At 43.3% G+C, this 144179-nt stretch overlaps 1 protein-coding gene across 1 annotated transcript; it reads right to left on the bottom strand.

The window, feature by feature from the left end:
- Positions 1-1497: 1497 nt before the first annotated feature.
- On the bottom strand, positions 1498-99154 carry adgrl2a (adhesion G protein-coupled receptor L2a). The gene is made up of 23 exons (XM_053430822.1): positions 98937-99154; positions 78391-78578; positions 58591-58804; positions 47033-47142; positions 38781-39581; positions 27208-27504; positions 26488-26591; positions 25624-25809; positions 24958-24996; positions 22829-23012; positions 22011-22133; positions 21160-21362; positions 20330-20503; positions 18879-19088; positions 17958-18178; positions 17275-17341; positions 13280-13371; positions 10031-10199; positions 9680-9808; positions 8558-8654; positions 6742-6870; positions 6036-6053; positions 1498-4143 (listed from the first exon to the last, which is right to left on the bottom strand). Exons 2-23 carry the CDS (start codon positions 78464-78466, stop codon positions 3293-3295), a joined length of 4494 nt encoding a protein of 1497 aa, XP_053286797.1. The 5' UTR covers positions 78467-78578; positions 98937-99154; the 3' UTR covers positions 1498-3292.
- Positions 99155-144179: the final 45025 nt, after the last annotated feature.

Genomic DNA, 144179 nt, shown 5'->3' on the forward strand with positions numbered 1-144179 from the left:
AGGACCACACGCAGAGCCAGAGGGTGCCCAGTCCACATTCCCTGTCGTGGACCAACAGCCGATGCCAGGATCATATTTCCCTGCACTTAATAATGAAAATAAAGTTAGAGAGCAGTTAGAGAGAGGGGTGACGAAGAGGAGGGGGGGGGGGGGGGGGGGGGGGGGCAGTTATTTGTTTGTCTGAGACTGACTTTTAACTTTTCTATTGCAGGTGATGAGATAAAGCTGGCGAGAGGTGGAGAGTGATTTATCACCAGAGAACAAAGACAAACCTGCATGGTGATAATTCTCAGTGTTTTTGAGTCAGTGAATAGTTTGATATGTTTTTTTGTGGTTTGGCTTATGTTGTGTATGTCTGGTTTTATCTTTTTGTTTGATTGTTAGCAGTATTACACAAAAGCTACTGGACGGATTTTTACTAAACTTTGAGGAAGGGTGTGATGTGGCTCTGGTAAAGACCCTTTAAAGTTTGGTGCACATTCGTATTAGGAACAGATAGAGGGATTGTTTTTCCACGTTATTTATCGTTGTGAGATATGGTGTTTTTTAAGGATTTTTATTGATTTCTCAGAGATTAATTCATGGACCTAGATGAAAAAAATCCAACATATTTATAGTACTGATATTTATGAATGTGATGCAAATCCATTAATCCAGATCTGGTGAATTTATAAATGGTTTCACTAGGGAACTGTTGGGCCTGAGCGAAGATAGGCACCCTACCCTACAGTTTTAGATTTGATGTATAATGTTTAGCAGAATATTTCTTATTTAATATATATATATAATTTAAAAAAGTTACTTTACCTGTTCTCAGACAGATACATGTGGCTGCATGTTGTACAATACAAGATGGAAATCTGTTTCTGCTCCTCATTATCATGCACATCATTAAGTCTGCCATTTCAACAGTCAACAATCACCTCAACACTTGGTGAGATCTCAAAAAAAAGAAGAAAAAATTGCGTTGTGACGATCCGAAGCCTCATATAATTGCACAGAATGTCACATAATTGTTAAAAGAAAAAAAAGAGTCAAAACAACACGCAGCCCACACAGTATTATGTGCACCGGCTCTGTCGTAAAGTGCTTTTTTGGGGGGGGGGTTGTTGTTGCTAACTTCTGAGTCATTTCCTTTAACACCAAATGCTAAACAGTGCAATTTCTAGCCCCCCTGCAGAGATCTGTCACTCCGGTGTGATATTAAAATGCTTCAGAAATTAGCATTAGCCTACCTGAGGCACACAGCCACACAGGAAGCGACTGTGGGCTTCGGCTGCAGCAGGCAGTAATTAGAGCAAATACGTGTCATAGGAAGACATATTATACATAATATATTTCTACAACCGCAGCCAAGTGTAACATTGACCCCTTGTTAGGTCCATGGACGCGCTTCCACTCCTACGTGGCATTAAAGACCAGGTTTCTAACGCGCCAGGCTTCTTAATGGTGCCAGGACTATAGTTCTCATTCAATAATATACTAAGTGGACGATGCTGTGAACCAGTGACATTTTGAACCTTTATTAGTGTTACAACCACACAGAGGAACATTTACAATGCAATTTTCCTACCTGAGTTTCTCATCTTTGAATCACATGGAAAGATTTGGCTTCTCTAACACATACGGTGAAATGAGCTCTACACTGCAGCGGTTGAAGAAAAGCAGAACAAAAAAAAATAAAAAGCAAAAAAATCCCAGAGGGGAAAAATAAATCACCAATTTACCTTCAAGGTGCTCGGGACTTTACTTATAACCTGAGTCAAAAGTGTCTTTTTTTGTCCATAGCAAAAATAATTAAGCTTGTTTCATTTTTTTTTCATTTCTTTTTCTCAAATAGTACCAAAAACAGAAAAGCATCAAGGAGCAACTGGCATTTGACAAAAAATCTCACATTTATTTTATTTGTTAAACAAGTGTTGAACTTTACATCAGTCTTAAGTGATGAGCCCCTTGGTAACATGTTTACATAAAAAACATGAGCTACAGTACAGCATGTATACCAGTGCTGGAAAATATTCACACATTTCCCACTTATCTTTTGGAAAGATTTTTAATAAATAAAAATGTCCATAACCAGGCGGAAGAACTACATTTATGATAGGAGCTCGCTGCCGCTCCGCCCATCACTCTGCTGTGACCGTTCAGAAAGCTCTATTTCATTCAAAATTACACACAAAAACTGTGCAATGCATAAATCACTTTCACTGGGGGGGGGGGGGGGGTCTGCATCCCCCCATTCTACTAAAGTAATGCTGAATAAACATATTACGATGGGTGGTATCAATGGAACTCATTAAGCAAAAAACACTGTTCACAAGTGGAAAAACTGTGGTGATGCATCTTTGAAATCTGCCGACTCCTCCGCTCTTTTCAAAAGCTTTTAATGTTCAACCGTAACTACCATGAATGAAGTGTGGGAACCATAAACACACTGTATAACATATGTGCAACTTCTACACAATAGTCTCTCAAAACGTAAAATTTTGCAATTAAAAGGTTTCTTCATATTTACGTTTTTTTTCCCATGAATTTTTATTTTACACTAGCAATACAACAAAATATATATTTCAGCCATTTTCCTTGACAACAGTTCAATGTACAGTTGAGAAAATATAAGGCCAGGGGCTTGATTGCTAGTGGTTATACAATCCAAACTTCATGGTGAACGACTCCGGGACCTTGGATTCCTTTTCTAACAGTCCGATAAGGAACGCTCCACAAATATTGTCCGGGTCCTGGTCCAGGGGTGTTGTTTTGTTCACGATAAAAAACAAACAAACAAAATCAACAGGTTCTAACGAGGATGTTTGGGAGTGTATGTACAACCTTGAGACCGGGTCAATTGATCTGATGTAGATGGAAATCATTCCGTCCTTTCTTTTTTTTTGTTCTTTTCTTTTTTTTTCGTACCTTAAATTTTTCTCAATTATTCAACAGCAGCAGCACATTTAAATACATAGTTGGCTTGTCTCTTTAAAACTGAATTCTGACTCTGTATTTTATGTACAGTCTCATTAAAACTCTGCACTGCCGTCGCTGTGCGCCGAGTCCGTTGGTCTGAGGACGAGGGGGAGAGTGGCACGTTGATGGGGGAAAGGAGATGGCGATGCACATGGGGGGAGGGGAGGTTTGTAAATGGCTGACGTGAGTGACGGGGACTCTAGGCTTCTCCTCAAACATAAAACAAACTCTGCCCTTCCCCTCACTTCTCTTTCCTCCCCTAGTGTGTCCTCCAGGAGGAAGGGGCTGCAAAAGTGCAGGAAGAGGCTCGGGGATGATCTGAATACATTTAAAGGCTTGTCACTAACTGCATCTGTCCTTCCCGCACGTCGCCTTCAGGGATGCAGCCCTCTTTAGTAATGGGAATAATGTAACCATCGCTGCTCCCCCGGCCTATCTGGTAATAGGCCTGGAGCTGGTGTCCGGCCCTTAAGTTAGGCATGCTCTTGTAGTAAATGTCCTCGTTCTCGCTCCTCTTCGACGGCGACAGGTCCTCCACCACGTCGGGGCTGCTCTCCGGGTACGGCGAGTCCCTAAGATTAGGCATACTAGTGTACAAGGAGTCTCTGTTTGGGGACTGCAGACTATCATCAGGGTCGGTGGGTTTCAGCTCGCTGACGAAGGTGTCAACTCCCCCGTCCGTCCTCACCTTCTTCTGGGGTGCGTACAGAAGAGAGTGAGTCCGCTGGGGGATGAGGGGCGCCTCCAGCTCCTGCTGATGGTGCAGCTTGAGGCCCACGGTGTCACGCGTGTGCACCAAAGACGGAGCGTCGGCTACGATGGCGTCGTCTTCGCTGCTGCTGCCCCCCCCTATCACCGTCACCTTGGGCGGAGCCCGCTCCACGTGGTGATGGTGGTGGTGGTGGTACTGCGGAGGCTGCTGGTGGTGGGGCGGGTGGTGTAAACTTGGGTGCTGCTGCTGTTGGTGGCTTTTGTTACAGGCACGCAGGTTGTTGTGTACTAGCTCGGAGATGATCATTTTCTCGAAGGCAGCATCGTCCAGACTGAGGCCGCAGTCCACTACCTGCACACTGTTGCCAAAGTCCCCGTTGCGCAGCGAGTAGCTATTATTAAAGTTACCATTTAGCGGTAGAGTATCCATTGCACTTGTATCCCTCACCGCACTGTTCAGCGAGTGCCCTGCAAAGAGAGGGAGACGTGAGGGGAGTTCACATTAGTCACGACTAATAAGCATGGAGGAAACAAACACGGGTTTAATGCTGTTCAGGATGCAGTTTCACAAAGAGAACTCCAGTCAAATCAAGCCATGCCGTAAATCCGTTAGTAGGCACAATCCTCAACATACAGGCATGCATTGTTGGCAATGAGAAACCATTTTACTTTCTCATATATACATTTTGACTTTCCCTTTTTTTTTTTTTTTTACATTGCTTCAAAATAAGCAGAGCACTGTGCATTTTAGTCTGCCACCAATGTGACTAAGCAATGAAAAAGATCCCAAACAACATTAAGGAGAAACACACTGGAACAGTCATCGACGTCACAACACACCGGGCAAAGGTAGATGTCCACAAGGATGAAGCCACGGACGGGCAAGCTACAACACTTACAGGTTGTCTAGCAACTAATAGGTTGTGCCGAAGGAAAGAAAGGAAAAGGACGGAGATGGGTAAAAGATAACATGGACAGAAAAAAAGGGAAAGTAGTAATGTATCAACATGGGACAGCCATCGCCGCTCCCACTACAAGGGGAGCCCACAAGCAGCACTCCACCATCACCACACACAGCAGGTGAAAGGACTCACTTTAGACAACTCACATCATGTCTGTCTGCTCAGGCTATCTGGTCTAAGAGCAGCTGATGTACAAAAGAAAGTAAAATGATTTATTGTAACATGGAGAAAAAAATCACTCAAAAGGAACAACAAAACAAAAAAGTAAAAAAAAACGTCTTAACTGCAACTTAGCGAGAGCAAGGGTTCAGCAAATGAAATCAGCAAGCATCCAACAGCTTTCCCTTTCAGGAATTTAATGCCAACGGCTACTTGTTTTTTTTCCATAGCTGTTGTTTTCTTCCTCTTTTTTTTTATTTTAGACATTATTTTTTTTATCCATTAGTTGGCAGCTTGTGCACCCAAAGCTGGCAAAAGGTCAGAGGATGCCCGTAGCCCTGGACTTGGCATCCGTCACAGCCACAGTTCCCAGTGAGACCCCCCCCTGGTCACGAGCAGAACCGCTCAGGAATAACACAGCCGCCGCCGAGGTCAGACGCGGTCATGTTAGGAATTTCTCAAAGCATGGAGGTCATGGAAAACAGCGGCGGAAAAAGATAAATATTAGTTATGCAATGATTGAGTGGGGAGATAAAGGAGAGAATGTGCTCTGCTCTGTGTTCTTAACAGATCCAGACATTCAAATTAAGACGAATGGGTTATTCTAATGAAATTGCTTCAGGTTGTTAAAAAGTCCAGATTTTGCCGCTTTAGAAAGATAAAAATGACAAGAACGGTATGTTTTGAAAAGACGAAAAATGGGCAAATAAAGAGCTGCTGCCATGACATCCATGTGTTGGTGCCCGCTAGGAGGCAATTTAGTGTCCAGACAGGTGTTGTCTGCAAAGGTGTGAGGGGAATCATACTGGACGCTGAGACTGCTGAGTGCCACAGGAGGAAAGCAAAGAAAGAAGAAAAGGAATTTCAAACGAAAGAAAGAAAAAGTAAAGAAACCAGTCTGATAAATGCTCCTTTCTTCCAGAAAAAACATTTTTGATCCGTTAAATCACAAATTAGGCAGAAGAGACAGAGAAGCAGAGGAATGGGTATTTGCGATAGAGCTGTCAGATCTGGAGGATTACGAGAAACGCCCGGAGTCGTCTTCTTCTTTTTTTGTCAAATTTCTGTTCAGATTAGTCGAATTCAGGCAGATCATTTTGTGAACCACTTGCTCACTGAGTGTGTGTTAATGGCCTAAAGTAAACCAGTGATTGTGCCAGGGTGTTGGCTGATTTTTTTAATAAGCATGCTGAAAAAAAAATTACATTTGATAGGCAAAGTTAAGTTTTACTCCCATACTTGTCTCTCTGTAGTTCACTGGAGGGGCGCACAGTGGAGAAGCACAAAACACAGAGAAATCCCATTTCAGTAACGAAACAGAGGAGCAAAGATAATCACAGCACAGTCGTTACAGTGTGATATATGCTTACATGCCAAATGTGTTTGTGTGTATCAGCTATCAACAAACATATCTACACATACACAACTTAATGCAAAAGTTGCATCGTATCTGTATTGACCTACATGGACTTTTCGTGCAGTTTAACAAGTGTTGAAGGGAAAACTCCCAACAAAACACAAAATGTCATCAATCACCTGATATCTCTGGACCATAAATCTTCATAATCGTGCAGTTTACACTGTAGCTTCAAGTCTACACCACTGTTTACACTATCTGAATCTAGAATGTGCAGTATCTCTTTACCATCTTAATCATTGTGTCCCGTTCAGAGTTTGAGAAACATGAGAACACGGAGAGGCCCGATCGAAAAAACAAACCACAGAAAATCTCCGTCCCACCAGAAAACCGGTGCATGCTCCCACACACACCCACACACACATTAAGTACTCTATCAAGTATTTGGGAGACAATGATTGAGAAGGAAAGGCGATACTGCAGAACACCCTGCTTTTAATCTGGCCTCCACATGAGAAACAAGGAGGGAGAGACAGAAAAGAACGAATCAGAGCCTGAACGCATGATGAAAGTATTAAGTAAGCACACCTGGCGAGTTAAACACTGGAGCCGTGGGGTTGTTACACACGATTGTCTCAGCCAGCAAGGTGTTATAAGGGTTGTTAGTGCCTTGTGGTCGCAGAAGAGGGTTTGTTAGTAGATAATTCCCGGTCATTCCTGGAAGAAGGGGCGAGACAGAAGAAGCAGATCAGTTGCAGAGCGTAGCCAACAGAGACTGAGAGTGTCATGAAGAAGAGAAGTGACGGGGGGGGGGATGAGGGATTTTTTTGTTAGGCTGGTTTTTGTCTGTTGTGGCGTCATCCCGGGTATCTGGCACCAAAAAAAAAAAAAAATATGAAACTAAGCGCTTTATCTTAAAGTCGAGAACGTGGAGGAAAAGTTTTGAGAAGCGACAGAACGGCTACGTCTGCAGGCTGCCAGAAATAATTGCAGGTCTTCATCACATGGACGCTGATGGAGTTTAAAAAGCAGCTGCTTTAACTTTCAAGCTCATTTGCGTTGCAGATTGTTCAGGAGCGATTACATTTATAAAGACGTGTTAAAGACATTGGGCTAATTATTGCATCCTGTCATCTCTGCTTTTTTACGAGTCAGATTGACTTCTTATTTTGTGTAAATATCAATTCACAAAAATATTCCCTATTTGATCGTGATCTGAGGTTCTTCCTGTGTTAACTGGATCCAAATATAAAACCTTCCCAATGTCAAAAAGATAACTTTCCTAGTTTGAATATCAAACTCTTAATTTGTAGACATTTGTAATGTCTTTTTACAAATACTCAATCTGCCTTTGAGTTTTCCCCGGTTTGCCGTGTGTTCTCCTGTCATTCATCACCTGAGTTAAATGCCATCTGTCATGTTGGGATTTCTCCGGGGACGAATTTAATGACAGGGAAGTGCTTCCAGGAGATAGAGCCCTGCGTTAGTGCTCGGCCTCTCCAGGGTAACTAGGCTATTACACCCCAGAGTGATCAATATCCAACCTTTACATTAAGATCCCCCGGATATGGAACTGTGGGGGAAAAAAGAAGTCGTGCTTCTACATGGTCAGAGCGAGGCAGAATATGCTTCAGAGCTTTCGGATGTAACGTTTTCACCTTGTGGAAAGTGGGGGAAAAGCGAGAAAAAAAAAGAAGGCGGTGGTGAAGCGCAGCAGCGACAGGAGTCAGAGGAGGAGAAGAGCAAAGTTAAACCCCCTCAGTGGAAACCCCTCGCATGCTTGGAAAGCCATCTCAGAGGCAGCAGAGAGTCCAACCACGCACTAAGCGCTCCAGGTCAGCCAGAGTTGAACATCATCTTCTCATCATAATATTTGTGCTCAAGCTAAATAATAAATGACAGTTTTTTTCTCCCTCCCTCCTTCCCTCACAAAGTAACGGAGGCCACCGTATGCCAGGCAACAAATAGCCCCTCTCTCTCTCTGTCTCTCTCTCTCTCTCTCTCTCTCTCTCTGCGTGTTAGGTTCGTCCTGAAATAAAACTTGATTTCCCCCTTTTGCTGTTTCGAGTTTTTGTCTCCGTCTCCCCTGAGCTTGGCCGTGAACTAAGGACAGGCAGCACTTAGATAAAAACGCTCCCCGCGCCTTGCCCCGATGTGAGAGTGACGTTACCAGCCGGGACGACAGCGCGCACAGAGTATGTGAGGATAGATTTGTGTAATCCCTCACGGGCAGGACAGAAGAGAGAGGCCGCACTGCTCGGTCTCTTCAAGCAGGAGGCATCTATTCTGATTACCAGAGAAGGATCCTGTCCGGCCGGTGTGAGCTCACTGGAGGTATTTTTAGCGTGGATGATGAAATGTGTGCGTAGGTGTGCATGTGCAGAGAAATGAGGTGTGAACTGACCTTGGTTAAGGGTGGAGGTGCTGTTGATGTCACCTGAGATAAACGAGGACTCGGTTTGCTTTCTTACGGTGTCATTCCACATTCTCCTGATACGACTCTGCCGGGTCAACAAGGGACAGTCATTAGGACTCTGAACAAGCCCGCTCACCTTTCGGGGATCAGCTTTCATTCATCTCCTGCACGAACATACACCCCCCCCCCCCCATCCCCCTTTCACACGCCTGCTAATGTGCTGTGCAGCGAGGGCAGCGCTGAGGCCAGCTTCCTCTGTGTAGCTGCTTTCAGACATGAAGGGAACTGAATTAGAGAACGCACATTGTCTGAGTCAGAGGCTGCAGACGCTGGTGCTTCCAGCCCCTTGGTTAAAAAACTAAGAATAATGTCCAAGTGAGTCCGTGTGAGAATTATACGGAAGATTCACCACGAGCAAGTGGGCGGATTGATGAGGTTTCTAATGGTGTTGTTGGGAAAAATGTCTGACTGGAGTATCTCCTGCTCCGTTGTTCATATGTGGAAGACAAACTCCATGTTTTTCCGAAACTGACGAAACTAAGTCCTGAAGCTCCGGAGTTCATGTCTGGAAACATCTTGTGTTTTTCTTATTTTAAATCAACTCTGAAACGACTGGAGCTGCAGTATCTTGTTTTAAGGCTCGAGATTAAAGTGTGAGGTTTCCCTATGGGCATAACACATCTGGATGTATTATCTTTTAATAAGCTCTATTAGCCTTTTCATAACAAAGAGCGTAATGCAAACATGTTGTTCTTTTATAACGTCATCTCCCCCCCCACCCCTCAGTAAATATATGCCTGCATTGCTCTTTAAACAGTGCTGTGCCGGTTTGCCCATGCATGTGACGTTAGTGAGAGGAAAGATAAAAGCGAGTGCTAAAGGGCCGGAGCAGGAGAGAGCTCCTCATGCAGGACGGCAGATGCTGCTTGTAAAACTGTGGCAGCGTGTTCTGTGTCTCCTGATCCGACTCTGAGGCTAGGAAGCAGGACGTGCATCTATTGGGTGACACCTACATACTTGTGTGCATTCTCATGAGCTATTGTGTAAAAACTTTAGCATATAAAACAACACGTGTGATGAGTGTGTGGGAACAGGAAGCTGCCGGTCTACCTGGGTGCCAGAGGAGTAGCGGGCGCTGGTCCGTGTGGTGGAAGTCTTGGCGGAGCCGTGTGAGCTCTCGGTCGGCAGCCCGCCGCAGCAGTACGTGTGGCGGAAGCACTTGCTGTACTCTTTGCGGACCTGCGTGAGCAAACGGCGCAGTGTTTACATACAATGTTGACTTTACATATGACTCAGCCCGAGATCCTGAGGCAAGCGGTGTTTGTTCTTTATATCAGCCCGCTGCGGCGGTCGGTGAATTCCGCACGCCGGCGTGAAGGGTTCGGCTCGACCGCTTAAGATTCAAGAAATAAGAAAAGAAATGATGTGTCTCTGAGCACGTGGGACGAACGAGAGACTTACTTTCTTCTGCAGGACGCAGTGGAAGATAAAGATGAACATTCCTTGGAAAGCGTTGAATATGGTGAAGAGGTACGCCATGACGATCGAGGCCTCGTTGATGAAGAAGAGGCCGAAGGACCACGTCAGGCCCAGCAGGAACAGGAGGGCGAACGCACCCATGACCCAGGATCTAAAACACAGACACGAAGGAGGGGGCAACATTAGCATGAGAGGCGTTCAGTCACAGTATAACAACTGGGAATTTGAAATCGCCAACAGGATGGGAAACTGCTTCCCCACCGTCCCCACCGTCCCCACCCCTCCATTCACACACACACCCACTCTCAACCCGAATGCAGCTCCTGTCTTCAAACAGACGAGAAGGAAGCGAAACTGTGATCTGCTATTTGTTCTAACTTTTTATGCATCAGAAATAACAGTCCGGCATAAACAGAGAGCACAGGGTGTTTAAAGCGTTACCGACTATCTTTGCTAATTAGGATCTAGTGAGTGTGTTATTAGAAGTGGAGAACCAGGCGGACGTGGAGAGAGTTCAAGGAAAAACTGAGACACCCAGCTTTGTGTGTGAAGGTCCTTCGGAGCCTTCAGACACCAGCAGTGGGCACGGTTCAATGCTCAAACACACAACAACAACAACAACAACAACAACAACATCGACAACAAACACTGGATTTCATGATGATGGACGGGGGTGACAGCGAACACTCGCATGGACAGTTGATGTGTAGCTTCCAAGTTGCAGGTTTGGAGAAGATGAACCGGCCAAAGTGAGAAAACGAAAGAAAGGAGAAGAAATAAAACGAGAGGAGAGAGAATAGACTACAAGCTGAGGAGGAGACTTCTGGGCAACGTGCGCTTACTTGATAAACCGTTTATTATCTTCATAGCTAGAGAGCATGATGAGCAGGAAAAGAGAACACACAGTTAGATCAGAGCGCAGAACAGCGTGGGTTAGTCGGCATATCTTCAACTTTGATCCAGGGGAGATCAGGGGAGGCAATTACAGTCTGACAAGAACGGAAACGTGTGTATTTTTTTTGCTGCTGGAGATTCAATTACAAACATCCTGTGTGAAGCATTCGGTCAGAGCACATTGTCTTGTGGTTGAATTTGCATTTGCGCTACTGTATGCGTGGGTGATGTTCTGTGGGCAGCATCATCTGAAGGTGTACAGTAAAAGCTTACCCAGGCAAATCTGTATTATAGTAGCCGTCACAAACGCGATAATTACTGGTGCGGAACAGAGAGAGAGAGAGAGAGACAGGAGGAGGAGAGCGGTGGAAGAGAAAAGGAGAGGGTGTGGGTTAAGTTTGCCTTCACGTGCAACATGCAATGACACCGGTGGACAGCAGAGTGTTAAAACCAAAAACTTTGGCACAAAAGCAGAAAGAACAAAAACAGCACAAGGAAAACCGCCATTAATACATTAATTAACAGGTTGTTTTTGTGCAGAATAAACAATCATTAATCTAATCTGATCGCAATGAGTACGGCAGACTATGAGGGTCATTTAAGGGTGGGGAGGGGAGTTCCATGATAAAGTCATATTAATATAAGAATAAAGTTTAAATAAAAGCTGTGATTTGACCAACATACATAAGTCATGGTTCTACGAGAGTAAAGTCATAATATAGTTAAACTTAGTCGTTAAAATATGAGAATCATTTTTTAAATTTAAGAGAGTTAAGTCGTAATATTACAATAATGAAGTCATAATTTTAGTATCATAAACCCCCTCTACGTGTTAGAGGGGGAATAAAAGAGGATCAGCATGTCCTCCGTGTTAAAATCAGGAATGTGGAGCTTTCAAGTTTTTCAAATTAGTTTCATAAATAACATAAGACTTCATCCTTGGGTTCATCAGCACCAGATTATCACAAGTTCCAGGACTTTGAAAAGATTGTACAAGAAACTGTGTCTATTCAGTAGAAAGAAGCTCAGAGACTTGGAGTAAGATGCCTCTTCTGTGCAGAATGAAACGTTTGGTTGTGCTCGACCATAGAAATATCATAAGAAATATGATATTCAAGGGAGTTCAGCAGTTTCTAAAGAAACAATGAGATTGGTTGAAGATGTTGGAGCGAGCACAGATTCCCCTTGTTGCTTATTTTCCAATTTTTTACTTCTTTATTCTTTAATTTTATGACATTCTCCCTCATTAAAGCTGAGTTTACTTTTCTTCAATATGGCCCTAACACATTCCTTCTTATGATAAGGGAGTGGAGTCTAACTCAAACAATGGCTGTTTTCACGGATTGCAGTTTTTACCACAGTCCTGTAATGTTGCACACATTCATTGAGGAAACAACATAACTGTGGATAAAAATAGCCGGTTGTGGAAGCTGATCTATAATAACTGAGATGTTCTCTGACTCTGGGAACATCTTTGCTTCTGTGAGCAACAAAACCAAATAAACCCCCAAATGGAAGTAGCCCTGAAATGCAGCCCGCAGGAAACAGCAATAAATACTGTGATCACAACAGTGCAAAAAAACAAAACAAAACAATTAGTGCTTCGGAAAAAAAACTCGAAGCACAACACGTCGTAAAAAAAAAAAGAAAAGTGGAGGGCGACTCGGAGAGCGTGCTTGGGGGGGGGGGGGGGGGTCGTGCGGTGGCGGCTGTGTTGGGAAGGAATTTGTCTTTTTTCTCTTTCTGGGTTCAGAAGCTGGAATCTATGAGCGAAAAAAATAAAGGGTTTGATATGTTCCAGCGGGCGAGTGAGCGAGCACACATGGTAGCTGTTCCACTGGACCCCACCCACAGCAGAGCCACCAGTTCAGAGCTGGGTTGAAGCTTCAGAGTGATGCTTGTCATGCCAGTGCAGCTCTGCGGCCGGTGGCTTGGAGCGAAACAAAGGACAGAACGACGACTCGCAGTCTGTGGAGGCCGTCGTGACGTGCAGGGCCAACGCCAAGAGTCTGAGTCAAAGCCTGTCTCACATTTAACATCTTTATAGAGGCAAAATAAAATATCCCTCTGTTGAATCCATTTGATGCGGACCACTTCTAACTGACCCCCTCCCAAAAAATTAAACGATGCGTTTTCTTATATTTTTAATCATTCGCTCGCTACGTCCAGCACTGAGACTTGGCTTTGAGCCTCTAATGCTTTTCCCTTTATAAAATATTGTGAAGTAAAAAAAAATCATTACCTCAAAAGTAAAAGAGCCGTATTCTTCCCGGGGGCGGTGGCAGCAAAAGCACCAGTGTCACATTGTGTGTAGTGTGTGTTCAGCGCTTTACTTACTTGATATTCTCCAGTCGGCTCGAGTCCGGTTTCAGGGTGGTGGTGTGCTTCACCATTTTGTACATTGTGATGACCAGGAAGATGAGATTGAGCTGTCAAAACAGAGTAACGGCCGTGTTAATTCATGGAGATGTACGATTCAGAGATATCACAGAGGCAGGGGGGGGGGGGGGATGGGGGGGAGGGGAGAGGAAAAAGAAACTGTTAATTCGTCTGTAAAATATATTAAAAGAGGAGAGCCTTCAAATCCCTGCATGTCCACAGACTAATCCAATAAACATCTATCGTTCCGGCCGGGCTCAGACGGGCTGACTGGCGCCAAATTTAGTGTCATTCTATATCAATAAGAGCATGGAAATGCATTAAAATCCATCACTGTAAAAAAAAAAAAAAAAAAAAAAAAAAAGGAAAAAGAGGAAGAAAGAAAAAACAGCCACGCAGCAGCCGGCTGGCAAAGAAGTCACAGGGGAACGAGGGAGGCAGGAGAAACAGGAGACCCCTCTGGTAGCGAAAAACCTACATCTCATTTTACACAGTGAAGTATTACGAGGTGAAACCAGGTAACCAGGTAGAGTTTCTCCTCTCTCTGCACGGGGAGATGAGAGAGAGAGACAGAGGGGGAGAGGCTGGGGGGAGATGGCGTCCGCCTGCTTGTTTTCGATGTATTCAATCTTAAGGAGCCGGTGGCACGTATCGGGTTGAGGCGAGGATGCGATGCGCCGCGTTTAGGCGCTACCTTAAAAAAAAAAATCAATACTGTGATTCAGAACACGGAGGCTGGATGGGCCGGCAAATAATTTACTTCAAAAAAAACATTTCTTCTGGGGCAAACCAGTCCCCGACACAGCGTGTACATGCACTCACAGCAGCCGAACCAGACTGTGTTTGTACTGCAAGCCAGCCATGTATAAATGATGTCAGGGAATATCTGAGGGAGAGAGAAAATGAAATGTGTCTCCAATTGTGCATATCAAAGCCTCAGACAGATGCAAAAAAAAAAAACAAAAAAAAAACACAGCAGACAAATACAGTATGCGTGAGCTCCTTGTATCTGTGGCATGTGAATAGAAAAATAAATGATGAAGACAAGGAAAGCTCTCTCTCTCTCTCTCTCTGCCTGTTGTCTTTCACACAGACCAACAGTGGAGATGGAGATGCGCCGCTGCTGGAAGGGCATGAAACAAGCCAATGACCTTTACGAGCCCGACTCAGACCACGGCCGTTCCCTCTTGAGCAGAAGTGATCCGTGTTCCCGGTGCACGGCCGCTATCAAAAGAACCTGCCTGCGATCGATACATCACATCACCCCCCCCCCCCACCCCCCCCCTCACATGCAATCAGCTCACGCGGCCGCTCACAATAACCCAGGCGGTGAAAGAGAGGGGACGACGAGAAGGAGAGAAAAATGGATGGTGAAACCTTCTCTCATCTCCCAGACAGGCACTGAAACTGTGTTTGGGTTTCGCGGCCATCAGCCATTATTTCTATCAGTCGCCTGCGTGAGTCAGACTGTGGAGGGGGGGGGGGGGGGGGGCAGCTGAGGAGGGGACAGGAGGGCGAGGACATCAGCCTGGAGTGGTGACATGGATCCAATGAGACAGAGGAGAGGGACACAGTACTTTAAAGTAACCTAGCAGCACGGCACATGTTCCCACCCCCAACCGACATGCTTTCGCAGCCCTTCCCGGGGGAGCCCCCCCCCCCCCACTACCTTTTTTTCTTACTGGAGCGGCGCTTCGCCTCGCCGCTGCGCTCTGTCTCTCTGTCTCTGAATCATCACTGCAAGCCATGCAGAAGCACCTCGCCACGCTGGGACGCAGGAGAAAGCTTTTTTCTGAAGTGGACCGTGTGTGTACACACTGAACTCCAAATGAACTGCCTGCAGATAAAATATTAAAGGTGCAGATGGAGCTGTCCGGGTGATAGGAACTGCTCGCGACATGTCATGATCCAAGAGGCCTCGTGTTGAAGCTATCTCAAGCATACTAATGGCTCCCCCCCCACCACTCATTACTTCCATGTTCCCCCTTCCATGGAGCTAATACCCCCTGTGCCCAGAGACGGGGCGGCCTCAGCCTCGGAACACGGATCTGAATGCCTTCCACCGGCTTTGTTTTCAGTCGCTATTTACGACCCGTTTGAGCAACGAGCGGAAAGAAAGAAAGAGAAAGGGAAGAAATAAAGGGATGAGGAGAAAAAAGCATGACCACCCGAGGTCAACAGCAATGTTACTTGGCACAAACATGGCCGGAGTGGCGACGCTCTGTTTCCTCTCCTCTCTTTTTTCCTCCTCTGCTCTTGTGGCTTTTCCCCTTCCCTCCCTCTCTCCCTTCATTGACAAGGACAAAGCCAATTTGTAGAGGAACCAGGGTCACGGATCGCGTGGACAAACCTTGTTCCTGCACGCTCCCCCGAGACGCTGCCTTCCACAGTACTTTGTCTTTTTGAGTCAATTGTTGCACAGGACCAGAGGAGCGCCGTGCGCCGCCCGAGCACACATTAGCACTGCTGCAATACATTAGCTCCTCGCGGGGTCACGGTTCTATCTCTCCGGCCATCGCCGCCGGGATCCCGATCATCCCTTCCGCCGCAGACACATTTTTCATGCGAGTCATCGTGGAGGCGGCGGGCGATTGGAAAACAACGAGGGCCGAGTCGAGGGGGGGGAGACGGATTCCTGTGCGGCTGACAGAGCTTCTGCTGACACAGGGAGCTGCTTGTTTGTTTTGATACCATATTTGCTTTCCCTCAATTATTAGCTCTCACATGCAAAGCGATGGTGGAGGAAAAGAATCAATGAAAAAGGAGGGAAAAAAAGGAAACAACCATTTCACCATTTCCTCTTTTTATCCAACACAGACATTTGTCAGCTCCCTCCTCTATTTTTAAACGCTACATCGAGAGGCAACATGTCTCTTTTAGGAAGCTGTGAAATGCAGTCCAGCGTGCGGAGTCATCTTTTATTCATTTTGTTAGCGCACAGACAAAGAGCTGAAGCTATAGCTTTACTCTGAGAGGCTGCCAATGGCTGAGCGGAGACTTGCTGGAGTTTGACATGGGTGCCCCCTTCCCTCCACTGTGTTTTCAGTGTCAGTTTGATGTTCAACAGAGGTCACTGCATCTGTAGATACAGTGGCAACCATTACGCTGGATAATGAACCCAGCGCCTGAACAAATATCACCCTCCCTGCGCAGCGGCAAGACGACCGCGTGGAGCTTCCTCTTCCCCGGGTGCCGCGCGAGGGCAAAGTCAGACGTGGAGTGGAACCACTGTATCTGAGGAAATACCACCTGCTATTTCATTCCCTTTTTTTGCGCGGGGAGCTAAGACTCCCCGAGGTCTCATTCTTCTGAACCTCTCTGATGGAGCGGGAGATAATAATGTCATGACCAGTAAATAATTGCATGCCTCAATGGGACATATGTCAATAGGATATGCTGTATGTCCTTCACCCCCGATGGTCCTTGACCAAACAGAGGTGCCTTTGCTGTTCCCCCCTCTCTCCGACACTGTCATGTGCTATTTACTGCAGGCGGACAAACACACGAGGAGGCGGATGCAGAGGAGCATGTATAAAAAAAGAGAAATATTGTTCTGTACATGCTGTGAAATTCAGCCTTGGGGCCATTTTTAATCTATTTTCTTCCCTCAACCATAAATACAGTAAACCTGAAGGCCGTTTGGCAAACGTCTGCAGTGCAAGACTTTACCGCGAGTTGTGTAAATGCGTTTTTTTTAAAAGTACATTATCAAATCCTGATCCTTGTCGTCCGGCGAGAGAGGGGGAGGATTGAAGGATGCCTCGGAATCTTTCTGTGCCGCAAAATTAACCTGTCATCACCGAGAAGTCTCGGAGCAGAAATCCTGCTGACTTCCCCCCCAGTTCAACCATCTCACTTCCTCCATCTCTCTCCGGCATCGCTTTCATCTCACACTCTCAGTCCCTTCCGTACTCTGTCAGTCTCAGGATTCAAAGGGAAATAAAACAGCTTACCATGATGATAAAGGTGACAGGTCCAATAAAACTCCATATGAAATGATTATCCACACTTAGCCAGCACCTGTGAGGGAGAGACACACACACACACACACACACACACACACACACACACACACACACACACACACACACACTTCAGGTTGGGGGCAGCACACGGCAGGAAAATAATATCAGCGTTAAAATTAATGGGGTGACATTTGTGGATAATGACATCGGGCGTGTGATTTCTTGTCAATATTTAACTTGGAGCCTTTTCAGACGCTCCCTTCACAGGCAGGACGTTAACACACAATGAAGTAGCCCCCCCCCCCCCCCCCCCCCCCCGTCAAAGCAGGGCCGTCGCTGAGATATGGTCATTAATCTATGTAAAAGGCTTTTTCAGCACTCTTCTCTTTAAGGGAGCATTTACAAACAAGAGGTCACAGGAGGGTCTTTGAGCAGAGAGGCATTAATGTAGCCCACGTCCCCCACCCCCCCCCCGCCCCCGGAAAACCACAGTGTTGAGTCCGTCGGCCACTTTCTGAAATGACATCAAATATTTAATAGCTGCCCGACCTTGGCAAAGAGGGAGCTATATTTTTTTTAAGGGGGGGGGGGGTAAGTCTCCGGGGCTGGACGTAAGGTGCCGGCAGAAACGATGAGTAGATTTCCTCTTCAAAAAAAATGGCCGCACTCACGCTTTCTCTGTCCCGTAGCTCTGGTAGTCGATGGCCGCCGAGACCCCGACCACGATGGCGGGGAAGAGGTAACCCGACACGTAGTAGTACTTCTTCCGAGAGTACTCGCTCTCGAAGACCTCCACGAGCATGAGGTACAGCTGGACCCCCTCGAGACACATCCAGGAGAAGGAGGCCAGGAAGAAGAAGTGAAGGATGCCCGCGATGATGGCGCAGCCGATCTGTAAGAGAGCAACAACCGGTTGAGACATTCAAATAATACAAAGGTTAAGAGTCCACCTAAGAAACACTGAGATTAAAAAATTAAAAAATGTATTATTATTAAAGAGTAATTGTAAATCACATATTGTGTCTTTTACTGAAACCTCGTGAAAATACGACATTGATCGCTGCTGCTGAAACTCATTCAGCACAAACATGGAGTGAAACTGATGTAAAACTTTAATATGTGTTCATTCACTACACAGGCTCGGACTATTCACAGGTGTAGCTTCCCATCACTATGCTATTTAAATGTCATTTGTATGTTAAGGTCCGCGTTAATCGATTCCAGGGCCCAAACGTTAGCTCAGCTTCCTAAGGTTTGATTCCCCGGCTATAAACAGAAAAAAGAAAAATCCCTTTGTGGTCTTAGAAAATTAAAATTTGTATGGATGTCGCCATGGCAACTGCGGCTTTAAGTGAGGGAGGAAAGCGACTTGTCAAGAGGAAGACAGAGCCCTTTAGTAATCTATATTAATGGTGCTGTCCCACTCGTGTCGTGTCAGGGACAAGCCGGGAAGGTTAGAAACAAACAATGCTTAAAGTCCCATCAATTTCACCCTGAGAGGGTCTTCTGTTGCATTGTGGGAGCGGGAGGAGATAAAGAGACAGGGAATGAATCAAAACCAAAATCAATAGGGCGCAGTCGTCCTAGCTTACCCTGGGTTCCGTCATATCGATACCAATTAGGAATATTAACTCGGCGATGAAGAGATTAATGCACAAGTTCTTGTGGATGGTGTTGCGGTCGCTCTGCAGGCCCCGGAAGAAGCAGAAGGTGAAGATGCTCATGGTGAGGCAGACGAGGGACACCACGATCCCCACGCGGGTGATGACGGTGAGAAGCAGCTCGTGGACCCGGTCGTTAACCTGGAGGAGGGAGAGAGTTACAGGCCGGATTATGAAATATGAAAAATCAAGTTCTTGCATCAGGTCTGCTGGGAAGGAAAGGAAAGAAACAGTGTTACCTCTGCAAGGGTCATTATGATTTCATGGTATTTGCTTGTCTGTCTGTTACATTTCGGTAAAGATCCAGATCAGGATTTTTTGGGAGATTAGAGTAGAATTCATGATTTCAGATTTTTTTTTTAATCAGGCATAATTAGTTAAATTATTTCTATGGGTTTAATTTTATTGACTTTCTAGTTTTTTTTTACAAAATCATATGTTACCTAATCAAAAGTACTAAACGCCCTTCAGATTTAATAATGAATTACGGATTCAGAAGAAGAATATATAATATTTTATAATATTAAAAAAGGCAAAAAAGAAATTGAGTCTCTTGAGATAACGATCACTTCCTGATGTCTCCCAGGTTTATACTTGTTCTTTCTTTACTCCTAATTAGTCACTCTGATGAAGGCCAGTGTGTTGAGATGAGTAGAGTCATTTTTTTTTCATCTTTGCTATGCATTAGTCACAATAAGAAATGCTTTTTAATTTTTCCACAGTGAAAGCGCTGTGGTTTATTCCTTTTAGCCTAAAAATAAATAAATAGAATATTGAATTTATTATAGAACATCCACGCTTTGAAAAGAACTAGCCTGTCAATCAGTTGTCCAAGGCCCAGTGGCCCCCTTATGAAACCACACTTAAATTCACCAGATCCAGATTTTTATTTTGAGCTGCACCAAATTGCACACACTCATAAATGCCAGTCCCCAAAAAATGGCAGATTTATTTTTATCAAGTTCGGTGAATAATTCCTGAGAAATCAAGAATAATCTTGAAAAATTCATCCGCGATGAGAAGAGAAACGATTGAAAAAATATGATAAATACTTGATCAACCCCCTGATTTAGATCCACACCACAATTTAACTAATTCTTCCTTAAACCATGTCTCACCCATTTGAGAAATTTAGTAGAAATTGGTGGAGTAGGTTTTGCATAGTAAATAAAACAAAACACTTTTAAAGCACAGATAATCTTGGCTGTACTGAGGCCACATTCTCTCAAAGCATTCGACAACAATTCTCTGCATTCATTTGATTCGATTTGTTGTGAAGTACAGAAGATTACTTTAAAGTTTTAGATTAAAATAAACTGCATAAAGGTAAGTTTAGAAACTTTGATTGAAATAAAAATGACAGAAGAACAGACGCGACTTACTGAGACTTCACGGTGCGCCATGAGGATGGCAAAGTTGGTGAGATGAGTGCAGGAGCAGGTGGTGTGTGTTTTATTGGAATCCAGGAGTTTGCAGCCTTGGGTGGACCAGTATCCCATCATGCTCCTCTCAGAGTAATTCCAGAAGGAGCAATTGGAGTTGAAGTAGTGCTCCATCTGCAGATAACAAGAGATATGGTTAAGTGTCCAAATAATTGACTGGCTGAGATTGAAGTACATGTAGAACACAGAGGCCATTTACCCCCCACTCACACCAAGTATTTCCCCCCACAATGACATGGATGAGGATTCTTCACTTCACAGCTCTTATGAAGCAATTCATATGTTATATCTCATTTGGCACATGCTTGCAAAATCAACCGAAGCATGGTCGGGTATATGAGGACTTAATAACACAGAGGCATAATTGTTTGACGGCATGTCTCTGGAATTGCACAATTTCTCTGATAAAGGATGGAGTCACGCACGGCCCTCTGGGAACTCTAGTGACAACTTTAAAAGACGAAAGATAATTGGTGCTCCAGTAATTTCATCCTAGATTGTATGGCTAATCTAGGAGCTAATTCCCCCCACTATAAAAGAAAATGGGGATCATTTATATCCCAATGTTGATTAAAGAATTAGTTTTCATTAAGAATTCACTTAGGTTCTAAAGACTCCTTTAATTTGATGTTCAATGACTTAAATAAACTGCCGACTGACCTAGTCAGACATTTACAATTCAAATTGCAGATCTCTGTCTACTCTGGACGTTCCCTCCTGGAGTTTTTTTTAATATGACCTCTCCCTTCCTCTACAGCAGGGACACTCACATCGATGTGCTCCAGGGTAAAAATCACGGGGTCATTAATGAACACGCGGCTGGACTCCTTGTTGATCGAGGCGGCGAGGATGTCGGAGTTGACAGCCACTGACACGTTGCGGCCATAAGAGTCGGCCATCTTAATGGTGGAGTTCTCTGTGCTGAGGAACTGGCCCAGGTTCTTGTAGAGCACAAACACCAGCTTGGCAACTCCTATAGAGTGACAGAGGGGGGGGGGGGGGGGAACAGAGGATGAGGAATTATCCGGCTTCTGGAACAATTAAGAAAATGGAAGACAAAAAGACAGTGCTGACAAAAGACAACTTTTTTCAGAAAACCCACTAACATCTGGCCTTTGTCTTCAATGGGAATGGTTACAATCAGCCGACGACAACCAGGAGAATGTGACAAATTTCTTCTTATTCCTCTTTATTTTAGCTGTTACGTGATGACTTCAATTGAACGTTTGTGTTCTTATTGCTTTTTATATCTTGGGAATAACGAGCAGCAATTTGTTCCCATCTGTATCTTGCAAGATGCCACACTGGCAAGACAGCAACGGTCTCAGACGCATTCATGCAATTTACATGACTCACCTGGGGACTCTACTGACAATGGAAATTGAGTCAATCGCATTTTTTAATCACACTTATTCATGCTTAAAAAAACTGTTAATATTGGTGTAAAAAAGCCAGAGCACAGACGGACTTTCCACCTTTTCAAAGAAAAGAGAAGGAGAGCACAAGTCAAATAAACACCCATGCATCTCTTAGATTCTCCCACGGTGAGAATGAGCAGAGTTTCCTTGACCGAGTTTCTCTTTCTCTTCTTTTCTATTGGTGCGTTTAAAGGAGATCTTACCATTCCGGCTGTTGAGCTTGACAGTGTTGGCCGAGAGCTGGATTGAGACGCCCCCCTTGCTGGATTGTGGGAATTTGAAATCCTGAACTTGGCCGTCTGTGGTGAGCACGTACACGTCCAGGACTGAAGGGTGCAGGTGGGTGAGAAAAGACAAATGGAGAAAGAGAGATATTGGTCATTAAGTAACTCTGATTCCAGGGCAAGAACAAACTTATCTGTAAAGTATGTTGCTAAAGCTTTTTTCTACTTGAAATGTTGCACAGATCAAACGGTGCATCATCTACTCAAAGGGCTACACAATAAAAATGTCAGTCACAAGGTGATCATTGAATTACTAATACATGAAAACAGCCCTGAGAGAGGAGCAAAGAGAAAACCTTCATGTCCCCTCATGCTCAAGTCAATGAGGGAGGGAAGAGGAGGCTGTGGATAAACAATGTCGTTTTTCTGACTCTCACAGCCGGCTAATGTTCACATTAATGTATAGAGTTACAAGGTCTAGACGCAGACATTTATAAACCAAGCGTGCGCAATCAGAGAATCCAGTCTGTTTAATTGTCTGATATTCATCACTTTGTCAGTAAGCGGCTCGTTAAACCTAATATGCGTTGTTTTTTTCTGTTCCCCCGAGGTTTAAATGCTTATTATGAAAACAAAGTCCTTTTTCAAGTGGCGGCCTTGTTCTCGTTCTCTCTCTCTCTCTCTCTCTGTCTGTCTCTCTCTCTCTCTCGACGAATGGAAGGTAATGAAATTAACCGAGCTTTACATCAATCGAGAACGCCCGTCGCTTGCTTACCACAAACTCCTGCTGTACTTACTTATGTTGTCTGCAGGAACTTTGACGAAGGCGGGCTCCATGAGGTTGTCGGCGAGGACGAAGGCCCCCTCCTCCAGAGTGTCCAGCAACATGGTGGCCGCGTGCGTCTGCTCCGTGCTGTTCATGTCCTGCCAGGACTTCAAGGCTTCCGGTCGCAGGAGGTTATCGACTGTGTCCACAATGGCCTGAGTCCAGACCAAAACAAACACACACACACACACACGCAAAGAAAAGAAAAACAAAGATATTTGAGTAACACGGAGGAAATGAAGTAAATAAATAAATGTTTGCAAGCATGAGCAGTGACATGCAGACACTGAGATGAAATGAATGAAATGCTGTGGCTTGAAGAATCACATCTGTTGGGATTAAAATAAAGATGATGAGAAAATAAAATAAAAAAGCTAAAATATGTATTTATGTATATATGAAAAAAAAAACTATTAAACACAGTTTTTTAATAGATAAGAAAGAAACAATTAAAGCTATTGATTGTGATGGTGAAACGAACATGAGGGTCGTTGACGTTGGTGTGGATTCAGTTTCTTTTTCAAGGACACTGCTTCAGGTTATACTCTGGGAGCCCATCAGGTCCAAATACAGGATATTAAGAAGATGGTCTGATGAGCATCAATTTACCAAAAGCTCTGGAAATGATCTAATTGCAAAGTTCAGCATCTGACGTGGATGAACTTTTATTTTTCTTAACTTTTCATGTGCTTAACTAGACTAAACGGCACAGTCTCCCCATAAAAAGCTCTGATAAGTATGGAATATCCATTGATCCATCTATTATCTAAGATATAGATAATAGATGGATGGGTTTTCTTCAGAAAATGATCAAATCAATGTGTCTAATCAGATCATCAGTGCAGGCGAAAGGCTGCGGGGGGGGGGGGGGGGGTCTTGGCGGCGGTGGGCTGCTAATGTGGTGTTGCGTCATGTTTGGCAGATGTCAGATTCCACTGACTCAACAATCTGTGTCCCACATGTCTTTCTGTCATTAGTCAAATAAGTGGAGTCGTTAGCATTGACGAACCCTCTCTCATAGCATCACGGCCTCTACCTTTAAATCTACATGTTGTGACATTTAAAGAAAACAAAAAACAAAATGATGATGGGACATTTTTAAGGGAAGTGGTGCGACGACACGTGTGGAGTTTCTTTTCTTTCCCTTTTTCCCTCTTTTATTTTTATGAGCGCACGGCCATTGACTGGCTAATTAGCTCGATCCATTTTAATACCCTCCCAAAGGAGAGATCTGGATTGGAGGGGGGGGGGGGTGACTTTGGTGGCAGGTGTAGGACAATGAGCTCCCTGAAGGTAGAGAGTTATATATGGACAAAATACTCTGTCGTGTGGACCTAACCTGGTAGCATTCAATGGAACACGGGGAAAAAAAATGATTTGACCCGTCTTCCCCTATTAAACAGACAGAGTTGCAGATTTACAGCTTTAATTTATGAACCAAATGACCTAAAACCTGCGTCCTTGTGAAACGAGACCCGCAATTTTCATTTTGACGTTACTTGCAGGGGGGAAAGGTCGGGTCGAGGTCCTTGAAAAAAAAATCAAAGGGGGTTGGATTTAATCAGCAAATTGTGTTGGATGCCATTTTCAGCAGCGTTTTATACTGAAGGGAGTTTTTCGTGTGGGGGGGGAAATTGTCACAAAAGAGACAAATTCTTCAGCGAATGAACAATGAGAGGAATGTAAGAACAGGGTGTTCATTGAGTTGTGGTGTTATGCATCAAGGCGTGCAATCTTGACTTGACACTCAGAAAACATAGAAAACAGAATGAAAATAGCCAAAATGCACCATTACTGTCAAAGCATAAAAAAACCACAGAGACACATATATACATCCATGAGAAGAAGCCGCCCCGGTAACTGGGCTTGACTTCTCTTTTGACTGAGAAGGCACCTCGGGTACAGTTGTGTCTGTGTGTAGAGCAATTACTCGAAAACAAAAAGACAGCAGGAAGCACAGGGAGAAGGAGGGGGGGAGGGGGGTTCATGACAGTGCAGGGGTTACATGCTGCTGGACTTGGGCTGGGGGGCAGATACGGGAACAGAGGAGGGGGGGGGGGGCGGCAGCAAGAAGAGTGGGCACAAACATTGCTCCAGTACCTTCATGTATGCCCTGCATGTCCTTTCTCGTTTTTGGAGCTTTGTTTTAATTAGAAAAGAAAGAAAAAAAAAAAAGAACAGATATAAACAGAGACATCAATTTGCACAGGTAAAAACGAATTTGTAGAACAAGGTCCTGACTAGTCGCTGGATGCAAAAGAAAATTAAATATTCAGTCGCGGTTCCAGCCCATCGCTTAGTGCACTGCCTGCTGTGTCGCTGACCTGCTTACCTGAAGGGTGAAGAATAAAAGGGCCTCCGCTGACATTAGAGAAATGCTGCATTTACTGACACATCGCAGAAGCATTACGAGCCCAATTATGGCCTTTACTACAAATGTACAAAATGCTGCTGTGAATACAAATGTCTGCTCCTTGTCAGAGTCGCAAATCATGCAGCTATTCTGCTGTTTTTCTGTTTCTCCTCTCTTCCTGACTTTGAAAAGAAAGGGACAGACTCTACGTGACAAACAGCAGCAGCTACACACTGTATCACTGTCGGGGGAGCGAAAGAAAATCCTGCATTTATCATTTAAAAAGATACACATAAGCCCCTTGGCCACGTGAACCTTGACTGCGGAGTGATTCAGCGAAGAGAGACTAGGTGAGACAATGGAGTTAGTTTTTCACTTGAGAGCAGTGCTTTTATTTTGGCGGCTGCGCTTACCTTGTTGAAGCTCCGCCCTGCAGAGTCCTTCTCGCTGGGCCTGAGCTCCTGCAGCTGGGCGTCCAGGATGTCCACCAGCTGCTCCATGAGGCGCACGGACGAGCTGACGTCCCCGGCGTAGATGGGGCCCTTGGTGTGCTTGGCCAGCTCATTGGCCAAGTTTGCCGCATTTTCACCGCTGCGAATCTGTGGAAGGGGGGGGGGGGGGGGGGGTACGCAGAGTGAGGTTCAGGAGAATGCAAGAAGACGGACGTGGACGGATCCACAGCCACACTCCTGGCATCAAATCACACTTGAATTAGTCCTTGAAAGGCCATTTACGAAAAGAGGGGTTTAGTTCTTCCTTCACGCCAGAGACGTTGCCATGGTAGCAGTTTTTTTTTTTTACTGTGTGGTAAGTTAGGTACAGGTACACAATGATCTGCTGTGAGATCTTCACACATTATGCACAGGGTGGAGGAAATACAGTTCATGGAAAAGACAAATACAATCCTACCAACCTGGGTCAAATTATTACATGTGCAACTATTATATACAGCACATTCGTCCCCCTTCATATCTACATTATATAAGTGCTTAATGCTGTTTGTTGTTTGTTGTTTTACTTTGCAGCTGAAGTACAGATGTTGGCCTCTGCAGCGTTTTACTTATGAAACACATATCAAAGTCCTCTTTTCTCAAATTGTGCTTTCAAGTTAATCTGACCCAGATTTACTGCCATATCTTTTAACAGTGAATAAGTAATTCAGAGTTGAAGTTCTTCACAGGGACGTGTCTCCACTATTTTGTCTTCCCTCTACCATTTTTTTTTTAAGGAACACACTCTGCTCAGAAACAACACAGAACGCCATAGCCCACACAAACCTTCTGGGCGACTTGGTTGACCCAGTGGGAGGTACAGTTGCTGAGATCAGGGCCCCTAGGGTGCCAGGCCCCGGTGGAGAGGACACATGAATAAGACGCCGTGCCTTAAAGGGGAAAACAAGAGCAGGATAAGTCAAGTTCAATCAGGTCACGCCGAACTTATTTTTTACCATGAAGTCCTTCACGGGAGAAATCCCACACAAACAGCATATTTATAAACATACAAATTCATTAATATCACACAAATAGCCAAAGAGTCTGTTGCTGTGTGCAGAATGAAATATCAGACCCTCACAGATATTTAGCTTTTCAAAGTTCGAATCATGTAACAAATCTGTTTGTAACCCCGCCCCCCTAAAAAGAGCTGTTTTGCCTGTTTTTGCTACAAAGTCGTAACATTCTTCTTCACGTCCTAATTAGTCCTTATTTCAAGCAATCAAATGAATATTGCACGTCTCCACTTTGAGAGAAACAGCTGGGTCCTATTTCCGGCAAACACAGATCGCTTAATCACGTCTCGACCTGCGATGGCACAGTTAAAACCAAAACGCATTACAAAGTGTTTTTTCCCAATGAAAACTGGTGCTTTTTTTTTTACAAGAAAAATACTGTGTGCCGGGATATCAGACAGATCCAACAGACTGTATAGGTCATATTGAAAGCAGCGAGTACACGGCCCTGAGGGTTGAGGCGGCAGGGCGGGGGCGGTTGCCTGTTTACCTCTTGTTCCCTTGGGGCAAGGTCGCTCCACCAGCATGCCCCTCTGGGTCTGAGGCCACATTATGTCTCTCTTCTCGGCGGCTTCGCAGAAGCGCTCGGGTAGAGGGTAGGACTCAAGAGGCGGAGGGGCAGTCGTCTGCGGGATCACGGGAGGGGGCTTGGGCGCTCCCCTGCTGCCCTCCTTCAGCCCTGTTGTGGAGGTGGTGTTGGCCACGCCCCGGTGCGCCATGGTCGTGGTGGTGGTGGTGGTGGTTCTCTGAGGCTGCGGGGCCGCGGTGGCTTCTGACTGTGGTGAATCTAAAAAGATAAAAAAAAGAGGGTGGAGCAGTGTTATAAAACTATTTCATTATTGAAGTTTGATTCTCAGAGGGACACGTATGTATCAGTCTTTATGAAAACACAATGTAGTAAAGGGAACTAAAGTGAAAAGGAAATAGTCGTATGACCTGCGGAGTCAGTGCATTATTGTGGGACCCCTGGGACACATCATATGGTTTATACCGAGGGCAGAGAATACGGTGGCAGGCGTTCAGACCTTGACCTTCTGGTGCCCTCGTGCCCCACAAAACTTTAATGGTTCGCCCGGCGAGTGCCATTCCTAAATTTTTCCCTCAAAATGTGCCGCAGTGTAATGCTCATACAACCAAGTATCCTGTTGTGTAAATTGCTGCTAAGTGCTTTGTGCAACAAGCGTATTTGCCTTCCCGTTGACTATGGCTCAGCCAAGGCACTCAGTCTGCAGCCAACAAGACAACAATTACAGAAACATCCTCCGGCCTGGCAAATCGGTCTTGCCTGGGAGATTTTGTGGCACGGCTGATTAAATTGCACCAGAGAACCTGGATGCTCAGCGGCGCCGGAGCCCGAACCTTCAGTTTACAGTTGTTTCTCTGACTCTGAGGAAACAGGTGCGCAGTAACTCATGCAGCGCCCCGGGCAAAAAACAATATGTTTCAGTCCTGAGAAAGGAGGAAATAGGGCGCTCCTTACATTTAACATGAACCACTAAGGAAAAGAACCATGAAGACATTTCTCATGTGATCGAGCCACTGTAATTACATATCATAAAAGTCCACCATAAGGGAGTTCCCATTGATGAAATGTGGATAAACAGAAGTTGTTTTATATCAATCTGCTGCAAACCTCCAAGTACAAAAAGAAAAGCATCCCCCCACAAAAAAAAGAAGAGCTCTATCAGTCAAAGGGGCTCTGATTGGAATGCAATGCACATACTGAACGTAATCACATTTGAGTACTTTGATTTCCTCCATTAGGCTGCCTGTAGAGCATGCAGAGAATGTGAAGAGGTGCTGCTGCGCCGCTCGAGCGGAGCGCTGCCGCTCTCTGTGGCACAACGGCGAGCGAAAAAACATCGAAGAGACGCCGCGATAAAGAGGGCGAGCGAGTCAGAGGCAGGACGAGGGGAAATATATATATAGATGTAGAGAAAGAGAGAGAGGGAAGGGGGGAGGGAGGGAGAGAGAAATTAGATGCACACAAAGGAAACGACGACGGAAAAATTCAGGAACAAACGCGGCCAAGCTGCAGGAGGAGAAGACAGCTCCTGTCGTCCAGCGGATTGTGAGGGGAGAGGCTTCAACTGGATAATGGGTCAGGCAGATAGCACCCCCCCCCCCTTCCCAAAACACACACACACACGCACACACAGGCTACTATCACCGTAGGCCCCAAGGTGTGGATGAAAGGCTTCAGCACAGTTGAGCTGAAGGGAAATCGTCTTTGAGGCTGCCTGCTACCTGTGGTGAATTAGGCTCTATTGACCAGAGAAGATGACTCTTGTGTTCTCCCTCCTGGTGGGGGCTATGGAGCTACACACAAACACACACACAAACACACTCACACACACAAGCAGGGGAGGTGACATGAAGGTGTACACAGCTGACTGGCTGTTTTGACACAGAGCCGAAGGCAGATTTGGCCGGCTGCCTTCACCTCGGCTTCCTCTCGCCTCTCCTCCCCTACATGCATTCTCTCACTCAACGGTGAAATCCTCGGCTGCTCGTGCTGTCACAGCGGTTCAGAGAAGACCTGTGCTTAGCGTCCTTCCTGCACCGGCATTTAGCAGGCTGGGAGAAATGCCCGTCTCTATTCTGCACCAATACCCTTTTATTGCGATAACCCTTGTTTTCTTGTCACGGCTCACTGAGAGGACTCACAGAGGTGAAAGTAATCGTCAGAGAGAAAAAAACAAAAAAAACATGCAAATGTTTCCCTCTCGCGCTGCCGTCTGACAGGAGAGTGTGTGTCGACAGAGTGAGTAAATTATTATCATTGTTGCTTTTTTTAAACATCTGGGTCAGGGTTGCTTGGCAAACTTCCAGAAGATTCCCAAGAAACCGCGAGGCCCTTTGCAGGTTTCCTGTTTCCATGAGTCTGAAAGATGATAGAGGATGAGACGGCAGCCCTCGATGGGTGGCTAGTTTAGGATCCAGACGGAAATAAAAATGGAAATCAATCAGCGTTCGGCAGCGTGATGCGAGATGAAGGGCTCGCGACTGCAGCCAATAAATCAAAAAGGCATCTGCTGTGATCCCAGCACATTCCTTCGGCATGTCAACTAACAACTGTATCTTGTCTACACTCCTCCGTCAGGAGCGGCTGCTTGTCGCGGCTTGCCGGGGACGCCGAGCTCCGGTTACAACATGTACGATGAAATTTCTTTGAAGTGTTTTTTTTTTTCTCCTTTCTTGTTACCTGCCATCAGCGAAAAACTGTGGCGGTAATTAATGTTTGACTCGGTTAATACATGGCAGGAACTAATGGGTTTTGGCTTTCCTGAAGCTTTGGAGGGGGATTGCCCCACAGCGCAATGGATGGGTTTGGCTTTGGGAAAAGGGGCGTAGGGCGGATCTGCTGATCCAATGTCTGTGAGACGGGGGGGGGGGGGGGGGGGCGAGTATGGTGCTGGCGTAGCTTAAAGTCGTTTGCACCATCACAGAGATACAGCTGTACATTAAACAGCTTCATTAACAGGGAACATTATGAATGACATAGGTAGAAGGGCTAGATTAATCCTTCATTTCGTTTCTGTGTGAGGAAGAGGCTAATGTCAACGTAGGCTACACTTCCCGAAAGAGATCCGCATAATAAACAATGCGGCGTCTCTCTGACCACTACTGTTCCCCGTGTCCGACCGTAATCCTGCCAGCGACTCAGTAATCTTATTACCTTTATGGCATAGCTTGGTTTAATTTAATCCAATGAAAGCCGGCGAGGAATTAACCCTGCAGGTATTAAACGGGACACTCCTCTCGACTGGTCACTTCCTCACATCGATGTCTGAATGGATACGTTTACATTCTGAGACATGACGTGTTGCCACTGATCCGCTGCTGCAGTGTTTTCCGAACCTTTTGTGATGCACAACACGGACACAGATCTGTCTGTTCCCTCCGCTGTGGAAACACACGTCTGTGCTCAATATTCCTTTGATTATGACAAAAGGAGCAAATCCCAAGTTCGGGCTATATAGGACAGGCGCCTTGATTATTACGTCTCCGCTGCACTCAGCCCAAGGGGAACCTTCAATTAGCTGTCACAGAGTGTGAGCGCATGCGGTGCTACTCTCCGAAGTACCCCCCCCCCCTTCCAAATAGTCAGGACAGACTTATTCATAACCCGTTTGTGTGATTGGACGCCCACACGTTGTTGGAGTCGGCTGTTATTACCACTGGGGGTTAGGGGGTGTGGGATTGATGACAGACAATGAGAAAGGGATCCAGGGAAGGAGCGAGCCTTTTCGAGTGTTGTCAGAGCATATGCATACATGTACTCATTCGCACACAAACACACACACAAACACACACACCACATCGGTGCTCTCAGGTGAAGCCCAGATGAGCCCTTACCAGGACTCTACAGTCATGCCACGGTGACAAATGAACACTGACAGCGTGTGGGTCTTTCATATTATGGTTAATAGGTTCACTTTTAGTCGGCGCCGCATGGCTGTTCATCAGGGTAATGTTTCAAACACATTATCAGGTGCTGTTGAGTGAAGGAGGAGAACTGGGAAGGGAACATGCATTTAGCATTTATTTCAGCTAATTTGCCACATGCAAAGTTAAAATGATCATGAGATCTCCCTCATCCCTTCCTCTGTCATTTAATGATGTCATGGCGATGTGAAACAAGGCCATCCCTTTTTTGGGTTGAAACTTATTTTGTGATAAGATTAAAGAAAGTAATCTTTTTGTACACTTTTATCGCTTTTACAACAAAATTTGCAGGGACATAATGTTTCAACGTCATAAACGCAAAATGAGGCGCTGTCTTGCCACAATAGCGAGTTCACCCTGGTGTCTTGTTACCATCACCACCAAAAACCTCTGTCTACTGCAGAGTCATTTGACCCGGGAGTAAATGGCGGTTAAACCCATTCCCATTGCAGAAGAAACCAGATGTTACAAAGTGTTGAAAAATTGTCTTCACTGGGTGGTTTTCTCCTCCTCATTGAGAAGCAACAGCCAACGTTAAAAAGTCGATGGAAGTCTGAGCAGCTCAAAAGTCTGCTTCTGCCATTAGGAGCCGTGTTTGTCTGGGGACTTTGAGAACATAGTGGGTGGACGGCAAATGAATGTCCCACTGGTTTTCGAGTCGTTCAGCTGAGTGTAGATTAATTGAAATAAGGTGTTGGAACTGTGAAAAAAAACACAAAGAGTAAATTATTCCCCGTGCTAATGCTGCCACTGAAATATCGGCGTTTCAAACGTGCACTCGCTCAGTCCTCCCCCGGTGCAGCCGCGCTGATGGAAGTGGAGCTGTTCTCGGGTATGAAATAGTGTGATGATTTATAATACATTTGTGATGCATTTCGATATCTACCAATAATAACAATAATACACAAAGGAAATTGGATTACACGTCTTTCGCTCCGTGCTGCATTGGTTGCCGTGAAGGGGGGAGAGCATGGCGTTTGATTGCTTGTGCATCAGCAGTAAATATGAAGAAAGCTGAGAGAAAATTCGTATAATTTCCCACGAGTCATGTCCTTGCGAGGGGGTGTGCAGTGCGTGTCCATGTCGTGGGGAACAGAACCTAATAGCTGGATTATGTTATTTACTGCTCTGTCCAATATTTCTCTTTCCCTCAGCGCAAACACATTGATTCACATGGGCGCGGACAGGCAGGCAGGCAGGCAGTCAGTCAGTCTCCAACACATACGCATGCGAGCGCACACATTCTTATAAACACATGTACACATTCATATACACCCTCACACACAAAATGACACCAAAGTATAGAGAACAGACACAGCAGCTGCCAGACACCAGCCTTGCGTTCTTTCCCCCCTCTTCTTCTTCTCTCTCGGTACAGTACGTGCTTCAAATTTCAAGCATTAACTCTAAAGTGTGCCAAGCGGACTGATATTTAATGCCGCGCACACAGGAGGGTGTCTATTTCCGGGGCTGTTCATACACACTTGCACACAGATTTACATCTGCTGGGCTGAGACTGCATACGTCAACACGGCAGCGCGGGACCAAAAAGTCCCCCCAAACCTGCACGTATGCAGATTAGGGGGAACACAGACAGAAATCAGCCCTTGATAAAAGAAATCTCCTCAAAGAAGTGTGTCAGGGAGTGATGTGGGGGGGGATGAGTAATAATTCTTCTAAATGTGCCTTGTTTCACAGACGGACTGTAATCAAACAAGAGGCTGTGGATCCCTTTGGCTGTGGGGCTCAGCGTAACCCTAATCGCACCCCCCCATCCTCTCGCTTTCATGTCAAACATCTCTTTGTGACATCCGAAATCACAACCCCGGGAGTTTTGCTGTTGCCCACAAACTCTGTCAGCGGATCATAGGGACACGCCGCGCACACTCGTTTGACATCAGAGGGGAAGACGTTCCGGGAGAAGTGGTGATTGGCAGCTCAGGACTGTGAGAAATCATTATCCTGAGGTGTGTTTTTGGATAAGGGATGACCACGCCCCCCCCCCGACCTGGCTGGCAACAACTGGTTGTCGTGTCTCCACGATGTTCGGCGCTGGAGGAGCGGCAGAGATCACGATCGGATTTCAGAGGAAACAGGTGCCCCCCCACCCCATGTGCTGAGTGGCCTGTTTTGCCACCAGACACCGAGGTTGGTTTGGTATTATCCCACGATGTAATATCACAGACACTGTGAACAAGACTGTAAATCCCCGTAGTGGGATTCCCCCCCCCCTCCTTTTATCACCCCAGTTAAATTCAGCCCCGATATCCTAACCGAGAACGATACCAGTGGGTCACGGTGTAGACGGCATAACGTCACACTGTGTCATAAAATGGTGGTTAAGAAAGCTACAGGGGAGGAATAAAGAACAGAAGCTGGCATATAGGGAGATACGAGTCCAGCAGTAAAGGCCGAGGCCGTTTGCTGAACATACGCTCGCCAATAGTGTCCTAACGACTCAAAAACAAAGATTTAAGGACAAATGTAAGTGCCATAAAAACATAAGGTACTTGTTGAATTAGCCTGCTCCTGCTACCAGCACCACACAGGTCTGCCACAAGTTAAGCTCATTTTAGAGGATGTTTACATCAAGTCTCAGCTGTTGGCTGCAGATTGTTGGTTGACGACAGCTTCGATCGGGTAAAGAGAAAGAACCAGAACAAAGTTCACAACTTTAATGGATGTATTTTTAAATGAGAAGAAATTCCATTAGTTCTGCTGCTTCTGCAAGAAACGCCACCTTTCAAGAAGCCTGGCTCAATCCAGGGCAATGTAGGACAAAATTATATTTAAGACTAACCCCAATTGTTTTTTTATCAGGATTTGCAGTGTAATGATATCATGTAAATATAAACATTGTTATTTACCAATCTGCTCCAGCACGGAAATAATGTTTGTCTGTTGTGTGTGATCCCCTGGATGTCATGTGGGTGATGGTCATCTTTGTCCTGTCACGGTCGGTGTGTGTTTGTGTGTGTGTGTGTGTGTGTGTGTGTGTGTGTGTGTGTGTGTTTACAGTTTCCCAAAGGCACAGCGAAGGATTTACTTAAATCCTGTCATTTAGTGCAGGCCGCTCTCATCGGGCATGATTTGAACAGTCTGACCAGGACTTAAGCCGGAAAGAAGCCAAACAGACGCATATTCGACTATGTGCGCCCGTATCCAGATGTAAGACCCAGCTCACGGCTGATCGCGCAGGAGGAGGAGGAGGAGGTGATCTGAGGAGAACAATGAGCGTCTACAGGCAAAAGGAGGGAAGATAGGAAGAAAGAGAGAGTGACCGAAGAGAGAAAAGGCTGCAATGGAGAGATAATGAAAGAGAGAGATGGAGGCAGACAGGGAAGGAAACAGCAAGAACAAGAATATGACAGGGGGACAGAAAAACAAAAACAAAGAAGGTGATTTTCCACATCAATACACTCTGCTTTCACACCGTTGTCCACTTGGGGAGAGGAACGGAGAGAGGGAAAGAGAGAGAAAGAAAAGGGAGGGGGGGGCGGGGGTTCTGCCAAGGCAAACAAACAAATTGGCCGTTTTGAGCGGATCCCGATCCGTTCTCCTGTGCCACTGTCACACATGTAGCAGCCAGAAGTCTGAGCTATTTCACCACCTGAGATGGCTGTGAAAGCTGTTGTCGTTAAAAGTATCTATATCTGTGTGTGTGTGTGTGTGTGTGTGTGTGTGTGTGTGTGTCCCTTTTCACTCTAAATGTTGCCGTGCACAAGTTGACCTCTATATAGGCACTGCAGAAGACGGGGAATGAATCATGGTGGCGCTTGTTCAAGAGTTCTGTATTCATCAGCCTATAAGAGGGCGCCTCTCCGGGGTGGCTGCTAATGCATGTGACTCACAGGCGACGGTAACAGCTGAGCATTTTTGCATTGTAAAGCACTTTCCCAACACGCAGCTACCGGGCATTGTTTTGACCACATGCAGAGTTTTGTAAGCTAATTGGCACGCGGCGTCACCGGGCCGCAACTTATAATTTCAAACAAATTGGGTTGTTCGCTCCCTTACGATCCCCACATGCAAATGTATAATTTGAGGCTGCAGCAAAGATTGAGGCTGTATGCAAATGTATTGACATTTGAACAATTAAGGAGGAAGTCTTGATTTGTGTGGGCGTTAACTGCAGCACTGGGGGCTTTTATACGGAAGTGATTCCGACTCTAATTTTGCAACAAGGGATGAATAAAAGGTTTCCAGGGCTCACCTGTGTCCCATCGTCCTGTTTGTGCACACTTCTGGTAAAAAATAGCTCTGGATATGCTTACTCGAGTGGTTTGAGACCACATTTCAGAGCCTGGCGTGAATAAATTGACCCATAGAAATGTGTGCATAATGGGTTTTGTCTGGGAATACCTCATTTAAATCAATTTAATCATCTCATTTACAATATGCGACAAAGGAATACGTCCTTCTATTAGATCCTAAATGCAAAAAGGGAAAGCAGGCTTGAAGCCATGGTTAAACGAGTGGATTATTGCGCTGTTGGTCAAAGCCAAGCGAGGGACTTACTGACCCATTTAATGTCCACTTCCAGTGAAGCCGCTTGCTGGATGTGACCCCATCTACTCCCCCATAATCCTACAAGAGATGATCTTGCCTCGACATGAGCGACGTTATTGGACTTGACAAGTACCCAACTGTCTGCCACACAGGGTCTCAACATCACTTTGATGTGATTGAATTTCATGACGGAGCGAATCATGTGACAGGCGTCTTTGTGCATTTGCAAAATCTGGAAAAAGGAGGAAGTAGGAAGTGCAGTGCACGATAGCAAATACACACAGTGTCAACCCTGCTCCCCGCGAAGACGTTGACAAATCCTCTGTACGTGCTCTGAAATTCTCTTGAAGAGGAAAATTCTGCGTTCAAATGCAAAACCTGAGGATCGTCTGTCTTTTCTTTTGAAGGAAAAAGCCAAACAATTAGCACAGCACGAGCATCTACATTAATAATCCCCCCTGTTGTGTCGTATTAACAATGCCTCCTGCTAGCTAATGTGCTGGGCTGTCTCGTGATCTGCTTGCATTGATTCGAACAGAGCTGAATTGTTTTTTTTTTTCATTGCAGGTTTTCTTTCTGTCAGAGCGCCGTTTAAAAAACACGTACCTTCGATTGTTACCTCCACAGAGGCATTGTGGCGGCTCGGTTTAGTGCTCAGTGAAGCAGACGTGGAGATATCGCAGAGAGGGCGTCCAGTGACAGCCAGAAAAAAGTGCCGTCATTTATGTGCCAACATCAGCCGTGTGGGAGGACAAGTTTATTGACGTCTTGATGATCGTCTTGGACCATTCTCCCTTCGACACATCGACTGCATCTCAACATACATTAGTCGGTGGCGGGGGCCAGGCTCATGTCTCCTTTGACACGAAAAGAAAAACTGATTCCTTATTGACCATCAAATACAGATGTGTGAATACGGCAGCAAATAGATCACAGTTTGGTGCTGGGACTAGATACTAGTAACTATGTTTTTGCTCTGTTCAAAATGATTAAAAGGTATTATAATTTCCAAAAGCATCATTCTGTGATGTTCATGTTATTGCACCACATCATCAAATACACTACCGCTTCTACACCAACACTAGCTGGTAGAGGAGTTTGCTTCACTGTCGTCCCCCCCCCCGTTGCAAAACAGAAGCTCTCCCACCTCGCCGTCCTGACAAATTGCCACGTTCACCCGGGTGTCGTGCTTCCCTCACTGCTGATTGGAGGTGATAAAAACCTGTGTCTACTGCAGAGTCGTTTGACCCGGGAGTAAATGCTGATTGTATCCATTCCCATTGCCGACAAAAGACAGATGTTAGTGGGAGCTAGTGGGTTTTTTTACCAGCGGAAAACGAGTGTAAAGTTAGCGTTAGGTTCTCTGAAACCCACCCGCCAAGTCTGAAGTTGATCCGATGGGTAGTTTTTGATATTCACTCTGGATTCATTAACAGGATTCTCTACAGGAAGTGAAGTGGGTTCCTGTGGGTTCTGATTGTGAGGATCAACAACGTAAAGCATGTTTCTCCTGCACACATGCACACAGGCACAACACACAACAGTAACATGAATACGTCTCGTTTCAGGGTAAAGCCTCTGATTTCGTATCGGTAATCAGTGTCCATTCAACACCTGAATAAATCAATTGAGCGTGCAGCCAATCTATGCGAGGCTTATTCCAAGAATCCATAACAGCCAAGCTGAAAAAATAAAAGGTGTTGTGGAGGCTGCTGCTTGACTGCTGGATAATCAGTTTACTGTATAGAAAAATATAATGGCATGCAAAGACATGCTCAGATATATTTTTATTGGAGAGTAGAAATGGGTAATATTATGACCATTTTACAGCAGCTGTCTGCGAATTCAAAGTGCTGGTTACAAATCAGCTCATTTGAAATTCTCGGCACAAGTGAATGAAATAACTTTTTGAACATGACTAAAATAAGGACGTTATGAGACAGTGGCATATTCCTGAGCCGTTCTAAATTAACTTGTTAAATGCAAATGTTTAATTTTGAAAAATGGCAGAACTTCAAAGATGTTGGAAAATTTATAAATAAAACGTTTTTTAATCTTCTTACTCATGGTTGTTACAGTATTTTACTCAGTGCAACCCCCCCCCCCCCCCCTTTGCATCTTAATGCTGGTTTCAGATCTGGACTAGGTTATTGTTAATGTCGAGCTCGCCGCGGTCGGGCTAGATTGATGGGGCTCCACTGGCTGAACTGGATTTAGCCACCATCACCCATACGTGCCTCATCAATAAGAGATTGGACTTGCAAACACATGAACAAATATTGAGCTCTTGGATAATCTGTGAAAAGTTGCTTGACCTCAGTGGCTCATTACTAACTGCGTTGGACATTACTTGGACTTAAAGTCTGGGTGTGGAGGGGATTAGTGTAATTACTGTTATTATAGTCTCAGCGTAAGGACTATAACAAGCCTAGGCTAGCCTCCCCTCAGCTCTTGACAGCTAAATTAAAAACATAGTGTATGTTTTTAATGATATGACCCCGGGTGATTGATTCGTCTCCCTTGTGTCTCCCATCTCTTTTTCTCTCAGACATAACTTTAAATCCTGTGAATCCTCCCATCGGGTGTGAAATATTTTATTTTAATGGCCGATGGAGATTTGGAGCTTCAGCGTCACAGGGAGAATGATCTAACCTTGCCCCAGGCGAGACTTTGCACCTGTCCAGGCATGTACGTTTCCCGGGGTGAGAGTACACCTCTCTCTCCCGGTCTTACACTCTAAAAAAAGGCGATATGCTAGCAGGGGTCCCTCAAGCCTTAGCACCAGGGACTCAGGGATCACCCAGTAGGCAAACCTCACCAAATCCCTGTGATACTGATCCCTTATGATATGGAAACTGGCTTTGAGGTGTTGTTTACCACACAGTTCCCCCCTGAGATGATTTCCTCTACTCCAAAGCTTTCGTAACATATCTAGCACATATTAGATTCTAAATTAAAAACCAGTCAGCTGTGACACTTGATACATAGATGGGGAGTACCAAAGGAATATCGAAGTGCACTTGACAGTGACTAAAATCACGATTTCAGCAATGCAATCTAACCATTATTATGTGAAGGAGAAACGACTGGGGGCTGGGTACTTACCATGTGCTGGATCAGGTGAGCCGAACTCCAGGTTGTACCTCAGGATGTAAAAATTATTCCACACATAGAGCTGGTTATCTCGCGGATTATAATCCACCGCTGCAATGTACTGGTACTGGTTGGGAAAGTGGATATCAACGTATTCCCCACGGTTCTGTTTGGTGTTGTAAACGTAATCGATCAGGCTCTTGCTGACCTCGCTCTCATTGTCTTCATAGGTTGAGCGGACCACGTACAGTACTCCACAAACCATGAAGGCATTGGAGGCAGAGCGTTTATCATAGGTCGTGTCCCAGGTTGCCTCGAACCGTAACGTGTAAGGGTTCAGCTGGCTGATCACCATCATGCCGTTGTTCTGCTCCGTGGCGTAGATCACCCACAGCCCGTTCTCGTCGACCGCCAGATCAATGTCTGTTTTGCCGCCCCACTTGTAAGGCGACGTGTCGTGGTAGTTTGCGTTGTTGATGATGGCCTCGCCGCTTTTGATACGAGTTCGCAGGTCAAACTTCACGATGTTGCGCGTTCGCTCCTTGTTAAAAAACACGGCGCCGTCGTAGACCACAAATCCGGTGCCATCCACCCGGTGGGGCAGCTTGTAGGTGATGGTTTGCCGGGCGTTTTTGAAGTCATCCAGGGAGGAATACTCAATGAGAGTGTCTGTCCTATAGGGAGTCCAAGGCATAAAGTAGATTTTGTCGCCGGCTTGCAGCGGGTCTTTGCACCAGGCGCCGGCTTGTTGCTCCGCTTCAAATAGAAAGGAAGGCTCGCCGACAGCTTTCAGAGTCCCAGGACAAATAAAAACTGGTGATGGGAGAAGAGTAGAATAAAATAAAAAAAAGACAGGCACAGGTTAACAGGTGAAATATAACACTATATAAAACTATATATGATATCAATAAAATGCCTAATGTCTTCATTTTATTTTTACAGGTTGTCCAAGAGGAGTGGGGACGAACACACATTGAAGAGTGGCCAAAAGGACTAACAGCTACAGCCAATATTCACAAGCAGTGCACGGATTTTGGTTTTGTGCATAGAAAGAAAAAAAGAAACAGGAGAGTTGATTAAGCATAATGTTTAAATATAAGAAGTAGTCTGAAAAAAAATGAAGCTTGGCCTCATTTGCATTTACTGTTGGGAATAGAACACAAATGAGGGGAAATAGAACAGAAACAAAACTTAACCAAACAATTGGTCCGGTAAACCACAGCTAAAGTCACACGGCAACAGACGGGAGAGGTTATGAGAGAGCAGCAGTCGGAAAAATGTTTGTGTCTCGGTCGCGCCACCTTTGCTACGGGATATATACCTGAGAGGGTTGTCATTACAAAGTGGTGCAGATGTCACAACCATTCAAATTAAAGAGTAAAAGAAAAAAAACTTTCATTAGGGGGGGGGTCTCTTGGTGTTTGGGCTTAGAGGCATTGGAGGCATAAGAATCAACAGAGGAAAGCAGCAAGTGGTCAGGTGAGAATAATGGGGAGAAGAGTGAGAGAGGGGGAGGGGCTCGGACAGCGAAAGGGATAGTAGAAAAAGCAATAGCTTGGGAAAAAGGGGACGAGAAACACTATTACCATGGCATGCTATGGAAAAGGGTTGGGAAGCCAGGCAAGAGGAGATTCTGCTGAGTAGAGAAAGCACCCAGGGAGAATGAGGAGAGGAAGCCCCTATGGACTGCAGCCAATATACCGCCATTTACATATTTTGGCTGCCTTTTTGACTGTCTTTTTTTTATGGCCAGCCTTACTTCGCTTGTCGTACAACACTAACCATCAATATTACAGTAAGGGGGGGGGATTCTACAGGTAACGTCTGCGATGGGATCGTAGGGGCCACCATGGGAAAAATAGGTAGTTTACAACCAGATGCCACAAAACAAGGAGCTAGGGTTTGGATCGTGTCTGTTATTTACCTTTTTGCTCCACTTCTATTTTAAGCGTTGGAAGAGAGAATGAAAGGGGTGCAAGGAGGAAAAAAAGAGGTTAATATGAATTAACTGTCATTGCTATGCTTACACATGCAGAAACATGTTATGAGACAGTGACAAAGACAGGTACACCTATTCAGAGAAAGGGAGGAAAACAGAGAAAGTTGACACACGGCCTCCAGGGTCCTGTTTAAGAGAAACGGTTTGATCAGTAGATTGAGAATGGTGACAGTTGGTTTATAGCCAAGTGGTGGGTGGATTTATTTTTTATTTTAACTAATTAACTATGTTCTATTAGTAATACATAACTTCAGTCAGGTTCAACATCGGACTTTCACAGGTAAAGGATTATATTTAATACACAGGATATCCATTCTGTGGATTCATGTAGGAAATTATCTCCATTTATTAAATAAATGTGTTAAAAATCACGAGTATATAAACATTAAGAGAATCAAGGCTCATCATGGGAATATTACACGTGAACAGTTTGATTAACTTCACAATTTCAACATGAGCTGGGTGATATGGCCAAATTATTATTATATCAAGATACAAATTTAAAATCGCGCGATATCAAAAATTAAGACTGTAATTATGACGATAAATGTGACATTATTATTTCTTCTTCTTTTAAGTTTAAAGACAGATTTTTGATCCTGAGTGAAGGTTGTGTTTTTTTACTTTCTTAATGAGCTGATACTGACAGAAAGATCTGAGGTGAATCAATAATGTGCAAAATGCACAAGCAATATATTCATATATAATGGAATTAAGTTATATTTCTATTGATGCAAATTATATTGTTATAATTATTAATAGCATTTTTATTGTCAAAGATGTATGTTGAATATATTTCATATAATATTTAATTTTGCATCACCCTGGTTTGGTTAAAAAGTCAAACCAGGTAGCATCTAATCTGTGATCGCTATAAATCTACCCACCACTATAAACCAGGTAAAAGCTGTAAAAGAACAATAAAATAAAGACAGTTGTATTTTCTTTCTTTTTGAAAAGTAAAATTAAATGAAAGTAGTTGGTTAATTTTTCAGTGTAGATTAATATCTATTAAAATTTAAATAATAAAATCAATTGAAAATATATTCTTCTACGATAAACATTCCATTTAAAATTATGCACCCATATGACAACTGACTAATGACAAGATGCTGCAAAATACCGATCTTTCTTAACCTTATTTACAAACCAATGCTGGCCTTTAGCAAGTAATCAATGTAAATCACTAGGGTAAAAAAACATGAATATAAACTATGTGTATTCACTGTTGAAACATGTATTTAATTCCATATTCCACAACACTGTGTTTAATTTGTTCAGCAATTTTGTGCTTTGTAATGCAAATCCACTACGATTTAGCCAACAGGTGCACATGAAACAAGTCTCTCTGAAGAAGCTACACTCAAGAATCATTACCCAACAATTTCACAATTAGTCACTGGCTACTGTATGAATCAAATCTTAAGACTAAAATAAAATATGCAACAATAAGACTGCAACATTTCTTAAGAAAATTATTTAAGACAAGTCTACACAGATGAAATAAACATTATTCAGAACAGACGTGTTTCTCGGGGAAGGTCTGAAGCCCAGGTCAGAAAACCGACTGTACAAAACAATTCAACTCTACTGCTTGATGTTCACTCAGCAAGTTATCGACTGAGTGTGAAAGAAGAAGAGTATTACATAAAAAAATAACTGCAGTGATTCAACTGTTCTTCTTTTCACCCCTTGCAGAGAAAAGCTTGGGAAATATATTATTGCAAAACATTGTCAACTGCTTTTTTAGACAGTTATGAAAAATGTTTTCCTTAAAAATCTACAAATGTGGACTCTTTTGGAGACTTTGCTGTCGGACATCACTATATTTGAGACCTATATTCTCAACAAGGTAATATTTTAGTAGCAGTGAACAAATTAATCTCATGAGTAGAGACAATATACAGAAGTCCTCCCTCATTCGTAAAATACAAATTGTAGCCTACACATTTTGGGCCATTTTGCAGCCTGATATAATTGGAGCAATCTTAAATTAGGTTCCTCTTGAATCCTGCAACCCTCAAGTTCAAATTAGTGTGGGTTCATATGATTCTTTGGATCTGCGGTAACTGATGAATCTGACGTAGGCTTCAGTGGAAAAAAAAGAGTTTAAATGGGATACATGAAAAAAACATTTCGCCATTCTGTCTTGCAGTGAACTAAGAGATCAAACGAGGATAGGAAGCAAACAAATTAACAACGGTTGAGTCAGAGGCTCCCTCGGCAGAGGAGCCGAGGAGAGGTCAGAGGGAAGATGGTGTGAGGCAAATCTGGAAAGAAAAGGAGAACACATGACAGAAGACCTGATGACGTTAGTGGAAATATAAGAATTGAAATAGCAATCAGTGTGATCAGAAATGGGTGAGGAAAGAGAGAGTCAGAAAGCCGAGGAGGTTTCCTGCAGATTGCACAGGGGGAAGGGAAGAGAGTCAGACACTTTCAATGTAAGCAACATATAAACAAACAGATACGACACAACCCAACACAGACTAACCGCCGACACCATCCACTTTTCCCACCAAACTGACTTTCTAGAGCAGTGGTTCTCAACCTGGGGTCCCACAGGTGGTCACAGGATAATTACTGAGGGCTGTCAGATGCTTTGTTAGAATACTTCTAAATCAAATCCTACTGGGGATATAATTAGCCTTATAATAGATTTTATTATTTAAGAAGACAAAGTGCAAGTGCGTGTGAGTTTCTACATGGACACAAAAAAAACTTTTTACGAGTCATGACCAGTTTTACGAGCAATCAAATGGAGCAATGGTCTCTCGATATATGAATTCCAGCTCTATACTTGGGGCAAGAGGTTACGTCTCCAGGTGGGTCATGTATAAGTTCAACAGCAGACTCTCTGCATCATTATCATCACAAATGATCACAGAATATCTCTCTCTCTCTCTCTCCAATGAACTGATGTCTCCTCTCTGTCTGTGGTTTGGTTACAATGGGGGGGGGGAAATGGAATTAGGGCCAAAAGTTCTATTTAAAACCATGAAGGACAAGAACACTGAAAACCAAACTAAGTGATGTGTTCAGTCTGTCTGTCTTTCTGTCCGTACTTTCTCTTTCTTTCTGTGTGTTTGTCTCTCTCTCTCCCTTTCTTTCTGACTGTCTCTCTTTTCGTCTGTCTGTCTGTCCATCTCTCAGCTCTGTTTCAGTAATATGTACAGTGCCACACCTGCACCCCCCTAATTTGGCTAATACTCATTTCACAACACAAACACCCACATGCTCAGCCCAAATATTTAGATCGAAAAAAGCACGAAACCACTCTCCAGCATCCACTGAGACATGTGGCTAAAGAGATGCAGACCGTTTATGAGCAGTAAATGTGTTAAACTGGGTTGTGACTGGAAAAGGATGAGAACCACTGCTCTAGGAAGTCACTGCTTCCTACAAAGTATTTCTAATCTAATTATCCAGACTAGTAATTAGATGTTGAATTGCAATATGGTTGAATGTGAACTGTCAACTAGAGACTTAGTTTGTGACTCCTCAGTTAAAGTTATGCATCATGTAAACTACACTGAGTACAAAGAGGGGATGAAAGTGAAAACAAAAACACCACAGGGGACCCAAGACTCATGCGGTTCCAGTTTAGCTTAAATTGTTATAATCTGGCCATCGCTATGACAAGGAGCTGAGGTTTTACTGGAGCTAGCATGTGATAAAAAATGAAATGTTATCATTGACGGACTCACTGGCACTATTCTACAGATTTACAATGGTGGAATAGAGATGGTTACTTTTATAATTTTCCCCATCAAAAATAGCTTTCACAGAGAAGGCTATAAAAAGACACAATGGATTTTATGTTGCCTCATTCCAAAAAATAAATAAATGCTAGAGCCAATTCAGAGGTGACTTGGTGCCAAGGCAAAATTTACATCCTTGGCTGGAAAGTGAAGATAATGCTGCTAATGAGGGCAGCTCATGACAAGAACCAAATTACAAAGCCAAAAGGATGAAAATGGTGCAAATGTATTCAACTTGTTGCAAAGGCCACTTGGACAGAAGTGGGAAAAAAAACTCAAATTCCTTGTGTGATTATGCAAATGCTTGGACAATGGAATGCATTAATAAAATACCCCACTGCATTGAGTCGGTGGCATAAAACGCAACAGTTTTTCACATTATATTATTAAAGTGCTTTCTGTATTTCATGGGACAGACAGACTTTGAGGGGCAGCGGTTTCAAGTCAAAATGAGGACACTGTCTGCGGCCCCGACGTTGATCAGCTTAATGGGGATTTAATGCGTTTTCTTGCAAAACAAATTCTCAAGTCTTGTATCCGGGCAAATCCTGGGGATCCTAAGCCCCTGATCCGCTGCTTGTTTTTAATCACAACTCTTTGGCATATGATCTATTTCATGTGAAAACTAGGAAATTACGCTAAGATCTTTGCAATCCTGACAAAAAACTGCAGGGAGGGTTCACTCTGGTGTGGAAACAGTAAATATTCCCCTGTGATGGCCTTTTTCTGTGTTTATCTGACTTTACAAAATGATCCGGGTTGTATGGGTTTTATTTTGGGGGTACGAGGAGACAGAGGATCGTTGGGAGGAAAACAACAAAACATGGAACTGGCCTATGAGTCTATCACACTTTACAAAAGGGCTTGAGTGGGAAAGGCTAGACTGGGCTTGTGGTGGACTGGGTCAGACTGGGAGAACACCAAGCACTTACCGGGGCAGTTGTGATAGGATACATTCTGTGTTCTTGGTCCTATTCTGGTGGGGCATGGACCTTGAGAAGCAAAAAGATGGGGCTACAGACATGCATGTTTGAAACTGCTCAGAGTGAAGTGAGGACCTGTTTGGAATTTTTTTTTTTTTTGTTAGACAGACTTTGCCAGAACTGGAAGTCCTTGGGCTGATTATGTATTGTTTTGTCCACCACAGTATGGCAGGCTTGACTGTCTCCTTGATGCAAGACGGAGGCAAAAGATAATCATAGCAGTGGATGGACATGAGTGCACCTTGAGGCTAATCCCACTATTACAGTTTGAGGTAACACAGCAAGACACAGAATCGATACTTCACTTAACTATGACGCAAGTGTCCACGAAAAGAAAAAACAAGAAGAGTTTAAAAAAAAACAAGTAGTTGGGTGTTTCAGGTGGAAGCAACAGGATTTGGCTTTGCTCAGTGTGGAGGCTCATAATTACTGGTCCTCAAAGCCTTGGAGAGGTTAACCTTTAAGTTGAAATGGGCCTCAACAGCTAATGATGCTCTGATTCAACACTGGGGGTAGCAGTGTGGACAGACATACCAGTAATGAGCTATGTATAAGTGATGTGTTAAAGTGCTGTGGAATAAAGGTGCACTATTTATATTTGGGCATATATTTTCTTCAGAAGATTCAGAACTAAAATATGATGTTATCATGATATCAATGTGCAAAATAACCCTTCTGAATCGACACACATGAGCTGCCAAATACTTAAAATCCTTCCCGTCATTCCTACTCTAATTATTTCAGTTCCACCTGATTAGTGATTCTCGCAAATCATCTGATCCTCTCCATTAATCAGTCTGTAAAGGTTACACGGGGGAATTTCCTCCACAAATTGCAAATGAACATGGCAGCTTAAAGGACAAAGGGGAATTCTAATACAAAGGGCAAACCTAAAGATTGTTTGGAAGCTGAATGGCAATGAATATTTTAGCATCCACGCGGGAGACAAAATGTTAACACTATCTCTTTCAATGAAATATTACCGTGTTGACTTACGAGCGGAGCCATTCTGTTCGGTTACATAATGAAACATCTGTTAACACATTTCAACACCTGTTGTATTGGATGTACTGTATATTGAGCCATCAAGGTGATGTTGTTTTTTCTTCGCCTGATAGACGTCTCCATGCAAGACTTAAGACTAATGAACCACTCGCTTGCCATCGTGAGGAGTCAGCATGACTTCCTCTTCCCTCCCTATGTTCTGCTGCCTCATAACCAGCCTCGTTGATCCGCTGGAAACACGGGTGAGCACATCAATAATAAAAGCCGGTGTAGAAAAAAGGACCACAGGGTTTTACAGGTCATATTTCATGAAAAGTTCATGGGGTGACACAGATGGAAAAAGAGACGGTGGAAAATGGTGCTGGAAGGTGTTGCAGACGGAGGGAGGAGACTGTCGGACAGGATATGATATGACACGAGAGATGGGGGGGTTGGAGGAGAGGAACTGGGGATGTGAGGGTGGAGGGGGGGTGGGGAGGGAAAGTTTTCAACTCATGGCAGAGGGGCTGTACTTACTGTAGGGCACACACTCATACTGGACCTCCAGGTATTTGTAGGTCCCTGGGCAGGGGTCAGGGAAGACATCTGAGCCAGTGATCACGATGCACTGGGTCCGATTGTTGCATCTGTCAAAAACAAAACAGGGAAACATGAACACATTTAACCAGAAGACACTTTTCGAATAAATCGTAAAAATGCAGAAATGTCAAAACACTGTGTTCTCGTGGAGTAAAGACTCCTCAATAATGCAAAAAACAAATGTTCCTAACTCATGTTTAGACTGTGAAATATTCATATTCACCAACAAAGAAGTAAAAAGCGAAAAGAAAGGTGAAGTGCTGTCACCATTTAGCAGAGCTGTTGAGTCGACTGCCAATCCTGTCAGGGACAACTCAATCGCTTTTGACTCAGCTCTCTGCCTATTGGATCTTCTCAGCTATGGGTAAGGAGTAAAATAAGTCCTTTGCGCCCTGTACTAACCCTCTATTCTGTTTATCATTTTGCAAGGGCTAAGATAATCTGTTTGAATGTAAGAATACAAAAAGGCACTGTAACTAACTTGCCGACATTCATTTGGTTTCTGAATAAATCTTTCAGATATTCTGTTCTTCAACCTTGTTCACGCTAGTTTTGATCAAATTAAATCCGAACCAGCCAAGCTCACGCATGTGTGTTTACTTTTACTTTATCTTTGTGAGAACCATTTTGAGGACCGACCTTGTGGAGTGAGGACATTTTAGTAGGGCCTCACTAAGTATGGAGTACAAGAATGTGTGTGAATGATTAGATCTGCATAAACCATACAAACCAAGGCAACAAAATCAAACAATGGAAAATAAAGCGTTTTTTATGTTGGATGACAACTGCACAGCGACCTCATGTGACCCGACCCCCCCACATAAACGTTGGCATGTTTCACTAAAATGTCCCAACTTATTGATTTGAGCTTTTTTCTCTGAGGGGCTCCACATGCTGAGTATCTGAATGTGCCACTTGAATTTGGACCCATCAAAGGCCAAACCAGCTTCTATAATATTTTTACCCAGAAAGACAAGAAATACCATATCACTCTTCAAAGCACGTTCACAGTTTGAAATTTTCTGAATGAGCTGTGTGGAGCAAAATATGTTGAGTCCATGGAACAGTTTTCAGAGTCAGGTGGGATTAAGAAGAGAGAAGACTTTACACTTTTATAAGAAACAATATGCACGTTCTACTCCATTGTAAAAATAGGCAGAGAATTGTTACGTCCACCTTGGTGGAAGGGTGCGGTATGGGTCAGGGAAGAACCCGAAACAGAGATAGATCCTAGAATAATTTTTCACTTTCCTTAACATTATGAGACAGGGATCTTTTTTAACATTTGATTCCTCAAAGAATAATTTAAAGATCTTGCTGGGGGGAAAAGTCTGTCATGTTTAGCAGACTGATATGTATGAGTTTGGTGAACTTGGTGCAGATCCAAATAAAAATCTGGATCTAGTGAATTATAATGTGATTTCATAAGGCGACTGCTGGGGCTTCACAGAGGTATGCCCTCTACTTAAAGCCATTCTGGTATGTTTTTTATGAAAATGAGAATCCTATGTTTGCTATTACGTACAAATTTGTGCTTGTTTATCTTTTTAGCAGCCCCTTACAGCTGTGTCAAAAGTTAATTCAGGTCCTGCCTCTAACATCTGGAGAGCAGACATTCTAATTGAGCCAGTGGGGTGCTCCAAGGCTCGGGAATTGCAGGTGACCACCCTTTTGCTGTACTGAAATCATGATAATGACATCAATACTGCGAGAAAGCCCTATTTGCTACCGAGGGGACTTACAATTCTATTGGCAATGCGAGGAGCCAGATCAATAACTGTGTTCTGCTGATTTAGCAGGGAGCAGAGATGATATTTGTTTCTTCTTATCACAGGCCAGTGCACCCATTTACAGCAGATCATTGGAAAACGCATTACTGGCTGCACTGTATTGTGCTTTGGGTTTTGTTTTTGCTTTTGGCTGCTGAGTTAATCACTGCTCTGTGTCCAAACGTTATTAATATAATATTATAGGTTGCACAGTGGAACACTGAGGACTTGGTTTCTCGTGAGGTGCGTGGCATTGATCAGACACAAACAACCTGAACACAACCACCATTTAGCTGCGTACCATGAAGGAATGCTGTATATTACAGTTTACAGCACAAACATTTATTTAGTTTAACAAACTGAACCTTAATTCAAGTAAAAAAACAGAACTAAATCACAACAACGACAGGAAATGGATTTATCCATCATTATTTCAATAACTGCTACTAAGAAATTCATCTCTCTCGTCCTCCTGTTCTATTTCTTCCAATCAGCACGTGTACTTTTAAAGAAAGTTGCTACATTTTTACCTCAAATGCATTTGACAAGGAACAGTTATACTAAGAAAGGAAAGGGATTTCTTTTTTCTTCATGTTAAAATGCTGTATTGTAGCACACAGCCATAATAACACAATTATCTGTGTGTGTGTGCATCTGTGTTTAGCAAAAGGTCTCAAAGGGGCATTTCGCTTTATTAATGACCTTCACACGTGATAACAGATGAGAATATCAGCATATTGTATTTGTTTTTATGGAAATTAATGGCGGTTTTAGAATTAAAACATGCACCTCACGCTGAGCCCGTAATGCGCTGCTTGTTTTTTTGTGGGTAATATTTCATGACTCTGCAGTACTTTCCATATATTATATGGTCACTTTGATGATTCCATCCCGTTTCCTCATGCATAAGCATATAACGCAGGAGTATTATAAATTACAGTGCTTTATCTAACAGATTCCAATGGGAGCAGGAAATGAATGCCTGGTTTATATTCGGCATATGAAACAGAATGATATCAAAAATAAAATTCATGGCACTAATGAGACATAGACCTGCCATCGTTTCTCAGTCAAATCTATTAAACAACAGGACCTGAGCACTGAGAGGGGAAAAAAAACTCATATTTCTTTTGAAACAATGTTGACATAAGTGTTGATAGCTCTTGCTGATATATTGCCCTAATTTTAGAGCTGTGGAGCAGGGGCGCCATGATCTATGGGATTGCATGAGTCTTATTCCGTCTCATCTGTGAAACCTCGGGCATCTCCTGAGACCAATTGAAAAAGCCCTAATGACTCTATGTATAGAGCTAGCACGTAGATTGAGGGAGCGTGGGTAATTGAAATTCCTTGCATAAAAAGTTCAGCATTCGGGCCTGCCAGGGCACAGGTCTCAAAGTGCACACTAATTAAATACATGTAAAATATGATATCTCTGACTATCTTTTGATAGTCTGAGGCTATATAGTAATTAATCATGCACATAATGAATATTAAGTCAAAGGAAGCTTTCCTGCACTTTTCTCCAGAGTGAAACATTCCATTTCTTTAAATACCTCGGCCGCTCAACAATTTCACTCAAGCTAAAGTGGGAACAGAAGCCGACTAATATGATTTATCCTGTAGTGCAAGAGAAAAAATTATGAGTCGTTTGGAAAACGGACTCAATATATTCCAAAATTTGTTGGGAATTATGATATTTGTGGCAGGAACATTATGTAATTATTTGGTGTCCTCATATAAAGAAGAAAATGTGATGCCATCTGTCGAGATTAACTAATATTTATATTAATAACATTTGTTTTTAACTCTGGACAAAAAGGACTAAATGTTAAAAATTCACATCGACTAAAGTAAAGAAGCTTTTCAATATTTATACGTCCATAATTTACAATATCTTTTAACAATTTTCCCAATAATATTTAGTAAACTCCTCTCCTAATGTCAAGAATTATAGAAACATATGGAGCTATATGTTCTGCTTTGATTGCTTCCATTTCCCTGACCGGCCTGTTAATCACACTGAAGTATTCCAGCCGTAATCCCATCACATCTCTGACCATATGGAAGAGGCAAACATCAGTACAATTATAGTGTCATAGAAAACGCTGCGTGCAATGGTGCAAATCTCCTTTCAGAAGGAGCACTCCCCGCTGACAGGGGTAGGTGCGATAAGATGCCAACAAGGTGCAGCTGATAGCGTCCCTGATTTCATGTATCCACACGCAATTTAACCTTTTCCACTGCAATCACAAAGCATGTCAGAGCGATAATTGGAGAAAAAGATAATGTGCTAAGTGTAAAAAAAAAAAGATTGCCATGAGAAGAGGAAATTATAAAAAATGTATTTTCCACTATAAGAAACTGAGTAAAAGGTTTCTCTTACACGTCTCCTTCAACCATAAATCACTGGTATTTAAAACGGCTTTTCTATGATCCATTTTTTGGAAAAGATTAAATGTGATTCAAATCAATGGAGATGTGTGCAGTAGATCAGTGCAGGTTTGTTACACAGCCTTGATTTTTTTAAATAATCACATGGTAATTCTGTTGATTTGTTTATGGGGGAAAAAAACATTGGCTAATTTCAAACATGTAATGCTTCAATTGTGTTAAATCTTGAAAATCCGGTTAACAATTTGGTTTTGGTCGACCACCTCCCACACATCAAATTAAACCGGTGCAGAAAGTCACGGAGGTCGTTCGCAGAAACACTTAAAGCCGCTAATGTGGTATGTGCTGCTCATGTGACATAACTGGTTAAACTAAGGAGTAAGACCTAAATCCCAAATCCGAGACAGATTTACCCCCACCGCTCAACTTTCTACCCCCGAAGACTCCACAGAGTTCAGGAACCCTAAGCAGCCACTTGGAATTCACAATAAAAAAAAAATGTATAGGCGGAGCAACAAAAACAATGGCTGTGTAACAGGGGGAGAAAGAGGACATGAGTGAGGGGAGCCCATTACAGAGAGAGGCACAATCTACTTCCTGGTGCTCCCAGTTTGAATCTCAATCAAATTAGCATCTCTTAAACTCAAAGTGACCCGTCTAGCTCCATTTCATCTGAAATGCTGATGAGGTTCATGGCACAATTATCAAGGCAGACATCTCTCTCAAGAGGCGAGCCTGTTGATCGCAGACAGACCATTGAAAAATTAAATCATTTCCAGGGCCAGAGCATGGCAAAAAAAAAGAGAAAAAAAAGCAAAGAATCTGTTGCACACAGGACACAAAACACAGACGCACCGCAGACACGTTAGATGTTTGAGCACCCATAATGGTATATTTAGAGAATTTTCTAAAAGGGTGGCCCAATAATGTTTCAGGAAATAGGTCATTAGAAAATTAACCATTAGTATCCTGCTTTCAACTTGGGGTCTGACCCAATATCCGGGGTAAGGCATCCCAGAAACTTGTAATTACTGTCATATGCCTGTGTTTATGCTATATTTACTGAAGCTGCCAATGGTGCTTGAAGGGGGGATTCCAGACTCTTAGAGAGTCAGGAGGGAGGCTGTCTGACTCACATCCGTCCATCAACTATTGATTTATAAACCAGCAAAGGTATATCGTCGTGCCACTGAATTAAGTCAGTGGAAATGCTCTGGTGACATTCTGCAGGTCGAAATGTGACATTTATAAGACAGAAGAATGAAATGGAAGCTCACAAGAGAATAAAGCAAAAGCTAAAGACAACAACGAAAATAACCGAAACTGGTCGACTACCAGTCAAGGCCTGAAACAGAGGAGTTTATATTTCTTATTGGTTAGTTAATCATAATAAGTTAAATCATTCATATTACTTTACAGAGATCTGTTCCACTTAATTGTACATTGTACAATTGTACAAAATACATTAAATTTACTTTCTATTAATGTTCATTATCATTGAATCATCAGTCAATTTATTTTCAAAGAAACAATCAGCTTTAATTTGTTATGTTTAGGTCTAATGCAGCCAAATTAAAAGGTTGCAAAAAAAGGTATTTTCTTGCATTGGAGCAAAAAGCATTGACCAGTATCGCTTTAAATCAATATTAGCTACTGACTGGAAACCCCCGTATTCTAATAGATTCAGATGTGTTAAAGGGGTAGCCTCCACAAATAGAGATATATGGTGTAGTTTCAGGCTGTTATTGTAAGACTAATGGCAAATGTATCAAAATCTATTTCTCAACATTTTAATCAGCAAGAAAAGTTTTTATTTAAATTATTTTTTCCATTAGTGTTATTTTTTTGGCAGTAGCACTACTTTTTGCTTGATGAGAGCCACTGACACTTTTCCTTTTTTAATTTAACACATCATCACTGATATGGTCTTTGAGTAGAGAGCAGTTTCATGGCTCATGAACTTGTGTACACCCCTCAGAAACGCCCGGACTGAATCTGGATCTTTATGAAATCTTAATCTGCTGTGCTTTAAATAACGCACTAGCACTGTATGTACAGAGAGGGAGAACAAGGCAGCGCGCTGTCAGGCGGCAACAATGGAGCTCTTCGGAGAGCCCTGCAAGCGGCCTTGTCACTGATATAAATAGTGGAAGAGGCATCATTTAGTCTGCAGGACTGCTGCACACTTTATTGACTAGAATTTGGTGAATATAGTCGATTACATGCTAATGCCTGGTCATGTGAACATCACAAGTCAGCTGTTACCTCACCAATTCATTATAATTACCAATATTTGTCAGAGTCAAGCTGTTCAGATAACAGAACATTTATAAATACCCAACGGTGTGCTGTAATGATCCTTCATGATACCTAATATATTTAATTAATAATACAAATGAACTCAGACTGGCTCATAGTTGTCCCATCATCCCCCTGATGTATTTCACTTCCCCGGTTAGAGACCCATCTGCATTGATCACTCATGGAAATGAAATAGGCCCTTTGGAAAGAACCAATGTTACACAAGCATGGCAGGAGCCAGCCATGTTCGGTTACACCAATCAATGACCTTGTTATCGAATACTTCCAATGGAGCTCATTAGTCAAAGGGGTGATCAATAAATGTGAGCTGCTTATTCATATTCTATATCTTAATATGTGAGAATTATTAGTCAAGATGTGTCACAGTCATCTTTGCTGCGGCTCAAACCTGCTGTGATAAGGACGAGGGGTCACATTTAAATCAATAACAACGAGGAACCAGATGTAGTAAATTAATTTACAAAAAATATATATTTAAATGTATTTAAATCACAGTTTAAATCAGGTGGATATTATCGGTGCTAGGAATACATCGTGGCTGCAATTATCATCATCATCAGTGCAGATGAGGAAATGTAATGATTAAAAACTAAAAATCCTGAAGTAGAATCACATAAAAAATCAACTCGCTGACTATTATTACCAATGAATTAATTATTTCAAACTGTACTGCCATGCAGTTTCACATCTGCTGGGGAGGTGTCCACATGAAGAATTCCTGTACAGATTATCACCCACTTGAGTCGACTAATTGCTTGCAGCTGAATGTTCTAATTGAGCCACAACAGTCCTAGGGCTATTTTCATAAAATCATTGTGCTCATGAATATAATATGCCAGCCAGATATAAAAACAACTTGAAGTGCCAACAGGATATATCAAACTCAGCGAAGCCTCAATCCAATTCTCCACACTTCAGGAACACATCAATTGCGGATGTTTAAAAGTGAACACAGTTTTACACACAAGTGCTAATGTGATTTTCCGCACACACTGAAATAAATAGGGCAGGGTTATTATGGCAACCAATATTTTTGGCACCTCGCTCCTTTATTTACGGAAGAGTGTACAGTAGGAAATACTTAACTTTTTTTTCTTTCCATATAAGGTAAGTATATGGTGTAGAAGTGTAGGACTGAGACCTTCTGACGATGCAACAAAAACTGCATCCAAAATAGGCAAAGAATTCACTTGATTTCTTGGCTGGAGGATATTAACGTTTGGCAGCAGCGCTTTGTTTCATAACATTTGCTTCATATTTTAGTCTATTAATGTAAATTAATGGTCGTGAGGAGAAGAAAAAAATAATCCGTCCTCGTCGCATATGCAATCTTGGGCATTCGTCAACTGACCTCAAATCTGTTTTATATTTCTGCTCTGAATACACAAACAGTAATTCTGTATCAGTAATAAAAGCAAAATATTAGTAATATCAACTACATAGGGATTTATGTAAATTTTCATCTTCAAATATGTGGTAAACCGTTGGAATTATGACTCTAATAACCCTCAGTAAAGCACATTCCTCTGCCAAGGACCAACATTTGCATTAAATTCAAGTCGCACCAAATTGCAAATACTTATAGATTTCAGTCCACTTAAAGGTTCAGTGTGTAGAATATAGTGACATCTAGTGGTGAAGTTGCATTTTGCAGCTGAATACCACTCACCACACCCTCCCCTTCCAAACATGAAAGAAAACCTGTGGCAACTATCAGATGTCATAAAAACTTTAAAGGTTTTTTTCTAGTTTGGACGACTGTAAAAAACAAGGCGGCCCCCGTAGAGAGGACCTGCTCCAAAAGTAAATATAAACTATTTACATATAAAAGGCCCATGTTAGGGTAAAGAAAACAACAATTCATACAATGTAGATGAAACACACTCTTGAAAATATCACTAGGATTATTTTAAACTAAATTTCTGCCAATAGATCCCTTTCACCTAAATCGTACACACTCAACTTTTAACATTACAGATTTTTTCAAATCCACGTGTCGTTCCCTGGGAAATTTGTGAAAATGTTAAAAACCTGACTTATTTCGCCATATTAAAGAAAGTGCGATAAAATGTTGGAAATGCACCAAAGTTGCATTGGTTCTTCCCTGACCCATATTGTATCCTTCCACCAAGTTTCATGGTAATCTGTAGTGCGGTTTTTCTGTAATGCTACTTATTAACGGAAAAAGTTAAATAAAAAAATCAATGTATTTGCCCGATATGTAAATGTATGTCTGTCAGTATTTTGCGCCTGCAGATCTGCTTTAGATTCCTTCCTGTGGTATCAGATGTAAACTCTTATGGGGTTCTTCTTTGTGTGATTTCTTTTTAACCAGCGCACCTGAGAGAGACCCTTTGTACCAAAGTGCTTTTTCCTCGAACGCACACATTTCCCTCTCTGCTCCGAGTACAATAGTTCAGCAAGAACATTGAAATGCTAAAGAAAACATTTAAAATAACATCTGAACTCCGGGGCTTCTGGCACACTTAGGATATATGCACATGAGGAATGAACCCGACTCCTCTGCTGGAGAGCTTATGGACGAGACCGTTTGGGGTTGTTTTCTCGTCTGCCGGCTCCTGCTGGATGTTTGTGTTTGTGTGCTTCAGTGGGCTATTTTTAATATGAAGATACGCGCAAGGCTGAGGGCAGCGTAATACACAGGGTCACAAGCAGGGAGCCGGCAGGCTGTAGCCTTTCAAGACAGACAATGTGAGTCAGCTATCTGACTTCATCAAACACGGCTTGACAATAAAACCCCTGCATACAAGGGCTTGACTGTTTTATTTCATTATTTTTTATTTCCCATGGCGACTCACCAGAGTTGCTGACGCCCTCATACCATCCAATATCTCTCTCTGTGGCACTCATATGTCATTCCATCCTGCACACTTCGGCTCAGATGGCATACCTTTGTGACAACTGGTCTCATGTATGCAGCGCTGCCAGTGGAACCCCGCCGTGGTGCATGTGTGTGTGCGTGCCGAAACATGTACCTCAGTTGGTTTGTTTTCCACACTAAATCATCTTTCCTTTCACATGACTGATGGCTACCGAGACAGAGGCTTTAGAATTGTGGGGCATCTCTGTGACCGGTGATCAATCAATGGGATCTAAGGAGATATGGAGCATCTCTAAATTGGTCCTGCCAAGTACCAGCGCTTAATCTGACCAACAGGATTTACCAGAGGGGCCGATGGGGGGGAGCAGTACGATGATGTTAAGGAAATGCTAGTGATCGACGAGGTATTTAAATTATTTAACTGAGCTTTACCACACTATAAACATTATGAGTAATAATCCTGCGATCAGTATTTTACTACGATAAAAGTACAGAAGTATTGGCAACAAAATGTACTTAAAGTACAAGTGAAACCTGAAGAATTGTCCCTATCAGGATTACTATTACTACACCTTATTTTTTAACAATTATGTATAAAGTATTGGTTGGTTTATAAATACTGGTGCATTAAATTGTAGAAACTGATTATGTGACCATGTTTTCTATGCACAAGATTGATATATAAATAACTAATAATTATAGCTGTTAAATACATATTGTCGCAAAAAGCACAATATTTCTAACTCGATTGTGGTAGAGTAAAAGCAAATAAGCAGCAGTGGAAATACTCACTATAAATACTTTAAACTGCACTTATATATCTTTCTTGAGAAGATGTACTTAGTTATTTTTCATCACAAGGAAATATATGCCCATTTTGCAGTTAGCTGTCAGATGCAGATGATTCATCTATCTGGAATATTTTATTTAATTTGATTAAAAAATATATGTTTTAAATATTCTGCATTAACAAGACAATGCCTGAAACACTGTATATTACTTTGTGTGAATGATCCATAGAAGAACGCACAACCAATGACAGAAGGATCATTGTTCGGGGATCCATCATCAACACAATATAATCAAAGGGTGAGGTAGTGATGTTGCCAAACAGCCGTTTGTTTTCTTTTGGTGAAATAAGGTCAATGGTTCTATCTTTTATTTATTTTGTACATTTTCTTATTTGACTGGATTTAAATCATATTAATTTATAACACCAAAATGAACCTAACATTGTTTTATTTAAAGATATTATTTTTTATAATAGCTTTTCCCATCTTTCACACACACACACACACACACACACACACACACACACACACACACACACACACACACACACACACACACACACACACACACACACACACACACACACACACACACACACACACACACACACACACACACACACACAAACGGATTTCACTAAGAGCAAGTTGCTCAGCTACACTAATAAGGCGATACAAAGCTAAGTGTAATAGACTAATGTTAGCATACTTAATCTAGATTGCACATTTGCAAGGTAATGTATTTAACAGAGTAAATTACAATATACAGAAGAATTACCTCACAGCAGCCAGATTAGATCTGTGCAGTTTCACAGTCTGTTCAGCCTGTTGTGTGTTTGTTGTGTTCACGTGAATCTGGTGTCCATTGTGAGTGCATCAGTGTGCAGGTTTTTAAATCTGCTCTGTTCTGTTTAACAGCTGGGCTTCACTTCTCAAGTTATGATGAAGTTTCTGATTCTCTTGAGTTCAGCTCACTCAGTGTTAACGCTCATGTCTTGCAGGTTTCTGACGCCGACAGGCTGCTGTTGACTTTCTCTTCTGTCCCTCCACACCCTCTACATTCAGATAATCAGATTTGCTGTTTTCCTACAGCAGTAACTCAGTCCTCCAGCTGCCCTGTTAGTCTCCTCGGTGGAGGATTTTACTCCAAAGGCGAGGGATGCAGAAGATGATTTTAAACATGGGAAAACAGATGCCGACGGGGGCAACCAGACAGAATTAAATGCTTGACTGTGTGCCAGATCTGGTTGCTCAGGGCAACTATGCAACTACTGCTGTTGAGGCCTTATCAAGTATTTTCTAAGGGTCCCGTGAGTCTGGCCTCATTTCCGGGAAAAACATTTTTGGCACTGGTTCCGTGACGTCTGCGTTTTTTACCTTTGCGACATAATCTTGTAGGCATCTGGAAGATAGCAGTTGACGTTCTCCATCTGGAACGGGTCGGCGTCGCAGATCTTGTCGTCCGTCCGGCCGTAGTTGGCACTTTCGATCATTATGACATCACTTCCCGGACACCGCAGATCGATGGGGTAACCCTCACAAGACAGCTCTCTGCGCACTAAGCCGAACGGCAGGGCGGCTCGACTGAACCCTGGGGGAGAAGGTGAGAGAGAGAGGGGGAGAAAGAGCTCTATCAGTGAAAATCGAAGAGGGCCGGATAGTTTGGCTGACGCAGGGGAAGATGGTAAGAGGCGGAGGACACTGGATATCTGAGTTGGACATGCTGAGTGTACACACAAGAGTGGCAGTTTTGTGCATGTTCGTTCTTTCTTATTTTAAAATGAAGTGGCTGTATCTGTTCAGCAAAATAAATCACACTTGATATCTGCATACTGAATCCTGCTTGGCTTACATCAGAATAATGAGTTCAGATGTCAATAGGGAGCTAATGGTGTTAGTATGCACGGTGAGCGCACTGATACAACATCAATAACCAAATGTGACAGCAGCCGATGTGATAGAAAAGTACAACTCCTTTAAGAATTCATTTTGTCAGGCTTCTTTGTTTTCAAACGCAGAGCTATCTTTTTTTTTCCTCCTGCGTTACTAATTGTCCCTTGATTCATTTCAAGGTGGGGACACGCTGTCACCACAGAGTCACTAGTCACTGGAGACTTGTGGTTCACTTGTTCATTTTTTTCTACCCAAAACGAAAGAGAACAAAAAGCATCCGTACAACATGAGTGCAATTTAATCCACATCGCTGTGCTGACAATCGAACCACAGCCATTGGGAGGCTGGGAAAAAAGGGAAAAAACGTGTGTGTGCGTTTGTGTTTGCGTTTGTGTGTGTGTTTCAGGTCAGAGAGGGTGGGGGGGTAGGAAAAATAGAAAAGAAATCAATATTGTGGCTCTGTAACAATGCCAAAAGCCATATTTAAACTGCTACTGAACTACATACAAACACATAAAGCCACATACACAACTACACCAAACCCAGCACAAGATATTTTCGGTCAGAGCCCTTTTATTTCTTTTTTTTTTACGGCTATGTCATGTCAAGTATGCGAAGAGAGTGGCACAAAGCTTAAAAAACATTTTTAGCAGCTGCCCGTCTGTTGGCCTACATTGCCCCTGCATTTCTGCTGTGACTAAATCACCTCCTGTGTCTTTAAATAACAGTGTTGTTTCCTTCTATTTGCTTGATGGCTATGTTGTTAGTGTTTCCAAGCTTCTATTTCCCTAAAGAGGTTTAGGTCACAGTCTCTGGAGAAAGGGGAAAAGGGTGCAGTAACAACTTCTCATGCAGCCTCTCAGTCTGGCCAATACAGTTGTTTACAATACTATTACATAGCCCTTGTTTATTTTTAATGAGTCATCCTGCGAGGTGATTACTTAAAGCCACCGACTCCAGCTCTGCCAAATTGACCGGGAATGGCCGAGTTCATTTTACCCCATCGGATGCCTCATCGGTTAACTACCAATATCATTATCTCTGTCTGATTAAATGCTATGCTACAATGCAGGGGATTAGCATTCTGTGTGGTGCCCCGCACCAGGAAATGCTCCTGTGGTATTTCACAAAAGGAAGATAAATGTCAGTTTTCATTCCCTGATCTTCCACTCGAGCACCAATCAGGTTAAAGTCTTACATCTAAGGTGCTCAGTGCAGAGCTCAGGCTAAACAAAGGATATAACTGTACGTTAGGGGGGGAAGCTGTCCTTGACTATTTACCCTTTATAAAGCTGTTTTCAGACCTGCACTGAACCCTGGGCATTCTCCTGAAATCGTACACACATGCTGCATGTGAGAACGCAAATGTCCGAGTGGTGGCAAAACTGAAAAAAAACATAAGTAATACAAATATCTCAGGATAAAGGGGGGTTGTTTTCCCAGATTTCATCTCAGAAAAACGATGAGATTTGAGTTTTTGGTGATAAGGGGCTAACGCCAATGTGATTTCAACAGCTCCACTCCTCGCCTGAATATTATATATATTGCAAACAACTCAGATGATCTCCTGCTGCTGTCTTCATATGTGAGAGGCAAACTGGACCCAATTTTACAAAGAAAATCCCTAGTTTGTGTTTGAAAACGGCTCAAAACCTCATTTGTCTTGGGAGCATACAAACATAAAGGCAGGATCTTTTTTCACTCTACCTTCTATTTTTGACATCAAACTTTCTCATGTGACTGCCGGTCATGAAAAAGTAAAAGGCTTTCAAATATGATAGGTTTCAGACACATTTCTCTTTTTTTATCCGGCCTCTTTTCTCTCCGGAGTCAAAGACTAACGCTCAGTGACAAACAATTTATCAGAGCCGATGGCTTGAGAGGAAAAAGCCCAGGTGTGAAAAAAGAGAGAAGAAACGGTTTGTCAAGAACAAGACCTGACGTCCTGCTCTGAGATCATACCAAGCTGTGTGAGAACCTATGGAAAGCATCAGTTATAAGCCACATTATATAATATATATATTATAAACCTTTGATGGAGACATGTCAGTTCTCACCAGTTGTCTTATCAAAAGGGGGAAAAACTGTCCACATATGGTGCAAATGAGAATTTAAAAGCTTTTTAAAACGTACAAGCTGAAGAATTGGACGGGCTTGTAGCCTTATATAAGTAAATGAACTGAACCCTGGTTTGTGTAACCAAAGAGGTCACATAGACTTTTCATGGATCAATTGGGCAGCAGTTACTTATGGTCTTGGTAAGACGCGTTATCTTGCCATGGCCCACTTCATGGCTGGAAGGGCCCGGGTTCTTGGGCCATATGCAAGACGTCTGAATTTAATCTTTCGAGTCCGCAGCCAAAACCCGCTGACGCTCCGCGCGCCTGGAACACTGTTAAAGCACTTAAATACTCTTCAGAGCCTTTACAATCTCTGCTTCTGGTTTTGTGCTGTAGAGTTGATGAAGTCTCTGCTTAAGTAGGAAAACAGAGGCCGGCGTTATGAGGAGATAAACGTGTGCTTGAGAATATTGTCTGACTCTTACTGGAATACACTAGCAACGTTTCAGCCACGCTGATGACAGGCCCTGTAAGAATGGTTCATTTTGTGTTCAAATCTCTGGAAATCAAACAAAATTGCTCTCGCCTAAGTGCATTTTATTGGCCAGCTGGGTTTGTGCATCATGGACCAAAAGCACAGCTGTAAACAACCTCCAAAAGCTTCTCTCTATTGATTAGACCTGAGGCTAAACTACTTTCCCTCCCTGGTGTCAGATGGTACTTTTGGTATATGGGGAGATGAGTGACAGATATAAATCAATGAGGGACACCCAGCAGTGCAGCAAACTAAATCCGGCACCATAAATGAGATTCATTGTCTTTTATTTCAACATCTATGATAAAGTGATACATTTTCTGATGTTTATATGTAATGCTCATTTAAATTTTCTTAATTAGGTTCAGTTAAACTTATTTGATATCCTTTTCAAAATCTCTTGAAACAACAAAGTTGAACTAGGATCAGTTTGAGTAATTTCAACAGCAATGTTCATGTATAGAAGTATCAGTTGGTTAAAACAGGGATCACAACTACTGCTGGACACGGAAGAGAAACACAGTCAGAGCTGGTACCTGACAGCAAGTTGCAGTAAACTGATACCATGATTCTGTTTTTAAATCGCCCCAGATGTCGGGGACACAAATACCAGTTCACCATAACTAATCAAATCACTGAGCACAGTATGAGTTATACCTGCCTCTGTATAACCATGACAGCAACAGGAAGCTTCAACATGGCAGTGAATGAGCTACGGGGCTAGAATTACTGTCTCTGCCACGACCTGTCAAGTTCTAATTTACATCCATGCCTGTCCGAACTCATATAATATGTACGACTTTGAATGAATTTAATAGGATTTATTATGTGTATTTATCGATTTACGATACAAAGACGAATAAAAAAATTGATTTGACTTGACTTTGTTAAGCCATGTCTTTCTGCTGTATGTCTACTGTGTTAGTGTCAAACCTACTTCTATGAGTTCACATTCTTGGCCAATTAAGGCTGATTCTGATGTAACACAATGTTGTATTCATGACAAAAGACGATACTTTACATATGGATGCTGCTGCATAGAAGCCACACATTTTGAAAAATGGCTGCTTTACACACATCTCCAAAACTGGCAGCACAGACCATCTTTATAATCACCACAGTTTCATGGTGGACACCCAAGATCAGTGTCACCAGTTCTAACCAGATGTGAAATATGGTCCCACTCTCGTCTTGTTTCACTGAGTTACGGGGTTGAATAACGGTCATAAAAGTGGGCTTGCAGAACATTATGATGTCATAGTGAAGCTGACCTTTGTCCTTTTAAATATCAAATGTCATCACTTTGTCAATATTTCCTATATGACATTTATTTGAAATTGTGTCATGATTAGTGTATAAATTATTGTGTTATGGCCACACATCATTGAATCTAAGTAAGGGTTTTAATGGAATTCCCTCAAGGCCCTTGTGGATATAATATGTTGACAAGACTGGAATGGACGTGAGGTCAAAGTGACTTGACCTCTGACATTTTACCAAGAAAATTTGATCAGTACATTTTTGAACATACTATATTTGAAGGAATGCCTCGGGGGGGCTCCAGAGATATCATAATTGGAAAATTTGGACGTACGAAGACACAAACCTACAGACGAACCGACAACCCATGACCAAACGCCCTCGTCCGTGAGGCATAACGGTAGACAATGGTACAATGACGAATTATTGTCGAACTGGTTTAAGTTCTTTTACATTCAGGCAAAGGTTTTCTCTGTTTTCATATGCTATTTATATTCTCGTCATATAAAGGCACCAAAACACTATTGATCGTGCTCTGGCGTGATAATGCACTGCAATAACAACTGAGCGTGCTAAAGTGTCACGTAAATGTTATTATTCAAATTAGCCATACAAATAATAATTTATATTCTCTTGGGGTCATTGTTGTTATTATTCAGGGAGTGAATGACAATAAGTTACTTATTCTCTATACGTTGACAGTCAACCATCAAAGAATATCAAAATGTAGTGTGTGTTAACATATCGAGTTCCCCTTTCTCCCTTTACTTTGAAGTCTCATGAAATCACCCTCAATGAACTCGACCATTCATTGCAGCAGCTGAAAGTAAATGCTATTGTGTGTCTGAGGCCTTTTCCCTTTTCTGTGCTTTTTTTTTATGATTGGCGAGAGGCTGCTGAGCTAACAAAACGGTGCCAGACACGGGGCACGCCACTGGTGCATATAGGTGCGAAAATAGAGTCACGTAACTGGATTTTTAGCCGAGTTCGTTTTGGGATCTTACACAGACGCTGTGCACAGTAAAAGACGAAATTCAGCGCTCCCCTCTTCAGAGGAAGCACACACTTCAGAGAGCTCCTCAAAAAGTGAGATGTTATTTTCTCAGCTTTGATGTACTTTCACTGGGATAGAGCATCCGAACCTATACAAGGGCCGACACGAGAGATGACTATCAATCAGATACCTAAAAAGAGGATTTTCATATTCTGAGCACTAATTAACCGGCAGGAGAGGATAAAGGCCCTTTGAATCACTGCCTTGCTGTTGTGTGCCCCCGCCAACCAGTCTAGTTGGAGATTACACTCATGTCTGTCCAAACTCATAATATAATATAATATAATATAATATAATAATCATTGATTTGACTCGACTTAGTTAAACCACGCTCATCCTGTTCTGCTGTCTGCAAATTCAATATTTCAGCGAATGTGAAATATCGTCACAAATCGTCTTTTCCTTTTTTAAGTTATGGTGTTGAATATTGGCCAGAAAAGTCAATTGAAATTTTGGATACAAAATGTCATCACTTCATCATTTTATCTTATTAAACATTTGTGTGAGACTGAGTTAATAATTAGTGTATAAATTCTCGAGTTGCTGTCGAAGGTGACATCAGTGACCTTGACCTTTGCACACCGAAACTCTACTGATCCTTGAGCTCAAGTGAACACGTGCGGCAATAGAAGAAATTCCCTTTTATGTTCCTGTGATATTACGTTCACGAGATTGGGATGCCAGTGGTGGCCGAGATTTACAAGCTGAAAAAACCCTGCCCTATCTAACACCCGTTGGAAAGCAGCGCGATCAGATATTGTTGGAGAATTTCTTATTTGAGGCTGTGGCTATTCTGCTTGATCTGAAGTCACATTATCATGATAACACTATTTGCACTCTGCAGAGAAGCGTTCAGGTTTGCTCCTTTCAGCAAATAGAGTCTTGCAGGAGCTATCCACCAAGATGCAAGCACACCTGGCCTCTAAAGGGAATAATTTATTACATCTTACATGCAAGACACACCCGTGATTAAGTACGAGACTGAGCACGACCCTTTTGAACCGTGTGCCTGGCGCAGCAATATATTGTTCTGCCGTTAAACCAGTAGAAGTGGATGTGCACACGCCGTTAGATACACTTGCGTCTTGTGCTTCAGCTCATGCGTTTAGATTGTTAAAACAGAGTTATTTTGCCGCTGGCCATATCTGTCGCTGGCTCGGAGGCATGATAAAATATGTGAAAAATCTCAATCCTGTGACCATGGCAACATGGTGCAGCGGAGACATTACTGGCCAGATCCTTATCATGGCCTTGTTGACACTCTACCTAATCAACCATTCTGGTCACCCACCCACCACTAGAAAGGCATTTCAATTCCTCTTCATCAGCTATGTGGCAAGCACTGAACTGAGCAGTGATCAGTGCCATTATACGAAAGGCAAACCACTCAGTCGGGGTCTACTCTTTCTTTTCCACAGGCTGAAAATAGACTGTTAGCCTTAAAAATACTGTACATTTCACAACCAACCGGCGTAAATTAAAGTTTAAGTGGTTTTGTGTTTTGCCAGCGATGAAAACAGCTGTTTGCATTTTAAAACACATGATCCCTAAACCTTTTGACACGGGCTTATTGTACACGTTGTTCTCACCTGCTAGTAATTGATTTTGATGGGCGCACAGGACCTCTAGTTCCATGGGTAATAGCACTTTATTACACCGATGAGGAGCCTCTATTTAAAGCTTCCCAGGCTGGCGTTTACTACCGTGTGTAACCTCTGTGATGATTCCGCAGCTGAAGAATGGTGAGAAACTCCCGTTTGTAAAAAGCGACCCATTACATAGCGTCTCCTTGGTGCTGTAACGTTTTAATTCTTTTTTTTCCCTCCACAGATGAGCCAAATCAATCGGAAAGTGACCATCTGGTAGGATATGACTATCAGTGAAGCAGAGACTATAAACAAAATGTCTTCCTATTTCACAGCAACGAGGAGTCATTAGGATCTTCATCAGCCATTTAGGGACAGTCTACCATGTAGTCCCATGAAGATACACATTACCATGATCAATCACAGAGACGTGACGTGAAGGACACGTGAAGTATAGACGGCTGAACGTATGCAGCTTCTGAAGGAGCCATACGTCTAATGAGGGTTAGGGTTAGAACACGAGTCTCCGTCAGCAGAGATAAATTATTTCACTGTTGCTGAGCGTTGATTATTCAACGTAAATGACGGCGGAACTATTTTGCTTTTCATCAGGGCTATCTCCCATCCAGTAAATGGCTTTTCATATTAAAATGACCCTTTGTAACTGGAGTTCCACATGCTTCTGGAGTTAGTCAAGGGGCAGAGCAGGGGCCGATCAAAAGGCCCATTCAGCCACTCACGCTGCTGCCATCATTGTGGCCTGAGCACAAAGGAGCTCTCCAGATTATTTTGATGTGAAACCAGATAATTTTTTCTGTCGAGGGCCAATGAGAAGTGTGACGGGGACGCTCCCGACGCTTGTCGTCCGCCGTTAACGCGGCCCTTTGATTCTCCTCGCCGTTCTGATGGGGAGCCAAACAGCTGCTTGTAAATGAGCTAGCATCTCCACTCGCCGCTCGCCATTATTCGGCACTCCCGAGCCGACAAGGGCGCTTGCTGGGGGGATTTGGGGTTAAAGAAAAGTGTGGCCTATGGCATTAGCCTGGAGACACAGGACACGCAGCTTGAGTCCTGCGGGTTCTGCCACACATACACCCCCCCCCCCCCCCGCAACCCCACCCCTGCATCCCCCCCGGTACGAGCAGAGGAAGTCTGTGAAGGAAAAGAAACCTTTAAGTCGAGACTCTTCCCACAGTGCTGATTCTATAATCCAGAGATATCCTTTACAACAGCGTGTATTCTTAAGAAGTCAGGTCCACACGGGGGAGGAGAAGAAAGAAAATATTGCATATATCCTGCAAACAGCAGGGTATGAGGTAGACTGCTGACTCTGTGTGGCCATTGTAGAAAAGAAATATGCCATTGGTTGGCCGGATTTGAATATTCTTCTTAATGTCTTAAACATTAACTTTAACCCAAGGCTGTGTTTCAGATTTGTTTTTTTCCTCTGCTACGTGTGTTGAAAGCTGACGTCATGTCTTGGGCACGGCTCACAGCAAACGACAGTTACTGATGTCGAGGTTTTTTCTCCTCTGTAATTCAGCCCAGAACATCTGTAGATTATTTAACTCTGACAACTGATGCTGAAGTGATGACTTATGTGCCACAGAGGAGACTGACACGTCATCCTGGCTCATATTTGTATCAGGGATGATCAGCGAGAGGCCTGAGTCATTCTATGAGGGGGGGGGGGGGGGGGGGGGTAATTGATTTTTCTGTTGTTATTTAATCCATTCGTGAGGCACAGTGCAGGACAGAACACAAGTCATTTGAATGCATCCATTGTGATATAGCTTTAAAAAAGGGGGAGGGGGGGGGTAAATATAAAAAAATATGTTGAAAACTGGTTAAGTCTTTGAACTGCACTTGGGCAGAGAGAGGGAAACAGGAGAGGGAAAAATATTGGGAGAAGAAGAAGAGACAGAGAGCAGCAGGGGAACAAGCCTTCCAACCTCATTTGTATTCTCCACCAGGCAATTCACTCCAGTTCATTTACATCTCTGCTACCTCCATAGCAACAGCAGGGGGGCTATCAGGAGCATCTTTGATATAGGTACATGACTCTGAAAAAGATCTTGTCATCTCTTTCTGAATAGACACCGGGAAGAAAGACTGTGTGTTTCCCCCCCCCCCCTTGATGTTGAGGTGAGCTTCTTTAAACAGAAACGTGCCCTGTCAGGGACTTCTCCTTTAACATTTACTCTCTTCCTCATCTCTAACCAGCACATAAGCCTGCACAGGAAATGCCATCATTGCCCAGAAAAAAGGAAATCTGATCCCACAGCTCAGGACTTGATTTTTACTGTGTCCAGACAAAACACGGGCACTTGTGAAGATAGTAGCCAAGAAATGTTCACATATTTTTTTGTAAGTGTTGCCGGCAGACGGAGCGAGAAAGCAGAGCACCGGTAGGAAAACACAGCCTCATCAAATTCCATGTACACTTGTATGTAAATCAACCTTTAGGCCTAATTAAGCTCTATGGGGCTCATCAAGGTCATAAATCCCCTTTTTTCATAATGCATTATTGACTTCACATCATCTGCACATGTCGGCTGACTGCACCCGCACAAGCACACAATGTCATCTCACTGTCTAATATCGGATAGCCCTGGGGCCAGGTGGTGTGTGTTTGGAGGAGAGAGAGAGAGAGAGAGAGAGAGAGAGAGAGAGAGAGAGAGAGAGAGAGAGAGAGAGAGAGAGAAGTGCTTTTTAGGTCACACGACAAAAAAGCAAGGACATCTTGTGGTAATGAAATGGCTGCGATGACCATCAAACAGTAAATTTTGTCTCATGGTCCTTAACAAACGGTCACTGTTAAATTTGAGCCTTGAAGTACAATGCATTATTCGAGATTAGCGCAGATGGGTCAAGGCGTTTTTTGGGCCAATTCATTATGACGATGTTGAGGTAAATTGAGAGCAATCTCAAAAATTCGGGAAGCAAGCGTCCTTCAAAACTCCAGGCAATACAGAAATTAATGATTTGGTCAGTGTCGGGTGAGCCGCGATTACACCTTATATTTTTAATCAAGCAAACTGGCTCATGGTTTGTTTGATTAGCAGTGGACGGGTCTGATGATTCATTCCCCAGGAGTATTGATATAGGGCAGTGCCTTCTATAAGCTACGGTGCTTTTCAGTCCTGCTGTCTGGACGTCATTACTCAGCCTTTTTTCCCCCAAAATATGATACGAGTCATATTTTTCACCTTTCAGACTGGATGTGCTTTGTGATTGTAAGCTCTACTTCTAATCTATATCATTTCCACAGTTTTCCATTACAAATGATGTAGGGGGGGAAAAAATGGATGTATTGGGCAGCCCGGACTTCCTTCTCTGCTCCAATGAAGCATTTGATGCTCTTCGATTCAATAAGGAAGCATTTCCCAACGGGTCAACAGTGGCAGTGCACACAAATGAGAAAGGTCCATCTGCTTGGTTTGCATTCCCAGAGTGCACCTCCTCAAGCCGACCACCGCAGCAGCTCCTCTTCCCCAGCCTCGGCACTCATGTGCATGCATTTGTGCCATATTATTCAGCGTGTTCCTCGACTGACCCCCACCTGGTATTTAAATTCCCAGACCAACCGGATAGTCGAGCCCCGGTGACACGACTGCTGCTCCCAACTGAATTCTTTATGCAGCTTTTAGTCAGTCTAAACCGCAGATTTGCCTCCTCCTCGGTTAAGAGTACTGTCACGTGACGTGAATGATATTTTACTCACATACAGTGGCTTCCTAGGCTCCTGTGTCTCCCATCTGACAGTAATCCATCTGTCAAATATAACTGAGGGACGACAACAGCATCTATTTTTGTTTATTTTGATGATTGTTTGTATCTTTAAATCAAAGGGAGATTCATCTTCAGATTTCTTGTGGTTCAAGGATTACATGTTGTTATACTTTTACGAGAAAGTTGGCCAGGCTAAAATTAAATTTTACTCTTGTTACAATACATCAAGAATTTACTGGCTGCTATTCCTAATAATCTGCTGCTTGAGTCTTATCATGACAAACCTGCCATTGCATATGTATTTTCCCTTCATTGACCTGATTGCCCCCAAATCAAGAACAAATTTAGATTTGTATTGACCCCATGCGAATCAGAGACTGCTCCCTGACATTATCCCCCCTCCATCTGTTTCCAGCCCTCACATTGTCACAGCAGGGGCACTTTGAAGTTCTCATTTGAAGGTTCTATCAGATGTCAGTCTGGTTTTTCTGCCTTAGTTACTGCTTGTTGACTACTTAAAATATAATTTAGTGTGTGCGACGGAAATTAAGGCACAATAGCCAATTTAAAGCAAGAGGAAATGGCCCAGCTGAGCTGAGTCAGTTGTATAAAAGACACACACTTAGACTAAGTGGGGTAGACTTAAAATGAGTTATTTCAGTCATATTGATTTGTTATATTTCCACAGTGGAAATATGTCTTTGACTGATTATTTCCTTCAGGCCATAATTTACTTGAGAGTGGGGGGCTCAAGAGCAGAGACCCAGGCCCTTGACATACGGACGCACTCAGGGGTCATTATGACTCACAAGGTCATACATTGAGTCACAAGGGGTCAAGCTGCAGTGATCTACAAGTGCACAAATGGCCTGAGCTGACATCTGTTGTGTTTGACAGCAAGTGCACCCACACGTCTCTAATTTCCCCCGCTAAATGATAACTAATGAAAAAGGGGAAATGAGCTCAGACAACCTTGTTTTTTGACAGACAACGTATTTCTGCAGCCTTCCTTAGGTCAAGCAGCATTTAGAAAAGCTTCACTGTTTTAAAAGAAGGGCTGAAAGAACTTTGAACAAAAGACAAAAACCTACCAGGGAAACTGTGCAAGTTAACAAGCTTCATAAATGGACACTCAAGAGTTCCTTCAAAGGGCCCTGGTTCTAAATCCTTTATATTTATGGGCGTAGTTTCACCACCCCTCGTTTACAGGAGCCTCTTCAGGATTTATAGCTGCTCTAAATCAGGACTGAAAGCAGGAGGACAAAGAGGATTCCATTGAGGGCAAGCAGGAATATCTTGCATCTGACTCTTGAGCATGAACGGTAGAAGGCTGTGAAATCATAAGCCTTTCCGATGCATTATGTTCTCTTAGCAGAGTCTGTCATTACATGTTCTGCAATCAGTTTTCATTGCATGTCATCCAAACTATAACCACACGTCCCCGTGCTTCAGTGAACATGCCTTTCAACGCCGTCCTCACAATGAAAATGTGATTACATACCCCTCGAACACCTGCAGATTGTTGTTGTTTACATTGGGTATTTCAGCGGATATGGAAAAGCAAACTGACACGCATGAGTCAATGGTTTTTGATAAATGGCGGCTCCCAAGAGACGACTTCAATGCCTCTATTTCTAAGTTGTTCTATTTGCTCAAATCAGAGGGTGCAGAAGAACTAAATTGCTCACACTCATAAACACATGTTATTCACCGTATGTAGCAAAAAGTGCACAGTATCCACAGTTCATTCGTGACAAGTGACATCGCCCTCTAGCTCACAGAAAAAGCTGATGGAGACGGCGATTGAACACTGCAACGCTGCACTCCGTGTGACCCGAACACTGCAGTCTAATCACCTTAAGATTCCACAGTATTACAGTAGCAAACAGGAAACCACACTGCATTTGCCCCTTGACCGGCTGTGCTGGTTCATTTGTCTGACGCAAGGTGAACATGCTGGTTCCTGTTTGAAATACCATCTACACAGGATAATCAAAAGCATGCCCCTCATCCGCCCCTTTCCAGACAGCACTTCATCAGCAGTCTTTCAGTGAGGTCTGTCTGCAGTCCTTGATGTCCACTACCCAGGCTCTAGCAACAGAAAAAAACGAGAACTAAAGGGTCTGTCATACATCATACGGGTAGCTTTGGGTATTTTCTCTATACGCACGCCTTTTTTCACTCCATACACCAGAAACTTTTCAAATCAAACCCTCCGCCCTGGGGTGATGTTGCCTTTTTCTCCCTACCACCACGACTAACAAATGTGAGACAAAGAAACAAGCGAAAACACAACTCTTAAAATGGAGGCATGTCTCTGACAAATTGAAGCCTGCTTATACAAAAATGCCCACATACTGCTCGTCATGTCTGCCACGGCCAGATCAGAAGAGAGCAACAAAAGCACACAACAACAAAATGCTCCATGAACAATGGGTCTTTGGTTATAGACCACTGCACTGGAGATTGATAAGACAGATTTGTCTTCCCATATTTGGGATTCGGTGAGCAGACTGTATGGTTTATCAGAACATGTTTTGTAGATTGCATGGGATAGACTTGTTAGGGACCCACATGGTTCTACCTGGGCAAGAACAGAGTGAGATAAAGCATGACGGTAAACTACAAGGCAGATGGGGACATGCGGATAGATGAGTAATCTAGTGTGCCTGAGATCCCACCCAGCAAGAGCCTCCGCAGAGCTCGGCACCGAGAATGATGGGAGAAGTTAGGTTTCACACTGAGTCTGAAGACCTGTCACGCTGAACCACTCTCCTAGACAAGTCTGAAGCTCAATTAAGGGCCATGTTAGAGGCTGATCCACATGTAGAGAAACACAGTCCTGTTGTCTGATGTGAGAAGATCACAAGACTCCTGACTTCATTAGACGAACGGCCAGATCTCTGCAAATAGCTGGGAAACCTTGAAATAAGTGAGATGTGAAGGGATAAATAGCCTCATATAATACCATTTACATTGCTCCAGCCATAACTGATACGTGAAGGAGAGCAACTGGAGTTGAAAAAAGGCATCGTACCTCCTGCATGAACCGCCGCATCCGAGTCACAGCCAAGAAAGATCCCAGCATGAGCTATGGACCGCGACAGCAAACAAAAAACTAATGATGCTTCCCAAGGTTATTTCCGCATAAATAACCATGACGAAGAATGCTAATGCAGCAGCTCAAACCCACAGACCCAAACATACCACTGGAATGACATTAAAAACATGGGTGGCAAGGGCAGGGAGTTATTAGCTATGAGTTTCACACACTTTGGGTTGATGGAACATCTTTTTACTGCCTCGACCATGCAGGTGAAGGGGTGGTCTGTGTTTGGGTGGGAGGAAGAAGGGTGGCAAGATGTCAGCGCTCCGCTATTCTCCTGCATGACAAACACCAACCTGGAGCCAGCTGTGACAAAGGCCTAATCCACAAAATCCCTCCTTCCTTTGCTGGAAATCCTAATGAGGATTTGAAGTGCTCAGCAGGGAGGAGACCCGGGGGCTGTGGTTACACCTTGCCACTGCTTGCTCTCCCAGTCATTGTCTCCTTATCTCCTTATTGGCCAAGCCTGGCTGGCGATGAAAGAGACGTGACAGCACGGCGGGCCTTCGTACACAGGCCCCACGCCTGCCTGGCTCCACGGGAAGCCAGACTCCCCGGTCTGCTGCAAACCACCGCGATGGCATCAAGCAGTAGGAGGAGAGACAAAGCCAACAGAAGTTGTTGACTGAAGACATATGAGACAAGGAAAAGTTCACCGTCCGCCCAAATGGCTTTGAGTCAGAATCAGTACATCAAATACTGAATTAAGTGGTCAGGGAAAGGGAGGCTGGTGGCGCAGTGTGGTACTATTTTTCTGCGGACCCTACTCAAATAATATCTTTAAAAGATAGACTGCCCAATACGCCCATGGTTCCACAAATACTTGCTTGACAGTTTATTCAGTTTTTTTTCAACATAAAATGAGAAAGAGGCCCCTAGTGGAGAGAATGAAAAGACTGTCGGCAAATACAGAAATAGTGTCTCTGCCTCTGAAGAGTGGGTTTATGATACATGGATAAACTTAACCTGAATGAATTTTGCCTGTTAGACGATTACCTGCTTTCCATGAAAACTAGCGGGCTTGATGTCGGGTCAGGAGAAAAGTTCTGAGGGATCGGGTCATCTTCATGAAGTTATATGAATACGTCTTCCTGGCTAACCAGAGCAAATAGGTAGCGGCGCAGCACTGAGAGTGTCACAATCCTGATCTTGCGAGTTCTGTCTTACATTAAGCCGTGGGCTTCTACTTCCAGTAATTACATTTCAGAACACCTTGATTGTCTATTTCATTCCATTCACTTTGAGGTGAAGGTTTTTAAGTGTCTTCTTTCTTCCTTTCACATGGTACAAAAACAGGACTTTTAAAAGGTGCCCTTCCCTGTTGCCCTTGAGAAATCTCAAGTGCTTCGAAACATTGAAAGCTCCGAGGAGAAACAAAAGCGCGGTTTTCTGGGTGTAAGGAAGCGAACAAAAATTCTCAGCACTGCCACTGAAACACAGCTTTTATATCATTGCAAACTCCTTTATATACCCGTCACCTCACAACCATAACCAGCACCAGCTCCCCAGTAATGAAATAACATGGAGTCTGGAGAAAAACAACAGTACTTTGATTTTTATATATTTCAATAGAGCGGTGTGGTGTTCAACGTATTGAAAAACCACCAATAAACACTAACTTCTAAACAATTCAGTTGATCACAATAGAAGGAGATGGATCACCGTCTGAAACATCAGAAAACTTACCGCAGACGCTTTTTCTCCTGATTTATTCTTAGCCCTCTTTGGTTTCTTGCAAACTTTGCCCTGCCTCTACCTCCTGACACAGAATCCTTGCTCTGCTCTCTAATTCTGCGACACCGTCATTTTAACAAGCTTCGGAAAAAGGCTTTGAAGAGGGAGCGGCGGCGGCGGTGGAGCTAGGTGTGAATTGTTATTCTGTCGCTGATACAGACAAATCCTTTTAACCCCACCAGACTTGACTAAATTATTTTGAAAGACATGTGAGCCAATTTAATCATGTGTTGCGAGGGAAAGTCATCACTGTTTTTTTACATATTGCAAAACAAGAAAATAAAGCATCATTACTTCATAAGCACTTTGTAACCTTGTGAGCAGTTTGTAACCTTGTTTAGATAAGTGCTACACAAATAAAGTTATTATTATTGTCATTATTATAAATTACACCTCATTTCTGCCGGGTTGCTATGGTGACATTCACAGGGGACACAAAATAAACCTGCTGCTTCAAAGAAGATCAACACAAATGCCAGACGGCCAATTTGTGTTGATGTAATACCAATAAATATCAGAGCAGGTCAAAGTTAAGCATGCTGATTAAAGTGATCACAGATCTTGAGGAACATATATTGTCATTGAACGATCCTCTGAGTTAGGGCTGGGCAGTAAATCAATATCAATAATTATGATTATTATATAATTTTTCATCAATAGCATATAAGGAAGGTTTGATACATCAATAGGAGCAAATTTCTGTATTTAATCATATAACTAATAGGCATTTACCGTGCTAATTATCAAATCTTTTTTATCTATGCTTTTTTTTATTTATTTTTTTATTTATTTTGTCCATATCTTCCAGCCTTAATCTGAAACAAAAATTACCCAATAAATCTTTTACTTCAAGTATATGTATATATTCCTTGTGATATGGATCAAGCTCCAGAAGCACTGAAGTCAGCTCCTCCTAGACCGCATCTTAAATCAGTCTTTTGTTGGCTCCTCTTTCATGTCCACTCCACGCCCTACTTTTGAAAAGCTGACTCTACATCTAATAGAAGTTTTTATCCCAAACCCAGATTACCCCCCGATATCTGACATTACTAGAGTAGTACTTATCGGAACTACAAAAAAAGTTGACGTGTAAAATTGGAATGGCTCTTCAGTGAAATTTTAACCAAATGGCCAAATGTACACACGATGACCCTTTGAGAATCATGATTCTTAATATCATATCAGGATTTCCCTATTAATATCAATATTGATTACTGTATCTATGTCATAAGACAGCACCCCTGGGTCTTTTTTACAATTACGGACATACTGTACTGTATTTCAAAATATCTGTATTACAGCAAAATAATTATTATAGTGGTTTAAACAGTTCACTGACTCTAAATGACGAAATCATATCTTCATAGAGCAAGATAGTCACTTCACTATGTATTGACCATAATAAAACTCACAGCGTATAACCCGGTTAATTCCATACCATTAGGTTGAAAGGCTGTAGTCCCCAGGGTTCCATAAATATATACATATGTGTGTATATGTATACACTAACGCACACACACACATATAAGTATAAGTTAAGATGTAGAGAAAATGGATGATGAAGGGCGAGTCGGCTGAGCAGATTAAAACATTTGCGGAGACGAATCAAACAAATGCAGTCAAATGAGCAGAATGAGAAATTGTGTAGAAGGAGGTCAGAGAGGAACACAATCCTCCACAGCCGCAGTATCAATCCCGGCTGTGTCTCTGTGTGTGTGTGTGTGTGTGTGTGTGTTTGCATCCCTTTCTTCAGACATAAAAAAACAAGTGGCAAAAAAAAAAAAAACTTTAAACTATTTACAGCATTCCGCTAACCCATTTAATTCAATTATAAAAATGCATTAAAAAGATATTAGGGGTAGACGCAGTTTAATGAAGCATGTTTACTTGGGGATATTGTTTGTAATGAACTGTTTGTGGGCTGATCTCTGGGGCTGTGATGGGAAAGGGGGGGTTTGGGGGGGGGGGGTGCAACGAGAGGGAAAAGGTGAATGATAAATGTCATGAATAAATGGGCTTTGTGCTTTGTTGTGTTGACTCATTTCTTCCCTTGATTTGGATTGGGCGTTTTCTACAGTTTCGGGTTTTCTGCCAAACTGAGGTCGCTTATCGCTCTCTGTGTGTTTGCCCGGGGAGGGTTCGGGCTGCTGGGTGTCACCTCACACAATCACCTGTCAGCACTGACTCCCATGTACCAAGGTTCACTCAGGACTCTAGATGCACCCTGACCAAACTACAGAGAAATTACAGAGACATTTTAGAGGAGCCGAATGTGAGAACACGAATGTCCGAGTGCGTTGCTCTCTTCTGGAACTTCTCTTGCCAGTCCCCTGGTAAAGCGTCCGTAAAACGTCGGAGTGAGCCCTTGCAGGAAAATGTCACAGCGAGTCAGTGGATGTGTTGATGACATTTCTAACACCCGACGGACACGAAAATGGGAGAACACAAATATCTCAAGATGAAAAAGACGCGGGTCATACACATAGCACACACCCAATCAGATCAGTCTACTTGGAAATTCAAGAGCTCCTGGTGTGAAAGGTCGACACCGGAGTCAATCTGCTTTAAACCACAAAGTGTGATTCCTGCAGCAGATAACCTCTCCGTCACGTCCTGCCTCCTGCATGCTGCCTGTTCTACCCTCACACCCCCCCTCGCCTGCAGGCTCCATACAATAACCTGTTTGGGGGTACGAGTCTGGCCCGAAACAATCTCCAGCTGCATTCTTCATATGTGAATGGCAAACTCCACAAAACATCCAGACCCATTTCCATCCAGCAGACAGGAAGCGACGTATTAACTTTGCTGAGGAGCATGTGATTTTCTCGACGACACACAGACACCGGTGTCTCATAACCACAAACTTTTTTGGACATCTCCATCCGTGTCTTCCACTATGTGTATGACGCCACTTTTTTACCAGTACATTTGCAGTTCGGAGTCCAGTGCATGTCTGAAAGCAGCTTTACAAACACCTCTCACTCTGTTTTTTTTTTAAAATAGAGCTAATGTCTGCGTTTCATCGGAATCCCTCGCTGACTTCCCACCTTACAAACACTGTCAACACCCTGCGCCTGGTGAAATCCGATGTACTAAAACATGTAACAGAAACTCCACGAGGAGCCAACTGTCTTCCCTGCCCCCCAACCGGGTTGACACCCAGATCTCAAGGCTGTAACATCCTTTCTTGCAAGTGGCATGCGTCGCTAACACATACAGAATACATATGTACAGAAATAGTCACGTTGAAGTGATTTCTGTGATGTGCCTCCTAAAGCCACCGGAGCCCTTAGAGACCACACACTACTCAGATTGCACACTTCTTATATGGAAAAATCAAATCCAGGCCAGATGATACAGGGGAAACGCAGATATCATAAATCCTGCCAGTGTGATTTGCTCCAGTGTAAATTAGGCATCTTGAGAAAATGATTACCTCCCAAACTTTAATCAGTAATATCACATTACAGAGCTATTTTTTTTAAATCAATCAATAAAGCAGGTATAGTGAACAGTTTGCCAGCGTTTATGTTGGCACCAGCCGACCAGATCGGTAATGTCTTATCTGATGAACTGCACTGAAAAGATGCCAACTTTAGTTTATTCTAAATCCAGTCATCAACCGTTTGAGAAATGTGCCTCTATTGCTTTGATTAGATGCTAATACGAACGGGATACAGTTTATGAGACATGGTTCGGATGCATAAATCTTGCAATTACGACACAGCTGAGAGTGATTTAACGAAAGCTAAATACACTATGATTAAAGCACATCCGAGCTTTATACTTTTCGAGGTGTGAAGTCTGCGTGCCCACCGTGAGGCAGAACAGGTTTTAAGCGAGGGATTCACAAATGGATCCGGCTCTGATGCCACTGGGAACAACTGGCGCTTTCAAGCAGAAAATCTCAGACAAATCACAATTTACCAACTAATGAAACCACTCAAGATTATCCCCCATCCGCCTCTGCCCACTGTCCTCAGATCTGCATTACTTACACCGCTCGCTCTCAAAGGAGCAGCTCTGGCTTGAGTCACAATTTCACTGCTCATGCTATAAGTAAGACGACGGAGATTCCTGGCACCGGCTGCCACTGAGCCTGAAACAATACCCATTCAAAAGATAATCTAAAAAAAAATACTGACATGAGATCAAAACACAATGTTTTTATAGAAGACAAAGACGACGGCTTTTTTTTTTTTTTTTTTTTGACTTACCCTCTGTGGAGTGCACTTGGGCTAGTGTGATGAGGAACCAGCAGAAGGTGTGTAGTTTCCACAAGGAGCACGCCATGGCGCCAGGCGGTGATGGTCTGTGGCAGGTTGGCGTCGGGACTCAAAAGGCTCTGATTAAAAAAGTCCAAGCCGACCGCTCTCAGAGATGCTCATCGTTGATCCTCTCTCACCTGTGGAGCAGAAAGCGAGACAGACGGTTCAGGTCAGGGAGGAAAATGTATTCCACGTGCCAGCTCGGTCCCCTGCCTGATTTTACAGAGGAAGTCACCAGGTCACACTCGATGCTGCATATACATTCCAAAGCAGCATTGAACCTGAAGCTGTGAAATCCTACAAACTCCAGCCAGCCACTAAAGTAAAACCAGCTCAGAGGGTCAATAGTCCTGAGGAGGGGAAATCCCCCTGATGGAGGCCGAACGTTGACCAATTCAGAGTCGGGGAGGAGGAGCAGGGAGGGACCAGTGATATTATCAAACAGATAAGGGCCACCCCCCCCCACCCCCATCTCCTCGTGACCCATAACAAGTGATGCTAACCTGATCAGTGCTGCGTCAAATTCAGATTTCTACACCTACCGCAAAGGATATATTTTTACTTTCAGACTATTGTGTTTATTTTAAAATGTTGCTTCTAGATAAAGATGTATTTGAAAAATTTGAATTCCTTCCTACAGGTTTAAATTGAAAGGATTAAAACAACAGAACAAAGTCGAAACTCACGATGTCAAATGACCTCACAGTGACGTTGGATGCTTTAATTATCCATGGAAGCAGCTCGACATCCATTAGTCAGAAAGCTTTACGTCCCACCACAGTCACATCGGTTCACATGAGCTTGGAAAAAAGAGCAACTGAGGTAATTGAGTAATTATTTTTAGACAGTCTACGTGGTCAATTAAAGATGCAGCATAATGCTAATAACCCATCTGCATTTGTTTGTTAGTTGGCAGCATTACACAGAAACTCCTGGATGGAAGAAACAATGTTTTTGTTGGGATCTGGATCAGGGGGGCGGATCCAGGATTGTTTATTTTCACATTGCAAGGTTGTTATTTTTAAACATCTTCACCAATTTTCCAGGGAATAACAAATGGATTAAATAAAAGATGCATATTTAAGGAGCCGATAAAAATACACCATGGCACTGTACGATCCCTCCCGAGTTCTATTCTAGTTTACAAACTGTAAACAGTCTCATATGTCACCATGTAAACCGCTGAGTCACAATTCCTTAAATAAATAACTGCGCTACATTATAAGGTTAAACAAGTAGAATCCTTTACGACTGCTATTTCAGATGACTCAAGAAGAAACAGTGCTTCTGTTTGACTGATACTTTGTGACCCCCCCCCCCCCCCCGACAAAAAAAAACCTGAGCAAACAAACAAACAAACACATGAAGAAACACCACGAGCAAATGGTCACTTCTTTGTTGTGGCCGACCACAGACCACCTTATCTCCGCAGCCCCTCCCTCTCTCTCTCTCTCTCTCTCTCTCACACCCCCCCTCCAAACCTGAATCCCTCTCTCCCCACCTCATCCATACCTGCCCCTCTAGTACTCGTCTGTTTGACTGTTTGTTTTTGCTCTCTTTGGCTACAAAAGCAAATGGCCTCCTCCCCTTGTCATGGATACAGCGCCGGAGCGGTGTCGGGTGAAACCTAATGCCTACCTGCGCGCCCGGGCATGTGTTGCGCACCACTAACAGCTCCCTTTTGTCCGCGTGTTTACACTGCCGGGCTAAGCTCAGTACTCTCACTCCTGTGAACCATTAGCACATTCACCATGGGATATGGCATCGCTAAGGCAACAAGGCACATAGGACCCCATTAGAAACTGTTTTTTTTCTCCCCTTTATTTCCGCGCATTCAAAAACAACATTCCATTTTTTTTTTTTGTGCAGCGTCTGCCACCTGCGATTGCTTGCTGAGATTCAGGGGACCGACTGTTATCCATCACACTCGGAGCTAACAAGAGAAGTGAACTGAAGAGACAGTGAGGAATTTGTTTGCCGGGGAGAGCCGGAGCCGCAGAGAGCCGGCCCCGGTCGGCTCCTCCACCGGAGGATTCACAGGCTGAGCGCTCTTTTGATCTGTTTTGTCTGGGTTCTCAGACTGGTGTAATAATTCATCATCCAGGAAAACATGCGGAGCAGCACACATTAGCCAACAAAGTTATAATTAAACCCCGCCATAATCAGCTCATCTGGTATGACATTACGCCTCACCTGAGACCTCTAATTTTAGAGCCATTTAACAGAGGTTAACAGGAACAGGAGCTCCGCAGCCACAGTGTATTTAGTTTCGATGGAATAATGTGCAGTCAGGAGACTCGGTGAACGACAGAGGATCGTGAAGACCAAACACTGGATCCCGACAGAGACCCCTAACCCTTGTTGTCTTCAGCTGATGTGTGCATGCGGCAGCAATTAAATTGATCAGGAAAGTGGCTTCGAATAATCAGCCCACGAATGAGAGGGTTCAGAACAATGAGAGCTTAAGCAGATTGTCTCCACAATAAAGCAGTACAGTAAGCATATAGGCTTAGGCATCCTCATCCGCGCACACACAGAGTCTTAGCCGTTACTGTTTGGTCCACTTAATGAGACAGACAACACTTAGATTACACACACACACACATTCACTTCACAGATCTGAGTCATGATTATCCCATTCAGTCATTACATTCTCCCACATTAAGTAATTTACTGGGAAAACTATGATTAAAGTAACAGCGTTAACATGCTCCACAGAAACCAGAGTTCTGTAATAATAGATTGAGAGTTTACTCTGGTGTTTGATCTGTAAATGAATGTGAGTAGGGACGGGTGACGGGCTATGTTCAAACGGGAAAAAGAGAAAGACACAACAGGTAATTGGATTTAATGTCGTGGCTGATCGGTGTATCTTATAAATAATGAATAGATTTTCTTTTGGTGTTTTTAGCATTAAATCTCACCGAGCGGTTCAACACAGGCACTTGAGGTGTTAGTTGTTGCATTAAATTTGTTTCACCGTCACTCAAAGGAATGAGTTTTATTTTCCCACCATCCCCTGCCTTGTCACTCTTTTATCAAATATAGTCCCACTTTCCATCTGGCTCGCTCCGTGACCTCTGCGGTGCACGCACAGAATGAGAACACCCGACACTATGGGATATACATGCCAAGTGCAATTTCAGAGACTGATGCTGCGCCTGCACGGCTCGCGACCTTGACACGGGCGGGCTAACCTGGTTTAAGGTATTTACATTACAGGTGAAATCATTTGTGTTTTGCCCCACACTGGTCAGACCAGAGTTATTAGTGTGCACGTGAGCACGCTGATCTTTTCACAGTCGGGATTAACGCTGTGGATTACGTGCTGCACCAAAACACTAACCCCTAAACTACTTCTTTAATCCCCAAACTACTCATTCCACATGGTATTTTCTGTGATTTTGCAAATAGAATACCATATGACAGAGCACCTTATTAATGACTATTATTAGAAGTATGCATTCAAGTATGTTTCTGAGTCTTTGGAGGCTGTGGGTGTTTACATATGTAAAAAAAAAAAAGCCTGAGATAACAGTGTTGAGTCAACATGATTTTTCCTGCTTCCCTGTCATCATTGCTTAGTGCAAAATCAGAGGCAGCATGCTCGACAGACCTCTGGTGTCAGTACGTGAAGACAAAGACAAGACGCCATGAAACAGTTCTGCCTCCGAGGCAGTCGAGACCCCCCGCCACGGAGAAAATGCAGAATGTTAAACCGTAGTATGTGGGGATGGGTGTTCTGTAAATCGATGATAACAGTCCTATACTTTAATATGTTCTGTATCATGCTGTGAGTGTTTAACATGCTGAGGCACCAAAGGCGCAGACTGAAGGGAGGCTGCCTGGCTGCCATGCTTCTCATTAACCGTGCAGAGGTCTCCCCTCTCAGCTGGGGGTTTCTCTTCTCTCTTCACCTTGTAACACAAACCGCCGCAGACCAAACCTTGACTGTTTTCTCAAATAGCCCTCGACTGGTCGGCGGGATCTCAGAGCAGGTTTTACCATCTGCAGCGAGGCCAAGGTTTGGATTTTTCTTGTTGTTTTTTTTAGAGAGAGAGGGTAGACAAACGAAGAAGAGCATCGAGCTTGACGCCGCTGCTCCTCAGGCAAGGGACACATGATTGAGGCGATGTTCTGCTGATGGTTGAGCACAGACTGCTAAGATGTCAACAGGCATCACACGGTTTGGGCTAAATATGAAGCCGCTGCACACAGATGTTTTGTGTGTTCGGAGAGACGGAGAAGCCACAGGAGCGCTGAGCCCGGAGGCTTTAAACACATGTACACTTGATGTATTCGCCTTGTAATTGACAATTGAGTGACACAATTGTCAGTTGGTCTTCTTCAAGCAAAAAAAAAATGAAAGGGTTGGTAACTAGGAGGAAGGGGGTTATTAGGAGGGAGAGGAGGGGGGCTGATTGAAAAAGGACAGTTTGAATTTTGAATGCAGCGGGGGTCTGAAAACAAGAGGCAGATGTGAAAGAATGCCGGGCTCCTCAGACAAAGCTCCCGGTTGTCCCTCTCTAGCTGTTAGAGGACCTCAGGAGAATAGAAGAAGAGTCCGGCCTTTCTACTAAACGAGGTCTGGGAGAATGGAGGGGTTGGAGGGGGCCCCGGAATAAAGAAGCCCAATTGGGGGAGGGGGACTGGAGTTACAATAAGAGACTGACAGCTTGCAAGTCTTGGTTGACCCTTGAATTAGCCCCCGAGCTTTCAACAAATCTCAAGAAAGAGTTGGGATGTTAATTGTCACGGAACATCAGAGGGATGCAAAGGAAGGGAAATATGGGGCCGGAGATCTACAGAGATGTAAATCAGGAGCAAACTGACCGACCACATGTTGAATGAGGCGAACCCATTCGGTTTCTACTGCATTTCCCCCCCAACAGCCTCCTCATGAATTCATACATGCTATTGGACTCCTCTTATCTAAGATTTTCTTGCCAATTTTGAGGAGGAAAAAGAAAAAAGAAATACTTGGGGGACATAGAGCTCAGTTAGAGAACACTCAGCCTCAGCTGTGGAGGAAACATATTCCCCAAAGAGATTGGGTCCCCTCTTCCGACACCGCTGAAGATGTACAATTTGCAAGCGTAAATCAGAAAATTCGCACTCTAGAGGGGAGAGATTGGGCCGGTGATCGGATGAGTCTGGAGTCCTGCTGAGTCAAATATGGGGCAGGGAGGAATCAGAGGATGACCCCTCCGCTGAGGGGAATGATTGAGAGCAGTGCAGGGCCCGGGGAGCTGAATGACACCCAACCAAACACTCTTTGACTGCTGGTGCCCGAAACAAGGGCCCTGACCCTGACAGGAGCTCAGCCAGGGAAATACCAGGAACATGCTGCTCAACAGGACAGGGCGGCTTCTTGAGAGGAGAGGGTGGGGGGCCGAGGGTGGGGGTACTTGGGGAGACGGTTAGGGAGAATTACATCTTTGAGACAGAAGAGAAAAACAAAAACAAAGAGAGGGAGAAGGGGGGGAGGGGTCGTTTTTTAAAGCTGGCAGATAACATTTCTGACGAATCGTTACCGTGAACTATCATTCCAGATAGTTCACAACCAGCACAATCCAATTTGTCTCATCAGGACATCAATTTTTTTTTTCTTTCATAATTTCAGCTACTTATCATTTCCGGTGTCATCTCACCCGTTTTATCTTCTGCCAGCAGATCCAAACAACTGTTTTTGAATCTGCGGATCAGAATACGCAAATTAAATTAAGCACTGCCCAGCTTCTCCTGCGGGCTGCACTGTAAAAGCCGGAGCATGTGACATAAGCGTGGTGCCTGTCATGCTCGTTGCTCTCAGTGTTTGCGCCATTCATCATTTTTACGAGCCACTCAATTAATCGATTAGAGTACTCCCCACTGGTCAGGACATATGGCTACTGGATAAAGCAGTCATGAACCAAACCCCGGAACACTCCGGCTCATCAATACATTTATGGAGACAAAACTAAAACGTAGGCGTTGTTGGGGAAAAAATTCACGGGACCGTATTTTCGGTGCAGATTTAAACGTGGGAGAACTTTGTTTATCAGTGAGTAATATTCTTATGTTCGCTGTATATGTTATTTATAGGTCACACATGTTATTTTCCAGCAGTGTCCTGAGGCACTGACAGCTATATTGCCCTGAATATACTGTATATATAATAAACCCCTAGGTTCATAATCCATTTAGCAATGCAACAAAAATCCTATTAGCACCAACAGATACCAACACCTGTCTGTCCACATGGATTATAGTCAGATAATTTCCGTGGTACCAGAGTCTTAATACAGGTTCCATACATTTTTTGTTGTAATTTTGATGTTTTACCGGGAAGTGAAGTGGATTATCTCAAATGAAATTTGAAAATGTCATTTCCACTTGCTGATAGCACAAAACTATTCCTTTCAGGTCTGTGGAGATAAGAATGATTCAGCCAGGGCCGTTAAACGGTGTCTTTGCCAAATGTTCCTCCGCTTGGGAATTAATAGGCTGACATTAATACAGAAAGATAAATAGGAAGGTCGGGAATGGGAGCCCTGCCATTATATGGGCATCTCATGGCGATAGTACCTGCCAATCAAGTCCAATAAGTCCTTGACACCGCAGTGATTCACCTTGGAATACACAGAGCGTATGCAGTATGTAGTGCATCCTCTCCTGTCCAGAAACCATGTCCAATTAGGATGCGCACATACATACTTTCAGGGTTTGTGCTCAGAGAGCGCGTTAGGACACAATAAAAGAAACATTTGTGATCCAGTTTACCATGGCTAAATTAGTCAAAACAAATCAGGGATTATACAAACTGAGCTCGGCAGTTGGCCCAGACACTCTCCCTGAGTCATCTTCTCAATTTCAGCCCAGGTACATCATTGTTGCGTTCATGCAAAAATAACACAAGGCGATGTGGCCAAGCAAAGTCGGGGACAAAAACACGAACAAGTGCACATGCAAAGCCACAAAGAGCAACTCGGTGTCAGGTGAGAAATGTTTAAATTATGCATGTCAGCCGGCTTCAATCTGAACTGTGGGGGAACAAATAACTCAACAGCGGCGGTCAGAGATTCGCTCGTCGAAGTCACGTTCACTGAAAAACTGACGCTTCCCTTTTGGATGCTCAGGGCCTGGTTTGAGTCTGCGGTGATAATGTGGTGTATTTACTCGGATATGCACCAGTAAGCTGCTTTTTTCAACCCCCCCTCCCCCCCCCCCTCCCTACTCCCTTGTAAAAATGAGCAGCTGAAGGGTTAAAAACCCTGCTTCATCCTTCTATTAAGGACCTCACCACCAATAATGCACTGTGATCGTGAGGCGTTATTAAACAGGATGATTAATTTTTAAGGTGGTGGGCAGCAATACAAAACATGAAGAAGGTAACGGAGAAGATGACTTGTGAGAGACGTTCAAGATGGAAGTGGAGTGAGCGTGAAAATAAGCCACTTATCTGCCTTCATTTCTTTCCTCATCTTCACAGAGCATGATGCGGGAAACAAAAGAGAAACGGAGCAAATATCTTTGGGACTAAACAATGTGTGTGTGTGTGTGTGTGTGTGTGTGTGTGTGTGTGTGTGTGTGTTACTTAACCTTGAAAGGCCCCAAAATCCTTCTCCTCTTTGTTTGCTTCGCTTGTCTCCTCCTTTTGTAACCGGTATATTTAACCAAGGCTTGATACTAGCTTTTACCGGGATTAACCTCATCATTGCAGGAAAGCGTATGCAATATAGTTTTTGTGTTTGTTTCCATTTCTGTGAAGAAGACTTTTCTGACATTACGTAAAAAACATAAAAGCACAGAAGCTTGGAAAGCAGTAATTGCATTTCTGGAGTGGTGGACATTTAGATTTTTGATGGGTGCTAATTCTTCAGATGATAGGCACTGCGCAAAATGTGGCCAACCTTGGCCCGGTGTCTAATTGAGGCTTTCAACCTTTCTGCGGCTCAGAGGGACAAACAACCAGAATAAGGGACACCGCACAATCCTAGTCCGCACCAAAATAGAAGACGACACGAGGACCTTACAGCAAAGGCATTCCGACGATTTGAGCAGAAGAGCGGATCTCATGAAGCCGGCGTCATCCCGGCAAATTTCTGTCTTAAATTGAAAAAGATGGCACGGATGCGTTTGTCACACAAGGCAAGTGGCACATGTCAACCTAAAACGAGGTATGGCAACTTGGCTTGTCACGAAGCCCACGACAAAAGAAGTGGGTGTAGTCGTTTCCGGATACCATCACCTGTCAGCCGTATGTCTTCACTGAGTACCGGCCCGACAGGTAATGGTGCTTGTAAAACCTGATGACGGTATATTGGCTTTTATTCAAAGATATACATGTCGTGACAGTGTCTCACAGGCATGTAGCCTCTGATCAGAAACGAATGCACTCGGCTGCATTATAACAAGGAAACACTGGTGGCGTAAAAGAGAACACAAGCACAAAAGAGTCATTTAAGTTGCTTTGAATTTCCAGGCTGCACATCATTAGACTCCTTGGAGCAGTTTCAGTGTCACTAATCCTGATCCTCTCCCCACCTTCAGAGAGGGGGACAGTTTTGGGGGCTGGGCCTTCTCTACAGCGCTCATTAGCATAACATCAGGACTGAGTGGGGGGATTGTGATGCAAACAAGCACCCATTGGCTTGTTCCTGCCCCCTATTTCAATAACTAAGGTGCTGCAGGATCTCTCTCCTTCCTGCCTACTGTACAATGGAGCAGCATCTGTGGGACGGAGTGAGTGAAGGTATTTATAGACCAGAGCCTTCTCCAGCTCGGTTCGGTTTGAGGGACGTCAACTAGCAAACACCTCGCTTGCACTAAATGGATTCCAGTGGTAGCAGATGACAAAACAGGGAGAATTATAAAATGTAATGTTCAAGATATTCGCTTAAAGAGCGCAAAATCACAGAGGCAAAAATTATCTCTTTTCAAGAATGTCCCCCGGCTTCCCACTGACCATGAGTCAGGCTTCGGGCATGACATGATTTTAAAAATTATGTAAATGTCTCCATGGCTTATGTTATCATCTCCCGCCCCCCACAATAGGACGGCAGATACGGCAATCGCTGCTTCTGCACCTTGTGTATGTTTAATATGTGTTTGCTCTTTGGTGATAACAACAACTAAATAAAACAGGCGGGGAAACAAACAGGGCTTCCTCTTTTTATTTGTTTCCTCAGAATAACGAGACCAAAGTCGAGGGAGTCTGAAACCACAAGGAGAGAGAGAGCGACCAGGCAAACGCAGGGCGACTGTGAAAGTGGACAGCGATAAAACATTTAACAGGAAACTACCCCCCCCCCCCCCCCCCCATCCCCCGTTCATAAGGTCCTCCTGTTTTGAATAACAAAGGGATTCAAATTCCCAAACAAACTGTGGAAAGTCGACCAATTGAACGGCCAGACGATAGCGGATTGGGGTTCGGGTCGCACCTTTGAACTGCAGCGCCGAAGGAAGGATGAAGCCGAGATGTTAATCTACGAATCTCTGTACAGGTAAATCCACTGAAGTGTAATTGCTGCAGCTCTGAGTTCTACAAAATAATGACGGGAGAATGGGACACACTATGAATAAGAAGTGAGTGTGATAAAGTCCCGTGGTGGTGGAGGTGGTGATACTGAATTTCTCTCAACAACCAGATTCCACGTGAGGCGTTTCCCTACACAATCAAATGGTTGGTCGATTATATCAGAGAAGTAATTAAACCTCTACTTTACACTATTTTTGAGTGTTAAGTTCGACGTTAAATATAAATGATTATTTTTCATTTTTTATCTCTGCAGCAGAGTAAAAAAATACCTGAAAATGATTCATAACAAATCACAGGAAAGAAAATGCTAATTAAACGGGATATGGATTAAGGCCTAATTACGAGCATATTCTTGTACTTTATTGTTAACCAGGCAAGGTGTTATCTAACAATTCATTAAGTCAACATTTATCACTATGCAGAGCATGATTTCAGCATCTGACAAGAATTCATTAATGATAAACTGATGAAGAACAAAACAGCGGCTTCAAAAGCAATGTGTTGATTTGCATCCCATAAAGTTTAATTACAGTCACTCATATTGTCTGTGTGAATAATTACCACATGTCAATAACATTTAAACTTTGAAGGAGAACTAATAAATATATAATATCCTGTCCTGAGAATATTTTTCATCTCCGTCTCAGTAGCACTTCTTGTTTGGGGTTACTTTAACACCAGTTGTATGAATAGTGTTGTGTAAACTTCTGTTTAAATACCAAAGTACTACTAGAGTGGCTCTAGCGGGGGTGTCTCTCAGGGACTGGGGTGTGTATGAGGCCAGGAGTGAATCATAGCAGCAAATCCAGTGTTGTACTGGCCATCAGGCACCCTGGGACAAATCCCAGTGGGCTGCCGCATCGATGGGCCAGTGGACCGACAGAAATCCATAAAGTTTTTATGGATTTATCCACTTGGATCCCCCGTCCCAGAGCTGATAAGTCTGAGTACAACCAATACAATAAACTAGGCTACATCGCTGACTGTCCCCAAGTAATGTCTGCACCTGCCTCCGTTTTATACACAGTACGCACAAGGGCCTATGAGACTTTCCAGTTGAGAGCAGGTCCCCCTCAGTCTCACTTTTATTGTCTGTATCACATCGTTTACAGTGCAGACGATCATAGACAGAACTTCTAAAGTCAAACTACAAATCTAATCTAAATATTCTACCTCACCATCTCACTCAGAAACATTTTCGTGCAAACTTTTCCATCCTCTAGGTCCCTGGCTCTCCGGGCTGCCTCGCCCACCTCCGGGCCTGCTGGACCTATTTCTGATGGTAATGGCTGCGGGAGCCGCATCCTGTCAGCTCACTCCAGACTCACTAGTAATCAGCTCAGGCTGATGAATGACCGAAATGCCACTGGCTCCACTTTCTGCAATGACGAAAAATGCACCCCGTGGACGCCTCCCATTTGACTGTCCTCTTTACACTGCCTCTTTTCTCCATTTCCATCAACCACCAAAGAAATCCGGCTCATCACATTGGTTCAGCTGCTGATGCTGATGCTAAAAATGAAACATGTGTTACCGGGGCTCAGATGCGGTTACATGGGAGTTCGTGCAGCTCGCTCAGAGCTTTGTGTCTGGTCATCATTTACCCGTGGTTTAGATTTTTATCACTGGGTGATTTCGTAATCACAAACACATTCGACTGGTTCCATGTTCCATTGTCTCATTTTCTTAGAAGCATAAACAGCTGTTTAGTGTGTATTATTTATTAAAATATTCAAAAGTAGCTTGCCAATGATGCCTTTTGAGCATTTCATTAATTAGCTAATGACGACTGATCTGTGTCAGCTACCTCTAAAAAAAAAGTTAAGACTCCTCAAAGTCTTTTCACTCTTTATTGACTGATTTTATGTAGTGTGGCTGCGTTAAACTCTCTATAAAACCTGGAAGTACTTTTTGAGGAAAACTTCTGCACTCCGAATACAGTCAAAAGCTAAAGTCTGTCCACTTTGCAAATGACAGGTCAAAGTAAAGTAAGAAAAGCTTTTTTAATTTGAAAGTTTAACAAACACTGAGGACCTAAATTTCCTTATTTTTTGGCTGTCCAAAGAAGATCATGTATCTCACAATGTGGTTAGTTAATTCTCATATTTCTTAAATTAAATAAACCACTATAGGATCAGCTGAAAAATTTGAATATGAAGAATCAATATGTTTACATTCTACACTTCTCTTGTTAAAAAGCAGTCACTAAAATAAAGTAAATATAGGCTTGCGTCAAAGAGGCATGTGCTGTATGGACTTGAAGGAATCTGTGATGTAACCTGATTGTCAGTTTCGGGCTAATTCCCTTCCTTCCTGCTTCTCCACCTCTCCCTCCCAGTGATAACACACCAGGTGTCAGTGGAAAGCTGAGGTTCTCACACTTGGCTTTATTACCTCAACCACTGCGCGGGACTGAAGAGCAGAATTAGACAAACAGGGCAGTCTAATGGATAAAGCAGTCAGGGTATGTGTGATTTATAGCAGCGTTCACACCAGCAGAGCCGCCTCACACCTCATTTATAAGGAGGCATGGTGAATAATGAGGGCAGCCTGTGTATGTACTTTTCCTGCCCACACGCCAAAAAAGAGCAAATCGTAAAAAAAAAATCCCGCCGAGGTGTCAATAAAAAGCGTTTTTCAATTTTCATTAGAAATACTTGATTAATCTACACACAGGCACATTCAAGAGCTCAACTTATCTGCAGTATTTAAGATTTTCATTACCTCTCCCCCCCGGCAGCGGAGGAGGAGGAGGAGTTGGATCCGACAGGCAGCAGTGAATGCCAGGCCTGGCACAGCTGTACAAGCAAAGCTGTAAAGAGAAGTCACCGGCCACTGTCGCTCAATCTTCTCCTGCGTTAATCCCACACTATCTGCATCCGCGTCAGACCCACTCCTCACGTCCCCGCATCGCTGTTCACACTCCTACATTCAATTTGGCAGCAAAGTGGATATGTTGCATCATTTCTCCAGGCTGGAAAAACCCTCTCGGCATTGATCCCCTTATATCTTGTTTTTTGTGTGTGTCTCGATGTACAAATGGTCATTTTTTTTGGAATATATTTCTTGCATCTTGTTCTTTATTCCGGGTTATTCAGTGAAACCGAATGAGGTATGAGGGGTTTAGTAATGCTGTGTCAACGCTGGATCCTGAGCGTCTTTTAACAGCAGCGCGGCAAAAATGAGCACATATGAGATTTAAGAGCCTCTAATGCTGCTGAATCTCTTCTCAGCTGATCAGATCATCTTCTGAATGGCCTCAATACACGAGCAGGGGCGGCGCGTGTGCAGAACCAGTCAGCACCGTGTAGCTGTGTTCATCATTCACAATATTACGAGACAACCTGCTGTCATATCATACCCCACACTGTTAACGTAGCTGGACAAATGCACTGAGGAATGAGCGCTCAAGTGGTGGTCAGGTTTTTACTACGCCAGAAGCATTCACAGGCCCCACTGTGCTTCACAGACGGGGTTTTTTTTATACCCACGCACCGATGGAACCAAATCCTGGCCCTCAGGGCAGATTTATCATTTTAACATCTCTTTTTTTTTTGGAGGGGGGGTTCTGACATTTTGTCCTCTGTTTCTCAAATGTTATCCCAAGAAGCTGGTCTCCGGTTGACCCGAAGCAGAGAGAGACCACTGCCTCTGGCTTGTCACCGAGAGGGAAGAGCGATGCGGTTCCACGGGCAGCAGAGAGGCACGCTCTGTACGGAGACAGCAGCAGGTGCAGCTGTGACAGTCGCCGTGTTGTTGCTCGCCCCACACTGTAGTCGAGATGAGGTTCACAGATGTACCCACTCAGTGCAGTGGTTTATTGGCTGCCTGAGACAATGCATCTCTGTCAAGATCGACTCCTCCTAAGGCCATTTGAGTCGAAGAGCGCGCCGTATGAAACAAGGCTTAGAAAAACCTCGTTCTGACACATAAGGTCAATCCGGCTCCACAGCCACACAATCAAAGCCCCCCCCCCCCCCCCCCCCCCCGTGCTCTGCCAGGAAACAATGCACGTTTCAACCTGCGGCCATCACCCTTAAATACGGAGCTTTGAGACACATTCTCAAGCCAAGAGGTTCACCTATTAAACAATAATAACATATTAACATAGAAACCCTGCATTCACATAAATGCGTTTAATAGCCATGTTAATAGAATATAATGTAAAAAAAATTGTAACTAATTATTGCTACAAGCGCCCTCGTTGTTTGTCTAAAACAATTTGATTAATAACAACCGAGTCTCTGTGGCGTTCCTGCCTCCGAAGTCAACCAAGTAGCGCCCGAGGCTGCACAACACCCCAAGGTGGATCTTGCAAGGCATGCATTCCAATCATGCAACACTTTCAATATGTCCTGGCGGCATGAAAATTAATGGCCCCGATTAGAATTTTTTTTTTGGTGAGAAAGCCAACCTGATTCCTTGCTTCATTAAAGACCCCAGGAGCAGTCGGCAGAGTCCGGTCCGAGCTCAGAGTTTTGTTGAATGTCAAGAGTTCTACAGTGAGAGATCTGAGATAATATGACTATTGTTTTCCTGTAAAAAAAAACTCCCAGTCTCTGCTTGTTCAATTACTGGAAGGAGCCTCGACGAGGGCGGTTAAATCATTTGCAGAGAGACATTATCTACGCAGAGAGAGAGAGAGAGAAAGAGAAAGAGACAGAGGGAGAACGTGAGAGAGAGAGAGAGAGAGAGAGAGAGAGAGAGAGAGAGAGAGAGAGAGAGAGAGAGAGCAGACATAGGGGCCAAACTTCAGTCTGCAGAGGAAACAGAAACATTTTTGTGGACCACACATGGTGGGAACAGCGCAGATAAAAAGCAGCAGGATTCATGATTCACTGTCGGAAATTAACAGACTAATACGTCTCTCTCTCTCTCTCTGTTCCGACGCCAAAAACCACACAATAAGATAACATTGTTACGCTCTTTACCACACGTGATGATGGATTCTTAAAATGAACACATGAGCGACCGCAAAGTTTCCTTCCACCTCACATATGTCGCCTTCGCCACACAACCGGCTCACAAGTGCTCATCTGTCAGCGTGAGCAATCATTAAGAGATAATTTGATTGTTTTTTCAACCTCGCCTGTGTTTGATGTCTCTGGCACGCGAGCAATTGAACAGACAATTATTTTGTTGATTAGCTTAGTTTTTAGCAAGTTGCCGCGCCTGTGATATTCCTCTGAAACTCCCAGACCAGACGCTCCACTCCATCTGACTTGGCAAAGCACGCTACTGGAACAAAGCTTTCCACACTCCCCAACTAAATACTGTACAATAAAATGTCATCCATCAAACCCTCAGACTCCCAACGGAACTACACAGCCAAGCATATAAGAGGAAATATATGACTGATGCACATACGTGCCTCTTGCAGGATTTGAACTTTCTGCATTTATTTGGATATCTTGTGTTATTTTTCACGTTTTTTCGTATTTTTAACTCACGCTTTGGTCGATTTGATCGTTACAAATCAGCGATTCTTTACAAACTGCGTTCCAACATGGACTTCAATCCCGGAGAGTGTCTACTGCAGTCGTCTGAATTCAAGCACTCTCAGAACATCAATAAGCACACACATCAAAGGAGCTAGCGAGCAACATAATTTCACTAAATCACAACTAGTTCTTACTTCCACTTTCACCCATTGGAAGAGGTGGTATTAGTGTCTTTTAAAAACCAATATATATATATATATAACTGTAGTGGTGTGATTTTCTTCCAACTGATGCCATCTATCTCAGAGTGTTCTGAATTTCGTATTCTGTATTCTGGGACAGTATCATGTTTTTGTTTTTTTTTCTACTTAAATGCAAAATAGCAACTCACCACAACTGCTGTGCAAATAAATTGACAGCCAGGGCAGCATCAGAAGTGAAGTTCCAAAAAGATGAATAAAAAAATAAAAAAATAAAACCTGCATAAAATAAATTAAAAAAAGACAATTTGAATGAAAGTAAAATACTATTCTAATGATCAACACTGCTCTGTAGTTTTGCACCTCACTGGGATAATGCTAATCTGAAGAATGCCAACAGCCCAACATTAAATATTTCTTTTAAATTAAAAATAAAAGGGGGGGATGGGGGGAGTCTAACTTTTCTCACGTGCAATGAGTCACAGTTGTCAAGGACAACAGCCGCCTGTATGGAAGACGTATATATGGCTGTGCAGTGTTTACACACACACGCACTGTGCCTAAATAACAGCCCTGTCTTGCTGGAAAAGGGGGCTTTTAAGTGTGGATGTGCTCCGCTCTCCTCTAATCCAGCCGAGACATTACTCCCTCCCCTGGCAGACGTCTGCAGATCCCCCCTCTCTCTCTCTCCCAGCCAGACCTCGCTCTCGGCTGCTATGGCAGAGCCGCAATAACTGCTGTTTGCTCAGAGCCTTGCCTCCCAGGTTCTCCTCTGTCACACAGAAATTGAATATTTTCCCAAATAGTGTTGCAGCTGTGCACAGATAAGGACGAGTCCTGTTCACATAGCACAAAGACTGAGACAGGCAGGGCGTGTGTGTGTGTGTGTGTGTGTGTGTGTGTGTGTGTGTGTGTGTTGTCTACATTGTAGGTCTAAAAATATTTTTTTATAAACTATAACAAATGAGAGCAAGAAAATAAGGTATCAGGTTTATAAATGTAATTTTGAAAACAAGCACTATTTTTATTTTTTCAAAGCATGTTTGTTTGTAATTTTCTAATTATCCTTAAATTATCCAAGTGACAGGAAATAATTATCGCTCATGCAACGGCTTTAATTTGTATCTGTGAAACGATAATTTTAAAAAACAATTAAAGGTGGGCTCTGTTTTGCATTACGCCTTATTGACAGACATTTCCCTCACTGGTCTGGGGAGTGACCTAAACACACAGCGCTAATAGCCCGCAGCATATCTCGTAAGTCCACGTTGCGTCTTCAACGAGCTGTAAAACACGATAGCTGCGATCAGGAACCAGGCCGATAGGTTGCACCCGTCGGTTTACGACCAGGGTGGCAGCGTTTTTTTTACAACACAGTTTTGCACTTTGCACTTCCTTTTCTCCCGAATACCTTTCAGAGAAGCAGAAAATGAGTTGAGGCAATCATGAAAAAAAAAGAGATGCCAGATAAGCTAAAGGGAGGCTGCCACTTAACCGGAGCTAAACGAGAGCCACCGGCTAATATCCATGTTGTTTCTTGTCAGCAGAGTTTGTATTGACCCCTAACTTTCCACCGCCCCATGTCCTTGCTGTGTAACGCTCTGCTCGGAAATTATTCAGGCAAGCAGAAAGTTTCACCTGCCATTTCAGGGGTACCGAATCCCCCGCTGCACCAGAGGGCCTTTGGCAAGTGGAAACAAATGTTTGACAAAATGGCAGGGAGGGGAGGGGGGGGGGGGGGGGGGGGGGGGGGGCGATGACACACGGGCGCACAGCGTTTTACTGATTGCCAATCGTAAAATAAAATCAGTCATGAAAGGGGAGATATTCTGGCCCACCAAAGGCCTGCGCATTACATCAAATTTGCCATAGCTTTCTTTTACAGCCTTGTTTATTCCCTTTAATGGCCGAACAGTTATCCGCACAGCAGGGCTCCATGTAGGTGGTTTAAAAACAGAAAAGATTGCATCGGAAAACACAAAGCCACAATTTACGAGGCACATCAGCAGCAGGGATGTAAATCTCAAAGCTTTAGCTCCCTGAAATCCTCCACTCCGGACACATTCCCAGCCTCCGCCCGCTCGCCTGACTCTGAGACGGAGCAGCAAACACTTCATTTGCGAGAACTTGCAACTTGAAATTGGCCCTCGCTCCTCGCACATTGTCGGCTAACAAAAGAGTGTGATGCTAGTGGAGGAAAAGAAAAACAGAAACACAAGCCTCAATTTGGTTTTCACCGTGGATGAAAGCCCAACATCCCCCCCTTAGTGTAGCACTGGCACAAACAATCCATTCAACCACAATGCAACCTTTAAATCAGGCACAGGGACTCGCCAATCGCTCCTCACACAAAAGACGCTTGTGAGACTGCGCAGGAAAAAAACGACATGAGCGAATGTAGCCACTGGTGAGCGTGTATGAGCTCATGTTGAATTCAATTAATAACATATTCATTGATTAAGGTGGAGCAGAAGAACCTGGCTACTTGGAATTTAAAAAAAACCTGGAGAGGCTACGGAAGCTGCATGGTGATCCGCGTGACGCACACGCCGAAGATACGTAACAGTACAAAACCTCAGCTGCTGAAGGGAGGGAGAGAAAAAAATATGTAACCCAGCGGAAAATGAAGCAACAGCAACAGTCCGTCATGTCCACAAATTCTGATGCGTTCACACTCCCTCCCTCATTCACACTCCCTGTCTTCTTTAGAGTCTCGTGAGGTGCAAGAAAGGAAAAAAAATGAGTGACATAAAGAGTTGAGAGTAGCGCGACATGTAGCACTTTCTCCTCCAAACGCAGACAGACGCGTGCCCGGGTCTGTATTGATCAGCGCCTCGAGATTGAACGCACAGGCCGAGAGAGGCAATCTGCTGCTCGGTGGCAGATCAAGAGCAGCTGCAGTTCTTTGAAACCGGAACGCACTTTCAAGGAAACCAGGCTGTATGGACTGGGAACAGGTACTCTCTCCGTCTGGGACCAGCGGTGAAACGCTCGTAATGGCGTGCTCCAGCTAAAGATATCAAGCACCAAGACATTTGAGAAGACAGTTTCTTAAAACCGCGTTCGGGGGGGGGGAGTTTGTGTTACGTCCACCGAGCGTAGATACACCTGTTTTCTTTTAAGAAGCCAACGAATGGAATAACAATTTCTACAATTTTGCTTACGGTCCAATTGAGAACTACAATAAAAATAAAAAATCAGATTTTCTGCTTCTAACTCCCAAATGTTTCCTTTTGTCTCCAATTTTCATTCTTTTTGCAATTACATCCACCTTGTGGTGAGGACACACCGACAACACCGGCGTGTGAGCAAATCCAAATCGAGATGATGTTATACATGAGATGTAACGCAGTCCTGCTTACAAGAATGGGGGAAATACACACACACACACACACACACACACACACACACACACACACACACACACACACACACACACACACACACACACACACACACACACACACACACACACACACACACACACACACACACACACACACACTCGTCCTCGAGCCTTTTCAGACTCAGCCAAAAAACCTGTGGCAAGAAAATAAGACTCCTTCCATTGTGTTGGAGGCTTTGACCACTTTGATATGCTAATGTATTCCTCGCAAACACTCGGAATTTGCACTTGTGCTAATTCATACAATTTTTTTCCCCCAATGCCCAAACATGTGAAACTGGACTTATCCAGTAGCGAGGCTTGAAGGAGCAGCGTACAGCTCCCGAAGCCTGATAAACGCATGTAGCTTATTTCATACGGACTCCTAAAAAAGAAAAAGTTGCCTTTGTGTAGCGCTGAATGTCACTTTGTTGTGTGCAGGGAGGGAGATGAAGCCACTTCATCCTCGGAAACACTTGGTTTGTTCTTTTGTTTTGCATAATCTGGAGAATTGTGTCACAGAAAACCGGAAAGGTTGTGCAGCTCTGCCTATTTACCCAGGATTGATGCATCAGATCATTTAAATACACATTTACTTAATAAAAAAACACACACACACACACACAGCTTGACAAATGTGATGTTTTAGAGTAACTGTACACACCGCTGGGCAGATATGGTGGTTGGATGTGTTCTACAGACTAAACATAGAAATGAGACACATTGATGGGACTCGAGTCCAGGCAGGGATTCATGGATCTCTCCCAGTCTTGAGGTTTCTCTTTAAAAGATCAAAGGCACAAACCTCCCCAAAAACAACAACAACAAAAACACGGAGGGCACCGAGCTAAATTTATCCCGTTTGCACTGATCGATCACTGGAGGCTGCAGCTCGGGCTCCCGGCTGCCAATCATCCCCGGCTCCGACCGCGTGTTTGTCGGGGGCAAGGAGAAGGCATGTGCGCGTCTTCCTCACCCTACTCCCTTTTAGCACACGCTTGACAAGACGCAATCTGCGGCCCTAAATAAAACATGTGCAGGAGAAAGGATCTAATTTTACTGCCACTCTGCACCCACTGCGATGGAGTTCGATCTGAACCCCTCCTTTTATTTTCGGTTATTTTTCTTTTTTTCTTTCTTTGATTGATTTCCATGACATTTCCTGCGCTTGTAAGAACCATTGCATCATGGGCTATCTCTGGCTCCAACACTAATTATTATAACACTGGGTAGGCGAGGCTTGACTGGGCTTTTTCTCTCTTCTCCTTTCTTCTGGACAAATAGCCCCCTGCCCCAATTATAATGGATTAGCCTGTGAATGTTCTCTACAAGTTCCAACGACATGGCTTCTCAGGTCACAGCTTCCAGCATAAATCCCCCCCTCCCTCCCCATTCAGACCCAACTACATGGACCATCAGTGGATTTAAAAATAAACTCACCACCATTAAACTCCAACTCAACTTTTTTTTTTTTTTAAAGGCATAAATTCCGAGTTAAATGGCGCTTTACATGTTCTGGTTCACATGTAAATCCACTGCCCCTCTTCCATGACACACGTTTTTTTTAGTTGTTTTTTTTTTTTTAAATAGTTTCCATTCAGCCGAACAAATCAATCCACATCTGGTTATGTTTTCATTAGCCATTTTTCAATTAGTGCCTCGGACCAGTGAAATGGGATCTCCTGCTGTAAAGACTTTTCTTGTAAATTCAATGTTTCTTGCAATCGAATCGGACTTTTCCTATTTAAAAAAACAAGAATATGACCAACTAAAAAACTTAAGCAGCTTTACGTCTCGGTTGTATTTGTTTGAATAAGTGCATAAAGCAAATGCATGACTCTGAGTAACCAGGCAATGAAAGAAAAGTTGCTACACCTCACATCAACCAGTTAAACCCCCCCTGCTGCTCAGATCGGACTTGTAGAGTAATTTAAAAAACTGCTTCTTACCTTTAATTCACTGAAGCCAAACAAGGATATAAAAAAAAAATGTGCATGTAGAGGAAATGTGGGGGGGGAAATTTAAATGTCAGATAGTGGAGAGACAGTCTGATGGGAACTCCTCTGCAGCGGAGAGTCTGCAGGTCTGAGGCATGCTCCCCTCGATCTGGGACACAGGCTCGGGCGATCAGGCAGTGCAGGTCCCCCCCCCTTCCAGAAACAGGACAAAACTCAGCCCCGGAGCCTCACACTCCCCTGCCCGGGACACACGCCTCCATGGCCGGCCAGGTGCTGCTCTGCTCGGCGCTCAGTCCCGACACCTCATGCGCCCTGAGAGCAGCTCGTGCGCCCTGGTTCTCCCGCCTGCGTGCGCTCTCACTCCCGGGGAAGGAGCGACCGACACGGGAAAGGAGAAGACGCAGGAGGAGGATAAATGAAAAAAAAAGATTAAAAGCAACAAGAGTGAGTGAAAGAGGGGAAAAGAGTGGCTTTTCTCAGTGTCTGGTGCCGGGGTGAGAAGACAGAAACCCCCTTCGCTACTTTTCTAGCCCTCCGAACGCTGCTCTCCTCCGGGCTCCTGTGTCTGGCGGAGACTGGGTGAAGTTTGGAGCTCAGCGGCGGCTCGCCTGTGGAGAAGACCCCGCTCACGGTGCTCAGCCACTTGGTGGAGGATCGGGCAGCTTCCAGTAAACAGCGCCAGCGCAGTGGAGGAGCGGAGCCGCTGCCTGCAGGAGCCGTGTGAGCAGCGGGCCGCACCCAAAACCCGGAGTGGACTCCGGATCCACACTGACTCGGAGTCTGTGCCAGAAGACACCAATCACATCAACTTAATATCGTGTGCACGCAGGACTCATGCTTCATCGTCTTCCTCTTTTCTCACTCTTCCTCTTCCTCTTCCTCTTCTCAAGGTTATGAAGTCGCCCGCTTTATTTTTGGCGTTTCTGTTTGGAGATGCAACGCTGCCTTCTCCTGTTTGGGGCACGAGAGGCCTCACGCTCTGTCACAGTAGGCAGTCCGGCCTATTCAACCAATGAAAGAGGACTCATTTTACTGTAATACTACCAAGCATCAAAAGGAACATGGAAGTACAGGCAGAGACCCCCCCAACCACTCCACCCTCCCTCCGCCCGGCCCCTGCAGGAGAACACGCCGGCCTGAGCAGCAGCGGTAGCACCGAGTGGTCAAGCTTCTGCTGCTTCTGGTGGGTACACAGCCAAAGCACTTTTTTTTTCCAAACCAAGAACCTCTCCTCAATTGTGAGTGTGTGGTTTTTTCTTTCCCTCGCTGCACTTTTCTTCTACATGATTCATGACACCGTTTGGCAGGAGAGGGAGTTGTGTTGGGCGGCCGCGGCTTCGACCCTGTGGCGCTCCACATACTGTACGCCGCCGTGGTGATCCCTGATTTGTATTCGCCGTAAAAAAACAACGCAAGGTGATCGCAGCTCATTTAGATTTCAAAAGACATTATATATATATATATAATTTGAATCTTCATTAAAACCTCATAAACTCGACCTCATTTCTCGATACAAAAAAAATCGAATTTTTACTGCGGCTGGTACATATTTTAATATTTTCCTCAGAGCCTCTATCTTTGAACCAAAAAAGGAAACAAAGACACAGGTCACAACTGTTTCATGGTGATTTCTCCATCTGCTGAAGACATGGACCATGTTTTGATCTGCTTGAGGAATTATGGCCAGAACCATTATCAGACAGGACATGGGTACACACCTGGCTTCAATAGAACCTGCCTTTCACCCTCTGTGGGGAAAATGTGAAGTTGAGTCATGCCTGCCAGGTGAAGGTGAGCGCGGGAGAGGGGCAGACTTGTGTTTTCATAAGCATAATTTTACATAATAATACTGCCATTTTCTTTCTTGCAAGGGACAAAAAAAGGGGGGGGGGAAACAGATGTAATAAAAGGTCACCCAGTGGCAGATATCCATATCTGGAGAAAAATGTTTATTTATAAGCCCAGAGCAAAAACACATGTGGTGTCTGCACGGCTTCAGCGTTGAGCAGCGTAAACTGCCATTTTGCATGAATTCATTTGAATCTGCTTCCTCAGATTGTCAACAGAGGGCATTAGACTTGTGTTGCTATTCTTCTGAGTGAACATAACTCACAAGCTGATGAAGTAGGCAAAGACAGAAATATGACAGAATGACATATTTCAGTTTAGTCATTTTTGTTTTATTGCTAATTGTGGACCACCTTGTTTTTGTGACCTCAGCTCACGCAGTCGTTTCTCTGACGAGTTGCACATTAATTGTTTATGTGCCAGTGTTTATAACGGACTCTGATCATATCGCGCAAAGGTGGCACAGCATTGCACATAATTACTCGCCAAATGGTGCGTGATAAACGGTTCCTCTTCTGTCTTTGATTCGGCCCGAACTCACGAAGAAGGTGGAAAAACAACAAGAGAAATGATCGCTGATTTTTTATGAATTGCAGTAAAAGTGTTTGCAGGTTAGTAAAGAGAGAACTGTGGTGTGATTTCCAGCAGACGCGTCAGACGGACCTGAGAGCCAACGTCTCCTCGTTCCGCATGGGGCTCCCAGGCTGCCTCTTAACCTCCAATTGTTCACCTCACAATGCTTATTGGTTCCCTCCCAAAATATTTGCACATGATTGACATCTCAGGCACACATGACCAGTCACGGGACCGCAGCCCACCCCCGACAAACCAGCGTCCTCTCGCCGATGAAGGACAAAGATTTGGCCGCGGCCATAATGCGCTTCGGAGCACAATTAACAAAGCCCGCGTTTAAAACCTCCATCACTCAATCGTTTGTTCCTGAAGGGACTCTGACCTACTTTATTTTCCTTTATTTCATTCAACTTCTCTGAGCTTGACCTGTGGACACACTCAGAGTTTTGCCTGTGTCATGTACTCGTCTGCTTAACCGCTCCAGTAACGGGACATTGTTTGAAGCCGTGGTGGGTTCGCCGTACCGCCTGGTGCACGGTGCAGATGAAAGAATCGGTTTCAGGACTCCGAAAAAGGAGTTGTGTTCCTCGTGTTCTTCCTGTCACATCTCTCCCTGCCGTTTTTACAGCGGAAGTTCAAAGTGATGCATGAGCAGCGCGAGCCGGTGGTGCTTCTTCCCCCCCCCCCATGCTTCGTCTGCATGAAATCCTGCAGCTTGATCTGTTCCCGAGCGAAAGGAAACTCCTCCACATCATGGCTGCACCGACTTTCTCGGTATTCTCTCATCAATTTTGTCAAGCTGGCTTTAGTGGTCTCCTAGGATATCACACTCTCGGAGTAGACTCATAATCAGAGAAGGCCTCTCTACACAGTGGAGACTTGGTTAATATTTATGTAGCCACGGGTAACCATGCGGCGTGGAGTTTTGACCTCACTCCTGCAGCACCTCGAGGAGCTGCCCTGTTTCTGCTCTGGAAGAAGTCGGCACGGAGCTGATTTAAAGACGCAACAGGGCTTTTATTGGCTTATTTAAATAGAATGAAATAAAAGTTTGAATACTTTTACAAAGCTTATCAGTAAGTTGTTTAACTTCGGTCCGTGGACAATGATGCTATGGAAAATACATTTTTGAAGGGTCTGGAGCGAGGGCATTTTCATGTCAGAGGTGGGAGAATGCATGTAGGTGGATTGGGATCCGCCAATACACACACACACAAAAGAAAAAGATGCCTTCACTTGCGTCATCAGCTATGTCTCTGCTGCCTTGAGGTGACTTCTGCACATGGAAATACTCCATGTTTTCATTTGCTCACATTTCAAACAAAGTAGTTCATTTTCCTCAGGAAACCTTGGAGATCCTTTTGCAGCCATGTTTGAATGGACTATTATGATGTCACATGTTATGGTTGTTGAGGAATTTGTGACCATCCTCACACATCCTGTATATGCCACTATATATTATGTACATAGTGCATATTACATGACTTCATTGGGAGAGTGGGGGCCTGTTTTGTTCCACACATACTCCCTTCTCTCATTCAGCAGTACACAAGGTCAGGTTATAGATAAAGGTCCAACCAACAGTACAGTGTAGGGTCTAGGCTCAGGGACTTTCATATCTAACTCAGATGTGCCCAGACAGAGAGGCACCGATCCAACTCTTTTGTGTATTTCACCAGAGGCAACACGTAAGGACACAATGAGATTTAGGAATACATACTTTATACTTAACTATCCAATAGGATGCGAACACCTACATGTAACATGGAGAGTGACAGCAATTCTAACCATTCATGGATGTGCTGTTAGAATGGTTGGCGCAAGTAGAGAGAGATATACTGGGATGCTGTGGGAGACATCTTCAGACTTGGGGGAGACAATTGCTCATGTTACTCTGTTAGCGTTTGTATATTGTCCCACCTTCTGGTCTCATTGATGACATCGAGCCCAAATTAAAAAACATAAGTATATATAAGTCATCAGTCTGAGTTCTCCTTTCACCACCACCGTGAAGAGATGAAGCCAGAATATCTCAGATAACAAAACTCATTTGGAGTCCGAGCCGGTTCTGTTGCTATTGTTGGTTGGATCCATGGTATTGATCGGTATTGGTACACATGCACTCGACGAATCACGAGTCAGTCTCAGCTGTCAATTATGAAGTGTCTCCTCCTTTTTTAACAGCATCAAAGAGCTAATTAAAACCAAAGTCACTGGAAAATATAACGCTTGACCACTCACCAGTGTGATAAGAAGCACCTAAAAGGAAAGACACCATCTCTGAGGAAACTTTGTTTGTCATTTACTTTGACTTTTTAGTTTGGTCCATGTCCCGTTGGCTAACATGGAGGAGGACCTATACTGAAGCCAGCCACCAGGGGGCGATTGAGACGCTTTGGCTTCACGTCTGGGGAGCTGTCATATCGTCCATCTTTATATAGAGTCTATGGCTCACACCTGATGTGAGCTGTACCTGGGTAAACGTGAACTATACTCAAGTGTTTACTCTGCTCAAACATATAGTGGACACTGGGGTTAGGTGTTCTCGCCAGGGTCCTTGAAGTAAAAGCTCCTTTAGTCTTGCTTGTAAATATAGATTTTCACATGAGAGAAAAGCTGGGTAAAGTTTTCATTTTCATAGTTCTTTTTAAAGATTTTCTCTATACTTTGGTTTGACTTTATGTTGTATTACAAATGTTTTAAAAGTCAAACTCATCCAAACTGTAGCCAGACATTTTCAATCATTGTATCATGATCAATCATTAACTAGACAGAGATACTTTTTGCTTTTGCTTCACTGCTGGAGTTTATTGAGCATGAGAGGATTGTCACATGCAAATAAAAAGCTGTTTAAGTGTTTTTAATTCACTCGCCAACTGTCGATCAAGGGTTTTTCTTACAGTTCATATCACGTGTTAAATACAAATATTAAGAGGGTATTTACACCGGCATGCATCTGACACGGAATCAATAGAGGATAAAAGAGTAAGAATATCTTAAGCCTTTTTAAAATCATTACAGTTTTCTTTGTCTCTGTGCCTTTTCCCCAATTAAACACACCCAAGAAAGCCTCAAAAATCAATACCTGTCTAAATGTAAATCAACATGTGCGCTGGAAGCTGGCACACCAAGTAAAATATTATCAAATCAAGTCCCAATGAATGATGTCATCATTCTGCTCAAATTTCAGTTATTTAATCACTCTGTCTGTTCAGAATTTTTTGCTGCCCAAGTCATTCCCCCCTAAAAAAGAGTCCAGGACTTATAATTGACCCAGCAGACAGGAAGCAATTAAAGACAAGTCAAACACATGAGGGGCTTTGAGATCAACTTTGAAAAAAGCAAGGGTCCAGTGTGGGCACGTTGGGCTCTGGCTTGCACAACTGTCAAATAAGTTGCCTGGTAAAAGACCACGCCGCATAAACAAATCATTTAGAGCAAAAGTGTGACGTGAAGTAAACGTTCAAGAATCGTACAACTCCTTCAACTGTGTCCTGGAATCCAAACCTCTCAGAAACATGTTGTCTTACACACCAGCCCTTTGCTCTCTCTCAGGTTTGATGTACGAGCGACATGTTGGTTTTTTAACAAACACACGAGAGCAACAGATAAAGGGGAAGAATCTCTATTCAAATGTTTTCGTGTGGAAACTTAGCCAAGTGGAAACAGATGTGCTTCACCTGTGACCTATAAATAGTGATGTATGGTCTCTGGTAATATGATTCAGCAGAGGCCAACAGTTCCAATTTGCCTCACTCTGCTGTGTCGTGTAAATGTGGACATATTTTTCAAACACGAGATCTGGCGTCTGCACTGTAAACCTGCAGTGGATGCTCGGTGCACTCTGAAACGACTGGGTTGAAAGAAAGAGCCATTAACTCTCGATTGCAACACGTTTGAAACCAAAGGGGTTTTCTGCCGAGCACAATGTTATTTCAGTTATTATTTATCAAGTTGATGTATTGTAATTATAAAGAAAGTTGTTCAGCACCAAAGAAAATATGAGTTTTTTTGTTCTCTTTTATATTTGACTCTATAAGGCATAAAGCTCCGCCAACAGTCCCTCAAATTTAATCAAGCTGTCCCAAATTTCACACACTCGTGGACATCAGTTAACTAAATGAGTTTTTTCATCAAGACCTGTAATTTATTCCCTGGGAACATGGTGAAAATGTTAAAAAAAAAAAACACCCTAAATGTCAGAGAAAGTTAAATAAGTAATTCCTGGATTCCAACCAAATATAATATAGCATAATTAAATGCGAATACATAGACTATGGTAAATGCTTGTGTGAAAATGAAACCATTTCCTCTGCAGGGAAGCTTTCTCTCTCACTACCTGCACCAACAATCTACCAATGCGCAGGCACAGCTGGTTTTTACAGGGGATGGAAGATAGTACTCTGGTTGGTTTAAGGCATTTTACCCCCAAAACAAACACACACTATAATAATTAAGCGTTATTACGTACAACCCCTTTGAACCAATTGCAAAAAATGGATTTGGACATCGACTAAATGGCCTTGCTCCATCTGCTTGAGAGCATGAGTTTAGTTTGGTACAATTGCAGTTAGATATTCCCACAGCACCGTAAAAAAAGAGTTGGACTCCAAATTACAATCATTTATGAACAAAAAGTGATATGACAAAAAGATTTGGCACAAAGACGGCTTCGTGACTGACCTACACATATTCTCAACCAAGCTCTACATTAACTTCAGTCAAAACTAGACACTGTTTATATGTTTTGGGGCAAATTCACAATTCTGGGTCTAAAACTAAGTCTGGATGACTTTCCGACAGATCAAAACAATTACACATCAATCTTCCCTGTTGGCATATTAACAATGGCAGGAAAAAAGTCTAAGAAGCACTCATGAGAAGGACGAGTAGGTCAGTGGGAAGAAGGCAATATTTCAAAATCTCCCCTCACCTGGACAGACAATAACGGAAATCAACTTTATTAGTGAAGTGTGCCGAGGATAATCTGTCTGCGTTAATACCCCCCCCCCCCCCCCCCCCCCCCCGTAAGAGCCCAAAACGCCTTCAATTGTTCTGCCTAATGAAGATGAACACTATACTGTGAAGACAGAGGAAAACATGTGACCCCCGCCAGTCCCTTCAGAGGTCAATAATCTTTTACTATAATTGCCTGAATTTTTAATTGAAGCAAAATCTTACTTAAGCATTCATCACCGCGGACGGACATTCCTTCCCTTCAATTTTGCATTCTGATTAATTCTACTAATTTAAAAGTAACTGCTTTGTGCCAGTATAAAGGACCACAATTATAAGTTTTAAATACATATAGCTTATTTCCATAAAACATTACTCTTCTAAATACGGAGGCTGCTCAGCAAGGCATAAAAATGGCCAAATTTACGATGGCAATTGCTTCTGATGCTTAAAGCTATTAGGGAGTCAACAACAATCCTTGAAGGGTTGTTCAATTTGTAGAAAGCTTCGACATATGTGACTTCACAGCTCAACGTTCGAGGTGAAGTGTTTCCAGCCACACAGGAAACAGGCTGCGTGTGCGAATGTGCGAGGGCGTACATATACATGTTGGAAATAGCAGAACACCTTCCTTAATACGCATCCCTTAATAAGTCTGCAATTGCACCCGTTCCAATCGTTTGACACAACTGTTTATTAGGCAAAATTAGTCAGTGCGAAATCTCTTTCAAGCCAATCAAATTGTTTGCTTGATTGGCGGTGTGTTCCTCCTGGCTCACTGAGGAACAGATGAATCCAATAGGGGGAGAAAGACAAGGAGAGAAAGGGCAACTCTAATTTCCGAGGACAATGAACTAAATTGTTCTGTCCCCATTTCTCAAGAGATACTTTGTAATCACGGCTAATTATTGCTGCATGGTAAAGTGGAAAAGGAACAATACTCGTTGTTCCAGACTTTGCGCGAGGTTGCAAAAAATGAGGAGATGTTTTTGAAGTTGCACAAAAGTTCTCCCCCGTTGCACAACTGAGACCTTCACAAGTTCAACGCTGTGGAGGACAAAACAAAAACACATCCCCCTTCTTCTTATTTTATTCCTGTACCCTAAAAGACACTCATTAATTGGAATAGACTAAATATACCAGGGTAGGTACCTAATTAAAGCAATGTTACAATATAAAGCATTGTTTATAACAAGTAAATGGAGCAGAATACATTTAAGTAGACATATTGATAATGCAGTCATTATATCATTGGACCATTATTTATTGATACATCAGCCTGTATGTATTATTTATATTTGGTTGAGTATTGCTTATGCAAAGCGTCCATCTTCTATAATTTATATCACACTGTACTTTGTATGTCTGCTTTTTTGTTATCTGTAACAGTGTCTAATATTTTGTGTTATTTATTTTGTATGTCAAATCTTAATCTGTAAAGAAGCCTCACTAGTCACTGAAGCTAAAAAAGATGTTTCCATGCAAATTGCATACAAGAACAAAGCAGTATGAAACAAGGGAACTGTCAAGTAAAGCACAAGGACCTTCAAATGGATTTAGTAAATGAGGATATAATCAGTTTCTGCCAATGTCAGATGATAATACATTATTGTTTTGTGTTTCATGGGACAAAGTTGTCTCTCTCTTTCTTTAGGGGTCTCTGTCAATGTGCTGCAATAGAAAAGCCACGGATCAAATATGTCTCTGTGTCTGAACACTTTCTCACCTATTATGCTCTGACCTGCCGGATGCATCGGTTTTTCTAAAGAGAGCTCCTGTTATCAACTCCATGTGGGTGTTTCTTTTCCCCCCTATGATTTTTCACAATAGCAACCCACTGGGAAGCAAAACCAAATAACCTTTACATAAATGCCCCTCGGATTAGCCTGCGTTTGACAATTTCTTCAGTGTCAGCTACCTCCAATTTGTCTGCATTAGGGTTCACACCAAAGGGAGTAAATGAGTCCCCAGATGTCAGGGCCAACATAAACACCTCCATGAAAGCAGCAGAATAAATAGGGGTCAACATAATAAATGCAATAAATGTTCCATGGGCAAAAAGGAAATGGAAAAATGGAAATATGCAAGGGATCCCATTCATATTTCAGATGATGGGATAGGCTTGCCATGTTTAACCTAACGCTGGGATGTTTGATTAACTGTGTTAATCATTTCCCATCTGCACTGGGCCCCTGTCTCTGCCTTTTGATTAAATTCTGACTAGTCTTGCATTGTTCATTATGTGTACTTGTCAAATAATTGACTGCTTGCAGGCAAAAAAAAAGAATGTACGCCTTTCAATCTTGATGAGGAAGTGCTTTAATATCATGTCATTCACTTTGCATGGCGTGTCAAGGAGAGGAGAGAGGGAGGCCGGGTAGAGACGTGGCCTCCGCAGCACAACCTCCGAGGGGAAAGGTTATCGGCAATCTGGTTTTCAACAAGCCGCTTTTATCCTCTCTGAGGTTCAGGTCCAGTGTCAAGCACACTGACTTTTACCCCCTGATAACTCAGGGTGTGTGTAGACGACACAAGTCTGGATTCAGTTCACAATATGATCTCCCATACTAGAAAAAGATGGCAATATTAAATAATTTAAGAGATTAAAGACATAACGTTAATGTATTACATATTGATCTTTTATAAGGATTTTGTTCGTTTCAATACAATGAAGAATTGAAACGATACTTCATTGTAAAAATGGTACAGGATTTACGAATACCACAGTTTCACGTGTCTTGCGTTCCATTTGCAAGTGTTTTTAATGCCACCCTCCTTTCTCATTACCTCACAGCCCAAGTGAATCAAATCATAAAGCTGCCAGCCTTCGCCAAGAACCCGGACCTGCCGCGATAATGACACCTGACTGGAATGACAGCTCCATGCTGTGTTGTTGCTGGGGTGAAGGGCGTGTAACTCCAGGCCCTTCGCCGTCATCTTTGCCCGCGGCTCTCAATACAGTCTTGTTTGTATAGTCCTTAATAAAGAAGCGCACCACTTTGTATGCATATGCGGCGAGGTTGACAGGCGCTCTATTCTCCCCTCAAGGATAAATGGGTACTAAACACGCCACACAATTAGTCCCCGAACATGGGTGATGCTCAGGTGAGGAGGGAGCGGAGTGAAAGACGAGTTTATGGTCGTGTTAAGTGTCTTTTTTTTAATTCGGCGGCCCCGTTATGAGCCGAGATCACCGCGCATGTGAGGAAAATTCCAAAAGCTTGTTTCCAGCCGTCCCAGTCAAATCGCCTCAGTGTGGAAGTGAAATGAATTCACCTGCCCGGCTCCACAAGACGTGTCTAACGATGGACTTTTAATATTATCGCTGCCTATTGTCACCACCCTACTCACTGTCAAATATACAAAAGCGGCTGAATTTAATTAAACTACTTGTGCATTTCATCTCAAATCGCTATGGCAACATCCTAACTTCCCTTGCCAGGCTGCAGGTTTGCACCACATCACGTTTCCTCGCTTCTTTTCAGCTCTCCACCACCTCCAGCCACGGAGATCACACAGGACCCAGTTCCTTCGCTGCGAGACGAGTGCCTTTTTTCGGGTAATGATATTATGTTTTGACAGAAAGAGAGCCAAGAGTTCCGTCCTTGTTATTTTGTCTGGGTTGAATGAGGATGTTGAATTTTTCCATTTCAGAAACTATTAGTTCTCGAAATGAAGGTAAAAAAAACAACATTTTGTGTCAGGTTTTTCTCTTTTCCTTTTTTGCGAACGTCCTTGTTAGGATCCGGAGGCAGAAACATATTGAAGTAGATTAAATGGAGCCGCAGAACGAGAGAAAGAGAGATAGGAGGATATATCCAAGTGTGTGTGTGGGAGGTTCTCCCCCAAATTGCTGGAGTGAACCCACAGGTCACTGGTTTGTCATGGTAAACATAAGCTGTTGGAATTGAGTTCAGGAGCTTTCCCACCATTGCTCCGAGGTGGTAGAGGCTCAAGCCACCGCTGCATTCTTGTGTGTCTTACCATTAAGACCCAGTGAATAAGTTGGCGACAATGGTCATGTGGTCAATGAGGAGGCGGCGGTGGAAGCGGCTCAGACACGGGCAAAGGGTGAGCACTTTGGAAAGGACTCATTAAGTCACAGCTGTTGTGTCCGGGACAATGAGGCGAGGACTCTTCTCAAAGCTCTCCAGCACCCGAACATTACAACCACAGTGGAAGATGTGCTGTCGGGGGGGGGGGGACGGAGGTGGAGGTCTGACGGAAAGCAATTATATCTTAACTTTGTCTCAGAGGACTTAGTAAATATTTATGCGTTACTGTGTCCATTATGTGCTTTGAAACAAGTGTGTGAGGATGGGAGGGTCTTATTCGAGCAGGCATCCACTCATCCATGAACTACATCCATACATCATTTTAAACCGGATTCTTTAAAAACTAAATCCATCTCCTCCCATGTGAGCGTTTAAGCATATCACTAATCTCTGTTCATTCCAAGACACCTGGACAAACATCATCATGTGACCATTCATATACACTGGGCAAGTGAGTGACAGTGGAAACCATGAACAAGAAACAACGACGGACAGAGGATTTCTTTTCTCGGACAGAGGACAAGATGGATTGTTAGAGGCCGTAAGAGTTTATAAGGTTTCAATCAATTGAGCTGCGACTGGGAAGAACCAATCAGAGAGGGATCATTGGCTCCAATCATTTCAGATTTTCCTCGACCATATGGATGCAGCCCTGGAGTTTTCAAACTAAAATAGAGCCAACAACATTTCCTAACTTTTGCCTTTTAAGGGGGCTTGAAAACGGTCTAGTAGAAAGAGGACAAAACAATTTCTGCTTAGTGTATATTCATTTTTTCCACTTTTTTTTTCTGTTCTCATCTTGACATCTCCAGTGATTCAAAGCAGAACTTGCCTTAGAATTCACAATCCCACACCTCATGTCGACACAGTAAGAGGAAACCAGAAAAGCAAAGCCAGTGACCCCTCCGTGCTTAGGGGGTCTCAAAATTATAACACCCGTCCTCTCCTCACAAAGCAGACCCCTGCTGCTGAAGCCTGGGCATTGCAATGCCAGCACCATTGCTCTAGATTGGATTAGAGAGGCGGCTAACTGTGAGAGGGAGCCCGGACACGCCACCAGTCCCAAAAGTTCATGGTGACCGACACAATAGAAAGGATACAACACAAAAAAAGATTTCCTTTGTCTGAAAAATTGCAAACTGTGGCATCAGTTGGTGAGGATCTTTTTTCTTTATTGTTAGTTTCTGTAGAGCTCTCAGTCTGCCTGGGAAATAACCGCAGGACTGAGTCCCTGACTCATGTCCAACTGTATTACTAGACTAGACGTTGTGTTTTTGGAACGCTGAACTCTGGATTTGTTCTGTTTCCTTTATTCCTTTCGTCCCGGAGTCGGCAGTGTTTGCTTTGGAGCTGGAAGATGACGTTTTAGGATTCCGGAAGCCGGCCCACCAGCAGGCATGAAATTTTAAACTGTAACAACAAAGTTGCTAAGATCCAGCGTTTATATGGCCGGCAACAATGACAGCCTCGCCCGTAAATGCTAGAAACATGCTGGCATGTGTAAACCTGTCTTTAATCCTCATCGGAAAAGTATTTTGTGGCAGCGTTTCTCCCGGATGCCAGGCTTCAAAAACCGAGATGTGGAATGCAAATATTGTAAAAAAGAAAAACTTATATAAATAGACAGACCGAAGAGGCTTAAGTGCAGGTCATCAAATCGGAGAATTCACACCTTGTCACTTCAGAAGCCACGAGTCAAGAAACCAAGTCTCCAGATGACAGAGCCGCTAACTTCCACTTGAATATTTATTTGCGTTTGGGTGTCTGCAGAAACCTCCCGTTTCTCCGTGGATGAGATCACCGCAGCACATCTTCACATGAAACCCTCATCACTCCAGAGCGGTCCTGCATTTTCATAACAAGGTCCACCTGGATCCTATCACCACGAGTCACCGGAGTGGCTGGCTCTGACCAGAATGTAATTAAAGTTTGTGGTTTCACATGTAATTATCACAACACAGTCTGGTTCCTCGTGCGCCCTCGGTACTCCGTTGAAAAAAGAAGCCAATGTTTGTGTTTATCTTTTCAAATTAGCTGGAACCTACTTTAAAAATTAAGTTGGATCTCTGAGGGTCTCTCTCTCTCTTTTTTTTTAATCACCACAAATCCTCTGCAGCGCACGGGTTCATGCTTCGTCACATGCCTGCGCTGAAGCCGCTCTAAATCCTCACCAACTTGTAGTTTGTTTAAGCTGAGGAGCAATATGATAAGAGATCTCCTGAGAGGTGGGAGTCGGCTGCTTTGTCCCGTTTCAGTTAAGTGCAGTGGTGTGTATTGGTTAAGCTGGTATTGAACCATCTCAAATTTGCCCCTTGGAGTCAGATAAGCATACGCCGTGCCCCAACTCCTCCTCCACACACACTCACACACACACACACACACACACTGCAACCCACTCTCTAAACAAGCCCCCCAGACCCCCACACAGCTGTCTTGCTCCTCTGGGAGACTGTGAAGGCCAACTGTGCAGCCACTGAAATGAGCTGCTAATCCCTGTACAGGCTCCCAAGCATATTACAATGCACAGAGCCAGCGTTCCACCAGCCCCTGTGTGACTGGGTGTGTGTGTGTGTGCTATGTGCATGCGTGTGTACGTTTAGGCATGTGTCAATCTGTTTGAGTACCAGCTGCATAAAGCAGTGTATACATGAGAAGGTGCAAATAATTGTGGTTCCTGTGCTGCGTGACCTCTGTGACAGCTCTATCCCCTCGTTGCATTTTCCAAGAGCACAACCAATTGCCGTCACACGGAAGCAGATTCCCCCTTCTGCCCAACAAGTGTTTCAGGCTCCCCTCTCTCTGCCGCTCACTGTTGCAAAGTCATTACTGGCGCTTATGAAAGTGAAATGAATGAGAGCGTGAGGGAGCGGATGGGAGGTCATGACCTCGGGGCCTCCGGGGGAGCGAGGACGAGTAAACTCATCACCTGGCACTGATGGGGGACTGCTCACCTCGAGCGCCGTCTCCACCGAGCTCAACCCTCACCACCGCTACCAGAGTCTGCCCTGGGAAAAAGGGAAATGCAAAGGAATGAGGCCGGAGCAATTTCCCACTCGCGGGGTTTGCAAATAGCGATAAATAACAAATTTTGAAGGCATCTCTGTGTGATCGCCTGATATCAACACGATAAGGACATAAATATAGAAGGCCAAATCAGCATGGCTTCCATTTGATATCACTCCCGATTGGTGCAATTGCAAAGGTGACCCTTTGTTTGAACGGGTTAATATTTTCATCATGGAGCTGCTATGAAATCATGCATTTTTAACAAGGAGAGCTGATTTTAGTCCCCAGATACAAATTGGAGCGTTCATCAGCGTGACTGTGCCAGGCTGAAATGTAGCTGATGAAGCCAGTGCTGTGGACAAACTGCGTAAACAGCTGCTGCTTTAACTCGACAGGAGAACTTGCAGAGTATTGTGGTCAAATTATTTTTAATATATGAATTTGAGCATAAGAAATAATGGGTCTCTGACATTTCGAGTGCCGAGACTGAGGACTTTGGATAATATAAGGTTTCCGACAGTATCCGGTCCCAATTGCCAAAATGTATGAATGACGCAGGAGGAGCTTCTCCGGGTCAGATGCGTCCACAGCAGCAGGACATTGTCCCGAGCGTTCAGGTGAGGTGGAGCATGCTGCGGGCCGGACATAATGTATAGATCATGTGTTTGTTTACAACACACCGACACTGACGATGGATCGTTTCAGCTCAAAGCTCTCACATCTTCATTGGAGTCTTCTCTCGGCACATTCTGAGATATTCCTCTGGTCATGTGTCGTTCACATGTTAGAAACGTCATCGACACGCTGACTGGAGTTTTTAATAGGGGGCTGTCAGGAAAAAGTCTTACTCTGACATTTGCGTTCTCACATACTAAGTAAAATATCCAGAGTTCAGTGCATGTCTGAAAGCAGTTTAAAATGGATCATATAAAAAACTAAGCCTAATAGTTTGTCAAAAAACACCACAGGGACTTTCTATTCTTCGACTCACTCAGATACCTGGGATGTCAAAAGGCATAATAAGTGCGATTTCTCAGAGCTAGCCGTCCGAGACACGTTGTCCACTTATCCTTCTGCAGGGCTCAGAGAGGAAAGCGCCTGGACTGTCATATCTCACAAAGGTCGTCAGACTGTGAGAGAGGGGCGGGAGTGAAGCATTCAAACTGGTCAAAGTCAAACATTCCGCCATTCTCAGCAGAGTTTGCTAGAAAAACAGAAATTGGACATCCTGAACGATCCACATTCAGACCAATCATGGCAAGCGAAAGAAAAGCTGCTTGTGGATTGACGTACGCACGGCAGACTTGGGTGAGACAACTGTGTGTGTAATCAGCAATTACCCTAATGACAGTGCTGACATACGTTGTGGTGTAGGGTTCGAGCGTGTGTGTGTCGGGGGCTGGTGCAGGGAAGGGGGGCCCGGGGAGGATGGGTGGTGGTGGGGGGGGGGTCTGCTGAAAGCCCTGTCGGAGTCTCTGACTGATGGCTTGTCAACGAAGCACTCCTGTTTCAGACACAGTCGAGGCTCAGGTGGCTTCAGGGAGCCCCTCTACCTCCACATGGTTGGTTCTCAGGTCACGCCCCGTCCGGAGCGCTGGCACGTTTCCACACTCGCCGCCATCTGCAGCTCATTCCTCCTTCCTGCTCCCCTTTCTTCACGAGCCCTGTTTAATCTACTCATTTTTACTACTTAAAAGTCCTCAGTTGTGTTGGTTGGCCTGCAACATGTTTGAGTAACTTTCAAATATGAATGCCAGAGACTTTCACTGAACTTGTTGGTCACACTGAGAAATACTTTCTCCCTCTGCAGCTTCAGTTAAGCTTTGTGCTCGTCTGCTGGATTACACACAGGTAGAAAATACAGAATATTTATGAAAGTACAGTGGTGGATGAAATGATCAGATCCACTTAATGTGAGGTAAGTGTGCAGCAAAAGTAAAAACACTTCATTACAATCAAGTGTTGTTATTACTTTGTTATTACAAATTGTGAAATTGGGCTTTTCCCAAAATGTTTGCTTTTTGTAAAGATACATTGGATAATAAGGATAAATAATACATTGCATTAAGCCGACTGAGAAGTTAAGAAGTGGAACTGTTATTGTTAATTAGACATAAGGTTAAGGCTTACAAAAAACTGGCTTCATCTCTAAAAAATATTGTGAGGTTATAGAAGGTAAAACTTTCAAGTCTAGAGTATGCAGTAGTGATAGCTGATAGATAATGTAGAGTAAGAAATAACCATTTCTGAAATGTAACTTATAAAAACTCCAAGTAAGGACTTTAGATCATTGAATAGTTCAGCCTTACATTGTTGTGCATAATGGTGACTCTGACTATATCTTTTAGAAATAACATTTACAAACTAAATCACATATTATATACGTATTTATATTTGTTTTGTGAAGTGTTATTAGAATAATTTGCAAGAAGCAGTAAGGTAACGGTTACCTGCAGCTGCACCTTTAACACAACTTGGCCTCTGCAAGACATGAAGATAACACATACCACAAATACCATGAGAGCACAAACATAAACCAATGCGCTCTAATAGTACTACAGTTGGTGACTACTAGCTGATATTGTATTGCCAATAGCTGGTTTTGTCAGGTTTTAATTTGCAGGTCAAATTATTCATTGCAAACACAATCACAAGGCCAACATACGATCTTTATTTAATGTTGGACTAATCCAGAAAAACATCTGAAAGTGGAGGAAGACACCGACTCATTTGTGGATCATATTAACCATTTCCTGATTTATTGTCAAACATCAGCCACCTTGACAAATCATTTCAAAAATCCAACAGTCAAGCACCTATGCGTATGAAACATCTATTATCCATAATATGCACTTGACAGCTTAAGCATAACTCTAACCATACAGGCATGCGCGCAGCGTCCAACTAGTACATGTAAATGAAAGTTCCTAATAACAGCTGAAGAATAATTCAGTTGTTACAACGGTGTCACATAGATTTTTTTTTCTTGGTCTGATAAAATCGGCCTCTTCATTATAAATGACCACTCATTTGTGTCATGGCCTGAAGAGTGATGGGAGTTGCGGCAAAGGTAAGCGCTCATCAGATAATATTATATTCGTCGGGGCATAGCCTTCAAATCATATTCAACAGGGCCGGGGTTGAATGTGGATTTACTGACTCAAAGGAGAAGTATTTGAATATCAAACAAAAAAAAATCACCGGCTTTATCTCTCCACGCATGTGATGTGTTTTGTTAAACATGCAAGCAATCTGTGGAGCTGTGTGTGCTCACGGCCACGTCCCACTGTGCATCTATTCATGTCATCTCCGGGAAGGTGTAGATACATTTGAGGTTGTTTACCTTTATGCTGATTGTATTTTCATATTGAATTTAGCCTGCTGAGTTGGATCCCATTCAAAGGGTGATATTGAGCTAAGCTAATGTGCATTTCCATGCACTGTTGAGGTGTTTGACTTGATAACATCATTTTTCTTTCAATGTTACACAAAGAGAGTGTGCATGCTCCAGGGTGCCGGAGCCAGTTGTTTCATACATGATAAAGTCATCGCTAAATTTTCCTTTGCATTACGAAAGAATACATTCTTCGCTGCCCCTGGTTCTGTTATTGCAGAGGTTTTCAGATCATCTCAGGAACATCTCCGGAACAGTCAGGTGGGGGGGGGGGGGGGGGGGGGGGGTAGATCCTGCAGGAGGCAGGAGATGATGCATTTACTCCCCTGCCAAGAGCACAGTGTTTGCACATCAACACCGGTGACAGCTTCTTCTCCTCAGAAGAGTCATCAACACACTCGCTTGCTGTGAATTTTCCAGAATTGTTCCTGCTGTATTCTCACGCTGACATTTCTGGACATATTTTCTGGATGGCTGGCAGGAAAAGTTCCCGAAAATGTCCAGAGCAACTAACTCAAACATTTGCGTTCTCACACACATTCCCCTCTGGAAAGTCTTGGACTTAGTGCATGTCAGAAAGCAGCATCACAGTGTTGTAATTGTTGTCAGGGTCTGACAGTCACAGAATTTAAATCACAGAATGTTACTGACCTAATTATGGTTCTTAAGCATTAGTGTATAATGTGCCGGAACCAGCAGAACGATAAATTGGCCATTTGTGTGCTGACTGATGAATCCTCTGCAGAAATATTAGGTTTGAAAAGCTACAATACTTGTGTGTGCTACTTCAGCTTTGTTAACTGTTGACTCCTGACAGCTCACAACAGGGGAGGCGTGTCAGAGTGGCTCATAGGTCTGTGTATGTCAGATAAAAACCAAAGTGCTCACTGGATCATGTAGTGTACTGCACACTTTGTGGCTGGTACACCACCTGTATCACCGAGGAGACAGGGCACAATGCTTGACAGGCCAACCTTCAAACCGGGAAACAGTGGAGGAGACGCAACAAGAAGGAAACAATGGAAGGGACAGATAATCTACTCATTCCACAAATCTCTGTCTGGCTGTCAGTCTTGGGAACACACATCTAATAATAATAATAATAATAATAGCTTGACTTTATAAAGCGCCTTTGAAGAGACCCAACGATGCTTTACATGTGTGAGTGGGGGCAAAAGAGAGAAGTCTCAGAAACCATTGATCTCATGATCCTCACACTTGGCTTGTTGGCTCAAGAATGTGGAGTGTCCAATCAGCACGATATGTTCAACATTAACTAAACTTAAATAAAGAGGCGAACAGTGCCTTGCAGTCAGTGGGAGGGGGGGCAGCATGGGTTAACAGGAATGCTAGACTGAGTTGAACCTCCTCTACGCCCTCGGATAAACTCCAGCAGTGGTTGGCCTTTGGCGATCCTAGCAGATCATTTTGATAATTTAATAACTTTTATTTCCCCATATCGGACTGACACAGACATTCACAGGTGTTGCAGGTGCTGATCTCTGTCATTGAGACGACATTCAGAGAATCACTTCCTCTTAGGCAATTTGTCTTCATAGGAAAAGCTCCACGTTTGTTTGGTTGCTGAAATGCTTTCTATTGAGCTGAGTTGCAGAGCTCTGGGGTTGAAGATTGAGTGAACAGTAATAAAGCTAAATCTGTTCTATTTATGAAAAGCATTGACTGTAAAATGAGCATGGAGGTACTACAGCTTCATTAGAAATGAACCAGGTAGGATGAACGCAAAGTTTTCTAAACTTAACTTTACACCATAGACTATGCAGACAACGTCCAGAACACAAACCATAAACAAGTGAACGTATATTGTAGAAGTGTTTGAAGAGGACTCACTAATGATATGGAGTAATTCTGAAGTAGCTCTAGATTAGTAACACAGGCCAAGAGTACAGTCCTTTCGGGGGGGGGGGGGGGGGGGGAGATCTTAAATTTGGAATAAAAGAAACATATCTGAAGTGAGACCTACAGAGATAGACAATTAGAAACATAGGGAGAAGAGCAAGCTAAACATTGCAGCATGAAAGAGCCTAACCCCTGTATCTCTTCTCTGATAAGGCTCCAGAAGCTTATCAGCCAATGGGTAATTTCAATTAAAAGGGGTTTTGCTAGACAAGTGGTTAAATACCTCTGAGAAAACCTGTCACCACAGGAGAGGTGGCAGGCTGCCTCCTCAAGACAGGGGAAGAGAGAGAGAGAGAGGAGGGAGGGAGTGAGAGAGAGAGAGAGAGAGAGAGAGAGAGAGAGAGAGAGAGAGAGAGAGAGAGAGAGAGAGAGAGAGGAGGGAGAGCGAGAGAGGAGAGGAGAGGAAGAAGAGCAGAGTGCTGCATGAACGGCTGGACTTGGCCCCGGTACCGGCACACGATGAGCGTTATTGCATTAGCTCCTCGCCAATCTCATAATGAACTCTCTGTCAGACGAGACAAAAGTCCGGCCACACCCCTGCAGCACGGCAAGAAAAAAGCCAGAAGAATGCGATCGGTGGGATTAACAATGGAGGAGCCCTAAAGGGAGGCAAAGAGAGGCCTTTTGCCAGCGAGAGATAGGAAGATTCAGGAGCTTAGCATTGTCAAATGTTTTATTCAGCCATGACCGTGAGTGCTGCCAAACAGATTAGCCTGTTTACCACAGGTTCTCATTTAAGAGATAAATCTTTAAATGTTGGATTGGGTAAGGGGGAGGGGGTGGGGCAGCATCTATGTCACACTAAGTAGGTGTGTTTGTGTGTGTGTGTGTGTGCGTGTTTAATGCAACTCAGTAACAAAGGAACTGACAGCAGAAATAAAACTTCTCATTAAGCTCAGAGTTGTCTGAATTAATGACAGCTGTAAGAAGACCGTGATCAATATGCCTCGGAATACAGCTCCCTCCCAGGGTAAAGGCGAGGATCGAGCAATCCGCACGGAGAGCAGGTTGAGCGGCTGCCGCAGACGGGCGGGTTGGGGGTGGTGGAGGGGTGAAGATTTGACTGTGCTCTTTGTTGTAGCTCGGTGGAATTCTTGCCTCCTCTCCTTCTCCTTCCCCTCTCCGCTCCTTTTGTTCTCGTCCATTACAGCGGGGGTGATAAGGCTCCCCTGGGCGTGTTCAGCTACAGAGGCCCAATCTTGGTGGATAATCATCTTCAAGACGCATCGACAGGGTGGTGGTAATTCTGAATGACTGGTTGGAAAAAAAACTGAGGAATATGTAAAGAAGGGAAAAAACAACAACAGGACATGTTTTTTTCCGCAGAGCTAGCTTTAATTCGGGATTCTTCCGGCCAACTCTCGAATAAATTAGTTTGCCTTCTTCGCCTGAGATGGCCCATTCGCGTCACTTTTGCGACCCTCCCTTCAGCGTCTGTCCCGCACGCTTCCCACAGTCTGGCTGCGAAAGCTTCGGTTCTCAGTCAACTTGTTAGAAGAGGTCCACGCCAAGACTTCCACACCATTTCCAATTAACGATGGTGCTCTTGGCAGCAGAGTAGTAAATGACTACCAAGAGGGCTGTTTTATTTCCCAAGATGAAGCATACACAGCTTCCGTTTCTCACTCAAGCACTGATAAGTACCAGATCCTATGTGACCCAGTTTCTTACTAATGAGAGGTCATCAGACACCAAGAGTAAATGTCAGGGGGAAGTGCATTCATTTCTGTCGGGCAATTCTTTAGTGCTTTATTGACCTTATGGGACAGACCAGGTATTCCTGGCAATTGGCAGGTGTGTGAGTTAGGGACTAAAAAGGGACAAACTACTGTAGGGCAATTTTTAATGGAGCCAATGGGACCTTGTGTGTGTTTGTGTGAGTGCCACGTCCTGGCACGTGCATGCACACAAGGCAGTGCAACATGGACGGCAACTGGCCGGTGATAATGGCGCATTGGACACTGACTGACAGATGGATTGTAATGTTGATGAGCGGTGGGTCGAACAGACAAAAAAAACCTTTTGGAATATTCAAGTCTCAACTGTCATCTCTCCGGTGACACATGAGAATCGGGGCACAATCCATCTATGTGCAAAACAACAGCATCCTCTGGAAACCGCACTGGCCACCTGGCTATCTTGTTCAAATCAATATCATCTCAAGCCGTCACAGCTGCAGCCTGAGTGACCCTCCAAAATGGCAGCCATATGCCCGGCGAAGCAAAGAAATAAGTTGCTCCATCTCTGCCAGGCGCTGGACGGTGTTTTCTTTTCAGCCGGGCTGCAGTTGTCAACCTGGCTCTCGCGGTGCTCAAAATTTGAGGTAGTGGAGTTAAAGAGTTTCAAGTAGGCTCAAATGTGCAAATCTCAGAATTAACATAGGTCTTGACATGGAATAGCAGGGAGTTGTCATAGAGGATCATGAATATTCAAGTCTGCTCTGTGACCTAGTTTGATACGGTGCAGCAGGACAGTGGGGTGCAGGGTAAAAAAAAATCCATCTGAACTTGTGTTTTACAGCAACGCGGTAATACAAATCAATGTGGGAGGGATTTAATTGTAATTACTCAATCAACTGTTGAGCTTCCTTCTGCTCCTTTAAACTGCGTCTCCATCTCCTCACAGCTCCAAAACATGACCATCTTAAACAGCCGAGTTACAAACTAGAAAACAAAGCATTTTAACGTCACAATCGGGGGGGAGACAAGACGCCGCGTCTCTCAACCCGTCCGCCATGAGAGAGATAAGTCCCTCCAAGACAAAGTGTGAACACCCTTCCTCTGAATCATGAAGCAACATACTGAAGTACACAAATGAAAAGTGTTTCATTCTTCCCAGACCATAAGTTAATAAAAAATCCACTCTGTTGGCACCAGACTGTCTGACACAAACTCAAATTGATTCATAATTGAGTTTGTATAGATTTTTATCCAGCTTTTGCTGGTTACATTAGGGCTGGACTAGTCTCATTTTGCAGTGGAGTGTACAGCAAATGCAACCCGTGCTCCGGGCTCACTGTGCACCGTGCATCGCAATAGCTTGCTCAAATAATAACGGCCTTTGAAGGACAATTTTGCATGCTCCTGCTTGTCTATGTGCAGCCACTGAAGGATGCATTTAGGGTCACCTTTTCCCACTGACACAAGCCTCTTTCTGACTGTTAGGATTTACATTTTGCAATTCAGAGCTAAATGGGACATATGATTATCACATCAAATACCCAGAAAGCTCCTGCAACTTCAGGGAGGAGATAGTATTTGCGAAATTTGTATCCAATTTATAACCAAGACCAGGCATTAGCATTTTAAAGGGGAAGGCCGCTGTTATTCTATATTTTTTTCTAATGTCAACAACATGACAGACCAAAACCAATGCTGCCTTTCAATCGTCATGCATGAGCCCATTCCTAACAACTGAGGATGTAAACAAATATAGTTTTATTTAGAGAATGCAAAGTAGTTTCCTAAATCAGCTAGCCACAGGAACTGTTGGCAAACATTATCTAAACAGGAGTGAAACATGTCTATAGCAAAGAGGGGATAAGCTTTTTCCAGTTGTGGCCACAAATGCAGTAATTGCTATTTTCGTCCTTTTATGGTTTTTATTGGCTACATAGGGAAAACACATTATCTCACCAATCTTATCATGTCAACGTGGCTGCTAAATACAGAGGGAAGGAAGTGAACCTTTTGGAACTTCCCACATTTATATAGATTTTTCTCTAAAATACAGTCAGATTTGTATTATGATAAAACACAGAGCAATAATGAAATTCACTCAATTGTTCTTAAATCAAACCTCATAAACAATAAATCTCAGAAGACTTTATCAACAATTTTCTTCTCACGAAGCTGCAGAAATAATACAAAATAATCAGTCCACCGTTAGACCATCTGTCTATAAATAGAAACGATTTAACACGGTGGCTACTCTCCCTAGAAGTGCGCGCCCAGTTGCCACAGGCACAACTGATGATGCTCAATTAGGTGAAAAACAAGAACCCCCGAGTAAAAACGGGGCCTAAAGGAATCGTTGCATGAAGCACGGCCTCCATGGGAGGACACCACAGAGGAAGCTGTTGAAGTGTGCCTGAAGGCTCTATGGACGGATGAAAGGTCAATTATTTTGGAAAGAGCGTACGTCATTGCAACGGTGAAGAAAGGTGGAGAGAGCCTCCTAATTTGGGGACTGCATCAACGGAAAAAGATAATTTGCATAAGTTTATTCATGTCTGTGAAAGTGAGTTTGATAGTACAGTGGGATAATGACCCCAAACAGTGAGATTAATGAAATGCAGAAAGAGCCCAGACCTCTTACAACAGACATCCAAAGCAATAGGACTAAGCTGAAGTAACGAAGAACGGTTAAAAATTCCTCCTGAGCATTGTGCGGTTCTGACGTACTTGCTGCCACAGGGTGTTTGAGTAGCGGCACTTTGGATGGGTGTGTTCACCAAAGACATGAAAGACTGTAACTGCTTGTGTGTCATTTGCAAATAGCGCATTCCTTGTGTCTACACTTAGATAAAGATCTGAGTAGATTTTATGACCAGTCAATGCAGAAAACCAAGTCGTTCACATGCTTTTCCTTGCCACCGCCAGAACACAGATAAACAATTGTTTTCCGTGGTGATATACAACAAAACCCTAGTGTAACCAACCCTATATTGAGATGTCTGGACTCGCCAAACGCTCCTGCACTCGCACACGCTTGTGTCTCACATTGTGTGAGTGCTTTTGATCAAGAGGGAGGCAGGCCATTCATCAGACACTGCTGTCCATTCAGTCCTCAGTGGGGCCTGTCATATAGGTCTCTTACCAGCCCTGAGCCATGGTCAATTTTCAGCCAGACAGCTTCCTCCCTTCGCGATAAAAAGAAAAGACCCAAGTTTGGGATTTATGGTTGATCTGCAACAAGCCTGAACATCTCCCGAGGGAGCTCATAAAACACTGAGGAAAACAGAGTGTGAGCAGTAACACACACATTTGTCTTTTATGGCTCGATGTACTGATAATGATGTTTGATTTTCCATTATGTTCCAATGAAGGGAGAGAAAACCCAAGGCTGCCACTTTGATGTCCTGACCCTTTGCTGTAAATGCCCGTGTCCGTAATGTAAACTTTTCCCATTAATTCCACTGGGATTGTATACCCCGAGAAAGATGGTTAGGTCATACCAGGGCCCCCGAGGTGCTCATTAAATCCACCTAGTGCACAATATCATTGTGATAAAAAGGATGCGATGAATCTGATCAGTATGCAGTGCTGCTGTTTTGCTTATGATGAGGGACCAGCGCGGCTCCAAGCAGCTCTTCGGTCGTAAAAGGCAAGTTAGCTGCGATCACTCGCCCATCCTTTGTATAATATGTCTTTGAAGGAGCCCGTGCCTATTTACATAAGGGTATATGTGGAGAGCATTGACAGTGCTTCATTAAAAGACTGATATATTCCCATTTCATTTGGTGGAATCCCCCGTGCCGTATTTATTGGTTGTCCCTGGCAATACCGTGGAACATTAATAAAGCAAACCAATATCATTCAGCTTGGATAATTAGGCAGCCCATCCTTGAGAAGACGCTATGTGGCACATCAATTCTATTAATAAGCCATATATTGGTTTAAGATCTTCAGGCACAAGATCTAAACTTGACATGAGTAGAGGAAGATTATAGAACCTTGGTACAAGAAATAATGGATGGTTTCCTCAGGTGCGTTTGAAATAGGTAAACACTCCTTCCCGCACTCTTTCATTTTGCTCCTCAAATATGTTGTAATTATGACATCCCCGATTCTTTCTCTGATATTATTTAACCTTTAAATGAATACAGCCTTTTGGTTTTGTGCCACTGATTATGTAACAAAATCTTGTAACTGCATGGTAAAATTCTTTTTGATCCAATTAATGATTGAAAATAGTAATACACAATATCTCAAAAAGAATGTATTTAAAGCAAATGTAACAAAATGCAAAAATACACAAGCTGTCTATTTAGGAACTGCAATATGTACAACTGGACTGGATTCATTTTGTTTTGAAGTTTCACCTGCTCTCATAGAAAACATGGTTCACAACAGAGAAAACCTAAAAACATACGAGACCCTGCCCCTTTTTCTGACCCCCGTTCCTTTCAAATGATTTTTGCACGGTCCCTAACTATAGATGTGAGAGAATATTGAAAGGCATTAAGTCACTGAGCAGCTTGTCGAGCAGAAGTTTACCTCATATTGATAAGGTAAAAAGTACTTTAATGTTTATACTAAACAGTGTAAAATAATAAAAATTGTTATGCGACTCAGGACTTCTTTTATTTCTTAATACTGGAAGCACATCGTGTGGGTTGTATTATTGGTATTTATCATTCTGCCTTACCTACTATCAAAAACATATTGATATCTGCATATATCTATAGTCTTTGTGGAATATTACCGGCGCCCACAACCACCTGAGTGGAGGCGAACACGCTGCACATAACTTGTGACATTTTGATAATGAATTTAGCTACGGTCCACCAGGAAATGACAGAACACATATTAGCAATTCCACCTACATATTTTCAGTTAATGAAGCTTTGCTCACATGCTGTTCTCAGTCAGGTTGGCCTTTCCCGGGACAATTATTCATTTTATTTCACCAAAGGAGCAACAGCTGTTTGTTTACTGACAGAATATTCAAGGGAAAATAACTGGTTTAATAAAATCTGCTGAATACATTACAAAAAAAAGCACCTCAGAGAAAGACCTAAATTCCTGAAATTAAATCTCACAGATTCATTTCTATTTGAGCCGATTACAACCTTTTAGACTTGAGGCTCAGAAACGCACAGATTGTATTGTGAACACTGCAGATTTATAAAAGCCCTGCTAGCTGCCTCATGAAGACCGACATGGAGAAGAGGGCAGGTTCAATGCAAACCCTCCAGTGCTGACTCTCCCACCACTCTGGTTCTAATTACCTCCCTGACAGAGAGGTGGAAGGATGCAGCACAGCACTGAGTGGCTGAGGTATGAGCAGGGCGGAACACTTTGGCTGGATCCAAGTCTCATGAATACGCTATTTGTCAATTTTCCTCCTAATTCACTCATTTACCATATTTCCCATTATATCCTGGGATTCATTAGACTGGCACCTCTGTCTGTGAGACAGCTTCCTAAACGTCCCTGTCGCTCGGACGAGTAATAAACCAAACCTCAGTCCACACTGATCCCGACCAATCACAGTAGCAAACAGCTGCCTTAGTCACACAACTGTGTATAAACAGCAGCTGCCCGCAAATTGTTAAACAAACAGAGCTGATTTTCTGAATGCCTCCACTGCATCCTCAAAAGGGAAAACAGCAAACTCTATTGATCAGTGGCCAGGGGTTGGTTTTAAGCGGAAATTAAAATCAAATGGACATCGGTGGATAAAATATTGTTATTTACATTATTACTTTCATTCTGCATCAATGACACATCCTGCTTAAGCCTGTTGTGAAAATATAGAATGCTAACACGCACAAAGACTTTAACTCTTAGTGGATGTGACACCAGGCCCCATCTTAATGTAAGTAATCAATCTCTCTCTCTCTCTCCCTCCCTCTCTCACACACACACACACACACAGAACCGCTAATTCAATTGAAGCTTAAAAAAAGAGTCACCCTCAAAATCATTCCCACACTGTAAAAAGTAAGACCAATGTGTTCTGATAGGGCTTGTGTAATATGAGTAATGACCTTGTTGGGGGTGGATGGGCAGAACCTCCCATCATGCTCTGGGACAATATTAGAGACATAAGTTATGTTGTGCTCTATGACATTATAGATGTTGTATTTATGGTTTCTATCAACAAAGCTGAGCAGTGTTTGCAACACCACTCTCTGCATGAGGTATTGCCTTTGAGAATAACAAATTTAGAAAATACATGTAGATATAAAGTAAAGTAACTCAAGACTAATAATTAAATTTACTGAACCTTTTTAAGACGATGGATTTCCTTGTTTTTTTTAAAGAAATATCAACTTGTCAGATTTGACAGTGCACAGTGATATATGGCTAAGCGTTTCCCATAATGCACCGAGTAGACCTGCCATAGTATGAACGATACAAAGTGACTTGGGCAAACACAACATTCAGACATTCACAAATGTCACATTATAGGAATAGATGCCACGTTTGTTCTGTATAATCTTAAATGGAACCACAGTCACTTGTTCCACTTTTGTATTCAAGTTGAGTTGAGACAGAATAGATGAACAATGACTGAGAGCTGGGCCATGCGTACCCACGACCTCGTCCCAGGGTGAATGACAGGCTTCATGTGTGACCCACTTCGTCTGACAGACAAGTTTCAGAAACTGTACAACTTTTAGTGAATGACTATTGATCTCTTGTTGGCTCATTATCTATGAACTGGCGAATATCTCTGGAGGGGAATGTCAGTGTGGTGACAGAGGTGATCCCACTCTGCATCTTCACTGCAGCCAGCTGGAATGTGATGGAAAAGTCACAGAGGAACCTTCTCCAAACTTTACCATCCGGAAAATTACCTATTGATTTCAGAGCTTATTTGATTGGGAAACATTTTGATAGGCTACCGTATTCTTTTATCAATACATTGGTCCCTTAAACTGTTAGTCAGACACTAATGCTAAACAATCTCTGATTCCAGCTTTTCAGTTGTGAGGATTTGTTGGTGTTCATCATCTTTCATGACAGTGAGTTGAACATCTTTGGGTTTTGGACTGTTGGTTGACTAAGACCTCACTTTGTCTATTATAAATAGTTAAAAATCAGACATGTAAAGTATGTTCCTTATGAATATCAATGAAATCAATACTTTTTAAGCGTGCTACTGTTTACAGTACTTCTTGTAAATACATTCTACAGTCTGTGCAATATCTGTAATTGCAAAAGGTGAAAAAAAGGGTAATAAATTGAGCTAATATGAGGTTATAAGATGTATTCAAATTGGTGAAATGGGTAAAGCTTGTGCAAGAAAGCCTTTTTTAATTCCCTGAAGACACTGAACACAGACGTTTAAGCTTTAAGTTGATCATGTGTTTATAATATTTAAGAAGTAGTAGCTTGACTTGACTTGAAATTGTGAGTAATGTTGGTTAAACACAAACAGAAACACACACTTTGCCAACGGGGTAATCTGAGGTCTGACTGTGACTTTGTGCTTTGAAACACTTTTTCTCTTCCTGGGCAGAGGCAGCGCTTGGCAGCAGCTACCACAATGTCCTTCAGGTAACACACGGAAGCCTTTTGTCCTACAGGTGTCCAGGTTCCCCTACAACCATGACTTCTGAGCCCTCTATTAAAAAGCCGACCGCTCCAGGTGAGAAATGCAAAGAGGGACGCTGTGTGGGGAATGAAATGCTCCCGACACATTCCTCGAAAGACTGCAAAGAAGTCGTACAATGACGGGATTTGCATATCGCTTCCACCTCCAGGCAGCCGAGTCATGTCTGGCTGCCAAATGGGTTTCTGTCAGCAGCAGTGAAGTGGCAGAGGACCCATCTAAACAGAGGCTGAGCCAGGACACTGAACTCCTGTGAGAAGAATGTCCGACCGTCTTCTCAGCCATGCAGTGGTGCTGATGGGCTGATAAACCTCCTCCCTTCCTGTGACACCCCTGATTGACTAAAAGCAGAGTCTCGACTCCGGGAGACACTATCTCTTTTTCCTCCTAAGGACCTGGAGGATAAGTGTGACAAGCTGCTGACCCCTGTGCCCGGGTCAGATTTCTCCAGGACGGGGGGCCACTTCCTGGCCAAACACACGCTACCAAACGAGGAATGAAAACCCACGGCAGCTCCTTCACATTATCAAGGCTGGGGAATTCGCTCCCCTGAGACCTATTTACTCATCGACTTCCTGGGTAAGATAAACGTTACACTTAAACTGCGATGGCTCCGTCTGACAAACGGGCGGTGGAGCAGGATGGGCTCCTCGCAGACGTGTCGGCTCACTTGTTGCTGAGGTGTTTTTCCAGAGGAAGTTAGCCAGCCCCAGCCCCCCCCCACCCCCCCGCCTGCTGATTAACTGTTATCGTCTCGGATTTGTTTGTATTCCAGAGCATAAACTCAAATCATCTCTAAAAAAGAACGAGGAAGATAAGTACGGTTTTTATGGTTATGTGGCAATATCAAGTCGAAATGGATCCTAACAAATCAGAAAATCAGGGGCTAAGTGAGATTATTTACTACACGACTCCACTCACCGTGAAAAATTACATTTATAAAGATGTGGTGGTTTATGGGCGATATATATGCACATGGCAGAGACAAATGGCCTTCCCTTACTGCGTAGTTAAGAATAATGATGGCCCCCGATTGTTTTAACAGCAGAACACAGGCTGACACAGAACTGCAAACACATTCTTCGGCCAAAAGCATGACATTTACAAATGATTTCCCAAGGAAGGGTTTATTTAGGGGCCTAATGTATCTGAACAATGTCAACAGCTAGTTTCACATGTCAGCGGGGGTGTATATGTAAACCTTTTTACACGTTTGATTGATGTCGCCAATGAGTGACATACCAGACTTTAATTTGTGTAGTCTTTATTCTACATGTCAAAACAATGAAGATATGCAGACCGTTGCACATGCCGAAGATTAGTTTGAGTGCCGTTTAATAACATGATGTATAGCCAACTGGTCTTTGTGGTATTTGATACTCGTATCGTAGGTAAACAAGTAGCAGTGACAAGTAGTAGATGTGAGGTAGGTATTTTTGGATTTACCTCCGCCGAGGAGGTTTTGTTTTAATCTGCGATGCTTGTTTGTCTTTTATTTAGCAAGAATACACAAAAACTACTAAAAAGGAAGAGCACAAAGCTTGTTGGAAGGATACAGTATGGGTCAGGGAAGAAGCCCTTACATTTCGATTTTGGATTTAGATCAGGGGGCGGATCCTTTACTATTTTGAGAATGTTGTTTTCACCAATTTCCCTGGACTGACCCTTGGATCTGTGTCCACTTTGGTGTGGCTTGATTGAATTTAAGATGGCCTTGGTGGAGTTATGCGTTTTTTCTAAGTGCCAATCTACTGATAGAATAAACATTTTCAGTCTCGTGCATTATGGCTCCATCCTACGTTATCATTTATTTCTGGAAATCTTTGTTGTCTTCCTACAAATTCCACCATCCCACTCATTTGTTAATAACCACAGTCTATGAATTGATTTGCAGAAAAACACTTTCACAGTGGATTTCCAGTAATGACCTGGCCTGCTGGTCATCACAGAGGAGGTGAAAGCAATTTTTCTCTTGGCCCACAGAGACCATGATTCTCATTTGAATAGTCCTGTGTCTCTTGTTTTTATTGTTTGGGCAATTTATTTGAAAAAGCACATGGGGCTCGGTGGACGGCTGAGCCGCGAGAAGAGGAAAATTATCGCAGTGTCGAAAATTACTGTTATTGTTATTATTGTTTTGTAAATAAAAGGAAATAGAGAGAGGAGAAACATTTATGAAAGTGTGAATCTTATTAATTTATTGTTTTCCCATTAATTTATTTCCATTCGTCAGGCTGAATTGTCTTAGGAACACATGAAGAAAGGAGAAAGAATGGAGATTATTAGAAGAGTATTCAGGATGTTAGAATTAATGTTCAAAACATCAAGTGTAAATAAATCATTCACAGGCAGGTCTGCATAAATGCAACGCTAATATGACAGGGGCGGCAGATAGAGCGACTTTAACTGCAGTAATGTGACAAATTTCTAATGTCCGTGTTAGGCAATAATAAAAATGTGTTGTGAGTTTGACACACCACAGTCAAATTTGAATTATTAATAGGAAACGTCCAGATGTTGGCAGGATGGGAGGATAAAGGACGGGAGGGGAGACAGTTGCTGTAGTGGAGGATTAGCAGTGAATCCCAAATGGAAGTGGGTAGAACTGCCCAGTAGGATGGTGACTGCGCGGCCAGATGTTGGTGCTGAGCTCTTCACAGAATCTGTCCACCTCCTCTTCATCCTATCAGTCTTGTGGAATTTGGAGTTCGGCAAGTTGTGGCATTCACGAAAGACGCATTTGTGGAATGGAGACATTGCTAAACAGTACGCGCTATGAGTAGCTGTACCTACTGATGCTAATGAGTTCTTGCTTTCACAAACTTATTATCGAAAGAGGAGGGCTTAGCTCGTGTTAACAGCTAAAAGATCTGGGTCCTAAATCTAGTTCCACATAGTTCACAGTCTTTTCACAGGTTCGGCAAAGACTTTTAGAAACAAATCTCCGAATTACCTCGACACTGACTTCAAGTAAAAGTGAATATGTGGGTCAGGTAAAACTACAAGAGGGACTGAAGTCAAATCGTTTGGATTTGTGTGGATGGTTCAAAAGAGGACGTGTGCAGGATGTTAAAGAGCAGCAGCATCCACAGCTCTACAGCACATCTCTCTCTCTACACTACACTGTCAAATCCAAGGGAACAATCACTGACTTTAGATGGAAACGTGTTGTTTGATTGATACTGGGCACAAACTTACCAGTGACATTGTTCTGCCACGACCCAGCAGGAGAGGATGGTTTTATGTGATGGGCAGGATTAACTGATCCATTAAAAACGTATGTTTAACATTAAACTAAGTAAAGTGAGTAATTAAGACAATGAATTTTGAATTTCTTTTCATGTTTTTTAAAGCTGTATTAAAAATGTAATTTGTTTCTGGTATAAATCCATTCACACAGGCTAAATAACAGTGACTTGTAGCATTTAATGTGGATATTTACCAGACTTGTATCTTAATGAATGGGAGGAGCAACACCGCACTTTCAACGGTCATCTGGAAATACAAAAGGGCCACAGAATCTCCAGTCAAATCAGATTTTAAAAAGCTGCTCTAAGCTGTGCCGTATTTCCATCGGAAACATCACATCCAGTGACAAATCCAGAGATAATCATCTCACGACTCTGCTGTTCTCCTCAGCTATTCTGAGCAATTTACTGTTTTCACTTCATGTCGCAACTTTAATGTTTTGGTTCATTTTCAGCCTTCACATCAACCTCATTTCCAGTCTCGGCAAGCAGCTGTTCGGAGCCAAATACGCTCTCACTAATCCACTGTACGCTATTTGCCTGTTACCAAACACTGCATTAACAACATTGGCAATTAGCTAGTGAACATATAACAGCATGCAGTGGATAAATCGTCAGACTTTTCCCTCAGGGGTTAGAGGAAATCAAAACAAAGCTAAATAGGCAACAGTTTGCTGACGTGTTCGTCAAATCAAATTTATAAAGTGATAATCAGACAGGATTGTGTTTACAGCTTTTAACCCTGCACCCGAGAGGCCCCGAAAAACCTGTTAATGTTGATAATTCCAACAAAGCTGTTTTATACTCAGTGTCTCACATCGCCACACTTTCAGGTTTTTTGCAATGTTCCCAGACGCAGCTACTCTGAAGTTGATCCAATATTTATTCCGGGCCCCTCCAAAAAAAAAGGAAAATCACAGCAAAAGCTCTCAGGTGACAATGTCGGAACAATGAACACTTTGGGCAAGAGCACGCCGCGACTCTCTCCCGACACCGAGGACGAAAATAATCAAAAGTGGTTTGTTTGTGCGGCGTGTCGTTCTAAAACTGCAGTCAGCGGCAACACAAAGCACTTCTTTTGCACTCATGTAAACATCCGCGGCAGAACAGATGGGACCGAATCCAAAGGTCATGTTGTCATATCACAAATGGACTTATGATGCAGACATATGTGGCAGCTCTTTAGAGCTTATGAGTCAGGTTGTCTGGGCTGGCAGCTAAACGTTAGCCCCGCTTGTAATCCACGGTGCTCAGCCTCCTTCGGGAGCCACTACAAACAGCACCTTGTCTGAGCACACAAGCACGAAGCCCAGCCGCACACGGAGCTTGTTAACTGTACTTTTATGGGCGGCTCATCCTTGCTGCAGCACCTTGGGAGGAAACCCACGCTGAATGGAACCTCATCCCGGGCTCAGCCACAATTTTTGGTGCTTTGGTGAAATTTCCAGAGCAAACATTTTACGCCTCTAATAGTCTAAAATGGGGAATTTTTTCCGACAGGGGGTAGAGTGATTCAAATTTACATTCTGTGCTTGGTTGTCATGTGTGATCAACTTTAAACCCTTTTAAAATCCACTCTGAGTGGAAAAGTTTCAATCAACTAGTATTTTAGGGGAAGCTGTGACAGGCGGGTGCTATTTCCAAAGTTTTTGGAGGAAGAAATGTGGCAGATGTTCGTTTTACTTTTTTTAAATACTTGGATTTACAATAAATTACAACTTAAATTCTCTGAGACTGTCACCGACTCAACACCAGCATCTTCCTGCCCAACCACTTCCTGTATCAGGATTTAATCATAAGCCACAAATATTATCCCAAATCCCTTTCATAAGAACACCCTGCAATCTGCAAAGGAACAATGCAAAGACCTGTTTCAAGATAAATTCGGCAGTAATCCTGCTGCATTGTGATGAATTGGATTATTGCCTCAGGAATTCTGCAAAACAAAGAAAGTTTTCTTGAAAAATATATAAAACATTATTATTCATTTTGGCTAAACAGCAGTAGAAGTACAAGAAAGAAAACCAAGGAAAAAACAATAGTAAAACAAACAGTCATAAAATCGAATTGCTCAAAAGCACAGGTACGTTTTTTTCTGAATTTCAAATAGTCTTATCTTAGAAGTTGGGTATAAAAGTGGAAATGGAATTGGAAAAACTTCCTTTCGAGAATCTGCTGACAAGACATTGAAACCCACCTCCGGCCGCTGATTAATACTCTGAGATCTAACTGACGGCTTCCAAGAAAATCAAGTGAGGAAACCTTTGAGACGATTCCATCACAGTTAACATTTCACTACTTGTCTCGGCCTAATTGTTACTTCACAATGACGGAGTGAGCGGTAATGGTTGAGTAAACGTTCTCTCTTTTTGGCGGAAGGATATTAATGCATCCCATCATTTGTGTTTCCACCGAACATGTGTGAAGCATCCGTCTCTCCACATGGAGCAGCTGTTATAATAATATATAGTTGAGTCGGTCTCGATGCAGGAGGCACAGCGGCTCAGAGACACTGTGGCACGACAGGAATAAAAGGTGTTTGTGTTTGTGTGTCCCACTTTTTTTTCCAAACACGCGTGACTCGGGTTAAGTGGAGTGAACGTATCGACTTGAATATGTTTCCATGTCCATGTCCACGATTGTGTAACAAACATTACAAGAATAGAAATCATGAAATTGAAGTTTGCAGGTTGTGGACACAAAGGCGAAAAGAAACTGGTATCAAAATACACAATACAACATAAGTGGGTTTTATCAAAACCTCTCACAATGTGAAAGTAGTGGGTGAAACTGTGTTTGCAATCACTTCACATCAACTCCCTCCATCAGAAAAGTGAATCTGACAGTGTCAGGGCTGTAACGTGGTCTAGCAGATGAAATATGTAGCTGTAAACAAAGAGCTTAGGACACAGGAGCTTTGTAGCTTAGGAAATAAGGCTTAAAAATAACTAAAAGACAATTACACCTTAAGACTGTTACTTGATCGACTCTCGGTAAAAAGTTAAAAACAAAAGGTTCGCTGCAAAGCTCCAACTTTCCACGCTCAAGAAAAATGTGGAATAAAGGCTTTTAAAAGAAGTTTTAAACTCTCCGAATTCCCGTTTTTCATTATAATTGATAGTATATTTATTCCTCAAGTACATGTTTTTCCAACTATTTGGTTTTGTTAATTTATGCTGATTAACTGTTTCCCTGCTAATTACACCCAAGTAATTACAGCATAAATCTCTGAACTTTCATTTGAATAGAGATTTGGTGACAAACATGACACATTAACAGACCAAAATGATTAACGTCTTTCAATTTGACCGAATATATTTTAATGTGGGGTGTTGCTTGGGGGCAGCCGAAGTTACTGAAGCCCGATGGGTTTGAAATGAGGGATCTGCGTCTTCTGAACTGGGAGTGACCAGGACCTCAGACGGTCACTTCTGGAACAAGGATAAAAAGGTGGTGGTGGGTGAAACCAAAACAAAAGGCGACAACCAGTCGCATGAGGTCGTCTCATCTACATTCCCCTGACACTGTGCAGGGTCCCCTGAGGACCGGACCGGACATAAGAAGCCATAAATGATTTTCTTAACACCGCAAGTCGTTATTGTGTTCAGGGAAAATGACCAGACTGTCTGAGATAAAAGCAAATAGTCTTTTGGAGCCCGGAGAGTCGGGATAACATGAATGGAAATGATGAGGTCGTGGGCTGAGGGAGCAGAGGAGGGAAACCCAATGAGGATGTGAATGGAACTCGCTGTTGTTCTCCTAATAATTCAGACTTGATAGAAGAAATGCATGAAACGCTACGTTGAGGACAATTTTGATCTACACAAAACCTTCCTGTTTAAGAAGAATGTCATTATTCATTATTTACACAGGTCACAGACCCATTTCTCCTGAAGGTGTTGACAAAACCTGCCACTCCCCCCCCCCCCCCCCCCCCCCCTTCTAACCCAACAAAACTAAATTGGAGAATGGTTGAACAAACTTTTACATGTAATCATACACATATTTTATTCATGTGATGATATGCAATATGAGCTGAATCTTTCCGTCTCAGCAGTTCCGGCGTGCGCGGCCCGAACGCAGCACCAGTAACGCAACATTTAAAACAGCGTTCGCCAATTGATACCAGTCTCTAAATTTAGGACACTTAGAAATGCAGATTTCTCTTTAGTTAAACACACAGCACATTTTGTCCAACTTAATTACAAAGAGTGCTGTGGCCTACTTATATCTGTACACTTGAGTTTCTCTAGTGAGGGAGTGAACAGGCAGTAATAATACATTTCAAACTCTGCTCCTTGCCAGGCAACTTATCTGACTTTGAAGGCAGTAGTTCCAAGATGGCTTAAGCTGCCCCCGAAAAAAAAAGTGAAAAATGTCAAGTATGACAGTGTGTGGTGAGGAACGAGCTGCCGACTGAAGTGCACTGCAAGACAAATATCTCACATCCAGTGTATCGTATTCTAATAAACCACATTCTCCACTAGTGGGGGGGATTATGACCGTCCATTTGTCTTGGCTGGGCCACCACTGTTAGGGAGATACTCCCTGTGCGTGGCTGCACCATGCAAAGTTAAAAGCAACCGCTGCGAGTCATTTGTCTCTGGTATCACTGGTTTATTGGAAGCCAGGACCTCAGCTCCACTGGATGATGCATTATTACCATCACTTGCCCTGGTTTAATTACATCCGGTGTATGGGGTCCGGCATCGCATCCTTCAAAGCGTAACCATCATGGGAAACTTTGACCGGAGTCTGCCTTATTGTGTCATATAATCCCGTGTCTGACAAAACACGTGAAAGAATATTTCAGCAATAACTAAATATCAGGACGGTATCTCGACAGCTTATCCATTAATATGGTTTATCACAGCCGCCGAATAATGAATTCTTTGGCCTTTCCCTGGACTGTGAATGAATAATGAACACCACATTAAATCTCAACATGAGAACCCTTTGAAGAGCAGCATGTTTTTTTTCCTCTTTTTCTTTGAGTGACTGATTTCGATTTGAGACCAGTGTTGTTTATTTATCACATCATTTAATTTCTTCCGACTGGTGTTGTTCTATTGGAAAACCACATCCAGTCGAGCTCCGGCTCTGCTGAACATATGTCACACGTCAATGAATTCAAGGCATTAAAGGAAAAAACAGACATGTGCTACACACCTTCAGGGCCATACATCTAAAAACAGAGTATTGAATGAATCAAATCAATATGTATTGTAATAGTATCTTTGCATGTTTGTGTATCTGCATATTGTTATTTTCTGTGTGCTTTGAATAGACCTTCAGTTTATTGACAAACATCAAATAAGCATATATATATGTATATATAATTAAAGGAGTGGGATTATTTCAAAGACATTCTGAAGAAAACCTTACGCCAGAAGCAGAGAAATGTGCTTCTAACCCAAATGAAATGCGGATTGTGGAGGAGGGTTTTTCTAAATTTACATTTCACTTCTCTTTAGGAATTGCCTTTTTAATTTTTGCAATTCTCCTGTTGAGTTTGGTTTATTTTAATATCACTTTTTGGTGACACAATGAAAACCACGAGTTGTAATTAGTACATCATTATTAATGTAATTTATCTATCGACTCATCCATTGGTAGAGTCTGGCTCGGACCAATAACCTGTGCTGCGACACTGATCCATGAAACAAAAGATGGTGTTTGAATGAGAGTAAATCCCATACATTTTTTAAGACTTCCGCTGCATATCATGACATTTCGATTCAATACTTTGCAGATTTTAATCAATCAGCGGCATAAGCTGTGAGTGTGTTTTCCCTGTGATGGTCCCACATGCTCAAAGTAATCTCACGCAGACATCCTGAGAAGCACTGACACGCTTTCCCAAACTCATTTTGCAGATCATGCCCAATTGTGGAAGAGAAACCGTTGTGTTTGTGCTTATTTTACCCCTGAAGCCTTTCCAAAAAAAAAAGAAAGCACACATAAACAAATTAAAATGAGCTCAGCATGAAATCTGATACGTCTTGCTTTATGAATGCAACGGCGCTAAATAGACTCATACGTTTCTGGTCTGGATTTGTGTTTCCTCTGCTGGAGCACCAATAAAAGCCCCTCGCAGGAGCGTCAGCCACACATTTGTGTGACATAGCAACGCTCTGGGGAACAGTTGGTGTGTGTGACTGTAGTTTACATAATGTAAAATAAACAATCCAAATAACTCCCCCGGTTAACACCGCGCTCGGATGTGTCGGGAGTCTCGGGCTGCAACTGTTTCCTTTTATTCACATTGGCCGTTTCTCTGACGCAAGCATTCCACTTGCAATAAGATCTGTGTGCATTCGTACAAGAACGCACTTCGGTCCATTCAGCAGCTGCAATCACAAGTCTACTTTTCCGCATGTTGACAAATCGAATGGGAAAAAATCCCCCCCCCCCCCCCGATTCTCTGAGAAACATATTTCTTTGAGAGGTAAAAGCAGAAATGCAACAAATCCACACTGAGAAGTAAAAGCGTCTCAATCTTGACTGATACTCTGCCTAATCTCAGCTAGAGAGAGAGAGAGAGAGAGAGAGGGAGTGAGATAGATCTACATTCGGAGTTTGCCACCAAACTCGATCGCTCCTTGGATGACTAATGTGTTGCTGGGACAGAAGCCCCGCAATGTGTGCTGAGATCTCCCAGGGCCTTTGTGGCTCTCGCATGCTGGACATCCCCATTGAGACAGTAAAGAATAGGTGGTCACTAGGTAGGGACACAATGAAACCCAACTCAGGGGCCGGAACAATTGCTCGGGCTGTCAGAGGGTGACAGCCACTGTAATTAATGATATTTTCTATTTTCACAGAGGAGAATGGGCATCTGACAGAGGCATTATTAATGAGCGCAGCCTTGTTGGGGGGGATAATGGCAGTTTATTAGCAGAAAGACAGATTTAACAGATCCCTCTCGAACAAAGGCGTCGGACACATTGAAAAATGGAGACAATCTGCCCTGAAGATCCAATGGGGGAAAGTGTTCAATACAACAAAAATGTTTGTATTGTGATCATATTCTCCCCCCCGCCCACCCCTCGAAACCATCTGTTCAGCAAGTTGATAATAAAAGAAGTCGGTTCTTTTTTTTTCCACAATCTTATCTCTTTAAAATAGCGAAACCGAACGTTGTATCTATTACTTTAAGGATTCAGTGGTAATTAATCTGCACACTCTATTGTCTGACAGGTACATAGATGGATATTTGTTTCTTTAGATAAACAAACACACATGAATCTTCATTAAAAAGGTGATTTATTGAATTCTAATGAGGGTTCCTTCACGGCTATATCAGAGCTTTAAGATGATTAAGTACAGAACCAGAACATTTAGGCTACAACACTTTGGATAACTACACCAAATATCCATTGTCCTGTTCATACGGATGGACATTTCAGAAAAATTTAAATAGTCAGCCTTCACAGAAATAATCAGAGCTGAGTAATACAACAATAACAAAAATGAATGCAATATAATTCTCATCAATAGCAATGTAACAAAAATATAATGGTTACACATTGTTCAAACATGGTGATGAGGGAAAAAACAAATTCTTGTCTTTCATGTTCTACCTTCAGATTGGTAAAATGTTCTTCTGTTTATCAAGTTTAAAAACCACAACAGAAATCCATCTTTGAACTGAACAGGAATAATGTGTCATTCAGTTTCATTTATCGACTGAAGTCAACAATTCAGTCCTAGAGTCCTAGAAACAAATCTGTTAAATAATACGATTTTAATGTTATTGCCTCCACCAAGGATGCTATGTTTGTTTATTAGTATGTTAGTAAGCAGCAACACACAAACAAACAAACTGGACAGATTACCACCAAATGTGGTGGAAGGATGTAATATGGGTGAGGGAGGAACCCACCTAACGTGGTGCCTATCCAGATCAGGGGGCGGATCCAGGAGTTTCTTTAACATGGCGAGACGGGGGGGGCTTCTTTGACATTTTCACTGATTTCCTAGGGAATAATTCATGGACCTTGATGAAAGAAATCAGGCATTTTGATATCTATGAGTGTGTAAAACTTGGTTCAACTGGATTTGATTGAAAGGGACTGTATACGGAGGTATGTGCTCTACTGTGTGTGTCAAGTTGACCATTGTGTTAAAAAGCCTCTTATTTAAACCCCTGATGTCAAACTTGTACCTCTTTACTGCAGCACGTGCACAGAATGGCATGTTTTAGTTTTTTGACGTTTTCACCAATTTCCCAGGGAGAGATGGATCTAGGTGAGAAAAAAAAACAGGCATTCTTAGGGCACTGATACCTTTGATAATGTACAATTTGGCTTATTTAGATTTAGTCGACATTGGGGTCTTGTGGTATACACTCTGCTAGTTCTTTATAAAATGTTATGGATGTAGGCAGGCAATAACCATTTTTGGAAAAGATTTATGAAATATTTTCTGGCATTCAGCAGATTCCCCCCCCCCGCTTCATTCATTTCACTGGACTGAAATATGGTTTCAATGTGACACTACAGGCATGTGCCACTGAACGGATCTATGAGAAGATTTCCAGAAATGAAACGATACAAGCCCCCCCAACCCCCCCAAACCCCCCCACCCCCAACCCCACCCCAAACCTATTTTCAGTTCATGTAATTGATTCTCATCCAGAAAGTTTTGACGGCTTTATGTTTGTTTGAAAAGTTAAAAGAATTCGGCTAATTTCTCCCCAACCAGGCGATACTTAACCAGATGAGAGTGGCCACTTCAAGCTTTGTTGATGCATCCAAGTGAAGCAGGGCAGCCCAGCTGCAGAGGCTGATCAAAAGAGAGAGGGGGAATGTGATATTAACATCAAGTGCACCAGCGAGTGACTCAGACAAAAACATTGAGAAAAAACTCATTATTAGACACTTCCTTTACCCATGTTTGGAAATGAATATATCTGTTTGTCAAGCAGCTGTGTGCATCCATACATGGCATTGATTCCTACTTTAACCGGCATTATAAGGCAATTCCTCTTTTCCCCTTCGCATCCCGTTATTGGGGATATGCTAATGACATCCGCTGTGATTAGTGATTTTCTTTTAATCTTTATTCCGCGGTGGCCTGAGCAATCACAGAGGTAGAGCTTCGGGATTTACAGCAGCGAGCTCGCTCTTCCCATCTTGATTTTATTTCAATAATAACTAAAATGTTGATTCAAAGGCCACTTTGGTAGAACCCGCGCATTCGCAGATTCAGGAAACACAGTCAGAAGAACGTAGGAAAGACTTTCTTCTCTTGCGACCTGCGTCTGGTAAAACGTGTTTAAAAGGTAGAATTTCTTGGTTCACCGCAAATGCTTAAATGCTGAATGTGGCATCGTTTCTCATCATCTCTTCATTTAATCACTGAATTCGCTCCAGTAAGTTTACACTTTTTTACCCCTTATTTTACGCATGCATTTCAAGTCTACATTTATTGGAACCATCGTCGGAAATGACCTGTACGACGTTAGCTGAGAGGTGATTGAATTTGTCTGAGGTTTCTGTGCAGCAGCACTTGTGGAGTTTATATGAAAGTCTATTGTGTCCCCGGGGAGTGTGGGGGCTGTCCAAATAACTGTGTGGTCTCACACTGTTCCCAAGCATTTGAACTGGAGTCGATCCAGAACACAGACAAAGTGGATTATTTGATTTTGTCCAGTTAACTTTGAGAATTGAAGAAAGAAAAAAGAAGGTTACACAAACGGCAGCGGCAGCCAGTCAATTTAACTTCCTGCTTAGAACATTTACAAGGACATCACTACAAAGTTCAAACGTGCCGGTGCTACGTATTGAAAAGAGCTCTGTCATTTAACTGGTAACTGAAACACTTTCATACGTTTCGGTTGAAGTCCAACGGCTATAAAGTGTCTTTGAATGGAGAATCTACAGGGGGCAGTTACTGGTGCGAGTTTGCATCGAAATGCACCTGGAAGCCCTCCCTAATTGGCAGCCGTCTCTAATTGGCAGCCATCTCATTTGGCTTTGATACTGCACCCCATCATCTGCATGAGCAGAATAGGCCATTGTCTGGGGAGGAAGCAAAGGTGAGTTACAGGCTAATCGCCAAAGACAATGCGGCCGGTGCCCGGGAGGAAGCAGAAGTTCAACACGGAGCCATAAAGCAATGCCGGAGCAGTGTCATTACAGCGTGTATTCATAATACACTGTACGCCGCTGTTTGGCCGTAGCTCGCGAGAAACCGTATTAATGTAGGCAGTAAAACCCGAGTTTAGACAGCAAGATCCGAGGACCCTCTAATTAAGAGCGCTATCCCAGGGACAGCATGGGGAGTGATCTAATGGTGAGTGGCCATGCATGTTTTTACCTGCAGTGTGCTTTATCTCCCGACGCCTCGCAGCAGGACCTCAGACCCGACCAGTCGACTACTTTACTGCTGAGCTATGGACAGAAACACGCGGGCACCAGGAGCCAGTCAAGCACCATTACAACTGGAGTTAAACAAATGGGGAGAGCGTGTCTGCAGCATGGCCGGTGTGAGGTATGGTGGAGGTGCCCTGGGTTCGGATGCAGGCATGCTGCTTCCTGGAGGTGCGGCGAGATCGTTCACACCACCTGCGGAAGGGAAGAAAGACCTCCCGCGTCTTCCTGTGATAGGGTGACAAGAAGCATTCATGCTATTAGAGCAGCGCGGCAGCCAAAGACAACACAACTCAAGATACCCAAGGCGCTAACTGCAAGAGAATTAACTTGAACTCGGAGAACACGGCGTTCAAAGCAAAGGTTTTTTTTTTCTGGATATTTCTACATCCTTGAAGAATATTTCGGACTTTTCACTGCACTTTTTTGTTTCTGGTAAATTTGTAGACTCTCCCCGGACGTGTAGCTGCAGGCTGTGATTAATCATCAGAGTTTCCAGCAGTTGGCATCGGGGCCGCACAGTGTATGAAAAGCACAGAGAGAAGAATCCATATTGATGCAAGATGACAGACCGCTGGCCTATTGACTAACCTGCTGATTTGTGCAAGTCAGAGGGATAATTGAAAATGAGGAAATGGAAGAAAGGTTCAGGATGGTCATTTTCTAAATCTAATGTAATTATGTTTGGCCAGCTGGAGAAAAACACACATTTAAACAGTAACACATATTCGGTATTAAAACCTGGTGCTGCCTCGGCTCTGCCTGATCTCTGCAGTCCGTGTGCTGTGTTACATGTTTTGCACAAGTTTAACATTTGTGCCCCGATGCCCTGGCGTGTTGTTACTCTTCTGAGGGTTGAAAAATGGATTTAGTTAAGTGCAGGAAGTATTATGTTTAGCTCAGGGCAAAGTGTTCTGTTATAGCAGCCGATCAACCACTGCTCTGCTCCGGCGACTGCATGGGGTATTTGTTTACACCAAAGGAAATGAAACTATTTCCATTTAACTGTCCTGATTATTGGCCTCCTTTGCTTCGTTCGCCGATACACGGGATATGTTTCCTGCTGTGACAATGAGGATCTGCTTTGACCGCAGCAGATGGATGGAAGGAAGGAAAAAAACAAAACAATCCTCCGAGTGAAGGAAATAAAAAAGTTGTGCGTCACATGAAGCATTGAGGAGGAATCCTGTTTCCCATTACGTCTTCATAACTGACTGAGTTTTTATGCAGAGGTGATAATGCAATTAGCCGCACTCCCCCTAAATGTGTGCCAGATCGTGCTTGGGTTTCAAAGCGTCGCAGGAAATACTATCTTGCTTCAATTTCAGGGGACCTGTGCTTAATTTGGCCTCCTTTATCTAATAGAGCTTTCCTTCTTCTGGCTCCATGTGGTTTGCTGTTGGCTCAATCTAAATAACGGAACCACAATGGTCAGCCGCAAGAGCCGAGAGACTGATGTTCTATCCGCGATATTGCCACATTTTTATCTCTCACTTTAACAAATTTAAACTTGAGAATCCCCACTGCTGCAGAGACCATTATCAGCGTTTCAGATGTGAGTATAAAGAGAGTCGCCTTAGCTGGAAGCAGGGGGGGTAGGGGGGGTTACAAAAATAGAAATGTGGCCTTTTAACGTACATTTTACCCATATAAGCTCCATATCTTGATTTTCAAGTATTCCTCTCAGCATAAATCCCCCCTGCAAGGAACGAATGCTGCAGAGGAGTGGAAGAAAGGCAGAAATAGGGGTAGGGGAGGTGTGTAGTGGTGATGATGGCGGTGGTGGTGGTGGTGGCCGCTGGAGAAAACGATGAGTTTGATCCTGTAAGCTGTCGCATGGCCTCAACCCTTTAACGTTTATCTCGCCGGCAATGGTGGCGAATCCGTCACCAATCGTTGGGACAGCCCGGCTCGCTCCGATTCCACTGCGCCCTGGAGGAAATAACATCACGTCGTGCAAATGCAATGAATGCGTGATTTCGATTCTACGCTGCTCGTAGATACAGATTTTTAAAGTCTTGTATAAAAGCAGTGCCAGTCTAACAAGCTAAGTCTTCTGCACTTTGCTTCTCGGACTTGAGTTTACAACCGAAAATCAATATGCTTCGGCTATTCAGAGCAAATGGTGCCTGTGTGGTTGATTTACACAGAGAATGGATGAGGGGGGGGGGGGGGGGGGGGGGGAGCATAGAAAGAGAGATTCCTCACAAATCCTCTGTTCTCTACCGACGTCTGTCCTGTTACAGCTTCGGAAGCAAATCTACAATCTCTTGTCTCCACGCTGTTAAATTGTTACCCACCCATTACACTAAGCACAGATGCCCCTTTCCAATCGGCAGCTGGCGCGCTGTATATTTCCGTTAATATTTCACATTAGCCCGTGGCACTACATAATGCCAGATGATTGCTTGTCTGTTATGGTATATGATGAGAAGTGTTCGGGGCTGCTAATGTGAGACGTCTCTGTTTACCACTTTGATGGATGGCCTCCCTGATAGGACCTGAGTTACATTCAAGGGGTGTCACAGGGAAAAAGATGACAGATGGGCCCAGCTGCCGAAGATATCGACACT

This window comes from Pleuronectes platessa, chromosome 9 (genome assembly GCF_947347685.1).
Source record: "Pleuronectes platessa chromosome 9, fPlePla1.1, whole genome shotgun sequence".
Classification (NCBI taxonomy): domain Eukaryota; kingdom Metazoa; phylum Chordata; class Actinopteri; order Pleuronectiformes; family Pleuronectidae; genus Pleuronectes; species Pleuronectes platessa.

Excerpts from the sequence above, each read along its gene's own strand:
- adgrl2a (XM_053430822.1), bottom strand. The coding sequence starts at position 78,466 with ATGGCGTGCTCCTTGTGGAAACTACACACCTTCTGCTGGTTCCTCATC. Across the intron at positions 23,013-24,957 it reads CATGCAGGGCATACATGAAG|GCCATTGTGGACACAGTCGA; the intron begins GTACTGGAGCAA and ends GTCTGGACTCAG. Across the intron at positions 21,363-22,010 it reads CAAGCTCAACAGCCGGAATG|GAGTTGCCAAGCTGGTGTTT; the intron begins GTAAGATCTCCT and ends GTCACTCTATAG.